The sequence below is a fragment of the Symphalangus syndactylus genome, chromosome 13 (assembly GCF_028878055.3).
Source record: "Symphalangus syndactylus isolate Jambi chromosome 13, NHGRI_mSymSyn1-v2.1_pri, whole genome shotgun sequence".
Lineage (NCBI taxonomy): Eukaryota > Metazoa > Chordata > Mammalia > Primates > Hylobatidae > Symphalangus > Symphalangus syndactylus.
In genome coordinates, this window is record NC_072435.2 from 35,584,929 (window position 1) to 35,691,797 (window position 106,869).

General features: G+C 43.0%; 2 protein-coding genes, 1 long non-coding RNA gene and 1 pseudogene across 15 annotated transcripts; 2 read left to right on the forward strand and 2 right to left on the reverse strand.

Moving 5' to 3' along the window:
- Positions 1–8,805: 8,805 nt before the first annotated feature.
- On the reverse strand, positions 8,806–38,314 carry LOC129460776 (zinc finger protein 266). Of its 7 annotated transcripts, XM_063616015.1 has the most exons (10): positions 37,848–38,314; positions 37,664–37,750; positions 37,369–37,435; positions 36,241–36,356; positions 16,175–16,328; positions 15,318–15,400; positions 14,587–14,713; positions 13,910–13,990; positions 11,855–11,943; positions 8,806–10,925 (listed from the first exon to the last, which is right to left on the reverse strand). In XM_063616015.1, the coding sequence occupies exons 5-10, from the start codon at positions 16,197–16,199 to the stop codon at positions 9,483–9,485; spliced, it is 1,848 nt and encodes a 615-aa protein (XP_063472085.1). In that variant the 5' UTR covers positions 16,200–16,328; positions 36,241–36,356; positions 37,369–37,435; positions 37,664–37,750; positions 37,848–38,314; the 3' UTR covers positions 8,806–9,482. The 7 variants fall into 7 exon arrangements, with proteins under 7 accessions (XP_063472085.1, XP_063472084.1, XP_055095076.1 ...); XM_063616014.1 differs by lacking the exon at positions 36,241–36,356; XM_055239101.2 differs by lacking the exons at positions 36,241–36,356; positions 37,369–37,435.
- Positions 38,153–64,771, forward strand: LOC134732292 (uncharacterized). Its single transcript, XR_010115288.1, has 3 exons — positions 38,153–38,337; positions 56,581–56,733; positions 64,279–64,771. It is a non-coding gene; the product is annotated as an uncharacterized lncRNA (long non-coding RNA).
- Positions 48,081–104,922, reverse strand: ZNF560 (zinc finger protein 560). 7 transcript variants are annotated; one of them, XM_055239096.2, is made up of 13 exons: positions 104,855–104,922; positions 104,444–104,531; positions 78,957–79,045; positions 77,889–78,015; positions 76,878–76,958; positions 75,034–75,116; positions 74,132–74,258; positions 73,373–73,453; positions 72,848–72,930; positions 68,674–70,535; positions 48,793–48,898; positions 48,484–48,589; positions 48,081–48,263 (listed from the first exon to the last, which is right to left on the reverse strand). In XM_055239096.2, exons 3-10 carry the CDS (start codon positions 78,984–78,986, stop codon positions 68,775–68,777), a joined length of 2,373 nt encoding a protein of 790 aa, XP_055095071.1. In that variant the 5' UTR covers positions 78,987–79,045; positions 104,444–104,531; positions 104,855–104,922; the 3' UTR covers positions 48,081–48,263; positions 48,484–48,589; positions 48,793–48,898; positions 68,674–68,774. The 7 variants fall into 7 exon arrangements, with proteins under 7 accessions (XP_055095071.1, XP_055095070.1, XP_055095069.1 ...); XM_055239095.2 differs by lacking the exon at positions 104,855–104,922 and adding an exon at positions 104,662–104,843 and having other exon boundaries at positions 75,034–75,134; XM_055239094.2 differs by lacking the exon at positions 104,855–104,922 and having other exon boundaries at positions 75,034–75,134; positions 104,444–104,843.
- On the forward strand, positions 100,869–101,257 carry LOC129460784 (NADH dehydrogenase [ubiquinone] 1 beta subcomplex subunit 4-like; annotated as a pseudogene).
- Positions 104,923–106,869: the final 1,947 nt, after the last annotated feature.

The following is a 106,869-nucleotide window of genomic DNA, read 5'->3' on the forward strand; positions in this document are numbered from 1 at the left end:
GTATAATAAAAAATAAAAATAACAAATATGAAATAGATAATAAAGCAATTTCATGAACAACTCTACATCCACAAATTTGAAAACCTAGATGAAATACATCAATGATGTGAAAGAAACAATATGCCTGTATTAGTCCATTTTCATGCTGCTTATAAAGACATACCCGAAAGTGGGCAATTTACAAAAAAAAAGGTTTAATTGGATTCACAGTTCCACGTGGCTCGGGCGGCCTCACAATCATGGTGGAAGGCAAGGAGGAGTAAGTCACATCTTATGTGGATGGTGGTAGGCAAAGGGAGAGCTTGTGCAGAAAAACTCCCATTTTTAAGACAGTCAAAACTCGTGAGACTTATTCACTGTCACAGTAACAGGATGGGAAAGACTTGCCCCCATGATTCAATTACCTCCCACCAGGTGCCTCCCACAACATGTGGGAATTCAAGATGAGATTTGGGTGGGGACACAGCCAAACCATATCACTGCCAAAACTCACAGAAGAAGAAACAATCTAAATAGGTCTGTATCTATAAAGAAAAAGAATAACATTCCAAAACAAAAAGCACCAAGTCCAGATGTGTTCTCTAGTGAATTTTACCAAACAAGTAAGAAAGAATGCCAGTTTTCTACAATCTCTTCCAAAAGAAGCAGAGGGAATACTTTCTAACACCAAAACAAAAGACATTAAAAGAACAGAGAACTACGGGCCAACACCATGGCTCACAAATACAGATGCAAAAAGTCTCAACAAGGTCAAGCATGGTGGTTCATGCCTGTACTCCCAGCACTTTGAGAAGCCAAGGTGGGCGGATCACTTGAGTCTAGGAGTTTGAGACCAGCCTGAGAAACATGGAAAAACCGCAACTCTAAAAAAAACAAAACAATAAAAAAAACCAACCCTGTATTAGTGAGAGTTTTCCAGAGAAATAGGATCAATAGGATATATATAGGTATATACCACACCTTTTTTTCTCCACTTTTTTTCCCACAACAAGCAGATGACAATATTTGTAAGTCATAACAAGTTAAATGAAACAACATGGTTAACAAACTTCTCTATAAACTCTTGATTCTCTAAAAACTGTCCAATTTTTTCCTTGCATAAAGCCAAATTAGACACAGAAAATGGCACGTTTCCTTACTTCCATTAGCTACCTCCCACAACGCACACAGGTTTCACTTTAGGGATGGGGCCCCACTCCTGGTGATACTGGTTGGGCTTACTCTCTTGGGGAGTGGGAGGGATAGGCTGGGGCTAGTTTGCATAAGGGGGAGGCGTGAGTGATGACCTTGGGGTGGGATCCTTCATTGAAGAACTGGTAGGAAACCCCTCAGAATTGGGGGACTGAAGAGACCCTGGGGAAAACGTAAGCCTTCTAAAGGGAGCAGCTAGGAGGGGATCCCTTAGGCATGGCATTCTGGTCCCTGGAATTAACATGAGCCTGTAAAGGGCCATAAAAGCCTGTACATAAGGGACCTCTTCCCATTTTCCTTTTTACAAAATAAGTCTAATTGTAAAATATCATTATAATGTATAGAACCATATGTAGGCCAAATCTGTTAGTTTTCTAATCTGTATTGAACCCAAAGAGTGCTGCAACAGAAAATGAGTCTCTTCTTAAGACGAATTTGAACTTGCTCCAATAGCCTAAAAGACACTCCAGTGCCAAGTCCTCTGGGATGCTTGCTGTTGTCCCCAGGTCGACTAAGGATCTCTACAGGGGGTTTCAGCCTAAGTTTAGCAAATGTCTAGTTAATTTTCCCTTTTAAATTCCCACCTTCCAGAAAGGTGTAAATATAAATAGGGTGTTATAAAAGTGGATTAGGAGCTAAAAATGGGCAGTTGGATGTTGAACCTAAATTCCAGAGGGCTGCGCAGAGAGGAGCTAAACAAATGGTAACTGTGGAAGGGAGGAAAGGAAGGGGGGTAAACAGCATTACCCAAGGGGAGACCTCAGAGGCCCTGACCACCTGAGAACCTACTCAATAGTGGAGACACCAAAAATAAATATTCGTGTGGCGCAGACCTGTTTTAGCTAGTCTTCAATTTGGTGGGGTGTCCAAGCCCTGACTCCAGAGTCTAGTCCCACCTCCTACCTCACCATCAACTTACTTTTAGCTTATAAACCTTCATACGTGCCAGGCGCGGTGGCTCATGCCTGTAATCCCAGCACTTTGGGAGGCCGAGGCGGGCAGATCACGAGGTCAGGAGTTCAGCCTGGCCAACATGCTGAAACCCCATCTCTACTAAAAATACAAAAATTAGCTGGGTGTGGTGGTGTGCACCTGTCATCCCAGCTACTCAGGAGGCTGTGGCAAGAGAATCACTTGAACCTGGGAGGTGGAGGTTGCAGTGAGCGGAGATTGCACCATTGCACTCCAGCCTGGGCAATAGAGTGAGACTGTCTCAAAAAAAAAAAAAAAAAAAAAAGGAAATGACAAGAGATTAATACTTAGTGAATCTAGGGTAATGGTGGTTTGTTGTACTAGACTTTGACATTTTCTTCAGTTTGAAAATTTCCAAATTAACAAGGTAAGGAAAATCCACTTGGAAAAGGCTCTTGCTGTTTATGGTCAACTCAATTCCAATTTGTGATACAAAAACAAGCCTGCATGTTCTCTTTTTTTTTTTTCTGGAGATGCTTGTATTTTGAAGCTCAGAGATTTACAGGGTTCTGAGCTGAATACCGAGCTGATTTTTGCTTTTCCGTGACAGTAAAATTTGCATTTACATGCATTCATTTACCCATGCATTTAATTGTGTCAGATGCCCGTACTCCCTAACGAGTTTCTAATTTCTCCACCTGTACATAATTTACCAAATATAAAGAACATCCCCCAAAAGAACAAATTCACCCAGTGTTCACCCAAACTGGCTGGAATCCCCTGGTCGGTGAAGCTGCTGGGGACGAATTAACCACGACTCCAGCAAGAGATTTTCTTCCTTCTGCAGAAAGTCTGCAAAGGCTGATGAAGAGGCTTGGGAAAGGGGAGCGCGCGGACGAAAAGGCCCCACCGAAGCTCCCTGCCCGCACTCCCTATCCGCCTTTTACCTGGACCCAAGGCCCCAGCGGCGCAGGTGGGAGTCTGGGAAGAAGTGCGGTGTAGGCAGGAGGTCCCAGGCGCGAAGTCCAGGAAAGCCAGAGGAGGAGGCGACCTGCAGGAGGCTACCCTTTGACCCCATCCCTACTCCAGTCCTCCTAGTCTGGTGGGAACAACCTTAGATTGGTCGATGTGGAAGGAGGCGGGGATGCACGCGGAGTACGGCATTCACTTCCGTTTCCGGGAACGCACTTCCGTTTCCAGGCAAGAGGGCAACGGGCGGGGCCCCGGGCCACGAGAGCCGCGTGGTAACGTTACGAGGGCGCTACAGCCACCACCTTCCAAAGCTAGTAGAGAGATCCCAGCGTCCCCCGGGAAAGGCAGAGGGGCCGGGGCGATACCAAGGCGGAGACAATGGGGCTGGGCGATGCCCTCGTAGGCGGGGTTGCCAGTGGGAGAGCCACCCTTCAGGCCGTGCAGACCCCAGGTGAAATCTGCACAGGGGTCTCCTGGAGCCATGGGAGGGGTTCCCCTTCTCGCTCAAGAGCGTTTTTATGTTACTCGCTTTGTGGATGGAAAACAGAAGCATGGACGGGCCGTGTAACTTGGCCACATTCACTAACCTATTGAAGAAGTCTCTGAAACTGATCTTGGATCGCTGGAGGCCTTACACCCTCCTCCAGGGACTATGATAAATATCAGTCTACAAGCAAAGAAAAACTTTGCAATTTAAAGCCCTGTGTACTGTAGTTCTTCCTATATTTTTGACAACCAAACCAGAAACTTTATAACACACACACCCTTTTTGGCATTTTCTAAATATCCGTGTGACTAAAACACCTGCCAAGGCGTGGTAGGATTTAAAAGTGATTTGGGGCGGGTGTTTTATTTACGTCTGCAATCCCAGCACTTTGGGAGACCTAGATGGGAGGATTGCTTGAGCCCAGGAGTTAGAAACCAGCCTGGGCAGACCCCTGTCTCTTAAAAAAATAAAAAAGTGATAGGGGATAAACGTAGAATTGCCATAGGTCATAATTTGTTTAATATAAAGCTGCTACATTGGTGTCGCTTTTAGGTCTGACAAACTTCCTCTCCCTGTGTGGTTGTTTCCTGATATAACCCACGTGTTCCTCATCTCACAGCTGCTGACCCCTATAAAACCTAATGACCAACACCACAGTCATGTAAATAAATTCCCCCCTTCATTTTTTTCCCTAGCCAATCGACAATCACGTGAAGAAAGAGTGAAGGACAAACCCATGGTCCTTAAAAAAAGGCACAGTCCCACAGGCCCTCTCTCTGTCTCATCTCTCCAGTAACCTACCCACAGGTTGAGCACCATACTGTCTCTGGACTTCCTGTGGGCCATTATTCAGCACCCCTAACTTCTCTGGAATCTATAATAAACTTTTTTCTTTCATTAATTTTGGTTTCACTTTCTCATTGTGTCTCACTTGACACACTTGAACTTAACATCCTCCACCAGCCCTCCTAGAGAGTGGCTATCTTGGGCTGGACATGTTGGCTCAGGCCTGTAATCCCAGCACTTTGGGAGGCCAAGGTGAGCAGATCACCTGAGGTCAGGAGTTCAAGACCAGTGTGGCCAACATGGTGAAACCCCGTCTCTACAAAAAATATAAAAATTAGCTGGGCATGGTGGGACATGCATGTAATCCCAGCTGCTCGGGAGGCTGAGGCATGAGAATCACTTGAACCTAGGAGGCAGAGGTTGCAGTGAGCTGAGATTGTGCCACTGCACTCCAGCCTGGATGACAGAGCAAGACTTTTGAAAAAAAAAAAAAAAGTGTGGCTACATTGGCTTTTGGCCTTTCTCAAGAGAGAAACCTCAAGACCAAGTTGGAAAATAAACATTAATACTAAAAAGTGATACCAACATATGATCCAGCAATTCCACTTCTGGGTGTATTAATCAAAAAGTTGAAAGCAGGTATTGGAAGAGCTATTTGTACACCCATGTTCAAGGCAGCTTTATTCACAATATTGAAAAGGTGAAAGCAAATCAAAATGTGGTCTAGCCATACAATAGAATATTATCCAGCCTTAACAAAGGAAATTCTGAGATGTGCTACAACATGAACCTTGAACATGTTATGCTAAATGAAATAAACTAGTCACAAAAAGTCAAATACTGTGACTTCACTTTTATGAGGTACCTACAGTAGCGGGGTTAACACAGACACATGTTGGAACAACTAAGTTCCTCTTCAAAGACTCAACTTTCTGATCATAAGTTGTAAAAGTTGTACATGAATCCTACTCCCCTTCTCTTCTGTTTCCACAAATCGCACATTTACCCTATCTGGAAAAGTTTAAGTCTTAGCCAATTGGGATCAGCTTAGATTGTGCAGTCCAATCCCAGCCAGTTGGGGAAGGACACAGAAACAGGAACTGCATTAGATTAAACACTCCTTCCCTCCTTTGTTCGTTGTGCTCTTGGGATTGTAATGGGCACAAGCAGCACCCTTCTGCAGAAGTAAAGGTGCCCTGCTGAGAAATTTTCTAGGGGGTTTCTTTTGGCTATGCTGAGCACATGTTTCCAACACAGAGAACTGAATGGTGTTTGCCAGAGATTGGGAAGGTAGCAATAAGGAGTTAGTGTTTATTGGGTTCAGTTTGGGAAGATAAACATTTTTTAGTGGGATGATGGTGACAGCTGCCCAACAGTGTGAGTATACTTAATGCCAGCGAAGTGGACACTTAAAATGGTTAAGATGTAAACTTTATGTAATATACTTTACCACAATTTTTAAAAAGTGAATAGAGGATTATTAGTTTTATTTAATGGAGCCTCCAAAAACCAGAGATCTGGGGCAAAAGAAATTCAAAAGCAGTTTGGCTAGCGTGCATTTTACACAGTCTCTGCTAAATAAAATACCCACTGATAAGTAAAGGGTTTGGAATTTTATTGCTAACATTAGATTTATACATTAGAAACGTGTGTTTAAAACAGACATTCTCTATCAACTGGCAAATAAAAGATTTTTAAAGAATTACGTTTTAAAATAAGTATTAAATTAGATGCTGCACCAAAGAATATATTGGTTTAAAAAATTGCTCAGTGCCAGGTGCAGTGGCTCGTGCTTGTAATCCCAGCACTTTGGGAGGCCAAGAGGGGCAGATCATCTGAGGTCAGGAGCTCGAGACCAGCCTGGCCAACATGGCAAAACCCTATCTCTACTAAAAATACAAAAATTAGCCAGGCGTGGTGGCATGTGCCTGTAACCCAGCTACTCAGGAGGCTGAGGCAGGAGAATCACTTGAACACGGGAGGCAGAGGTTGCAGTGAGCCAAGATCTCTCCACTGCACTCCAGCCTGGGCAACGAGAGCAAAATTCCATCTCAAGAAAAAAAAAAAAAAAAAAAGCTCAGCTGCTGTTTCAGAGAATTAAACGAGTTAAAAACCTAACACTAAACAGCATTTTTAAATGTCCTCATCCTGTCCTCATCCAGATTCCAAGCACCAAGGAGTCACTGGACTCAAAGCATCTGCTGCCACAGCCAATCGGAAACCAAAATGGCCAGTTACTAGGCAGACACTAGTGGGCAGGCCAAACAGGGAGACCTGTAGACAGATCTCACTGTGCACCAATGGCTCTTGAGGAAAGGTGCGCCTGGCCAGGAGCTCCAGGAGCCACCTGTGCAGAAATTTCACCAATGTCTCCAAGTCCTGCAGAGTGGTCACATGGCACTCCAGACCCACCCTGCAATCCACTGCCCCAAAAGTCACCATGGGGTGAACACAGCTCAACATTGGTGGAAGGTGTGGGTGCCTTAACGCATTCATTAACCAATAACTGTGGGCTTTGCTCTAGAGACAGAACTAAAGCCCTCACCCTCTTCTACTCTGCCAATGGAGCCTGCGGTTTTTATGGGCACAGGATGAGGGAGGGGCAGGCCATGAGTGGTTTTGAAAAAGGCAACATTTGAACTGGAAAAGAAGGTTGTGAAGTTATCACTTTGGACCAATCTGAAAAGTTACATACTGCACAATTCCAACTCTATGACATTCTGAAAAAGGCAAAACTATGGAGACAGTAAAAAGATTAGTGGTTCTCGGGCTGGGGAGAGGGAGGGAGGAATAGTGGGAGGGCCGATGATCTGTGGACTTCAGGTGATAATGAAGTGGTAATGTAGGTTCATGAGTTCTAAGAAATGTATTACTCTGGTGGAGTATGTTGATGATGGTGGAAGCTATGCATGTGTAGTGGCAGCAGGAATATAGGATGTCTTTGAACCTTCCACACTATTTTGCTGTGAACCTAAAACTTCTCTGGAACATAGATTTTTTGTTTGTTTTGAGACAGTGCCTGATTCTGTCACCCAGGCTAGAGTGCAGTGGCACAATCTCAGCTCACTGCAACCTCCTTCTCCTGGGCTAAAATGATTCTCCTGCCTCAGCCTCCTGGGTAGCTGGGACTATAGGCGTAAGCCATCATGCCCAGCTAAGTTTTGTCTTTTTTGTAGAGGCAGGGTTTCACCATGTTACCTAGGCTAGTCTTGAATTCCTGAGCTCAAGCAATCCATTCACCTCAGCCTCTCAAAGTGCTGAGATTACAGCCGTGAGCTACCGCACCAGGTGAACATGGATTTTTTAAAAGAGCTAACAAAACATTTTCAATTGGTCAGAGTTTTCCAATCTGAGAAGTGAACATTATTTAGCTGAACTACCACTCTCCAACACCTCTTACACGAATAGGATTTCCCTCTACTGCAAAACCTTACTTAAGCAATCCCTGAGATAACAGCAAAGGGCTTTCCATGTTTCATAGACTGTGTGGTCTCATTGCAAGTTATTTCATGCTGGGTTGTGAAGAGATTCTGACAGTTTTCCCATATTCCTTACATTCACATGGCTATGAACTGTGATATAGTAAGATATGAGAAGCAAGTGAAGTATTTCCTGCGTCCTTTTTATAATCACAGGGTTTTACCCCAGTGTGAATTCTCACAAAGATATTAAGGCTTGAGCAATGAAATAAGGTGACACCATATCCCTGGGATACATAGGTTCTTCCTCCAATGTGAGATTTCATGTTAACATTATGGCATGTGAGATATTTAAAGGTTGCCATACATTCCCCTACATTCCCAGGATATTTGCAGTCTAATTTTATTTTATTTTTTTGAGACGGAGTCTTGCTTTGTTGCCCAGGCTGGAGTGTAGGGGTCTTGGCTCACTTGCAGTCTAATTTTAGATGTGTAAAATAAGCCTCATGGAATTAGTAAAAGCTTTCTCAAGTGCCTTACAGCAGAAGTGTTCTCTACACTGTGAACTTTTATTCCTCATGTAAGGTATAAACATTTAATGAAATCTCTCCACATTCCTAATAACAGAGCCTCAGTCCACTCTGAGTCACTAAATGTTGGGTGAGGTCACATTTATGACTTTCACAGTAAAAGAAACTTTCTTGACGGCTTTTGATTTTCACAGGGCCTATCACCACAAGAGTTGGAAGTGAGTATTAAGATCTGATGAGCACTTACAGACTTCTTCACATGTCCTAGATTCATAGAACGTCTCTCCTGTGATTGCTTTTGTGTTTACACTAACACTAATGATAGCTAATGAATGGAAAAAATAATCACAAAAAAATTTCATTATGTTTGAAGAAAGCTTAAAAATTTGTATTGGTCTGCAATCAAAGCCATCCTGGCCTGTGGGTTGGACAAACTTGATCTAAAGCTTTTCTCAAGTACCTCACAGTATTAGTTTCCTAGGGTTGCTGTACAAAATAACAGACTGAATGATTTAACCAAGAGAAATTTATTGCCTCACAGTTCTGGAGCCTGGAAGTGCAATATCAAGGTGGAGACAGGGTTGGTTTCCTCTGGAGACCATAATGAAAGCATCTGTTCCAGGTCTCTGTCCTTGGCTTGTAGATGGCCATCTTCTGGTGGATCCACACAGTCTTCTCCATGTGTATCCTTCCTTCACTTTCCCTTATAGGGACACCAGTGATGTCAGATTAGGGATCGAACCTAACAGCCTCATTTGAAGTTACTCACCTGTTTGAAAACCTTATGTCCAAATAGTTATAGTGTAAGGAACTAGGACTTAGGGCTTACAAATATGGAGTGCAGCATCATCCAGACCATACCATTTAAATTGCAGGGTTTCTCTCCAATGTGAGTTCACATATGCACATTAAGTTTGTGGGATTCAGAAATGTATTCCCAGATTCTCTACATTCATACGGTTTCTCTCCAGTGAGATTTCTGATGTGTTTGGTAAGGCTTGAGAATTCAGTGAAGTCATTTCCACATTCCCTGACGCAGGGTCTTCTCCACTGTGAATTCATGTGCGTTCATTAACACCTGAGATACAAAGTTGCTTCCACATTTTTACATTCATAGGGTTTCTCCCCAGTGAGTTTTCATGTCTTCAGAGAGAACAGGGACACCTTTAGGTTTTCCCACATTCCTTACACTGACAGTCTCTCATCTGCATGCTTTCTTTCATGATTTCGAAAGGAACTGGAAGAACTGAAGGCTTTCCCACACTCCTTACATTCATAGGGTTTCTCTCCAGTGTGAGTTCGTTCATGTAACTGAAACGAATTGGAGTAACTGAAGGATTTCCCACACTGTTTACATTTGTAGGGTTTTTCTCCAGTGTGGATCCGCATGTGAAGGTTAACACACGTGGGAAACTTAAAGGCTTTGCCACATTCCATACATGTGAATGGTTTTTTGGCACTGTGGGTCCGCATGTGATTATTAAGACTGGAGGAATGTGTAAATGCTTTCCCACATTCCAGGCACTCAAAGGGCTTCTCTCCAGTGTGAATTCTCAAATGTCCACTAAGATTTGAAGAAATAGCAAAGGCTTTCCCACATTTGACACATTCAAAAGGCTTCTCTCCAGTGTGAGTTCTTGTATGTTCACTAAGGCGAGAGGATCTGGCAAAGGCCTTCCCACATTCCTTACATTCATAGGGCCTCTCTCCACTGTGAGTTCGTGCATGCTTAGTAAGGTCTGAGTTCTGAGTGAAGGCTTTCCCACAATCCTTACATTTATAGGGTTTTATTCCAGTGTGAATTCGAAAGTGATCACTGAGGCATGAGGAATTTCTAAAGGATTTTCCACATATCTTACATTCAAAGGGATCCTTTGCAGTGTGAGTTTTTAAATGTTCAGTAAGTTGAGAAGATCTAGTGAAGGCTATCCCACATTCCTTGCATTCATAAGGCCTCTCACCCACATGAATTTTCATATGTTGACTTAAGCAAGAGGAAACAGTGAAGGCTTTCCCACAATCCTTACATTTATAAGGTTTCTCTCCAGTGTGAGTTTTTCTGTGCTGAGTAAGTTGACAAGACCTAGTGAAGGCTTTCCCACACTCCTTACACTCATAGGGATTGTCTCCAGTGTGGGTTCCCATGTGAATATTAAGGTATGCAGAATATCTAAAGCCTTTTCCACATTCCTTACATTTGTAGGGTTTTTCTGAACTGTGAGTTTGTATATGCACAGCAAGGTCTGTGGAGTGAATAAAGCCTCTCCCACATTCCTTCCATTCATGGAGACTTTCTCCATTGTGAGTTCTGAAATGTCCCTGAAGGTGTGAATGATTAATGAAGGATTTTCCAGAGTCACCGCAATCAAAAGCTTTCTCTCCTGTGCACGTTCTCTGGTAAACATCTGGGGTCAGGCTGAAGGCTTTTCCACACTGACTAAACACAGAACGTTGCTCTCCAGTAGGGGTTTTCTTGTGCAGAGTAAAGAAGTCTACTCCATACAGATGACACTCAAATGTGTTCTCACTGTTTTCAGTTCTCACATGTGTCTTAAGGCATGAGTGTTCACTGGAGACATCTCCACATTGCTTAACATCATTGACCTCCCCTCCGTTGTGGCTTCCTATCTGTTGATAAAGGAATGAATTATGATTAAAGGACCGTTCAGATTCACTAACAGAGTCCACTCGTCTGAAGAGAGGAACACTGTGATTATTTTCATGTTTACCATTTTCATTACACACATATAAGTACTGCCCTTTTGATTGATTTCCAGTGGAATGATGAAAAGCTCCTGCCAGGCTGTGCCATCTACTCTAATCTCAAATGTCTATAGAGTTTTATGAAATTGTTTTAGAAACTCACTATCTACAAATGTGTACTTAAGGGGAACTCTAAAACACTTAAATGTTGGCTGGGCACGGTGGCTCACGCCTGTAATCCCAGTGCATTGGGAGGCCAAGGTGGGCGGATCACCTCAGGTCAAGAGTTCAAGACCAGCCTGGCCAACATGGTGAAACCCTGTCTCTACTAAAAATACAAAAACTAGCCAGGCATGGTGGGACATGCCTGTACTCCCAGCTACTCAGGAGGGTGAAGCACAAGAATCCCTTGAACCCAGGAAGTGGAGGTTGCAGTGAGCCAAGATCATGCCACTGCATTCCAGCCTGGGCAACAGAGCAAGACTCTGTCTAAGAAAAAAACAACAGTAAGCGTCAAGCTAGGTTTCAAGCATCCCCAAGTCATCGTATTCTGAGTCTCTCTCCAGAGTCATTATCACTCTTGGGAATGCTACTTATCTCAAAGAGCTCTCATTCTGCTAATTTTTTCTTCTTTTAATGTAGTTAAATTAATTTAGTTTTTAGAGCCAAGATCTCGCTATGTTGACCAGGCTGGTCTAGAACTCCTGGCCTCAGGTAATCCTCCCACTTCAGCCTCCCAAAGTGCTGGGATTACAGGTGTGAGCCACCATTCCCAGCTTTATTCTGATTTTCTATAATGGAATTCCCAATCATCTCTAAATGTGAAAACTAAGACGTATCCTTGTTAATCTTACCATTTGAATCCCACTGGAGGTTGGCTCCCCCAAAACATCCTGCTGAAGGGCTGACTCTTTGGTTTTAAGTTGCATTTTCCATTCTAAAGCTAAAGAGAAAAAGAAATGTAAGGGTTTGGAGACATAAAGGGTAGACGGAGCTGAAAATGAGAGGGATCGTTTGTATTTGTTTTCTTTTTTTCTTTTTTTTTTTTTGAGATAGTGTCTCACTCTGTTGCCCAGGTTGGAGTGCAATGACATGGTCTCAGCTCACTGCAACCTCTGCCTCCCAGGTGCAAGTGATTCTCATGCCTCAGCCTCCTGAGTAGCTGGGACTACAGGCACGTGCCACAACACCCAGCTAATTTTTGTATTTTTAGTAGAGGCGGGGTTTTCACCATGTTGGCCAAGCTGGTCTCAAACTCCTGACCTCGTGTTCCACCTGCCTCAGCCCCTCAAAGTGCTGGGATTACAGGTGTTGAGCCACCGCGCCCGGCCCCTGTATTTGTTTTCAAATTAAACATGGTAACAAACAAACACAAAGACAGATTTGAAGACTGTATATGGAAAATTTGGCAATAATAAGGATATAGCATCAAATTTTTACATAGTTTACTACAGACTGATTCAATGAAAATTATAAACTGATGGTGAACACAAAGAATATTACCATGGAAGGAAAGTTGAGGAATAGGACAATAAGCACACATCAAAACAAGGAGCTTGTTGTTTTTTTTTTTTTTGAGAGAGAGTTTCACTCTTGTCACTCAGGCTAGAGTGCAATAGAATGATCTTGGCTCACTGCAACCTCTGCCTCCCGAGTTCAAGCAATTCTCCTGCCTCAGCCTCCCGAGTAGCTGGGATTACAGGCACCTGCCACCACGCCCAGCTAATTTTTCCATTTTTAGTAGAGATAGGGTTTCAGCATGTTGGCCAGGCTGGTCTCGACCTCCTGACATCAGGTGATCCTCCCACCTTGGTCTCCCAAAGTTCTGGGATTATAGACATGAGCCACTGGTGAGCCACTGTGCCAGGCCTTTTTTTTTTTTTCTTTTTTGAGACAGAGTCTTGCTCTCTCACCCCGGCTGGAGTTCAGTGCCATGATCTTGGCTCACTGCAACCTTCGGCCCCTGGGTTCAAGCAATTCTTCTGCTTCAGCCTCCCTAGTAGCTGGGACTACAGGATTGTGCCACTACGCCCAGCTAATAGTTGTATTTTTGTAGTGATGGGGTTTCACCATGTTGGCCAGGCTGGTCTCAAACTCATGACCTCATGTGATCTGCCCGCCTCAGCCTCCCAAAGTGCTGAGATTACAGGTGTGAGCTACCACACTTGACCCAAAACAGGAACTTTTAAAGAAGAAACCAACGGGTCCTATCACAGAAAAGAATGAGTAGACAAAGCATAAGAGTATGAGAAGTTGAAGATTTCTTAACTTCTGAGAAAGAAATGGCCTACCTAGGCATGGTGGCTCATTCCTGTAATCCCAGCACTTTGGGAGGCCAAGGCAGGTGGAACACTTGAAGTCAGGAGTTTGGGACCAGCCTGGCCAACGTGGTGAAACGGTCTCTACTAATAGTACAAAAAATTAGCCGGGCGTGGCACACACCTGTAGTCCTGGCTACTCGGGAGGATGAGGCAGGAGAATCACTTGAACCCGGGGGGCTGAAGTTGCAGTAAGCCAAGATCGCATCACTGCACTACAGCCTGGGTGACAGTGAAACTGTGTCTCAGAAAAAGTAAAAATAAAAAAAATATGGCCTCAACATTGTGAGATGAAGCACATCTTAAAAAGTTTCCTCATTATGGCTGAGCACAAAATTAGCCAGGCATGGTGGCATGAGCCTGTAATCCCAGCTACTCAGGAGGCTGAGGCAGGAGATCAGGAGGCTGAGGCAGGAGAATCACTTGCACCTGGGAGGCGGAGGTTGCTGTGAGCCGAGATCGTGCCACTGCACTCCAGTCTGGGTGACAGAGTGAGACTCCATCTCAAAAAAAAAAAAAAAAAAAGTTTCCTCATTATACTTAAAAACATACTGAATTTATTGACCAGCGCAGTCCTTCGTGAACACTCACCTTGGAAATCACCTCTCTGCGCTGTCCTAGACTCTTCTTGTTCCAGCCAAGAGATCAGGCTGGGTTTGAAGAGCTGACATCCTGTGCACAGAGAAAGATACATTACCAGAAGAGGCTCATGCAAGAGATGATAAATCTTTCCAAAACTCAGGAGCTACAGTTCCAATGGAAGCAGTGAAATTATTTTAAAAGGGCTAAAAATGCAAATATCATCTGTGTGTGCCCCCAAAATATTGGTGATCTCTGATCCCTAACGCCGAAATCCAGGCTGATGTACATACTTACAAAGCACTAAGACTTTGATCCAAATAGGAAGTGAAACAAAGAGATCTTCATTCTCATGAGAAACAACTATACGTCTCATTCTTCAACATTATAGCACATCAGATTCATGAGAGCTTGTTAAAACACAGATGACCGGGCCCCTGTTGCAGAGTTTCTGACTGAGCATGTCAAAGCTGGAGACTGAGAACGTACGTCTCCAACAGTGCTGGTGATGCTCTTGATCTGACACCACATTTTAAGAACCACCAAGTAGATGAAACCCTACTAGGGCAGGGACTATGTCTGTTATTTCCCATTGTGTTCAGAGTTGCTATCACTGATGTGCAATACAGTAAGTACGTAACATAATCTGTTCTGTGCCACAGCAGGCTACAAGGGATGAGTAGTCTTACCTACTGTGGCCAAATTCTTGTAGTTCTCTAGCATCACATCTCTGTAGAGGTTTCTCTGAGTTGGGTCCAGTAAAGTCCATTCTTCTGGGGTGAAGTCCACAGCCAGATCATCAAAAGTCACTGAATCCTAAACCATCACACACATGCTGGCTTGAGCCACAAAACATGTCTACCAGTGTTCACTGCAAAATGCAATACCTACAGAGTCTGAGGGCTCACATTGCCCACCCCAGAGTCCACTGGTCCCAGGAGGTCCTCTCTATCCACACTCACTCACTGTCAGTCCCCTTCAGTGACATGGCTTGAATGGCACTTCTTACACATGATCGTATCTAACACAACCAGACAGGGAGGTCATCTGATTTCCCTCCACTGCAGCACACTCTTGAGCAGATGCTAGATAAACGCTGATGAATGGATAAATTATCTCAACAAAGGATACTTTAATGTCTCTTACCATGTATCAGAACACTCAACAAAATAAAAACTATGGAGTTGGGACCATGAGGAAACACTAACTAATCAACATTGAAATACTGGGATGACATTCAAGGCAAACCCTCACCAATATGACAGGCTCCACTCCTTCAGGGAATTAAACTAGGGACTCAGTCCTTGAAGGAGGCTTTATTTGCTTTAAGAAGCTCTGGAGATAATTCTGTGTAGAAGGAAATGTGTCTACCTGGTGACGCCAGTATGATATTTTGGAGAAGGATACACTTCCTGCATACCTGATAACAATTTGTCAGACAGTCAGCCACCACCCTTTCTACTTCTGTCTTTTCTTGAAGGCAGACTGGGTCCCTGTAAAGACCTCATGGAAAAGAACAAGGCATGAGAACCCAGGGCCGACCATAATTCCCCCATTCATATACCCCAAAGTCATTCCATCCTACTGTGAGATTCCCATATACTCCTGCACGCTCAAGAAAACACACACATACACACTACCGCTATCAATTCCAGGGCAGTCCTGCCTCACCTAAAGGCAAAAAAAAGGATGGTCAGCCATGCTGCCCACTGGGAAAAGGGTAACAGTCTTATTTTACAGATAAGGAAACTTAACCATGGAAATACACAGCACCTCTTCCCAAAGCACACACAGCAGGGGTCTGATGAAGCATTCTGGCTGGGCGTGATGGCTCACACCTGTAATCCTAGCACTTTGGGAGGTCAAGGCGGGCAGATCACTTGAGGTTAGGAGTTCGAGACCAGCCTGGCCAACATGGTGAAACCCCATGTCTACTAAAAATACAAAATATTAGCCGGGTGTGGTGGCACACGCCTGTAATCCCAGCTACTCAGGAGGCTGAGGCAGGAAAATCGCTTGAACCCGGGAGGCAGAGGTTGCAATGAGCTGAGATCATGCCACTGCACTCCAGCCTGAGCAACAGAGCAAGACTGTCTCAAAAAAAAAAAAAAAAAAAAAAAAAAAAAAAAAAAAAAGAACAAAGCATTCCCTAGCCCACATCAGCACCTCAGAAATGAAGCTGCAGCGTGAATGATCAGGCACAGGCCACTGGACTCCATACTGTGTGGGGGGACACCTAAAGCAGGGTATCTGAAAATGAACAGAAACAGGACTTACCATAGGACAAATCAGTGGCTGCCATCCCACAGGGCTGACGGCTAAATGTGCTTCAAAGCACCTTTCCTTAACTCCAAGGATCACTCCAGGACAGCTTAGGAATCTACGTGGACAGAGGTAACCTCCATTCTCTTTATCCAGGGTTAATGGTGTCCTGTTTGTATAAATCATTAATCAACAAGCATCACTTATCAGTCATCAGATATCATTAGCACTCTCTTTGCAGAGCATATAGGTGAAAGCCACTGAAAATGGTGTACACTACAAATATTAGGAATACCAACTTCCACTACTGAGGAACAGTGTGTGTCAGAAGTCACACTAGCAGCTTTATATACTCAATTATCATTACCACCCTTTACAGTAGATATCAATGACCCCTATTTGATGAAGAAAAAACCAGGCCGGGCGCAGTGGCTCACGCCTGTAATCCCGGCACTTTGGGAAGCCGAGGCGGGTGTGTCAGTTGAGGTCAGGAGTTCAAGACCAGCCTGGCCAACGTGGTGAAACCCCATCTCTACTGAAAATACAAAAAAATAGCTGGGCGTGGTAGTGCACGCCTATAATCCCAGCTACTGAGGAGGCTGAGGCAGGAGAATCGCTTGAACCTGAGAGACAGAGATTGCAGTGAGCCGAGATCGCACCACTGCACTCCAGCCTGGCAACAGAGTGAGACTCTGTCTCAAAAGGAAAAAAAAAAGAAAAAGAAAAAGAAGAAAACCTACATCCAGACAACACTTGGATTTGGTCCAGAATCATCCAGTTTGGAAGTTGTGAACCAGGACTTGAACACAGGCAATTTTGTCCCTGACACCCAATCTGTGGCTCTTACTTTACCACATGACCAGAGTTAGTCTAAACCTGCACAGTACAACACCACGGTCACTACCCACATGTGTTATTGAACACCCACTCCATATAAACCGAGCATGACCGAAGAATAAAATGTATTTTAATTTAATAAAATTTATAAATTAAAATTTAATAAAAATTAATCACAATCTTTAATAAATCAAACACAGAACAACGGTGCAAATGCTGATTGACAGAATGGAATCTGAATGATGAAAATCACTGAAAACTGAACAGTTCATTATCCATGAACCAGATACACCCCCACAAGGACGCTACAGCCTTTATTCTACGAATGAGAATGCTAAAACTCTGAAGTCACACTGGGTTACAGAAACCCCATGTCTAGACTCCTGGTGTAGATTGTACCCACTACCATGGGTTTCAAACTGGGGATCCGTAGGCTGAAGAGGGCCACAAATGTATTTAATTTGGTGAAATCTAAACCAATTATGTTATTTTAAACTTGAAATATAATTAATGTACAATTAAAAGTGCAGATCTTAGGTATTCAGTGGATGAATTTTGACAATCGCATACACTTGCATAATCAAAAGCCTAAACAAGATGTAAAACATGTTCGTCTCCCCCTGAAAACCTTCTTGCCCCTTCCAGTCTATCCTTTCACTCTCAACTCCAGATAAGCACTCTGTGATTTCCTTCATTTAGCAGACACGACACTGGACAGGTAAATTAGGCAGTGTGCTCATCTCTCGCAAATGTACATCCTATCTTCATTTTTCTCTACTATTTAAATAACATGAGATAAAAATTCTAAAATCTCCCACTGCAACTGTGGACTTGTCTATTTCTTCTTGTGTATCTGTAATGTATACTCCTTTATACATCCTGTAACAACATTACTGGGTAGATAGATACACACATTGAACTTTCATATTTTTGGAGCAACAAAACCTTTTTTTTTTTTTTTTTTTTTTTGAGATGGAGTCTCGCTCTGTCACCCAGGCTGGAGTGCAGTGGCGCAATCTCGGCTCACTGCAAGCTCCGCCTCCAGGTTCACGCCATTCTCCTGCCTCAGCCTCCTGAGTAGCTGGGACTACAGGTGCCCACCACCACGCCCAGCTAATTTTTTTTTGTATTTTTAGTAGAGACGGGGTTTCACCCTGTTAGCCAGGATGGTCTCGATCTCCTGACTTTGTGATCCACCCACCTTGGCCTCCCAAAGTGCTGGGATTACAGGCGTGAGCCACTGCGCCTGGCCACAACAAAACCTTTTATCATAAGGAACTCTGCGTGTCTCTAGGAATGTTCTCGAATGATGCTGGGTGACACTACAACCTGCTTTTCTTTGTGGAGTCTCTGTATCTCATGGGCAGCCTTAGGTATCTTTGGGTGCCAATGTTCCCCTTGACCTGGCATGGAGCCTAAAGGCACCCAGTGATGGCTGGACAGACAACTGAGATCCTTCTCAACACTGTTAAAGTACACCCAGACTACACAGCCCCATCACAATTCATAACGCAATACGCATCGGAGTTCTGAGGAAATGTATTGAACTACTCAAAGAATGCAAGGGTGACAGGAATACTGTCTCCTTCTATGCACTTAGCCACCACCCATGGCCTGTCTGCATACCAAAGACTGGTTTCCCCTGGCCACCTGATGTGGATATTTAATGCTCTCAGTCTTGTATCCTTACTGGCACCGCAACTTCCTCTGCTCATGAGCACAATAGCAAGGGTTGCCTGCATTCCAGAGGGCTGCTTCCTGCTTTCCTTGAGTCCGATGACTAGCTCTAGTACCCACTAAAAGTGCAAAGCAGAAGCACTACAGCCCTGCTAAAGGCTGACCCTGAAGGGGGCAGTACTAAACGAAAATCTTCCCAGTGGCAGAACTCCAGGCAGTGTATTGGCCTGCTTCTGGGTCTGGAGTAAGAGTTGACAAGATGCATGCATACACATACACAGATTCATCAAAAGTTGCCGATGGCTTGGCAGGATGGTCAAAAATGTGGGAGGAACCAGAGTGGTAACAAGGAAACCTGGGAAAAGGTATATGGATGGACCTCTCTGAAAGGAGAGATTGTGTCCCATGTGAATGCCTACCATGATCCACTAGAAATACGGCAGAAAAAATCACGTGCTCTAAAGATACCTGTTACTTTTCCTAGCTACCTCAGTGCTTGCTCAGTGGGCCCATTAAAAAATGTTCATTACAGCAGGGATAAAGGCTATGCGTGGGCTCAGCAATAAAGACTTCCCCTTATCAAGTCTGACCCAGCTAACATTACTGCTGGGCCTAATCTCCTGAAAGCAGAAATCAACACTGAGCATACAATACGGCACCATTCCTTAGAGGAGACCAGCCAGCCATGCTGTAATGGGCCCTCTTCTATCAGGAAATTGTCAAAGACTCATCCTCACCAGAACAGACTCGTTCTGGTGTGGATCTGCCTTTTGACTAGTTAGGCTTCTGCTGGCACCACCACCCACGGACTCACAACATGCTTTATCAGTAGTCATGGCCTCCACACAACAGAGTTTCTAAACAAGCAAAGCATTTCACTGCAGAGGAAGTGCAACAATGGAAGCATGTCCTTGCAATCAACTGGTCCCATCACACACCCCATCACTCAGAAGCAGTGGATCTACATGAAAAGTGGAATCGCGTACTGAAAACTCAGTTATAGGGCCAAATGGGGGACAACCCTTAGAGAGGCATTCTGACTCATAGGTCAAGGTGTACGCTTTGAGTCATAGAGCCTTCCATGGTACTGTCTCCCTAGAGCCTGAATACATGGGTCCAAGAATTGATGAGTAGGCTGGGCACGGTGGCTCATGCCTGGAATCCCAGCACTTTGGGAGGCCGAGGCAGGTGGATCGTTTGAGGTCAGGAGTTTGTGACCAGCCTGGCCAACATGGTGAAACCCCGTCTCTACTAAAAACACAAAAAATTATCTGGGCATGGTGACACATGCCTGTAATCCTAGCTACTTGGAAAGCTGAGGCAAGAGAATGGCTTGAACCTGGGAGGCGGAGGTTGCAGTGAGCAGAGATTGTGCCACTGCACTCCAGGCTGGGCGACAGAGCAAGACTCCATCTCAAAACAAAACAAAAAAATAGAATTGATGGGTGAAGGTGGAATTAACTCCACTGACAGAAGTTTGCTTTTATTCCCAGCAACTCAGAGCACTGCTAGTCCGGAGATCTTCTCAGACCCTAGTGGAAAATGCCTCCTCCAGGGGGCACGGTTATGGTTCTAATGCAATGGAACAGGAGATAGCCACTTGGCCCTTTTGGGCTTCATATACCACTAAACCAAGAGGCAAAAAAAAAAAAAAAAAAAAAAAGGAAAAAGAAAAGTTAATCTACTGGCTGGAGTGGTTAATCCCAATTATCAAAGGAAAACTGTGGCACTGCTAGACAATTGAGGCAAGGAGGATGAAGTGATGAAGTGTAGAACCTCCGAGTACTTCTATACTCCATAGAAAAGGTTAGCAGAAAACCACAACTGAACGAAAGCAGGACAACAGAGGACTTGGACTCTGGGTGAACGAAGATTTTGATCGCTCCTCCCTGGTACAAAACCCGGAGCAGCTGAGGTTCAAGTGGAGGGCAGGGAAAATATAGAATTAGTCACTGAAGAAGTAAACCGTGGACATCAACTACAACCTCAAGACCAGTGACAGAAACAAGAAATGTAGTTTTGCACGTTTTCTCTCTGCTTGTTATACGTATGTGTGTTTATATCCATGTGTTTATTTATTTAAATGAACCATTTACTTCTATCTTTTTCCCACTTTTATTTTATATACACATTATTAGAGGTTACATTTATAATTTTGTCTTTAAGAAACAGAATAGTTAGAATGGGACTAAATTTGAGGAGTAATTGACATGGCATGCTGTGGGAATACAAAGGACTGTTTGAACTGTGCATCTTCTCACTTTGGGGGTGGGTGAGAACTTCTTCCCTCATATCTTCTTAGGTAGGAATATAGACTTGTTTAATTATTCCAAAGAAATTCCTATGTGTGTAGGAGAGTGCATATCAATGGTAAAGAACCAAAGAGTGAAATATGCCAGTTAGCTGTTTATTTATCTCAGCTCCAATACCCCCATCGCCTTTGTCTTAGTTAAAACTTCCCCTGTCTGTGTAGCTGTTTGTTTATAAGGCCTGCTTGTTCCTCACCTCACTGGCCCCAAATCCAACACATCTCACAGCTGCTGAATACAGTGAAACTTAGTGGCCAACACCAGAGTCATATAAATAAGACCTTTCCTTTGCACAACCAGTCCACAACCCCCAAAGGAAGTCCTGAGGGATAACGTCCATGCACCTTAATAAAGCAAGGCCCAACAGGTCCTCTCTCTCATTCCTATCCCGCAGGTTGAGCACCCGGCTGTCTCTGGACTTCCATCAGCCCCTGAGAGCAGCCTCCCATCCCGGGGATCTGTGAGTAGGAGGATGCTTCTGACATTTCATGTGTTTTGTTGTGCTGCCTCCTCTACATCTTGCCCACCCAACACACTGGAATGTAACCCTCCTCCCCGTGTGGGTAGGGCTAGAATTTGCAGCCACTCTTCAGAGAGAGAGAGAGACCCCCTAGACCAAAACAGAGGAAAATATATTCAGTGTGGTGAACAGGGTGTGTGGTCACAACCCGAGGGACACAAGACCAGGCCTTCAGATTGCTCTTGGCCGGCTTACTACCTGGCCCACTCACATGGCTGATGCCATATGGGAGGGCTCCACAGCCTGCTGGGGTGCCTCTCTGCTGCTGTGCATTGCTGCCTGTTGTCTCTGTGGAGCACTGCCAATACTCCCATCCCTAAATTGGGTGGGTCCTCCAAAGTCTAAGTGCTCCCTAGGACTCACCAACTGCTACCCTTAAGAGGGCAAGAAGGGCACAACAGTCACTATCCAAGGCTGCTGTCACTTCCCCAAATAGGAACTGCTGGGCTGGAAAGAAGCCAACTGTATTCCCAAGGCCTCACTCTGGCATGACAGGCGTGGTACTGAGAGGCAGAAGGGGTAAAGCAGGTGCTGGGCCAATCAAAGGGTCAGCGGAGTGCAAGAGGAAGACCGGCATTCTGACTGCCCACTGAATGGAGAAGCAGTACGGACAAGGCCACCAGACTTTCCACCCTGACAACAGTAGCAACCCCTTCACTGGGGAGATAACGGAACCTTGCTGGCAAGGCTGCTGCCGGGGTCTGCTATCCCCAGGACACTGCCTTCCCTTGCATATGGTGCTCTACGCCCCCACCCTGATGAGGTCAACTGGGCATCCTAGAGAGAAAGGCAGCTGCCTACAAAGGGGTCAGATGGGAAGCACAAATGGACGCCAGAGGACCAGGGGCCACTCAGGACCACCGGGAGCTTGTCAGGTAAACAAAGGAAAAAATATTTTAGCCACCTGGAGATACAAGCCATTCTGAAGATTTTACTTAGAAGAAAAAAGAGAAGGAAAGAGACTGATTGTCTTGAGGTCTGGAGTTCCCAGTCCTCTATTGCCTAGAAGTACTGGGCTAGCATTACTCCTCCTTCTTTTCCTCTTATCAACCAGAGACAGAAATTCAGAACCCTTCAGGCAGTTAAAAGCCTAAGAACAAAAAAAAGAAAAAAAAAAAGGACAAAAAGCCTTGAGATTTAGGAGGTTACAAGTTCAAGAACAAAAAAAAAAAAAGAGGAACTTTTTGGACTTTAAGTACTAAGCAAATGCCAGGCCTAACAAACATAATCCCGCTGGCCCTAGATTACTTAATGATTTAAACACAGACCATGAGACATGGGGAAAAAATAAAAGGTAATTAGACTTTAACATTTGGTAAAATGTATCAATTAACAAAACTGCATAGGCCTACTCAATCTGAGACTCAAATTACACTTATACCTGGGGATCCCACTAAATTTAAACATTGTGCTCCCTAAAATCTTAAAAGGGTAACTAAATACAGGAGAAAAAAATAGGTATGCCTTGCTTTAACTGTAGCCTTGCTTAAATTTCCCATAGTCATAGTACCCATCGCCCTAAAATATTCCATATTAGGTATAAATATGCTAACATACAAGATGGCCGAATAGGAACAGCTGCAGTCTACAGCTCCCAGTGTGAGCAACGCAGAAGATGGATGATTTCTGCATTTCCAACTGAGGTACCGGGTTCATCTCACTGGGGTTTGTCAGACAGTGGGTGCAGGACAGTGGGTGCAGCACACTGAGCGTGAGCCAAAGCAGGGCGAGGCATCACCTCACCCGGGAAGCACAAGGGGTCAGGGAATTCCCTTTCCTAGCCAAGGAAAGGGGTGACAGACGGCACCTGGAAAATCGGATCACTCCCACCCTAATACTGCGCTTTTCTGACAGTCTTAGCAAATGGCACACCAGGAGATTATATCCTGTGCCTGGCTCGGAGGGTCCTACGCCCACGGAGCTTCACTTATTGCTAGCACAGCAGTCTGAGATCAAACTGCAAGGCGGCAGCAAGGCTGGGGGAGGGGCGCCTGCCATTGCTGAGGCTTGAGTAGGTAAACAAAGCAGCCAGGAAGCTCGAACTGGGTGGAGCCCACCACAGCTCAAGGAGGCCTGCCTGCCTCTGTAGACTCCACCTCTGGGGGCAGTGCATGAGCCAATCAAAAGGCAGCAGAAACCTCTGACAGCTTGGAAGACAGTAGTGGTTCTCCCAGTACACAGCTGGAGATCTGAGAACAGACAGACTGCCTCCTCAAGTGGGTCCCTGACCCCCGAGTAGCCTAACTGGGAGGCAACCCCCAGTAGGGGCAGACTGACACCTCACACGACTGGGTACCCTGAGACGAAACTTCCAGAGGAACGATCAGGCAGCGACATTTGCTGTTCACCAATATTCGCTGTTCTGCAGCCTCTGCTGCTGATACCCAGGCAAACAGGGTCTGGACTGGACCTCCAGCAAACTCCAACAGACTTGCAGCTGAGGGTCCTGACTGTTAGAAGGAAAACTAACAAACAGAAAGGACATCCACACCAAAACCCCATCTGTACATCACCATCATCAAAGACCAAAGGTAGATAAAACCACAAAGATGGGGAAAAAACAGAGCAGAAAAACTGAAAACTCTAAAAATCAGAGTGCCTCTCCTCCTCCAAAGGAACGCAGCTCCTCACCAGCAACGGAACAAAGCTGGATGGAGAATGACTCTGACGAATTGAGAGAAGAAGGCTTCAGACGATCAAACTTCTCCGAGCTAAAGCAGGAAGTTTGAACCCATGGCAAAGAAGTTAAAAACCTTGAAAAAAGATTAGACAAATGGCTACTAGAATAACCAATGCAGAGAAGTCCTTAAAGGACCTGATGGAGCTGAAAACCATAGCACGAGAACTACGTGACAAATGCACAAGCTTCAGTAACCGATTCGATCAACTGGAAGAAAGGGTATCAGTGATGGAAGATCAAATGAATGAAATGAAGCGAGAAGAGAAGTTTACAGAAAAAGCAATAAAAAGAAACAAAGCCTCCAAGAAATATGGGACTATGTGAAAAGACCAAATCTACGTCTGATTGGTGTACCTGAAAGTGACGGGGACAATGGAACCAAGTTGGAAAACACTCTACAGGATATTATCCAGGAGAACTTCCCCAATCTAGCAAAGCAGGCCAACATTCAAATTCAGGAAATATAGAGAACGCCACAAAGATATTCCTCGAGAAGAGCAACTCCAAGACACATAATTGTCAGATTCACCAATGTTGAAATGAAGGAAAAAATGTTAAGGGCAGCCAGAGAGAAAGGTCGGGTTACCCACAAAGGGAAGCCCATTAGACTAACAGCTAATCTCTCGGCAGAAACTCTAGAAGCCAGAAGAAAGTGGGGGCCAATATTCAACATTCTTAAAGAAAAGAATTTTCAATCCAGAATTTCATATCCAGCCAAACTAAGCTTCATAAGTGAAGGAGAAATAAAATACTTTACAGAGAAGCAAATGCTGAGAGATTTTGTCACCACCTGGCCTGCCCTGCAAGAGCTCCTGAAGGAAGCACTAAACATGGAAAGGAACAATCGGTACCAGCCACTGCAAACATATGCCAAATTGTAAAGACCATCCAGGCTAAGAAGAAACTGCATCAACTAACGAGCAAAATAACCAGCTAACATCATAATGACAGGATCAAATTCACACATAACAATATTAACCTTAAATGTAAAAGGGTTAATGCTCCAATTAAAAGACACAGACTGGCAAATTGGACAAAGAGTCAAGACCCATCAGTGTGTTATATTCAGGAAACCCACCTCACATGCAGAGATACACATAGGATCATAATAAAGGGGTGGAGGAAGATCTACCAAGCAAATGGAAAACAAAAAAGGCAGGGGTTGCAATCCTAGTCTCTGATAAAACAGACTTTAAACCAACAAAGATCAAAAGAGACAAAGAAGGCCATTACATAATGGTAAAGGGACCAATTCAACGAGAAGAGCTAACTATCCTAAATATATATGCACCCAATACAGGAGCACCCAGATTCATAAAGCAAGTCCTTAGAAAACTACAAAGAGAATTAGACTCCCACACAATAATAATGGGAGACTTTAACACCCCACTGTCAACATTAGACAGATCAATGAGACAGAAAGTTAACAAGGATATCCAGGAATTGAACTCAGCTCTGCACCAAGCGGACCTAATAGACATCTACAGAACTCTTCACCCCAAATCAACAGAATATACATTCTTCTCAGCACCACACAGCACTTATTCCAAAATTGACCACAAAGTTGGAAGTAAAGCACTCTTCAGCAAAGGTAAAAGAACAGAAATTGTAACAAACTGTCTCTCAGACCACAGTGCAATCAAACTAGAACTCAGGATTAAGAAAATCACTCAAAACCGCTCAACTACATGGAAACTGAACAACCTGCTCCTGAATGACCACTGGGTACATAAAGAAATGAAGGCAGAAATAAAGATGTTTTTTGAAACCAACGAGAACAAAGACACAACATACCAGAATCTCTGGGACACATTCAAAGCAGTGTATAGAGGGAAATTTATAGCACTAAATGGCCACAAGAGAAAGCAGGAAAGATCTAAAATTGACACCCTAACATCACAATTAAAAGAACTAGAGAAGCAAGAGCAAACACATTCAAAAGCTAACAGAAGGCAAGAAATAACTAAGATCGGAGCAGAACTGAAGGAGATAGAGACACAAAAAACCCTTCAAAAAATCAATGAATCCAGGAGTTGGTTTTTTGAAAAGATCAACAAAATTGATAGACCGCTAGCAGGACTAATAAAGAAGAAAAGAGAGAAGAATCAAATAGACGCAATAAAAAATGATAAAGGGGATATCACCACCAATCCCACAGAAATACAAACTACCATCAGAGAATACTATAAACACCACTATGCGAATAAACAAGAAAATCTAGAAGAAATGGATAAATTCCTCGACACATACACCCTCCCAAGACTAAACGAGGAAGAAGTTGAATCTCTGAATAGACCAATAACAGGCTCTGAAATTGAGGTAATAATTAATAGCTTACCAACCAAAAAATGTCCAGGACCAGATGGACTCACAGCCGAATTCCATCAGAGGTACAAGGAGGAGCTGGTACCATTCCTTCTGAAACTATTCCAACCAACAGAAAAAGAGGGAATCCTCCCTAACTCATTTTATGAGGCCAGCATCATCCTGATACCAAAGCCTGGCAGAGACACAATAAAAAAAGAGAATTTTAGACCAATATCCCTGATGAACATCGATGCAAAAATCCTCAATAAAATACTGGCAAACTGAATCCAGCAACACATCAAAAAGCTTATCCACCATGATCAAGTGGGCTTCATCCCTGGGATGCAAGGCTGGTTCAACATACGCAAATCAATAAACGTAATCCAGCATATAAACAGAACCAATGACAAAAACCACATGATTATCTCAATAGATGCAGAAAAGGCCTTTGACAAAATTCAACAGCCCTTCATGCTAAAAACTCTCAATAAATTAGGTACTGATGGGACATATCTCAAAATAATAAGAGCTATTTATGACAAACCCACAGCCAATATCATACTGAACGGGCAAAAACTGGAAGCATTCCCTTTGAAAACTGGCACAAGACAGGGATGCCCTCTCTCACCACTCCTATTCAACACAGTGTTGGAAGTTCTGGCCAGGGCAATCAGGCAGGAGAAAGAAATAAAGGGTATTCAATTAGGAAAAGAGAAAGTCAAATTGTCCCTGTTTGCAGATGACATGACTGTATATCTAGGAAACCCCATCATCTCAGCCCAAAATCTCCTTAAGCTGATAAGCAACTTTAGGAAAGTCTCAGGATACAAAATCAATGTGCAAAAATCACAAGCATTCTTATACACCAATAACAGACAAACAGAGAGCCAAATCATGAGTGAACTCCCATTCACAATTGCTTCAAAGACAGTAAAATACCTAGGAATCCAACTTACAAGGGATGTGAAGGACCTCTTCAAGGAGAACTACAAACCATTGCTCAATGAAATAAAAGAGGATACAAACAAATGGAAGAACATTCCATGCTCATGGATAGGAAGAATCAATATTGTGAAAATGGCCATACTGCCCAAGGTAATTTACAGACTCAATGCCATCCCCACCAAGCTACCAATGACTTTCTTCACAGAATTGGAAAAAACTATTTTAAAGTTCATATGGAACCAAAAAAGAGCCCGCATTGCCAAGTCAATCCTAAGCCAAAGGAACAAAGCTGGAGGCATCATGCTACCTGACTTCAAACTATACTATAAGGCTACAGTAACCAAAACAGCATGGTACTGGTACCAAAACTGAGATATAGACCAATGGAACAGAACAGAGCCCTCAGAAATAATGCCACACATCTACAACTATCTGATCTTTGACAAACCTGACAAAAACAAGAAATGGGGAAAGGATTCCCTATTTAACAAATGGTGCTGGGAAAACTGGCTAGCCATATGTAGAAAGCTGAAACTGGATCTCTTCCTTACACCTTATACAAAAATTAATTCAAGATGGATTAAAGACTTAAATGTTAGACCTGAAACCATAAAAACCCTAGAAGAAAACCTAGGCATTACCATTCAGGACACAGGCATGGGCAAGGACTTCATGTCTAAAACACCAAAAGCAATGGCAACAAAAGCCAAAATTGACAAATGGGATCTGACTAAACTAAAGAGCTTCTGCACAGCAAAAGAAACTACCATCAGAGTGAACAGGCAACCTACAGAATGGGAGAAAATTTTTGCAATCTACTCATCTGACAAAGGGCTAATATCCAGAATCTACAAAGAACTCAAACAAATTTACAAGAAAAAAACAACCCCATCAAAAAGTGGGTGACGGACATGAACAGACACCTCTCAAAAGAAGACATTTATGCAGCCAAAAAACACATGCAAAAATGCTCATCATCACTGGCCATCAGAGAAATGCAAATCAAAACCACAATGAGATACCACCTCACACCAGTTAGAATGGCAATCATTAAAAAGGAAACAACAGGTGCTGGAGAGGATGTGGAGAAATAGGAACACTTTTACACTGTTTGTGGGACTGTAAACTAGTTCAACCATTGTGGAAGTCAGTGTGGCGATTCCTCAGGGATCTAGAACTAGAAATACCATTTGACCCAGCCATCCCATTACTGGGTATATACCCAAAGGATTATAAATCATGCTGCTATAAAGACACATGCACACGTATGTTTACTGCGGCACTATTCACAATAGCCAAGACTTGGAACCAACCCAAATGTCCAACAATGATAGACTGGATTAAGAAAATATGGCACATATACACCATGGAATACTATGCAGCCATAAAAAATGATGAGTCCGTGTCCTTTGTAGGGACATGGATGAAGCTGGAAACCATCATTCTCAGCACACTATCGCAAGGACAAAAAACCAAACACCGCATGTTCTCACTCATAGGTGGGAATTGAACAATGAGAACACCTGGACACAGGAAGGGGAACATCACACACCGGGGCCTGTTGTGGGGTGGTAGGAGGGGGGAGGGATAGCATTAGGAGATATACCCAATGTATATGACGAGTTAATGGGTGCAGCACACCAACATGGCACATGTATACACATGTAACAAACCTGCACGTTGTGCACATGTACCCTAGAACTTAAAGTATAATAAAAAAGAAAAATAGATATGCTAATAAATAACAAATTAAAATTAAAATGAGACTTTGACACTTACAAATTGGCTTGATAAAATGGGACCCCATGGATAATCAGTTAAAATATTTCACATGGCCCAATGTAAGTTACAACAGGGCCTCAAGGATTAAAACTTCTATAAAACCTAATTAATGAAGGGGTGATTATCCCTACTGCTTCTCCATTTGACAGCCCAATTGTGCCTGCTCTTGAATCTGAAGATGAAAATAAAGGGCACCTCATGCTGGATTACTACAGCCTTCATATTGTGGTTCCATCCATCAAGGCGCCCACACCCAATATTATTAAAACTCCTGATTCTATTCAATAAACAACCAATAACTATTGTGCTTTTAATTATAAATTTTGCCAACATGTTTTGTTTTGTTTTTTTCTGAGATTGAGTCTTGCTCTGTTGCCCAGGCTAGAGTGCAGTGGCGCAATCTCGGCTCACTGCAACCTCTGCCTCCCAGGGTTCAAGTGATTCTATTGCCTCAGCCTCCCGAGTAGCTGGGATTACAGGTGCACGCCACCATGCCCGGATAATTTTTTTTTTTTTTTTAAGTACAGACAGGGTTTCAGCATGTTGGCCAGGCTGGTCTTGAACTCCTGATCTCAAGTGATCTGCCCGCCTCGGCCTCCTAAAGTGCTGGGATTACAGGCGTGAGCCACCACACCCGGCCTGGACAACACACCCTGTTCAGTGCCTATTTCAACAGCCTCTCAGCTGCAGCTTGCCTCTCCCTCCAATGGGACACAACACACCTTTTCCAGGCTACCCAACAGATCTGTCATCACGTAGGATCTTTGCAAACAAGATCTTTACAACATCCACCTTCTCCAGGAACATAGGTATGCACTGCACCAATAACAGCCTTCCCCAAGGAAACTCTTGACATGGTCACTAAGGGGAAGTAATTCCAGTACCTTTTAGTAATTTTTGGGTTCTGGTTGCAACATATTCCTGATTTACAAATTATAATTTAAATTAAAATCAACAAGCATTCCTATTAATGCCTCGAAGGAAAAAAAAAGAAAATGGGGGAAAAAAATCAACTTCCTAAAAGGACCTCCTTCATGCTAGAGAGACTGGCAACTTTTTAAATGCCTGCTGGAGTCTCTGGATCACTTATGATGGTCATTAGCTGCCCCAGGCCCTCTAGGAGAGACACTGCCCCTCCTGACTTCCTGTTATTCACTAGTAAAACAAGTGACTGGCCATCTACTGGACTCTCCTGGAAACAGATGATCTCACAGACCTGAGCCTGTGATCCTCCTATGCAGCTGCCCACTGTGCTCTGGGTCAGGGAAACAACCCTCCACAAGCTCTGCCTGGCCACTGAGGGTTCCTTAGGCCACGATGAAGCCAATCTCAGGCTCTCGGGTCTAATCTACCCGCAGGCGGCAGTGGCTTCCCCTGTCTTCAGTCCCTTGCCTGATGCCAGGGTGCTGAAGGAGGTCACTCCTCCCTCCCCCAGGTCCCCTGACTACCTGGAAAGCCCCTGGGATTAACTAAGTGAACAGTAATGGGAGTTCATAGACTGTGCAAAGGCCACTGCTGACCATCGTAAGTGATGGGGCTCAGCGGAATGCTGCTGTGTTCCATCCCTTAGCCAGGATGTCCCTAATAAAGGACAGGACCCAAGAAACAACATGCCTGGCCAAACTTCGGGCAGCTGTCTTAGCACTGGATGCCTGGGTCAACAAACCGTCCCACCTTCTTCATGGTTACAATAAACTATTGGGTCATTACCTAAAAATTGTCCCTTTCAAGGTGGGAGAAAAAAAAACAAACCCTGGGAATCTCTTGTCTGACAGATACCCAAAATATAAAGCAAAATCCCACATCTCTCCATACACTAAAGGCCACAATATGAGGCCTTGCCAGGACACTACTTATTCCCTTCGGAGTTACAGACATTATTAGTAACCTAGATATATGTTTCACTTCTTTTTTGTCAATTTAATTTTTTTTTAAGAGGCAGGGTCTTGCTACGTTGCCCAGGCTGGTCTCAAACTCCTGGGCTCAAGCAATCCTCCCACTTCGGCCTCTCAAACTGCTGGGATTACAGGGGTGAGCCACTGTGCCCAGCCCATGTTTCATTTCTTTTTTTTTTTTTTTTTTTTTTTTTTGAGACGGAGTCTTGCTCTGTCCCCCAGGCTGGAGTGCAGTGGCGCATCTCGGCTCACTGCAAGCTCCGCCTCCCGGGTTCACGCCATTCTCCTGCCTCAGCCTCCCGAGTAGCTGGGACTACAGGCGCCCACCAACACGCCTGGCTAATTTTTTTTTTATATATTTTTAATAGAGACGGGGTTTCACCGTGTTAGCCAGGATGGTCTCAATCTCCTGACCTCGTGATCCGCCCGCCTCGGCCTCCCAAAGTGCTGGGATTACAGGCTTGAGCCACCGCGCCCAGCCCCATGTTTCATTTCTTAAAATACATAATGCTAGCGCCTCGAAAAATACATTCAATAGAACTTTCATTTCCCTAATAGGTCTCAGATAACTGGTTTCACTGAAAGACAGAAAAATGCCCTCAGATAACTACTTTTCAAATTCCAGTCCAAAAAACAAACTCCTGAAATTCTCTATCATGCTCTAGGGCTTAACTTATTTTCAATCTTGTCCCCATCCCACAAGGGCTGAAGGCCGAATAGAGGGTGCATAGTCTCCTGGGACTTACTAACATTAGACTGTCCCAAAGGCCCAGCAGCTGCTCATCTGATAGGGGACCCACCTGAACCTAAACTTCCACCAAAAGACAGAAACAAAAACACGTTGTCAGGTACAGCTACATATCATTCTGTTAACGGTTCATCTTACTAGGTGCTTTGTTGGTTTACAACCTGGAGGGCCACATCTACTTCAGTGGGTATTCACTTTAAAAGGATACCCTAGTGACATCCTAGATGACTTTGTCCTAGCCCAAAATATCACTGCTGGAAACAACATTGCCTCCAGCAACACAGCCCTGACCCAAGACTGATGGTGGAGATGACTCCACCACCACACTAAAACCTCCACACAGTGATGCCCGTGGACTGCCTCTCCTAAAACACAAATGGACACAGAAGATGTTTTTCTTCCTGAACTGTCTGCTTAGCCCATGATCCTCGTAGAGTGCTTGCTTTCTGCTCATATGTGCACACCCACATACCCATGCCTGAAGGAAAATCTGGTAGCAGTTACTAAAATTAATGGAGATTACCGTTTTCCCCAAGAGGCACCTGCCTCATGGCAGTAAACTCCTTACCCCCAGGGAGGGGACCACCTACTCCCTGATGCCTTCTACTGAAGAAGGAATTCATGAATTTTACAAGTATAATCAAAGACAACCAAAAATTTTTACTTTTTCCTTCAAAAGCTAAGCTTAGCATAGCCCCTCCTCCTACCCCCCCCACCCCGTAGTCTAAGAGAGAAGAATACTAACTGCCTGTTTTTCCTTCTGTGCTCAGCCAGCCTTATCTGTACTTGCTAATTTCACATTCCTTGAGACTCAGTGAGTTCCTGCTTCACCTCCCTAGTGCAGCTGCAAAGTTACAAGGTTAATACAGAAACATGGTTTCCCAGGGATGCGGAACATGTAGTATAGATAAATGTAAAAGACTGCTCAACTGCCTTTGTTCTCGCTTCTGTAAGTATGCTTCCTGCACCAGTAGCTCCCGGCCACTGACTGCTTAAAAGGTGGCTGCTTTCTTTGTCCAGGGCTCAGAATTTCCTGGACGCTAGTCCTACTGAGCCAGGTGATCACCTTTTAATAAAGACCTTTCCTGAACTCACTCTGTTCGGTCTCTCCTATCTTTGATTGTCCCGCAACACTACTACCCTTCCCACTTTCTACCTCGACCCCCAGCCTTGCCTATCCAACCACAACCACTCCTGCCCCTTGGTTACACACAATACCACTAGCCTTTACATATGCTTTACTAAATCATCAGCTCGTACCCTCCAACGTAACTGCCCTACATCCATTTTTAGACCTGACGTAAGTTATTTGGAACCCAGTCGGACCCCATCACCTTTGGCTTACTTAAAACTTCCCTTCCCTGTGTGCTGTTTGTGACATAGCCTACTTGTTCCTCACCTCACTGACCCCAAACCCAACACACCCCACAGCTGCTGACCATAATGAAACCTATTGGCCAACACCAGTCATGTAAATCAGTTCTCTTCACTGTTCAGGCTACCCAATCCACAACCATGCTGGGAAAGCCTGAAGGATAAGGCCCATGGACCGTAACAAAGGCACAGTCCCACAGGTCCTCTCTGTCTCATTCCCCACCCACTGGTTGGCACCCGACTGTCTCCTGACTTGCCGTCAGGACCTCAAGGACAACCCTCTTCTCACAGATCTGTGAGGAATAAAATGCTTCTGCTACTTGATGTGTTTTGTTGTATTGCCTTTTCTGTATCTAACCTGCCCAACACGCCAGAACATCTCTCCTCTTGGTCAGGACAGGGCTAGAATTTACAGCCACTCTCCAGAGACAGAGGCCTCAGGACCTAATTAGAGGAACATACTAAAAGGGGACATGGGATGGACACCGCACAAGGGAGCGTCACCTGCTGGATACAGTTGCGGCGTGGTGGTCAGCAGTGTGGGTGTGAGGGTATTGGAGGGTGCTCTGTCCATACCATGTGCCCAGAACACAGTCCTCAGGATACCACAAAACCCTGGCCCAGTCACCACCACCCTGTGGCCCTCCTAACACGGACGCCACATGCTCAAAGGACTCCCACTAGCAGAGGCACCCTCTGCACATATGCCGACTGGCTTGATGGCTTGTGTCCCTCATGACACAGACAATGTGCATGCCAGGATGCATGCTGCTGCATGACCTGTGCCCCAGAGGTTTGTTCCCAGAGGCCTCCAAACGTGAACACTGAAGTCCCAGGCCTTGCAAACAAAGTGGCATCCAAATTTCCCCTGCATAGCTGCCCATCACCATCAGTGTGAGTGTGCCCCAGAGGTGTGTTTGTCACAGCACTTCCAGGGCAGACATGAAGCAGTCCAAGCCTCATAGCTACAGTGGTGTCCTGACTCCCCCTACAGGCTGACCCACCCATTGCAGCTGGCCTTTGCCTTCAAACACTGCTTCAATCTTGCCTAACGACTGTGACCAACTCCAGCCTGAGTAACCCAGCAAATTTCACCATCCAGTGGGCTACAGCCACACTGTGGCCAAATACTCTAATATGATCCCAGAGATCCCACCTGCTGGCATTCATACCCTGGATAACACCCTTCTGTTGAGTGTATGCACAACCTCTGACCGTTTCTAACAGAAAAATAAGCAAAAATGAAGAGACTGCAGATGTAATTGAGGTCTCAAGTCAGTTGGGTTTTGTTTTGTTTTGTTTTTAGACAGGGTCTCACTCTGGTTGCCCAGGCTGGAGTGCAGTAGCGCAATCTTGGCTCACTGCAGCCTTCACCTCCCTGGTTCAAGCGATTTTCCGGCCTCAGTCTCCCAAGTAGCTGGGATTACAAGCACCCACCACCATGCCCGGCTAATTTTCGTATTTTTTTAGTAGAGTCAGGGTTTCACCATGTTGGCCAGGCTGGTCTTGAACTCCTGACCCGAAGTGATCCACCCACCTCGGCCTCCCAAATTGTTGGGATTACAGGCGTTGAGCCACTGCACCTGGCCCACTTTTATCTTGATACACATATTGTACACATTACTGTTGCTGTAGGGCATGTATGTGTATAAAACTAGTATATACTGCCAACAGTTTTTGAAATTGGTTTGCCAATACGGTCTCCAAAAAGCAGTATATGCACCTCCTCAGCAACTTTGTATCAGAACCCTCATCAATGATTTCACTACATGCGGCTAGCTCACTGGAACCCCTAAGTGCCAAACAGAGAAAATATATAGAATTTAAGTCTTCACTTAAAGTCATCAATGGGTTCTTGGAAACTGAGACTTTAAGTGAAATGACATACAACAAAGCGAATTTTTCACATGCTAATTGATATAAGCGAGTTAAGCTCCTACAGCATATTTCTGGTCACAAAAACGTCACTAAACTTCTAAATAAAGACCCCAAACACTTCTAATATTAAATATTGAAATAAATGTGAGCTATATATACATTTAAGAAAGACTAGTAAAAATAGGCTATTTATCCAATTTTTGATGAATTGGTGTGTGATGGCAGTTAACAGTGGTGGGTTAAGTCAACAAATAAATGTTTCCAAAGCAAAAACTGTAAGGACCACCTCCTACCACCAAGAAGCTCAAAAACAATAACAAATGGGGCCAGCTTGCTAAGTGGTACCATTTGCTGTTGTACATTTGTATCATTATCAAATATTTTAGGAATTTTTACTTTACAATAGTTTGTATTCATTCATTCATTCTCCAATCCACCTATTTCAGTTCCAGGATGAAAATAGCCAGAGCCCATCCTAACAGCTCAGGGCACACACACACATTCATAGTGGAATAATTTAGACACACCAATTAAGCTAACATGTGCATCTTTGGGATGTGGGAAGAAACCAGAGTACCCAGAGAAAATCCATGCAGACATGGGAAGAACATGCAGAATCTACAGAGTGGCCCTACTGGAATTCCATTTTTTTTTCCCTCATTGATGTTATAATTAACAGACATTATTCTAAGATCTGTTGTATTTCCAGGCCATGTGGCCCCTTCACAGCTTTTTGGCAGCCCACATTGGCAGGTGAGTTTTCTGGTCATTCACTTACATGGAGTGTATCAAGCCAACCCCCTAGGTGTATGAGTGTCTATAAGGAGTCACACAGATGCTTACTCAGGACATTCCTTCAGGGAAACGAAGGACTAATTTAGGTAGGAGAAGGAACCCAAAAGTGAATTGAAAAAAACAACATTGAAAGAGGTTTTGTCGGTTTATGAATATACATATTTCCTGAGACTAATAATTAACATCAGTGAATTTTCATGGAGAGCTTATTTTTCAATGCTCAAGCACTGGTTCTCATTAATCCCTTGAATTAATTTCTTATTCATGTAATTAAAACACATTCATGCTTCTCCTATTTTCCCTTGACTTACATCATTTGTCAGATATCACTTACTTTGGCCAGGCACAGTGGCTTACACCTGTAATCCCAGCATTTTGGGAGGCCGAGGTGGGAGGATCACTTGAGGTCAGGAGTCTGAGACCAGACTGGCCAACATGGTGAAACCATCTCTACCAAAAAAAATATATATATATACAAAAATTAGACAGGCATGGTGGCGGCACACTTGTAATCCCAGCCACTAGGGTGGCTGAGGCAGAAGGATGGCTTGAAAACCCAAGAGGTGGAAGTTACAGTGTTACAGTGAGCCGAGATCCTGCCACTGCCCTGGAGCCTGGGCAACAGCGAAACTCTGTCTCCAAAAAAAGATATGACTTACTTTTTCCTGTCATACATTTAAGATTAAATTATCCCATCACATTGTTTCCCCAACCAAAGAAAGAATACTGACTCTGTCAAACCTGGGAGTAAACTTTGATGCACTCCTCTCTCTCACCATAGAAATGGAGTCAGCCAATTCACAGAATGCTTTGCCCAGCTCTTATTTCCTTCCCCTTCAACATGGCTAAATCATACCATATTTTTGGTCTCAGCTTGAATATCACTCTTTTCTTAGCATTGCCTATTCCAAAGAAAAATAGAGAAAATAATTCTGTCCTCTACTTTACTTACAGACCCTCATCAATTTGTAATACACTTACTTGCTTGGTTACGTGGCAGCCTTCTCCACTAGTTTACAACCTCCCTAAGAACAGCCCTATGATGAATTTTTTTACTATGCCTTAATTAACCACTCAGACGCTCATCCATTTACAGGATACACCAAGAAATAAAGGATACATTTAAACACGGCACAGAATACAATCAGAACTACCAAAATGTATAACTTTCTGAAAGAACGAGTGACTCCGCCAAAAGACAATATAACGGACAAACAGTGTCTGCTAGTTTTAAAGAGACTAAAAGACATGGACCTTGGATACATACTAGATCCCAAAACAGTCAAAAGCATATATTGGAACAAAATGGAGAATTGTACCTTTTTACACGGGGTACATATTAACAACATTTTAAATTTTCTTGGTTCATAGTATTATGGTTTTAAAAGGACATGTCTTTATCTATAGGACACGTACTACCGCATTTAAAACTTAAGTGTCACGCCTGCAATGTTCAACTTACTTCAAAGCCTCCATTCCTCCTTCCTAAAAGCCCCCGTTTTGAAGCTCTGTGGGGAGGTACAGTAGGCCTAGGAAGTTCAGATAAAAAGAAGAGCTGAGTATTCTTGCTTTTCTTCAGTAGAAAGACTCGTGGTCTACAAACGTTTATATTCACATAGAGAAATAAGTACAGCTTTATGTTTCTACCTGAATGTAGTGTGTCAAAAGTAAATACAGGACGCGCAAAGAGAAAAACAAATTCTCAGATAAAACAGGAGGAAGAAGCCCCCGAAACCAACTTTCACCCCAGTACTCACCGGGACGAGCTGGACTCGCCAGGTCCAGGAGATGAGGGGACGAAGGACCACAGTTAACCTGACTCGAACGACGAAAACTCGTTGTTTCTGGAAAAAAAAAAAAAAAAAGTCACAAAGAATCGCTGTGGAGGAGTTTGAAGCGGCAATCACCGTGTTTGCAGAAATCGTGAAGAAGCGCCCTTACCACAGATCCCGAAACGGCTCCTGGCCCAGGGCTGTTGCAGTGACAGCTCGAGTGGCTTTTTGGAACTGGCGGCGCCAGAAGGACCCGCGCTGCCCCAGCGGACGCGAGCGGAGCCGGCAAGGCCTCTCTAAGGAGGCCCCTCGGCGGCCTGGGGCAAACTGGTACTTTCACCACCCCTTCCACCGCTGGCTCTCGCCCGTTATCCGACCTCGCCAAAGCTGTATTAAGCCCCAACACCACCAGGAAAAAAACGGGTTTGGCTGCGCGGAGAAAGCGCCGGAAAACACAGCAGCGCTCCACTGACGTCACTTCCGCCTCCAGCCTCTAATCGAGAGGAGCTCTCGGGGATTGCAACCTCAGCCGAGCTGAACATCTTCAGGCAGAGAGATTCTGGTTTACTCCCCAGTGGCTACGGAGCCGCCTTGGAGGCCTTGGAGTCGGCTCAGCTTGAGGGATGCAAGCCAAAAGGGGCCCAGAGCACAAGGTTGAGGTTAGAACCAGGCCTGCGGACGGGGCTAACCCAGGGTGGGGTCGGTGGTGGTGTCAAAGTTAAAGGTGGGGGCTCCCCCACAGGATGCGCACAATGCTCACAAAAAGCTTTTATTCTCACTTCCTCCCACGTTCCTAGCACCCTCAAAATGATTCTTCCGTTGATAAACCCGCCAGTCCATGATATGGCCTATCTCCTTCATTCATTCAATCTAGTTTTAGTTTTTTTGTTTTTTGTTTTTTTGAGACAGGGTCTCACTGTGTAGTCCAGGCTGGCGTGCTGTGGGGCGAAACTCCTGGGCTCACGAGATCATCCCGCCTCAGCCTCTCGAGTAGCTGGGTCTACAGGCGCAGGGCACCACGCCCGGCTAATTTTTTTTTCCCCAGAAATGAGGTATGTTACCCAGGCTGATCTCAAACTCCTGGGCTCAAGCAATCATCCCGCCTCGGCCTCCCAAAAGGCGTGCACCGCGGCGCCGGGCCCAATTCAACTTCAGGCCAATATTTCCCCTTATTTCATTTATCTGGACGCCATGCTAAATTCTAATAGTTGATTCCTTTGTGTTTTCCATATGCTGATACTTTTTGTAAATGTTGATTTTTTTTCTTTGAATAATACATTATTTTCTGAGATCTTACCGTGAGTTCCAGGGCCTCCCGTACTGCGTTGTAAAATAGCACTGATAATCAGGCATTCACTTCTGCAGGAGTGATTCTAGTTTCTCCAGAAATCATTTTTGCTGTGGTTTGTAGTGGGTGGCCTTTGTGGAGTTAATGAAGTTATTTTGAACACTGTTTTACTAACATGAAGAACTGTTCATATACATTATCAAATATTTTATGAACCTATTGAATTGATAACTATTTTGCAGTTAATATTTCATCTAAAAAAGGATTTTCTTCTTTAAGTTTTCTCTCTTGCATTAAGAAGTCTCCATAAACTCTAGATTACATATAGATTTCCTAATTTTCTTCTGCAAATTATTACTTTAAAAACATTGAAATCTTTCATGCTCATGGGAATGTGTTTCAGCATGTGGTGTGGGATAGTGGATACAATATCTTTTTCCTCCAGAAACATGGCCAGTTATTGTAGTACCACATATTGATAAACTGTCCTTGATTTACTGATTTCAAATTCCATGTTTATTAAACTATAAATTCCTATGTATACCTGTATCTGATTCTAGACGCTATGCCAGTAATACATTTACTTATGCCAATATCAAGATCATAATCTTTTCATTCCAGTGGTTTTATATCAACTAATAATATTCCGTGGTAAAAATAATAATAATAATAATGGTAGCTTTTTTGTTTGTTTTTGAGACAGTCTTGCTCTGTACCCAGGCTGGAATACAGTGATAAGATCTCGGCTCACTGCAACCTCTGCCTCCTGGGTTCTAGGGATTCTCCTTTCTCAGCCTCCCGAGTAGCTGGGATTATAGGCACGCGCCACCACACTCAGCTAATTTTTATATATATATATTTTTTTTAGTAGAGATGGGGTTTCACCATGTTGGCCAGGCTGGTCTCAAACTCCTGACCTCAGGTGATCTGCCTACCTCGGCCTCCGAAAGTGCTGGCGGGAGCTACTGCACCTGGCGGTAGCTGTTTTCATATCTTACTACCCTAAATGCTTAATAGACATTAAATTTTTATGCTCCCAATGATGTAGCTATTATCATGATTTTTCCCTTTTGGTTTTTAGACCAGCTTTATTGAGATACAATTCACATATAACAAACACAGTTCACCCACTTAAAGCTATATAATTCAATATTAGTACATTCACAGTGTTGTTCAAACATAATTTTGGAACATTTTCATCACACTAAAAGAAATCTTTGAATGGGAAAACCCATTTACCTCCTCTTTAAGCTCCAGGGAACCACAAACCTACTTTATCACTACAGATTTTTCTTTTGTAGACATTTCATATGGATATAATCATACAATTTTTTAATTTTTATTTTTGTATAGACAGGGTCTCACTATGTTGCACAGGCTGACTTCGAACTCCTGGGCTCAAGCAGTCCTGCCTCGGCCTCCAAAAGTGCTGGGATTATAGGCGTGAGCCACCATGCCTGGTCTAAAATCATACAATCTTTTGTGAATAACTTTTTTCACTTAGCCTGTTTTTCAAGGTTCATCTGTATTATAGCCTAGATCATTCTATTTTATTGCTGAATGATATTCCATTCTATGTATATACCATATATGATTTGTCTTCAGTTGATAGACATTTGGTTTGTTTCCACTTTGGGGGTATTGTGATTAATGCTGCTATGAAAATTCACATATATCTTTTTGTGCATATTGGCTTTTATTTTTTGTTTTGAGAAATCACAGCTCACTGCAGCCTTTACCTCCTAGGCTCAAGCGATCCTCCCACCTCAGCCTCCTGAGTACCTGGGACCACAGGCATAAGCCACCACACCCAGCTAATTTTTGTATTTTTTGTAAAGACAAGGTTTTGCCCAGGCTGGTCTCAAACTCCTAAGCTCAAGCAACCTGCCGGCCTCGGCCTCCACCAAGGCATAAGCCACCACGCCCAGCTGGTTTTTATTTCTCTAGAGTATATATCTGGGAATGGAATTGCTGAGCCATACAGTAACTATCTATTTAAGAATTTGAAGAACTACCACACTGTTTTTGAAAGGGGCTGTACTGTTTTACATTCCCACCAGAAATGTATGAGGGCTCCAACTTCTCTATGTCCCTGCTAACATTTTAGTCTTTTTCATGTTAACTGTGTTAGTGGTGTGAGGTGATATCTCATGATTTTGACTTGTATTTCCCTAAGACTAGTGATGTTGAGCATCCTTTAATGTGCTTTGTTAGCCATTTGTATGCTGCTTTGGAGAAATTTCTGTTCAAATCCTTTGCCCCTTTTAAAATTTGGTTTCTGGCCGGGCGCAGTGGCTTGTAATCCCAGCAATTTGGGAGGCCGAGGCAGACAGATCACTTGAGGCCAGGAGTTCAAGACCAGCCTGGCCAACATCGTAAAAGATACAAAAATCAGCCAGGTGTGGTGGCACACACCTGTAATCCCAGCTACTTGGGAGGCTGAGGCAGGAGAATCACTTGAACCCAGGAGGAAGAGGTTGCAGTCAGCCAAGATTATGCCACTGCACTACAGCCTGGGTGATAGAGCCAGACTCTGTTTCGGGAAGAAAAAAAAAAAGAAGGTCTGGGTGCAGTGGCTCACGCCTGTAATCCCAGCACTTTGGGAGGCCGAGGCAGGAAGATCACCTGAGGTTGGGAGTTCAAGACCAGCCTGACCAACATGGAGAAACCCTGTCTCTACTAAAAATACAAAAAGTAGCCAGCCATGGTGGCACATGCCTGTAATTTCAGCTATTCAGGAGGCCTTGGCAGGAGAATCGCTTGAACCCAGGAGGCGGAGGTTGTGGTGAGCTGAGATGGCGCCATTGCAATCCAGCCTGGGCAACAAGAGCGAAACTCTCTATCTCAAAAAAAAAATTTTTCATTGAGTTGCAAGAGTTCTTTATATATTCTGAAGAGAGGTCCTTACCATATATATGATTTACAAATATTTTATCTCAATGGGTTTTCCTTCTCTTTCTTGATGGAATATTTTAGAATACTAAAGTATATAATATTGATAAGTGTCCTCTGAAGTATGAATTTAATGTTGATAATTTTTTGTTTGCAATGTTTTTGCACCTAAGAAAACAGTACTAAATCCAGTATCATGAAACTTTCTCCCTATACTTCTGGGAATTATTGTAGGTCTTACATGTTTAGGTCTTTGATCCATTGTCAGCTAACTTTTGTGGGGTTTTTTAATATTTTAATTTTTTAACTTAATCCTCAATGTGGTATCCGTTAACTTTTGTATGTGGTACAGTAGTAAAAGCCCAAATGCATTCTTTTGCAGTATGGTATCAATTTCTTCCAGAACTATTTGTTGAAAACATTCTTTTCATTCTTCATTGAATTACCCTGGCAGCCTTGTAGATCTGTTGACCATATATGTGAGGGCTTACTTCTGGACTCTCAATTCTATTCCATTAATCTACATGTTTATCCTTAAGCCAGTGCCACGTTGTTTTGATTACTACAATTTTGTAGCACTTTTTGAAATCCAAAAGCGTTACTCCTTCAACTGTGTTCCTTTTTTTCAGGGCTGTTTGGCTATTTGTTTTTTCCATTTCTATATAAAGTTTATGATAAGCCTGTCCATTTCTGCTGTGAAGCCAGTGCTAAATTAAAAAAAAAAAAATCAATGGAACTTGTTAAAGCATAGTAAGGCAGACTTTATTCAGTACCATCACGTTAGGTATAGGGACCACTGCAATAGGATTTTGCAGTGGAGGTGACAGAGTAGGCTAACTCTGAATATTATAGCATGAGCAAATGGGAATTTATAGCCAAGTTAAAGAGTAAAGGTCAGTGAATGGAAAATTGCTAAGAGGAATATCAGGGGTATGGAGGATGGTGGATAAACTGACCTAACATGATGTCTGATCACTTTAGCCTATAATTGGTAGATAGTAGAGATTCAGGAACCTGATCAGCTATCAAGGGTGATCTGATACTGAGGGTGGTAGGTTCTTGTTGTACTGGCTTAGCAGGGTTCTTGCTAAAACTCAGTTTACAAAAGTGTACACATGGGCCTAAGAAAAGTTTACGGAGCTTGACTATAGTTGAGTAAAGCAAAGACTCTGTCACCATCTGGAATTTCGATAGGGATTATGTTTAATCTATAGACCAACTTGGAGAGTACTGCCATCTTAAAAATAATATTAAGTATTCTTGGTCAGGTGTGGTGGCTCACGCCTATAATCCCAGCATTTTGAGAGGCCAAGATGGGCAGATCACTTGAGGTCAGGAGTTCAAGACCAGCCTGGCCAACATGGTGAAACCCCGTATCTACTAAAAATACAAAAATTAGTTGGGCATGGTGGCACATGCCAGTAATCCCAGCTACTCAGGAGACTGAGACAGGAGAATTGCTTGAACCCAGAGGCAGAGGTTGCAATGAGCCGAGATTGCACCAGTGCATTCCAGCTTGGGCAACAGAGCAAGACTCCATCTCAAAAATAATAATAAGTATTCTAATCCATGAACATGGGGTGACTTTCCATTACTTTTAGTCTTCTTTATCAACATTTTGTAGTATTCAGTATGCAAGTCTCGCACATCTTTTATCAAATTTATTCCCAAGTATTTTATTATTTTAATACTATAATAAATGGAATTGTTTTCTTTTCTTTTTTTTTTTCTTTTGGAGATGAAGTTTCGCTCTTATTGCCCAGGCTGGAGTGCAATGGTGCCATCTCAGCTCACTGCAACCTCCGCCTCCTGGGTTCAAGCAATTCTTCTGCCTTAGCCTCCTGAGTAGCTGGGACTACAGGCGCGCGCCACCATGCCCAGCTAATTTTTTTTTTGTATTTTTAGTAGAGATGGGGTTTCACTATGTTGGCCAGGCTGGTCTTGAGCTCCTGACCTCAGGCAATCCACCCACTTCGGCCTCCCAAAGTGCTGGGATTACAGGCATGAGCCACCACGCCCAGCCAGAATTGTTTTCTTAATTTCATTTTTGGCTTGTGCCATGATAGTATACATAAATACAACTGAGTTTTCTATGTTGATCTTGTTACCTGTAACCTTGTTGAACTTGTTTATCAGTTTTAATAGTTTAGTGGATTCCTTAGGATTTCCTACATAAAAAATCACATCAGTGGATAAACTTCTCCATTCCATTCTGGATTCATTTTCCTTTCCTTGTTCACTTACTTTTTAAATTCCAAATGGATGTGGAATTTTTCATCTTCCCTCACAATACTTTCCTCTCTCTCAAATGTAGTAATTAGTTGTGTTGAAAACATTCCTGATAATAAGCCATTCTTGCAATCCTAAAGTAAAACCGGTCATAGGGTGCTATTTTTTCTCATAACTGGATGAATTTTGCTAGAAATTGTATTTAGAAGATTTGCATACAAATGAGTTTTCTTTAAAATATCATTACCTAGGACTAATTTAATCTTACTAAGTACCACTAAATCTTATCATATTTGAGTGGATGCATTCACTTATTTGATTCTTACAATACCAAATCAGGCAGCTTATTACAAAATTCATCCACAGTTTACAGAAGATCAGACTGAGGTAAGAGAGGCCATTCAACTTCTACAAAATTACATAGCCAGCAAGAGGCAGAGGCAAGACATATACTCTAGCAGTCTGATTCTATTCTGTACTTCACTTTGCTCTATGACCAGTACAGCTTTAAAAGTTTCCTCACCTTTTCAAATATGTTGACCTCTGTGAAATGCTCTGAGATATTTCTTGTTTTCTTTTTTTTTTTTGAGACAGAGTCTACTCCATCACCAAAGCTGGAGTGGTGCAATTTCAGCTCAATGCAGCCTCCGCCTCCTGGGTTCAAGTGATTATTGTGCCTCAGCCTCCCAAGTAACTGGAATTACAGGCGTGCATCACCAAGCAGGGCTAATTTTTGTATTTTTAGTGGAGACAGTGTTTCACCATGTTGCTCAGGCTGGTCTCGATCTCCTGAACTCAGAGTGATCCGCTTGCCTCAGCCTCCCAATGTGCTGGGATTATAGACATGAGCCACCATACCTGGCCTGAGATATTTATTTTCATGTCCACCTGGCTGAAATTAGTATATATTTGGAGGACCAACTCCCCTTACCTAAAATTAATGTTTCAGTACCTCAACCCCTATCCTTTTCTCGTTTTCTCTTCATTAAGATAAAAGTCCCAGCCACGTATGTGGCTCATGCCTGTAATCCCATCACTTTGGGAGGCCAAGGTGGGTGGATCATGAGGTCAGGAGATCGAGACCATCCTCCTGGCTAACACGGTGAAACCCCGTCTCTACTAAAAATACAAAAAATTAGCCGGGCGTGATGGCGCATGACTGTAATCCCAGCTACTTGGGAAGCTGAGGCAGGAGAATTGCGTGAACCCAGGAGGTGGAGGCTGCAGTGAGCTGAGATTGTGCCACTGCACTCCAGCCTGGGCAACAGGGCGAGAGTCTCTCAAAAAAAAAAAAAAAAAAAAGAAAAGGAGATATAAGTCCCTTAAGGAGGCCAGGTGCAGTGGCCCACGCCTGTAATCCCAGCACTTTGGGAGGCTGAGGCGGGTGGATCACAGGTTCAGGAGATCGAGACCATCCTGGCTAAGATGGTGAAACCCCGTCTCTACTAAAAATACAAAAAAAATTAGCCAGGCGTGTTGGTGGGTGCCTATAGTCCCAGCTACTCGGGAGGCTGAGGCAGGAGAATGGTGTGAGCCCGGGAGGCAGAGCTTGCAGTGAGCCGAGATTGCGCCACTGAACTCCAGCCTAGGAGACAGAGCGAGATTCCGTCTCAAAAAAAAAAAAAAAAAAAGTCCCTTAAGGAGACCACAAGGATATGAAAAAGGCATGTGAATCCAGGCCTACACACAATTCCACTACATGAATACATGGAAGCCATTCCACATTTTGAATCACCATGCGCACACACAGAAATGCACACACACATACAGTTACTGTGCGTGCAGATGGTGTGACCTGGGAGCTTGAGCAGCTGGCTGCACGCAGGTAACAAACAAGCTAAGAGGGCAGAAGTCTAAGAAAGCATTTCACATAGCCATCCAAAGAAACTTTAAGGTTGTTCCTTTTCTCTCAGCCCTTAAAAAATGTCATTTAATTTGCTCTTTGCCTTTATGGTGGTGTGTTTTTTTGTTTTTGTTTTGTTTTTTGTTTGAGACAGAGGCTCACTCTGTCACCCAGGCTGGAGTGCAGTGGCGCGATCTCGGCTCACTGTAACCTCCAACTCCCAGGTTCAAGTGATTCTCGTGCCCAGCCTCCCCAGTAGCTAGGATTATAGATGTGTGCCACCACGCCAAGCTAATTTTTGTATTTTTAGTAGAGACAGGGTTTTGCCATATTGGCCAGGCTGGTCTTGAATTCCTGAACTCAAGTGATCTGCCCACCTCAGCCTCCAGAAGTGCTGGGATTACAGATGTGAGCCACTGCACCTGGCCTATGGTGGTTTGTTTTGCTTGTTGTTTTGAGACAGGGTCTTGCTGTCACCCACGCTGGATCACAGTGATGTAATCATAGCTCATTGCGGCCTTGAACTCCAGGGCTCAAGTGATCCACCTTGGCCTCCCAAAGTGCTGGCATTACAGAGCATGAGTAACCATGCCCAGCCCTTTATAGTTTCTGATAAGAAATCCACAGTTGGCTGGGTGCGGTCGCTCACGCCTGTAATCCCAGGCCAAGGAGGAGTCATCATGAGGCCAGGAGTTCGAGACCAGCCTGGCAAACATAGTGAAACCCTGTCTCTACTAAAAATACAAAAAATTATACAGGTGCGGTGGCGGGCGCCTTGTAATCCCAGCTACTCGGGGGGCTGAGGCAGGAGAATCACTTGAATCCAGGAGGTGGAGCTTGCAGTGAACCCAGATCATGCCATTGCACTCCAGCCTGGAGTGTGAGACTCCGTCTCAAAAAGAAAGAAAGAAAGAAGGGGGGGAGAAAGAAAGAGGAAAGAAAAAAGAAAGAAAGAGAAGGAGGAAGGGAAGAAAGGAAAGAGAAAAGAAAGGAAGGAGAAGAAGGGAGAAAGGAAGGAAGGAAGGAAAAAAGAGAAGAGAGAGGGAAAAGAGGAAAGGAAAGGAGGGGAAGGAAGGGAGGGAAAGGAAGGAAGGGAAGGAAAAAGAAATCCACAGTCAACTGAACTGTTCTTTTATTTATTTACTTCGAGGCAGGGTCTCACTCTATCACCCAGGCTGGAGTGCAGTGGCAGGCTCACAGTTCACTGCAGCCTCTACCTCCCATGCTCAAGCAGTTCTCTTATCTCGACCTCCCAAATAGCTGGGACTACAGGCACACGCAACCACACCCGGCTAATTTTTTTGTAGGGATGGGATTTTTCCATGTTGCCTAGACTGGTCTCGAACTCCTGGGCTCAAGTGATCTGCCTGCCTTAGCCTCCCAAAGTATTGTTGGGATTTTACAGGCATGAGCCACGAAACGTTCTCTTATAAGTAACATGTTATTACTTCCCAGGCTAATTTCAAGATGTTCTACTTATCTTTAGCTTTCACAACTTTAATTATTGTATGTTTTGGCTTATATTTCTTTGGGGTTATGTTTTGGGTTTATTAAATTTCTTGAATCTGAATATTCGTGTCTTTCATCAAATTTGAGAAGTTTTTCATCGTTACCTTTTCAAAAACTTATTGCATCACACATCTTCCTCTTCTTTTAGGACTCTAATATCATGAATGTTAGCCTTTTGTACGTTACACAGCCCCGTGAGGCACTGCTACTAGTATGCTGAATAGTTTGGGTTTATATTCAGGGCACTTTGAATATTATAACACTCTGGGCCTTTAAGTCCTATGGAGAACATAGATTTTTTTTTTTTTTTTTTTTTTTTTGGATGGAGTCTAGCTGTCACCAGGCTGGAGTGCAGTGATGCGATCTCAGCTCACTGCAACCTCTGCCTCCCAGTTCAACCGATTCTCCTTCCTCAGCCTCCTGAGTAGCTGGGATTACAGGCATGCACTGCCATGCCCAGCTGATTTTTGTATTTTTAGTAGAAACAGGGTTTCACCATGTTGGCCAGGATGGTCTCGATCTCATGATCTCGTAGTCCACTCCACCTGCCTTGGCCTCCCAAAGTGCAGGGATTAGAGGCATGAGCCACTGCGCTCGGCTGATTTTTTTTTTTTTTTAATCTGGACAGTTACCCAGTTGGGTTCAGCTTGCAAGTTTTAGTCAACACTCTGAGTTGTGGTTTCAATGGGAGCTTTATTTTCAAAGATTTTGTTGTACTCTTTGTGTCTACCTGGAGGCTAGACAACACGGAAGGTCATCTATCTCACAGTCCAACTCTCAAAGTCTATGGTATGTCTCATTGCCACCACAGGATTGCTTGGAGGCTGGAACCAAGTAAATAGAGAAAACAAACTGAGGTATTTATCTCCCTCTCTTTCTCACTGAGCATTAGAAACCACCCCTCCCACCCCCTTGTTGATATTACCAGAACCAGAGGGCTTCTTCTGGAGCTCTCCATGTTGGTCATGATACGTGCCTCTGGTTTTTCAGCCACACTGAGTACAGACCAGATGAAAGCAGAAGGGGGAAAACTGGTAAACTTACTGCCTACTTGGTGGTACCTTAAAAGCTGATTTTTTTTTCCATCTCCTTGCTGCTATTTACTTTTTAGATTCTTCAAATAGCTGATGCATTCTGTCCAGGTGTTATCCTGCATTCAGTGGGACAGACAGGATAACTGCATTTACTCCACCTTTCCCTAAACCAGAACCAATTTTGCCAAGTCATACACACACACACACACACACACACACACACAAACACACACATAAAATATAGGATGCATTCTCTTGTTACTTCTGGTTTCTTTCACAACATCATGTTTGTGAGATTCATCCACATTAGGGGGTGTACCTGTATAGTAGGCAGAATTCTGAGATGGTGCTTATGAGTCCTGCACTCTGGTATGCCTTGGTATAATCCCCTCCTGTTGAGTGTTGGTAGGATAAACAGTTTCCTCCTAATCAAGAAAATATAGCAAAGGTGATGCAATGTCAACCCTGTATTACATTATTTGGCAACAATGAAGGAATTTTGCAGATACAATTCAAGTCCCTATTCAGTCGATTACACATTACACAAAGCGAATAATCTCCTAGAATATCCCTAGGAGAACTTGATTTACTTACAGTATAGAGATATCTAGAGATATTCACCTGACCAAATTAGGTGAGTCCCTTCAAAGGGGATCTGGATATCAGAGACTAAAAAATAGCAGATGGCTGGGCGCCATGGCTCACACTTGCAGTTTGGGAGGCCGAGGTGGGCAGATCACAAGGTTAGGAGTTCGAGACCAGCCTGGCCAATATGGTGAAACCCCGTCTCTAGATAAAAATACAAAAATTAGCTGGGCATGGTGGCGCGTGTCTATAGTCCCAGCTACTCGAGAGGCTGAGACAGGAGAATCGCTTGAACCTGGGAGGCGGAGGTTGCAGTGGGCCAAGATCACGCCACTGCACTCCAGCCTGGGCAACAGAGCGACACTCCGTCTCAAAAAATAATAATAATAATAGCAGACATACTCTCTGTTGCTGGCATTGACAAAATAAGCTGTAAGGAATTCTACAGCCATAACAAAATTAATTCTGCCAACAATCTGACACAGATTAGAAGCACATTATTCTATATTTTAGCCCCAACCTCTCCAGATGAGAAGGAAACAGTGTAAGAATTCTGCCACCATGAAAAAGCTGAATGTTGTGATACCACCAAAGGATCACTGTCACTCTACAGCAATGGTCCCTTTCCAAAATGGAGGCACAGAGATGACAGGTGGAGAATTCAAAGCTTGGCCTGCAGGGAAACTCAACTAGATCCAAGACAAGATTGAAAATCAACACAAACATAAAGCAATCAACAAAATAAGAAATAAACATCTTAAGAAGTAATTAAAGCTACAGGAACTGAAAACCTCACTTAAGGAATTTTAAAATAAAATTGAAAGCTTCATCAACAGCCTATACCAAGCAGCAGAATTTCAGAGCTTGAAGACTGGTCTTTCAACTAACCCAGTCAGACAAACACAAAGAAAAAAATGTAATGAGCAAAGTCTCCAAGAAATATGGGATGATGTAAAGTGATCAAATTTACAAATTACTGGCATTCCAGGGAGAGAAGGAGAAAAAGTAAGCAACCTGGAAACCATACTTGAGAGAATAATTTAAGAAAATTTCCCTAATTGTGCTAGAGAGGTAGCCATCCATATATAAGAAATCCAGACAACATTGCCAGATACTACATAAAACGAACACCACCAAGACATATAGTCACCAGCCTAGGGTCAACGCTAGAGAAAAAAGCTTAAAGGCAGCTAGAGGAAACGGCACATCAGGTACAAAGGGAATCTCATCAACAGGCTAATAGCAGACTCCTCAGGAGAAACCCTACAAGCCAGAAAAGACTGGGGGCCTATTTTCATCATTCTTGAAACTCCAACCAAGAATTTCAAACCTGACCAAACTAAGCTTCATAAGAATAGAATAAATAATATTTCTAAAGACAAGCAATCACTAAGGGATTTCATTACCACTAGACCAGTCTTACAATAAATCCTTAATGGAGTTTTTGTGTGTGTGTGGGGGGGGTTTGTTTGTTTTTCAGACATTTCACTCTTGTTGCCCAGGCTGGAGTGCAATGATGCAATCTTGGCTCACGGCAACCTCTGCCTCCTGGGTTCAAGTGATTCTCCTGTCTCAGCCTCCCGAGTAGCTGGGATTACAGGCATGAGCCACCACACCCAGCTTTTTTTTCTTTTTTCTTTTTTTTTTTTTTTGAGTGGAGACAGGGTTTCTCCATGTTGGTCAGGCTGGTCTTGAACTCCTGACCTGAGGTGATTCACCCTCCTCAGCCTCTCAAACTGCTGGGATTACAGGCATGAGCCACTGCACCCGGCCCCTTAACGGAGTTCTAAACATGAAGACAAAAGAATGATACCTGCTACCACAAAGCAACCAAACCTAAGTACACAGCCCACAGACCTTTTGAAGCAAAAACAAAATAGAAACTATAAAACAACCACCTAACAGCTTCATAATAGGATCAGATCCTCACATATCAATAATAGCCTTGAATGTAAATGGTCTTACCACCCCATTTAAAAGGGACAGAGTGGCAATCTGGATAAAAGCAACAAGTACCATTCTTCTGTTATCTTCAAGAGACCTATCTCACACATATGAGACACCCATGGACTCAAAAAGTGGGAGAAAGAGCTATCATGCAAATGCAAAACGAGAGCATGGATCATTATTCTTTTCTTGGATAAAATAGACTTTAAACCAACAACAGGAAAAAAGGACAAAGAGCACTATATAATAATAAAGGGTTCAATCCAACAAGATGACAACCTCCAACATTAGAGCATTTGCACTCATAAAACAAGTGCTTCTAGACCTACAAAAAGACAGCCAAACAAGAATAGTGGCAGACTTCAACACCCCACTGGCAGTGTTAGATCACTGAGGCAGAAAACTAACAAAGAAATTCTGGACTTCAATTTGAAACTTCACCAATTGGACTTAATAGATATCCACAGAACATTCTACCCATCAACCACAAATACATATTCTTCTCATCTGCACACAGAACACTCAAAGACCACATTCTCAGCCATAAAGCAAGTCTCAATAAATTCATTCAAAATTTGAAAATCATACCAACCATACTCTCAGACCACAGTGAAATAGAAATAAAGATCAATACCAAGATCTGTCAAAATCACACAATTACATGGAAATTGAACAACTTGCTTCTGAATGATTTTTGGGTAAACAGCTAAATTAAGGTGGAAATTTAAGAATTCTTTGAAATTAATGAAAGCAAAGAAACAAGATACCAAAATCTCTGGGATGCAGCTAAAGCAGGGTTAAGAGAAATGTTTGGAGTGCTAAAACACCTACAGCAAAAACTTAGAAAGTCAGCACCATATGAAGTGAAAAAACAAAAAAGGAACATATCTCAAAATGATAGAGCCATCTATGACATAGCTACAGCCAACATCATACTAAATGGGCAAAAGCTGGAAGCACCCCACTTAAGAATTGAAAAGGCCGGGCACAGTGGCTCATGCCTGTAATCCCAGCACTTTGGGAAGCCAAGGTGGGTGGATCACCTGAGGTGAGGAGTTCGAGACCATCCTGGCTAACATGGTGAAACCTTGTTTCTGCTAAAAGTCCAAAAATGAGCCTTGAACCCAGGAGGTGGAGGTTGCAGTGAGCCAAGATCGCACCATTGCACTCCAGCTTAGGCAACAAGAGCAAAATTCTGTCTCAAAAAAAAAAGGAAAAAACTGAAAAAAGGCCAGGCATGGTGGCTCTTGCCTGTAATCCCAGCACTTTGGGACACTGAGGCAGGTGGATCATGAGGTCAGGAGTTCAAGACTAGCCTGGCCAAGATGGTGAAACCCTGTCTCTATTAAAAATACAAAAATTAGCTGGGTGCAGTGGCAGGCGCCTGTAATTCCAACTACTTGGGAGGCTGAGGCAGGAGAATCGTTTGAACCCAGGAGGCAGAGGTTGCAGTGAGCCAAAATCATGCTGTTGCACTCCAGCCTGGGTGATAGGGCAAGACCTTGTCTCAAAAAAAAAAAAAAAAAAAAAGAACTGAAAAAAGACAAGGATGTGCACTCTAACCACTGCTATTCAACATAGTACTAGGAGTCCCAGCCAGAGCAATCAGTCAAAGAAATAAAAGGCACCCAAATAAGACTATTTGTCTTTACTGTTGATATCAGTCTGTACATAGAAAACGCTATAAGACTCCGACAAAAGGCCCCTGGAGCTGATAAACAACTTCAGAATTTAGAAAACTCAATTCAGTTCTGGATACAAAAATCAATGTATAAAAATCAGCATTTATTTGTTTATTTGTTTTTAAAGATACAGTCTCGCTGTTGCCCAGGCTGGAGTGCAGTGGCACAATCTCGGCTCACAGCAACCTCTGCACATCAGCCTCCCGAGTATCTGGGATTATAGGCATGCAGCACCATATGCAGATAATTTTTGTATTTTTACTAGAGACAGGGTTTCACCATGTTGCCCAGGCTGGTCTTGAACCCCTGCCTCCAAGTGACCAGTCTGCCTCAGCCTCCCAAATTGCTGGGATTACAGGCATGAGCCACCACACCAAATCACTATTTCTATACACCAATAATGTTCAAGCTGAGAGCCAAATCAAGATGCAATCCCATTTACAATAATCACAAAATAAAATACCTAGGAATACATCTAACCAAGGAGGTTAAGGTTTCTGCAAGAAGAACTACAAAACACTGCTGAAAGAAAATGGAAAAACATCCCATGGTCATGGACAGGAAGAATCAGTATCATTAAAATGGCCATAGTGCCTAAAGCAGTGTGCAGATTCAACACTATTCCTATCAAACTCTCAATGTCATTTTTCAAAGAATTAGAAAAAAAAACTTCTAAAATTTATACAGAACTTAAAAAGAGCCCAAATAGCCAAAGCAATCCTATGCAAAAAGAACAAAACCAGAGACATCACCCTACCTGATTCCAAACTACACCACAAGCTTACAGTAACGAAAATAGCATGGTACTGTTACAAAAACAGACACATACACCAATGGATCAAGGTTAAAAAATTTAAAAAGCCACATACCTACAACCGTCTGATCTACAAAGTCAACAATAACAAGCAATAGAGAAATAATTCCCTATTCAATAAATGGTACTGGGAATAACTCACTAGCCATCTGCAGAAGAATAAAACTGGATCCCTACCTTTCACCATGTACAAAAATTCAGGATGGATTAAAGACTTAAATGTAAAACCTAGAACTGTAACAATCCTAGAAGAAAACTTAGGAAATACCATTCTGGATATCAGCCTTAGCAAAGGTCTGTGAATAAGTCCCCAAAAGCAATTGCAATAAAAACAAAAATTGATAAGTAGGACCTAATTTAACTAAATAGCTTCTGTACAGTAAAAGAAACTATCAAGAGAGTTAGACAACCTACAGAAGAAAATATTTTCAAATTATGCATCTGACAAAGGTCTAATATCCAGAATCTATAAGAAACTTAATTCAACAAGCAAAAAACAAATCCCATTAAAAAGTGGGCAAATGGTTTGGCGCGGTGTCTCACACCTGTAACCCCAGCACTTTGGGAGGCCAAGACAGGAAGATAACTTGAATTCAGGAGTTTGAGACCAGCCTGGCCAGCATGGTGAAACCCCCATCTCTACCAAAAATACAAAAATTAGCTGGGCATGGTGGCGAACATCTGTAATCCCAGCTACTCACGAGGCTGAGGCAGGAGAAGCGCTTGTATCCGAGAGGTGGAGGTTGCAGTGAGCGGAGATCGTGCCACTGCACTCCAACCTGGGTGACACAGTGAGACTCCATGTAAGCAAAAAAGGGGGGCAGGGCAAGAGAACATAAACAGGCAGTTCTCAAAAGAAGACATACATGCAGCCAATAAACATAGGAAAAAATGCTCACTACTAATCATTAGAGAAATGCAAATCAAAACCACAATTAGATACCATCTCACACCAGTCATAATGGCTACTATTTAAAAGTCAAAAAACATGTTGGCCAGGATGCAGAGAAAAGGGAACATTTTTATACACTGTTGGTTGGAATGTACTGTGGAAAGTAGTGTGGAGACTTCTCAAAAGAACTTATAACAAAGCTACCACTGTAACCAGCAATGCCATTGCTGGGTATATACCCAAAAGAAAATAGATTTTTCTATCAAATAGACACATACACTCATATATTCATCACAGCAATATTCACAATGGCAAAGACATGGAATCAACCTAGATGCCAATCAACAGTGGAATGGATAAAACGTAGTACATATACACCATCGAATACTACACAGCCATAAAAAAGAACAATATCATATCCGCTGCAGCAACATGGATGAAGTTGGAGGTGATCATCCTAAACAGATTAACGCAGGAACAGAAACCTAAATACTATATGTTGTCATTTGTAAGTGAGAGCTAAATGAGTACACATGGATAAAACGATGGGAACAATAGACACTAGAGACTACTGGCGGGTAGGTGGGAGGCTGGGGGAGGACAGGGTTGAAAAACTACCTATGGGATACTATGCTTACCACTTGGATGATGATGGATCATTCGTTTCACAAACTCCAGCAATACACAATTTACCCATGTTACAAACATGCACATGTATGCCCTGAACCTAAAGGTCAGAAAAAATAATGTACTACAATGTAAGCAAAAATTAAAAATAGAAACTAACAAAATAGAACACTATAGACTGAACTGTGTATACCCTCCTCCCCCCACAATGTTCATATCTCAAAATCCCAATACCTAAGGTGTTTATATTTGAATATGGGGGCTTCTAGAGGTAATTAGGGTTGGATGAGATCATGATGATGGGGCTCTCATGATAGTATTAGTACCTTATAAAGAAGAGACACAAGAGAGTTTGCTGTATCTGTCAGCCAAAGGAGAGCCAGCAGAATGAGAGATAAAGAGAAAGCAGCACTCTACAAGCCAAGAAGATGCCCTCACCAAAAACCAACCATGCTGGCACCCTGAAAACATTTACAGCCTCCATAACACTGAGAAAATTAATTTGTTGCTTAAGCCATCCTGTGATAATTTGTTGTGTCAACACAACTTTACTACAGAAATCAAACGAAAAATATAATAATCAAACCCATTTATTTTGAAAGGAATTAACAAAACTAAGTAAATTATAGCAATATTAATGTTTTTCATAAAGGAGAAAAGGCACAAGGAAATGATATCAGGAATGAAAAGGGGTATGCAAAAGGTATGTAACAGCAAAAGCCACAAATACTTAAAATATCAGAAAATATTATAAACATTGAGCATAAATTTTAAAATACAAAACTACCTATAAAAACAACTCTTGCCATAACAGACTTAAGATGAAATTGGAAAAGAATAAATAAAAACTCTAAAAAGATGAAATTGGAAACCTTACTAGTGCCTACAAAATATAAAAATAATTGAGTCCATGCTTTGAATTCATTCCAAAACATGAAAATAAAATCCCATAACAATGGCAACAAGTAATCCAGATTCAGCTGATTCTGCCAGTGAATTGTGACTGATAATACTTGTAATAAGAAAGTACTGTATGAGTTAAGGAAAGGAGAAAATATGCCAACCCTAACCTTCATACAAAAAAGCAGGCAATGATAGACTAAGAAAAGAATATTGCTTGGAACAGGCCCCAAGCCTGAACATAAGCAGGCCATGAGAAACTGGCCATAAACAAGATCTCTGCAGTACTGTGACATACTCATGATGGCTATGATGCACACACTGGAGGTTGCTGGTTCACCAGAATAAGGGCAAGGAACACCTGGCCCACCCAGGGTGGAAAACTGCTCAAGGCATTCCTAAACCACAAACAATGGCATGAGCAATCTGTGCCTTAATGACATGTTCCTGCTGCAGATAACAAGCAAGAGCCTGTCCCTTGGTTCTCCATAAAGAATACATTCAGTTAATCTATAAACTGTAGAAATGATGTTTATCATGAGTTTACTGTCAATAAATAGGTGGGTCAAACTCTGTTTGAGGCTGTCAGCTCTGAAGGCTGTTAGCCCCCTGATCCCACTTTGCACTCTTATTTTTGTGTCTGTGTCTTTATTCCTCTAGCACTGCTGGGTTGGGGTCTCCATGACCAAGCTGTTCTCAGCAAGTGGCGCCCAAACATGGGCCCGAACCCGGGTTGAAGGGTCACCAGAGCGATAGTTGGAGAACGTGGAACTATGCTGGAGGACACCTGAGTACTCTTAAGCAATGCCCGTGGTGAGTAAGAAGGGGAGCTCAGAAGCATCAGGGTAACAATGGGACAAGGGTCAAGCAGGCACAATTGAGTCTGCCTCGGCAGCTCCTCAGAAAAGGAGGAGTGAAAGTTAGCACTAGCCGACTTATGCAGCTTTTTAGTGTGGTAGAGAAATATTGCCCCTGGTTTCCGAACTGAGGAACTATGGAGGTAGAGGTCTGGAAGGAGGTAGGCAGCACACTGAAAAAGGCATATAAAGATGGTACTGAGGATATTCCTGTAACTATCTAGTCAGTGTGGGCTCTGATTCATTCCACCTTGGAACCTTTTCACACTGATGAGGAGGAGGAAGGAGACAAGAGGGGGAGAGTGATAATGTTGTGAAAGAGATAAAAGAACAGATCTGTCCACCACTTAAAAGAGACCCAAGAAGGAGAAGCTTGTCCCTGCCCCTCAGCACCCCCTGAATACCTTGAAGATAGAGAATGGCCTGACCCTCTGGATCTTCCTTTTCCGGAGGACACTGAGCAAAAAGTAGTCTCCCCAACAACTGTTCAAGCAGCGCCCTGAGCAACTGCCCTCAGTTCTATTCAGGCAGGAATTCAGCAAGCTAGAAGAGGGTAATTTAGAGGCTTGGCAGTTCCCTGTTAGGATACACCCCCCAGATCAACAGGGGAATGTTATGGCTACATTTGAGGCTTTTCCCTTTAAATTACTGAAAGAGTTTAAACAGGCTATCAATCAGTATGGACCAGGTTCTCCTTTTGTGATGGGTCTGTTAAAGAATGTTGCTACCTCCAGTCAGATGATTCCCATTGGTGGGACGCTCTTACTTAAGCCTGTCTGGCTCCTGCTCAGTTTTTACGGTTTAAGACCTGGTGGCCAGATGAAGCTTCTACTCAAGCTGCCTGCAGTGCACAAGTTCAACCTCCAATTAATATAACTACTGACCAACTTTTGAGAGTTGGTGGCTGGGCTGCATCAGACGCACAAGTGGTCATGCAGGATGATGCTATACATCAGCTTAGAGGAGTGTGCATTAGAGCTTGGGAAAAAAATCTCTTCAGGTGGAGAACAATACCCTTCTTTTAGTGCTGTTAAGCAGGGGCTGAAAGAACCCTATGCAGATTTTATAGCTCTGTTACAGGAGTCTCTTAAAAAGGTGATTGCAGATTCAACTGCTCAGGATATAGTGTTGCGGTTATTAGCTTTTGACAATGCTAATCCCAAGTGCCACGCTGCTCTGTGACCTATTAAAGGGAAAGCACATTTAGTTATGTCAAGGCCTGTGACAGTATTGGAGGTAATCTGCATAAAGCTACTCAGTGCAAGCCATGGGAGGACAGAGTGGGTAAAGGAAATGCTCCATTTCCTGGAGCTTGTTTCAACTGCAGGAGACATGGGCATACGAAGAGAGAATGTAGAAAAAATCAGAGGGTCCAACGGCCCATTGATGGAAAAAAGAAAACTGCTGAACCAGATCTATACCTGAAGTATAAAAAAAGGAAAGCATTGGGCCAATCAGTGTCATTCTAAATTTGATAAAGATGGAAACCCAATTTCGAGAAACGCCATGAGGGGCCAATCCCGGGCCACATTCCAAACCAGGGCATTCCCGGCTCAGGCCACTCCCTCACCCCTGTATAATGCTTGTCCCCCACCACAGCTGGTAGTGCCACAGTAGATCTGTGTTGCACCAGGACTGTGAGTCTCCTGCCTGGAAAGCCACTGCAGAAAGTACCAACAGGAGTCTGCAGACCTCTGCCAGCAGGAATGGTAGGACTACTTCTGGGAAGATCTAGTTTAAATTTAAAAGGAGTGCAGGTTCATACAGGAGTAATTGATTCGGATTGTAATGGGGAAATTCAAATCGTTATATCTACCTCCGTTCCTCAAAAGGCAGAACTGGGAAAGCATATAGTGCAGCTTCTGTTTTTACCATATGTGGGACTAGGAAAAAGTGAAACTAAAAGAACAAGGGGATTTGGCAGTACAAATAAACAAGGGAGAGCCACCTACTGGGTAAATCAAATTACTGATAACCGTCTACCTGTGAAATAACTATTCAGGGAAAGAAATTTAAAGGTTTGGTAGATACAGGAGCGGACAGTTAAATCATATCTCTGCATCACTGGCCATCTGCATGGCCAATTCAGCCCACTCAATCTAACACAGTTGGAGTTGATAAAGCCCCTGAAGTATATCAAAGTAGTTATACTTTGCATTGTAAAGGGCCCGATGAACAACCTGGGACTATTCAACCAATTATAACTTCTATACCTATAAATTTATGGGGGCTCTCCCCCCATAAATTTATTACAACAATGGGGAGCACAAGTTCTAATTCCTGAGCAATTATACAGCCCTCAAAGTCAACATATGATGCATGAAATGGGGTATGTCCCTGGTATGGAACTAGGAAAAAATTTGCAAGGTTTGAAGCAACCTCTTCAAACGGAAAGACAAAGTTCCCGCCAAGACTTAGGATACCATTTTTGATGGTGGCCACCATTAAGCCTCCAGAGCCTATCCCGTTAAAATGGCTGACAGACAAGCCAATATGGATAGAACAGTGGCCGCTGAGTAAAGAGAAACTGGAGGCTTTAAATGAACTAGTCAAAGAACAGCTTCAAAAGGAACATATAGCTCAAACGCTCTCCCCTTGGAATTCCCCAGTTTTCGTAATTAAGACAAAACCTGGTAAATGGAGAATGTTAACTGACTTAAGGGCCATTAATTCAGCTATATAACCTATGGGGGCATTACAGCCAGGACTGCCTTCTCCTGCTATGATTCCAAAAAACTGGCCTTTAATAGTCATAGATTTAAAAGACTTGTTTCTTTACTATCCCCTTAGCTCAGCAGGACTGTGAACAGTTTGCATTTACGATTCCTGCGGTAAACAACCTGCAGCCTGCTAACCATTTCAATTGGAAAGTGTTGCAGAAGGCATGTTAAACAGTCCAGCAATTTGCCAGACTTACGTAGGGCAAGCAATTGAACCTACTCATAAAAGATTTTCACAGTGTTACATTATTCATTATATGGATGATACTCTTTGTGCTTCCCCCACTCTGAAAATATTACTCCAATGTTATGATCACTTGGAAAATTCAATTTCTCGTGCCAGTTTAATTACAGCTCCTAACGAAATTCAGACTACTACTCCTTACTTCTACTTGGGGACCTTAGTAAATGTCACCACAATAGTGCCACAGAAAGTAGCCATATGTAGGATCAATTGAAAACATTGAATCAGACTTTCAAAATTTACTAGGGTATATTAATTGGATATGGCCTGCTCTAGGCATTCCGACTTATGCCATGAGTAATCTGTTTTCTATCCTTAGAGGAGATCCTAGTGTCACAAGCCCTTGGCAATTAACAAAAGAGGCTGAGACAGAGCTGCAACTAATCGAAAAGCAAGTCCATAAGGCCCAAATAAATAGAATAGATCCAGAGAATAATCTAGATTTGCTAACTTTTCCAACTCATCATTCACCTATTGGTGTTATTGTTCAAGAGCAAGATCTTGTAGAGTGGCTTTTCCTTCCACATACTAATTCACGGACTTTGACTCCTTAGTTGGATCAAATTGCTACTATGATAGGAAATGGAACTCAGATTGTTAAATTACATGGATATGATCCTGGAAAAATTATTGTCCCTCTCACAAAGACACAAATACAGCAAGCTTTTGTAAATAGTCTTACTTGTCAAGCCCATTTAGCTGACTTTGTGGATATTCTCAATAACCATTTCCTAACATGAAACTTTCAATTTTTGAAATTAACTAATTGGATTCTCCCTAAAATAACTAAATTCAAACCAATTGAAGGTACTGAGAATGTCTTCACAGGAGGGTCTAGTAATGGTAAAGCCTCTTATTCTGGATCGAAAGGTAAAGTTTTTCAGACGCCTATACTTCAGCTCAAAAAGCAGAGCTTGAGGCTGTAATTGAGGCATTGACTGCTTTTAATATGCCTATTAATGTGATTTCTGATTCTTCATATGTGGTTCATTCTACACAGTTAGTTGAAAATGCTCAGCTATGATTCCACACAGAGGAGCAACTGATGACTATATTTACCCAATTGCAAACAGCAGTTAGGAGTAGAATGCACCCTTTTTACATCACTCACATTAGGGCTCATACACCTCTTCCAGGATCTTCGACTGCAGGGAATCAAATGGCTGATCGCCTAGTTGCTACTGCAATATCTAATGCTAGACACTTTCACAATTTAACACATTAATGTCTCCAGTTTCAAACACAGATACAGCATTACCTGGAAAGAAGCTAAAGCTATTATTCAGCGATGCCCAACTTGCCAAATGGTGCATTCCTCATCTTTTACAAGAGGAGTTAATCCTCAAGGGTTGGAACCTAATTCTCTTTGGCAAATGGATGTCACACATGTTCCCTCGTTTGGGAGACTAGCTTATGTACATGTATGTGTAGACACCTTTTCTCACTTTGTCTGGGCTACATGCCAATCAGGAGAGTCTTCTGCCTGTGTTAAACATCACCTTTTGTGGTGTTTTGCAGTGATGGGCATTCCAGCTTCTATTAAAACAGATAATGTCCCAAGCTATACTAGCAAAGCTCTAGCTACATTCTTCTCTATATGGAATATTGAACACATTACTGGTATCCCATATAATTCTCAAGGACACGCCATAGTGGAAAGAATGAATCTCTCCCTAAAACAGCAGTTGCAAAAACAGAAAGGGGGAGACAGTGACTATAGGACTCTGCACATGCAACTAAATCTAGCATTATTAAATTTTTTGAGCCTGCCTAAAGGCCGATTGTTATCAGCAGCTGAAAAACATTTACAGAAGACAGCTAAAAAGGCAGAAGTGGAACAACGGGTTTGGTGGAAAGACCCGATAACAAAAGATTGGGAAACAGGTAAAATAATAACATGGGGCAGAGGTCATGCTTGTGTTTCTAAAGGACCGAATCAACAGCCAATTTGTGTGCCATCAACACATCTAAAGCCCTACTATGTTGGGGTGATCAGACCGAACACCAGGCCATGGGGGCTATGAAGTATGGCAGAGTCAAAGGAATGAGACAAGTTAAGAGTTCATAGGGTGGGTCCAGGGGGCCAATGCTAGTATGGAGGCTGTGAAGGCCCTGAGCTCTGGGAGCCCACACTATTGTTGATCAAAGAAGCAGGTGGTGAGGACGTGCAGATTTGGGGGTAGACAGGTGAGGACGTGGGGGTAGAAAGGTAGTGGTGCATCAAGTGTAGCTGTGATGGTTTAGCATATGCTCTGCTACTTGAGATAATGGAGAATAGGTTCTTCTAACTCAAGATACAATCGATTTATGAGCCACAAGGGGTTTTATGCCCTGGGCTTAGACTGTAGTGCAGTGGGGCAGGCTTCCACCCTTAGGCACAGAGCTTGGTGTTCCATAGGCCACGAGGGGTTTTGGACCCTGGACCCAGGGCAAGTTCCAAGACTCTTTTACATTATGTCAGACAAGCAAGCCCTGCCTCAGCCCTTCTACCAACACAGAAGTGGAACAATGGGTTTGGTGGAAAGACCCAATAACAAAAGGTTGGGAAACAAGTAAAATAATAACATGGGGCAGAGGTTATGCTTGTGTTTCTCCAGGACCGAATCAACAGCCAATCTGGGTGCCATCGAGATATCTAAAGCCATACTATGAGCCAGATAACCAGGAAGAGGTTTGGGGAGGATCCCAAAGACCCACTCGTGGCAGCATTATCCAAGTTGACACTGAGGATGACCCCCAGCTGTCACGAGCAACACTCATTGAACACAGCCACCTACCTGGGGGCAGATCAAGAAGCTGTCACAGATGGCGAAGAAAACCTGAGGAAAGCAGGACAACCAGTCACAATGAGTAATTTAATGATAGCTATGATAGTGGTGATCACCATTGCCATGAGTATTCCTTCAGCAAGGGCTGACACAGAGGGCAGTTATACTCATTGGGCATATTTACCTTTTCCACCACTTCTATGGCCTGTAACTTGGCTGGACCCTCCTAGTGGAGGTATACACTAATGATAGCTCTCGGATGCCTGGTCCTACAGATGATAGAGGCCCATCTCACCCACATGAGGAAGGAACTGTTATGAATATTTCTTTAGGATTTAAACATCTGCCCATCTGTTTGGGAAAGGCTGCTAGTTGCCTACCCCCTCAGTATCAATCTTGGCTGGCAATAATGCCTGGACGTAATCACTCTATGGCACAGTTACACATGCTTTCTGATCTCAGTATTTACCATAATGAATCTGCTCCTCTAATTGAGGCACACCGCACTCAAAAACCTATTTGTAAACAGGATTGGACCTGGTCAGAAAAAATGAACATGCTTGTTTGGGAAGATTGCATTGCAGAACAGGTAGAGGTGCTACATGTTTCCTATGGAATCATTATTGATTGGTCCCCTAAGGGGATGTTTAGCATGAATTGCACCTCTGTCTGCATGCGATGGCCACATTATGTTCAGCTGGTCTGAACAAAATGATCAGATGGTAAAAATGATAAGTACGGCAAGAGTTCCTATTAACTGGAAACATGGCGGTATAGTGGCCCCTCAACCTCAAATGATATGGCCCACTGTAGGAGCTAAACAGAAGGATTTGTGGAAACTATTAATAGCTCTTAATAAGATCAAGATTTGGGTAGGAAAATATACTATGCCATCATAATATAATCCTAATTACATTTTAGAACTTGTTGAAAACAGTACAATTTGGATACAACGTTGTGTTCGCCCTCCTTTTGTTGGTAATGGGTGATCTAAAATTTGACACCCCTAATTATCATGTAACTTGCCAGGAAGGTAGATTGTTCTCTTATGTGAACTCTTCCTTATTTAATACTAATCATTCTATCCTAGTAGTGAGAGCTCGAGAAGGAGTATTGTTACTGGTGAAGCTTTCCCATCCTTGGGAAGCCTCTCCCTCTGTACATATTATTGAAATTCTTCAGAAAATTCTAAGAAGCTCTTGGTGTTTCATTGCTACTTTAATCTTGATTATTATGGGACTGATGGCTGTCACAGCTACTGCTGCAGTAGCTGGAGTTGCACTACATTCATCAGTGCAGACAGCAGATTTTGTAAGTAAATGGCAAAAGAACTCTACTCTGCTGTGGAACTCTCAAACTAAAATAGACCAAAAGATAGTTAATCAAAACAATGATCTCCAACCAACTGTAATGTGGCTGGGAGATCGAGTAGCTAGTTTGGAATACAGAATGCAGCTGAAATGCGACTGGAATACTTGTGACTGTTGTATCACTCCTCACTATTATAATGAATCACAGCATGAATGGGAAAGAATTAAAAAAAGCATCCGGAAGGACACTCTGCAAACTTGTCTTTGGATGTTGCAAAATTAAGAGAACAAATATTTCGAGCATCCCAGGCACACTTGACCTTAATGCCAGGAACTGGCGTGCTTGAAGGAGCTACAGATGGATTGGCAGCCATAAATCCTATGAAATGGATAAAAACACTTGGAGGTTCTGTGATTTCTATGATGGTTGTGCTATTAATCTGTGTTGTCTTTGTGTAGTCTACAGATGCAGATCCCGACTCCTGCAAGAAGTAGCTCACTGTGATAAAGCCACCTTTGCTTTTATTGCCCTGGAAAAACAAAAAGGAAGACATGCTGGGAATAGGCCCCAAGCCTGCCCATAAACAGGCCATGAGAAACGTCATAAACAAGATCTCTGCAGCATTGTGACATGCTCGTGATGGTTATGATGCACACACTAGAGGTTGCTGGTTCATCAGAATGAGGGCAAGGAACACCTGGTCCACCCAGGGCAGAAAACCGCTTAAAGTGTTCCTAAACCACAAACAATGGCATGAGCAATCTGTGCCTTAATGACATGTTCCTGCTGCAGATAACAAGCCAGAGCCTGTCCCTTTATTCTCCTTAAAGAATACTTTCAGTTAATCTATATACTGCAGAAATGATGTTTATCACAGGCTGTCAATAAATAGGTGGGTCAAACTCTGTTTGAGGCTGTCAGCTCTGAAGGCTGTTAGCCCCCTGATCCCACTTTGCACTCTATCTCTATGTCTGTGTCTTTATTTCTCTAGTGCCACTGGATTGTGGTCTCCATGACTGACCTGGTCTCAGCAAATATTATATGCCAATGTTAATAATATTTTTAAAAAATCTTTACACTATAGGTATATAAAATATTCTAGCAAAAGAAAAGTTAACCCATTATACTCAAATTGCATTTTTCTGGAATTACAAGATGATATAACATTGGAATGTCAATCAGTTATCTTTCCACATTTTAAAAAATCTTTTATTTACTTACACATTTAAATATTAGGTATCTATCAAGGGCAGATTCAGTCAGTCCTAGGTACTTGAATTTTCTGAGTAAGGCAAGATCATCAAAGAGGAATCAGGGGAAAGCATTCAATAAATTCTTAAGCCATTCATGGGAAAGATTCCCTAAACAATGAAAAGTAGAAAAAAGCCTTGACCTTTTAAAAATCTACAGCAACCAATACAGTGATTAGTAATGATGGAAACATCTGCCATTAGGATTAGAAATAAAAGTATGCTTGTTTTACTACTTCTAGTTATTATTCTAGTCTTTTCTGCCTAGACAAGACATAAATGACCGAAGGTTACAAGTTAAGTCAGTTACAGATGATATGAAATATGGAAAACTCAAAACAATACATAAAACTAGGATGTTAAAGAATGTTGAACAAGGCTTCTAGTAAAATTCAGTATACAAAGATCAAGTGACTTTATATAGACAATCAGAAATCAGCTTCTAAAAAAAATAAAAAAGGAAATCAGCCCCTGAAGCTAGGCAATTTCTAGGCTATGAGACTAGAGTATCATTTCTTAGTGATACATCACTATTAGTCCAAGCACCAGGATGAAGCCAACCTACAGTATTGTCCTCACCCATGACCCACAAGTCCTCATACTCCAGCAACTGTGAAAAAGTTTCAGGAAGAACCTATAGGTTTTGAGACAATCAGGATGGCATCTAAGGACAGTCTATGAGGTGACAGAAGTCACACAAGGCAATTAAGACTAATCTGCGTCTTTTGTGTCACTGGCAACAGTTAAACACAACAAAGATGGGTTAAAATAATCACACTCATACCACAAGAGAACCAGTCTAAAACCCGTTCCTCTCCATAAGAAAACATGTAACATGAAAATGCATGGACCTCGATTGTTTTTTTTGTTTTGTTTGAGACAAGGCCTCTGTCACACAGGTTGGAGTCCAATGGCACGATCTGAGCTCACTGCAGCCATGACCTCCCTGGGGTCAGTGAGACTCCTATCTCAGCCTCCTGAGTAGGTTGGACTACAGGCACGTGCCATCATACCACGCTAATCTTTGTATTTTTTGTAGAGATAGGGTTTTGCCATGTTGCCCAGGCTGGTCTTGAAATCCTGAGCCCAAGTGATCCACCTGACTTGGCCTCCCGAACTGCTGCGATTACAGGCATGAGCTATTACACCCAGCTGATTCAGGATTGGTAAACTTACCTGAAGCTTTGGATTACCATTACACTGGCTGGATTAAGAACCACAGAAAGAATCACCAAGAAACAACAGCCTTAATGGCTGTACATGATGTAACAGAAATATTTAAATTTGTACCACTCAGACTGGAACCTGGTTATGCAGTTTTTGTGTGTGTGTATTCCAGGGCCACATTCAGGAAGTGCCAGTGATGGTGTCAAGCACAGCAGAATATCATGATCATCCATGTTCACAGGAGTTTTTCTGTTTTCATAGCACATGGACAAAATGAAAACCCAGAAATGGGTCATACTGCCAATCATAGCAGTTAACTGACTCAGGCATATATGATTGCTTTGCCAAACAGGGGCATCAAAGACAACATTCGTGGTTCCCACCACCTCTCTGCACTGCCTGATAGTACAAGAGTTCCCACCTCTCCAGGTGAAGGGTTATGGGTGTCCCTCCATGGCCATGAAATCACGGTATCTTATGTTACTATCTGTTAGTTCACCCTTTCTCCACTCAGACCCTTCTTCAACCCTGACCATTTACCTGAAAAGATCAGGTTTGAAAAGAACAAGAGTATTTTTACATTTTAAAGCCGTATTATAACTTTTACCTTGGCCAGTGTGAGCCACTACAGGTGGACCATGTCTAAGAATATGACAAACCAAAAAGAGAATCTACACTGTTAAAACAGGATTGTCTGAATCCTGAAGGCCCACTTTAGGTCAGTTGTAACCCAGAGGATGTATAGCAACTAGAGTGGTGTTGCTATAGGAGAAAGACATACCATGCCAGGAATGAGCAGCGGGGTATGAGAAACTTCCAAAATAGTTCTACAGAACCACCCAGAAAGCCATGTCTTTGACAGGTTTCAGGGAAGCAATTCTGATATTCCATACATGCCCAGTTTCTCATAAGTGTGAATGCCCCTCATATTCACTAAAGAATATAAAAAACTACTTTCCAACATTTATTACCTTCATGAAGTTTTTCTCCACTGTGAAATTACAGGTAAACACCAAAGTATTTGGCAAGAATAAAACTTCTGAACATATCTTACATCAAACATATCTTACATAAAAAGGGTTTATCTCTATTCCAAGAACCCAAGGAAACAGTGAAAGCTATTTCTTTTTTTTTTTTTTTTTTGAGATGGAGTCTCGCTCAGTCGCCAGGCTGGAGTGCAGTGGCGTGATCTTGGCTAACTGTAACCTCTGCCTCCCTGTTTCAAGCGACTCTCCTGCCTCAGCCTCTTGAGCAGCTGGGATTTCAGGGGCGTGCCACCAGGCCCAGCTGATTTTTGTATTTTTAGTAGAGAAAGGGTTTCACCATGTTGGCATGGATGGTCTCGATCTCTTGACCTTGTGATCCACCTGCCTCAGCCTTCCAAAGTGCTGAGATTATAGGCATGAGCCACTGCACCTGGCCAGCTCTCTACATTTCTAACATTGTACAGCCTCAGGGTGAACTCTTACACAGTGCAATGTCAGCAGATTCCAATGGTTCTCCCACATGCCTTTAACATTATGGAGCATCTTCAGAGTGTAAGTTCTTTCCTATCTTTGAAGTGAACAGGGACAAATGAGCACTTTGACACAGTGCTTACATTGATGTTTTCTCACCAGTGTGAATTACAATGTGACAATTAAGGCATATGGACTTCCAAAAGGATTTTCTTCATTCCTTACATAAAATGGGTTTCTTTGGCCAGGCGCAGTGGCTCACACCTGTAATTGTACCACTTTGGGAGGCCAAGGCGGGCAGATTACCTGAGGTCAGGAGTTCAAGACCAGCTTGGCCAACATGTTGAAACCCCATCTCTACTAAAAATACAAAAAATCAGCCAGGTGCCGTGGTGTGTGCCTCTAATCCCAGCTACTGAGGAGGCTGAGGCAGGAGAATCGCTTGAACTCAGGAGGCGGAGGTTGCAGTGAGCTGAGATCACGCCACTGCACTCCAGCCTGGGCCACAGAGCGAGACTTCATCTCAAAAAAAAAAAAAAGTTTCTCTCCATGGTGTTTACATGTTCAGTAAGATGAGAACACCAGGTGCAGTGGCTCACGCCTGTAATCCCAGCATTTTGGGAGGCGGAAGCACATGATCACTTGAGGTCAGGAGTTCAAGACCAGCTTGGCCAACATGGTGAAATTCTGTCTCTACCAAAAATATAAAAAATTAGCCAGGTGTGGTGGTGCATGCCTGTAATCCCAGCTACTCAGGAGGCTAAAGCAGGAGAATTGCTTGAACTTGGGAGGCAGAGGTTGCAGTGAGCCAAGATCATGCCACTGCACTCCAGCCTAGGCGACAGAGGGAGACTCATCCAAAAAAAAAAAAGGGAACTAGTGTTTTCCCACATCCCTTACATTTACAGGGTTTCTCTACAGTGTGAGTTTGTACATGTCTAGAAAGATTCAAGTGTTCAGGCTTTCTCACATTCCTTACATTGATAGTGTTACTGTCTCCTGTGAATTTTTACATGCTCAGTTAGGCTTGAGGAAACAGCAAAGGTTTTTCCACATTCTTCACATCCACAGGGCTTCTCTCTAGTGTGTTTTCAAATGTGCAATACGAGCTGAGAAAGAAGCAAAGGCCTTCCCACACTGGTCACATTCAAAGGGTTTCTCTCCCATATGAGTTCTTAAATGTTGAATACGTCCTGAGGATGTACGGAAGGCCTTCCCACATTCCTTACATTTATAGGGCTTCTCTCCAGTGTGAATTCGCACATGATTGGTAAGATCTGAATGACAAGTGAAGGCTTTCCCACAGTCCTTACATTTATAGGGTTTTATTTCAGTGAGAGTTTTTAAGCGATCATGAAAGCACAAGGAATTTCGAAAGGAATTTCCACATGCATTACATTCAGAGGTCTTCTCTGCAGCATGAGTTTTTAAGTGTTGAGTTAGTACACAAGACCTACTGTAAGCTTTTTCACATGCATTACATTTATAGGGTTTATATCCAGTGTGAGTTCTTAAATGATCAACTAGACTGGAGGAGACAACAAAGGCTTTCCCACACTCCTTATATTCATAGGGCTTGTCTCCAGTGTGTCTTCGTAAATGTTTAGTAAGATCTGAGCGTTCCGTGAAGGCTTTTCCACATTTCTTACATTCAAATGGCTTCTCTCCAGTGTGTCTTCGTAAATGTTTAGTAAGGTATGAGCGCTCAGTGAAGGCTTTCCCACATTTCATACATTCATAGGGTTTCTCTCCAGCATGTGTTCGTAAATGTCTGGTAAGATATGAGCACTTAGTGAAAGTTTTACCACATTTCTTACATTGATAGAGTCTCTCTTCCGTGTGAGTTCGCAAGTGAATACGAAGACAGGCAGAAGAGGTAAATGGTTTCCCACATTTGTAACACTTAAAGGGCTTCTCTCCAGTGTGAGTTCTCAAATGAGCAAAAAGAGATGAGAAAGAAACAAAGACTTCCCCACACTGGTCACAGTCAAAGCATTTCTGTCCTGTGTTACTTCTTCTATCTTCGATAACACCTGAGGATGTACCAAAGGCCTTCCCATATTCCTTATGCTCATATGGCTTTTCTCCGTTATGAATTCTCAAATGTCCAAAAAGAGATGGGTAAGAAATAAAGGCTTTCCCACAGTGGTCACATTTAAAGGTTTTCTCTCTGGCGTGACATCTTATATGTTCAATAAGGCCTGCAGATGTACCAAATGCTTTACCACATTCCTTACACCCATAAGGCTTCTCTCCAGTGTGAGTTCGTACATGTTCAAGAAAACCTGATGGCACAGTGAAGGTTTTGCCACAGTGCTTACATTTATAAGGTTTTATCCCAATGTGGGTTTGCATGTGATTATTAAGGTGGGTAGGGTATCTATAATCTTTTCCACATTCCTTACGTTCATAGGGGTTTTTAATAATGTGTGTTTCAACATTTACAGCATGGCTTGTGGAGTGAGTAAATGCTTCCCCACATTGCTTCCATTCATAGAGTTTTTCTCTGCTCTGAGTTTTCCTGTGTGCTTCAAGGTGTGACTGATGAATGAAGGCTTTCCCATAGTCAATGCATTCAAAGGATTTATCCTGTGTACACTTTCTCTGGACCTGAACATTTAAAATCAGGCTGAAAGATCTTCCATGCTTACTGAACACAGAAACTTTCCTTATGGTAGAGGTTTTATTGTATAGAGAAAGGAGGTCTTTTGCATACTGAATACATTCAGATGTGTTGTCTCTATTTTGAGTACTCCTATTGGTCTTAGGGCATGAATGTTTACAGAAGACATCTTCACATTGCTTACAGTCATAGAGTTCCTCTCCATTTTGGTTTCTTGCCTGTTAACACAGGAATGAACAATAAAGGAAGCATTTTAGCAGACTTATTAATAGATACCACTCATCTAAGAAACATGATTATTATTATTTTTGCCACTTTTTTTTTTTTAATTTTTTTTTGCATACAAAAACAATAAACATTTTCTAAAAATACATACAAACAAAAAGATGCGTATCAAACATATTAGGAAGGTTGCACATGGGAAGTCGGGGAATAGAAATGGGGGTGGGAGTTAAAATAAATGAGAGAGGGACTTTATATGGATCAGTGATAATAACTCAATCCTCTATTTGACAAAGAAGAGGGAGAAGGAAGAGGAAGAAAAAGAAAGTGGGATAAAGGATCAGAAAGGGAGGAAAATAGAAAAAATTAGAGTATGACTCCAGGGTAGACCTGTTTTGTTGTCATTGAGTTGGTTGGTTGGTTTGTCTGTTGTATTCTTCATGTTTCGCCAAGTTGGCCAGACTGGTCTCGAACTCCTAGCCCGAAGTGATCAACCCACCTCGCCCCCCAGAGTGCCGGGACCACAGCATGAGCCACCACGTCCAGCCCCCACATTGCTTCTGACCTCCGTGGTAGACCTCCCAGACGGAGCGGCCAGGCAGAGGAGCTCCTCACTTCTACCCAGACACGGGGCGGCCGGGCAGAGGGGCTCCTCACTTCCCAGACGGGGCGGCCAGGCAGACGCTCACTTCTTCCCAGACGATAGGTGGCCGGGCAGAGGCGCTCCTCACTTCTTCCCGGATGGGGCGCCCAGGCAGAGGCGCTCCTCATTTCTTCCCGGACGGGGCGGCCGGGCAGAGGCGCTCCTCACTTCCCAGACGATGGGTGGCCGGGCAGAGGCGCTCCTCACTTCTTCCCGGACAGGGGCGGCCGGGCAGAGGCGCTCCTCACTTCTTCCCGGACGAGGCGGCCGGGCAGAGGCGCTCCTCACTTCTTCCCGGACGGGGCGGCCGGGCAGAGGCGCTCCTCACTTCCTCCCGGACGGGGCGGCCGGGCAGAGGCGCTCCTCACCTCCCAGACGATGGGAGGCCAGGCAGAGGCGCTCCTCACTTCCCAGACGGGGCGGCCAGGCAGAGGCGCTCCTCACTTCCCAGACGGGGCGGCCAGGCAGAGGTGCTCCTCACCTCCCAGACGGGGCGGCCGGGCAGAGGCGCTCCTCACCTTCCAGATGGGGCGGCGGCCGGGCAGGGGCTGCAATCCCAGCACCCTGGCAGGCCAAGGCAGGCGGCCGGGGGGTAGAGGCTGCCGCGAGGCCAGACCACGCCACCGCACTGCAGCCCGGGCAACACCGAGCACTGGGTGAGCGAGACTCCGTCTGTAGTCCCAGTACCTCGGGAGGCTGAGGCGGGCAGAGCACTGGGCGTCAGGAGCTGGCGACCAGCGTGGCCAAGATGGCGAACGCGTGCCTGCATCCAAAGGAGAAAAGGCAGGCAGCGGTGGCGCGCGCCGGCAGTCCCAGGCAGTCCGTGGCGCGGGCAGCAGCAAGCCGAGTAGATTGTAGCCTGGGCCAGAGAGGGAAAGAAAGAAAGAAAGAAAGAAAGAAAGAAAGAAAGAAAGGAAGGAAGGAAGGAAGGAAGGAAGGAAGGAAGGAAGGAAGGAAGGAAGGAAGGAAGGAAGGAAGGCAGGCAGGCATTTTTGCCACTTTTATAACATGCATATATTTTCTACCTTTTGGATTTCCTTCAACTTGAATAATGGAACCCTACTGTAAGAATCCTATGCCATCTGCTCTAATCTTGGAAAGATTCCTATAGCTTTTCATGAAGTTATTTTAAAAACTCAAATGTCTAGTTATACATGTCAGAATGAACATTCATGGGAAGTCTTAAGTACCAAGCTTCACACTAGGTATGGGATCTCTCTCCAGATATTTCTCCCCTTGGGTGAATTGGGTGAATGCCACTTCTCTCAAATATCTATCATTTCTGCTGCTTTCTTTCTTTTTTTTGAGATGGGGTTATGCTCTGTTGACCAGGCTGGAGTGTGCAGTAGCACGATCTCAGCTCACTGCAACCTCCACCTCCTGGGTTCAAACGATTCTTCTGCCTCAGCCTCGCGAGTAGCTGGGACTACAGGCGCACGCCACTATGCCTAGCTAATTTTTGTATTTTTAATAGAGACGGGGTTTCACCATATTGGCCAAGCTGGTCTCGAACTCCTGACCTTGTGGATCCACCTGCCTCGGCCTCCCAAAGTGCTGGGATTAGAGGCATGAGCCACTGTGCCTGGCCATTTCTGTTGATTTCTACAATGCAATATCAATCTTCTCTGAATGTGAAAAATAAGAAAGTTCTTTTGTTAATCTTACCAACTGTATCCCATTTGATGTTTTTAAACAAAAATTATCTTGCCAAAGGGCTGGCCCATTGGTTTTCAGGCACATTTTCCATTCTGAAATAAAAGAAAAATATATATGAGAGTTTACACATGAAATGGTAGGTTAAATAAAAAGCAGACAGATTTGAGCAATTAATATATGTCTAAAATTTGGCAATCATATGGGGTCAAGTTTTAATAATTTTTAGAACAACTTATTCTATGAAAATTAAACACAATAGTGAACAGAAACAGTACTATCAGGGAAGGAAAAGTAGGAAAAATTGGAACAAAAGCATACAATAAAACTATAAACATAAAGAAGGTCATTTGTTAGGTAACAGGGAAGTCTGGATAGATGCAAAGCAATGGAGGATGAAAAGTTAAGATATCCCAAAACATCCAAGTCCAGTGGACTCAGCCTTCTGATTCAAAGGGCATCTTATAAAACTTCATTATGCTTCCAAACATACTGAGAACTTCTCATGGACCAGGGTTGTTCTTCACAAACACTCACCTTGGAGAACTCTTGGCAATGTGCTCAACTCTTCCTCTTCCTCCAGCCAAGAGATCAGACTGGGTTTGAAGAGCTGGTAACCTGTACACAGGGAGATACACCAATGGAAGAGGCTCATGCAAGAAATGGCAAACTTTTCCATGAAACAGGGACTATGTTTCTAACTAAAGCAGTGAAAAGCACTTAAATTGCATATATCCCATCTTTCTGTTCTCTGAAGACACTGGTTATCTCTGACCTCTGAAATTCACATTCAAGTTTAATCCATTTCCTGTTTGCCCCAAGAAATAAGCACTAGCAGTGAGTTGCACTTTTTCTTTCTAAATGGCAAATGTTAAATACAAATTCTAAAAACCACTAAAACCTTTATTAAAATAGAAACTAATAGAAGCTCAAAGACAGATCTTGATTCTCCTGGGAAAACTCCCATTCCAGTAGTTCTGAACTTTAGAGTGAATTACTCATCTGAATACAGGGCCCCAACAGCAGACTTTTTGATTTAGTACATCGAGTCTGAGAATGTACACATATCTAAGAGAGTGATGGTGATGCTACTGATGCAAACTACCATACAAGATTAAAACCCATTAGTACAGGAACTGTCTCTGTTATTTCCTATTTTACTCATTTAAAAAATTTTTTTTCAATGTGTATATATCCCACTGTATTCAGATTTGACATCACTAATCCTAGAATACAGTAAGTATATAATTTGTATCTTGTTCCAGAATAGGCTACAAGGGATGATGCCAGACTTACCTACTGAGGACAGGTTCTTGTAGTTCTCCAGCATCACATCACTGTACAGGTTTCTCTGAGTTGGGTCCAGTAAAGTCCACTCTTCCTGGGTGAACTCCACAGCCACACTGTCAAAGGTTACCAGGTCCTAAACCATCAGACACATGCTGATTTGAGCCAAGTAACATCTCCACCAATGCTGGCTGAAGAATGAGGAAGGGGGACCCAATCCCTGTAAAGGGTACTGAGTGCTCCCACTATCTACACCCCAAGGTTCAATGGCCCTAGGAACTCTTCTATCCACATTCACTGTCAATTCCCTCCAATAACATGGCTGTAACAGAACCTCTTACACGTAAACTTATCAACCACAACTAGACCGGGAGCTCATCTCATTTGATTCTTCTCTATTGCAATACACTCCTGAGCACATGACAAATACTTGATAAATGAGGATATGGATAAATTCCTTAAGAAAAGAACACTTTCATACCCCTTACCCTCTGTCCTGGCACCCAGAAAAATAAATGTGCAGCTGGCACCAGGAAAATGAACACTAATTCGTAACTACAAAAATACTGAGATAATTTCCAGGGTAATTCCTCACCAATATGAGAGGTATGACTTTCTGGGGAAAATTCAACTAGGGTCTGTGTATTTGCTTTAAGGAAGAATACAGACAGGAGTACCTACAAGAAAATGAGCCTTTGTTGATATCATTACTCCAATTTTAGAAGGATACAACTTTCACACTAAGTTTGGATCTCCCCAAATTCATCATTATCAAAGCATCTCTCCAGAGACATTGCTCCCTCTTGAGTGAATGCTATTTCTCTCAATTATCTTTTGTGCTTATTTTCTACATTGGAAGTCCCAACATTCTCTGAGTGTGAAAAATAAGAAATACCCTTTCTTAACATTACCATTTGTATCCCATTAGAAGTTTGTATTTTCCAAAAATCCTGCTGCAGTGCTGAAACACTGGTTTGATGTTTTATTGCCCAGTCTGAAACAAAAACATAAACTGAGGTTTTTTTTTTAAAAAAAAAAAAAAGGTAAAATGAAAGAGTTAAAAATTATAGGCCTCATTCATATTTGTTTTTAAAATAAACATAAGAAAAAAGAAAGCTAAATTTGAACATTTAGACTATGTCAAAAAATTGGCAATGATGAGAATAAAGGGTCAAAATTTTAGCTAATTTGCTAAAATTGACTCATTTAAATTTAAAACTAATGTTAAACAGAAAGAATGTTATTAGAAAAGTAGGAAAGATCTGGGCCAAAGCCATATTTCAAAGCAAAGAACTTGAAAAACAAAATATATAGTTTCATAAGATCATAGAAAGTTGGAGTAGATGGAAATTTAAAGAGTATCAGAAATTGAATATTTTCTAACTTCTAAGATAAATGGCCTTAACCTTGTGAGAGAAGGTGCATCTTAAAAAGTTCCCTCAGAGGGCCGGGCGCGGTGGCTCACGCCTGTAATCCCAGCACTTTGGGAGGCCGAGGCGGGCAGATCATGAGGTGAGGAGATCAAGACCATCCTGGCTAACACGGTGAAACCCCATCTCTACTAAAAATACAAAAAATTAGCCGGGCATGTTGGCAGGCACCTGTAGTCCCAGCTACTCGGGAGGCTGAGGCAGGAGAATGGCATGAACCTGGGAGGCAGAGGCTGCAGTGAGCCAAGATCACGCCACTGCACTCCAGCCTGGGGGACAGAGCGAGACTCCGTCTCAAAAAAAAAAAAAAAAGTTCCCTCATTATGTTTCTGATGGTTTGGATGTTAGCTCCCACCAAATCTCATATGGAAATGTAACACCAAATACTGGAGGTGGGGCCTGGTGGAAGATGTTTGGCTCATGGGGGTGGGTCCTTCATGAATGGCTTAGTGACATACTCGGAGTAATAAGTGAGTTCTTGTTCTGAGTTCATGTGAGACCTGGTAGTTTAAAACAGGAGTCTCCAACTCCAGAGCCATGGACCAGAACCAGGCCACAGCACAGGAGGTGAGTGGCAGGAGAGCAAGTGAAGCTTCATTTGTATTTATAGCTGCTCTCCATCCTAAATGCCTCCTGAACTCCGCCTCTTGTCAGATCAGCAGCAGCACTTGAGTCTCATAGAAGAGCAAAATCTATCATGAACTGTGCAAGTGAGGGATTTAGCTTGCGCGCTCCTTTTGAGAATCTAATGCCTGATGATCTGTCACTGTCTCCCATCACCGCCAGTTCCCCAAATGGGACCATCTGGTTACAGGAAAACAACCTCAGGGTTCGCATTGATTCTACATTATGGTGAGTTGTATAATTATTTCATTATATATTACAATGTAATAATAGTAGAAATAAAGTGCACAATAAATGTAATGCACCTGAATCATCCTGAAACCATCTCCCTGCCACTTGGTCTGTGGAAAAATTGTCTTCCATGAAACCGGTCCCTGATGCCAAAAAGGCTGGGGACCGCTGGTTTAAAAAACTGTGACACCACCCCCAACTTCTCTTTTACTCCCTTTCTCATCATGTAATTTGTCTGCTCCTCCTTTGCCTTCTGCCATGATTGTAAGGTTTCTGAGGCTCTCACCTAAAGCAGATGTCAGAACCATGCTTTCTGTAGAGCCTGCAAAATCGTGAGCCAAATAAACCTATTTTCTTTATAAATTACCCAGTCTCAGGTATTTCTTTCTTACAACACAAGAACAGACTAACACAGCTTCCAAACATACTGAACTTCTCACTGACCAAGGTTGTTCTTCATAAATACTCACCTTGGAGAACTCCTTGCTGAAAGGTCCTCAACTCTTCTTCTTCCAACCAAGAGATGACACTGGGTTTAAGGAGCTGAAATCCTTTACATGAAGAAATGATACATTAATGGAAGAGGCTCAGGCCAGGCACAGTGGCTCATGCCTGTAATCCCAGCACTTTGGGAAGCTGAAGTGAGTGGATTACCTGAGGTCAGGAGTTCGAGATCAGCCTAAGATGGTGAAACCCCCATTTCTACTAAAAATACAAAAACTAGCTGGGTGTGATGGCATGTGCCTATAATCCCAGCTACTTGGGAGGCTGAGGCAGGAGAATTGCTTGAACCCAGGAGGCAGAGGTTACAGTGAGCCGAGATCATGCCACTGCACTCCATCCTGGGCAACAAGAGCAAAATTCCACCTCAAAAAAAAAAAAAAAATTAATGGAAGAGGCTCATGCAAGAGATGATAAACCTTACATTATAGAACTATAGTTCTTAGAGAAAGCAGTGAAATTATTTCAAATGGACTAAAACTGAAAATATCTCTTCTTTCTGTGCACCCAAAAATTGGCTATCTCTAACCTTTGCAATGCAAATTAATGCTTATGTACACATTTACAAAGCAATAACCCTTTAGTCACAGAAATAAGGTATGTTGTCAAACTCCTGAATAAAGAAATAAAGTGAAACAAAGAGACCCTTGTATACTTGGAGAATAAAACTACACCAGTGATTCTTATAGTGCATCAAATTGATGTGGAAGGATAGTTAACACACAGATAACAATCCAAGTAGAGAGTTTCTGATTCAGTAGGTCAAAGGCAGAGACTAAGACTGTACATTTCTAAGGGAGTAACAGTGATGCTGTCGAAACTGGACCACACTTTGAAAACAACCACAGTAATTAAGACCTATTATGGCAGGGACAATGTCTCTGGTGAATTCAGTGTTGAACAAACCAATTCTGAAACATAGCAAGTACACAATGTATATCTCTTCCCTAAGAGGCTGCATAAAATCATGGCAGTCTTACCTACTTTGGCCACGTTCTCATAATTCTCCAGCATCACATCTCTGTATAAGTTTCTCTGAATTGGGTCCAGTAAAGTCCACTCCTCCTGGGTGAAGTCCACAGCCGTATCCTCAAAGGTCACTGAGTCCTAAACCATCACATACATGCTGACTTGAGCCAAGTAACAGATCAACCGATGTTCACTGAAGAATCAGTTAACAGACCCCAATGCCTATAAAGAGTTGTCTCTCACTATCTACCCAAAGCTTAATAATCCCAGGTAAATCTCAGGTATTCCTCTCTCTATCCTTGCTCATTCACTACTTACCAATTCCAGTTGTATGGCTTTAATGGCACATCTCAAACATGAACTTCTCATCACAAGCAGCCTGTTGAGTGCTTTCTCAACTTATTTCCCTCTACTAAAAGATGTCCCAGAGTACACTGCATCATATACTTGATAAACAGTGATGAATGATTAGCCTTTTTTTTTTTTTTTGGGAAGCAGGGTCTTGCTCTGTCATGCAGGCTGGAGTGCAGCGGTGTAATCATAGCTTACTGCAGCCTTGACTTACTGGGCTCAAGTGTTTGTCCTGCCTCAGACTCCCGAGTAGCTAGGACTACAGCCATGCACCACCATGCCTGGCTTTTTTTTTTTTTTGTAGAGACAATGTCTCACTATGTTGCCCAGGCTGGTCTCAAATTCCTAAGATCAAGCGATAATGCCACTTCTCAGCCTCCCAAAGTGCTGAGATTACAAGTGTGAGCCACTGCACCTGGCCAGGATTAGCCTTTGAGTAAAGGATGCTTTCATCTTCCTTTCCATCTGCCAGACCACTCAGCAAATAAGAAACATATACCTGGCACCAATAAGGGACAAAATTAATTAACAATTACTGAAATGCTGAAATGCTTTTCAAGGATTACCAGTATGAGAACCTCCACTCCCTGGGGAAATTCAACAAGTGACTCAGTGTTTGAGTCTTTATTTACTTAAAGAAGCTCTGGAGACACATCTGCCTAGAAGGAAATGTGTTTACCTGGTGATGCAAGTATGTCATTTTGTGGAAGTATACATTTTCTGCATACCTGATAACAATTTGTCAGGGAGTAAGCCATCTTCCCTTCTGCCTCTGTCTTTTCTTCATGAAGGCAGATTGGGTTCCTAGAAAGAAGATCTGGAAAAGAAAGAAGGCATAAGAACCCAGACATAATCACAGTTCCAACATTCACATGCATGGAAGTTATTCCATCCTGGTTCGAAATTCTCTTATAATTCATATAAACTCACAGAAATATACATTACATCCATAAAATGCCACTGCAATTCTGTCTAACCTAGGGCAAGAAAAAGGAATTGTGAGCCAAGCTGTCGTAAGTAAAAGTATAATATCCTCATTGCACAGATAAAGAAACTTTTTTTTTTTTTTTTTGGAGATGGAGTTTTGCTCTGTTGCCCAGGCTGGAGTGCAGTAGCATGATCTCAGCTCACTGCAAGCTCTGCCTCCTGGGTTCATGCCATTCTCCTGCCTCAGCCTCCCAAGTGGCTGGGACTACAGGCGCCCACCACCACGCCCGGCTAATTTTTTGTAGTTTTAGTAGAGATGGGGTTTCACCGTGTTACCCAGCATGCTCTCAATCTCCTGACCTCATGATCCGCCCAACTTGGCCTCCCAAAGTGCTGGGATTACAGGTATGAACCACTGCACCCAGCCAGGTAAAGAAACTTAAGACCTGAGGAATGTAAGTCTTTTTGTGCCCACAGTAATATAACTCACAAATGAGACTACGCAGCACCTCTTCTCAAAGTACACACGTAAGGGGGCTAACTTACACAACAGCCCTCTCTGGCCCACTTCAACACCTCAGAAAGGAACTACTAACGTGAATACTAAGGCCTAGAGCCCTGGACTATATATTCTGCATGGGGTACTGATATGGTGTGGCTCTGTGTCCCCACCCAAATCTCATCTTGAATTGTGATAATCCCCACATGTCAAGGGCAGAACCAGGTGGAGGTAATTGGATCACGGGGGCAGCTTCTCCCATGCTGTTTTCGTGATAATGAGTGAGTCTCACAAGATCTGATGGTGGGTTTTTTGTTTTTGTTTTTGTTTTTGAAACAGAGTCTTGCTCTGTCACCCAGGCTGGAGTGCAATGGCGCAATCTTGGCTCACTGCAACCTCTGCCTCCTGGGTTCAAGCAATTCTCTTGCCTCAGCCTCTTGAGTAGCTGGGATTACAGGCACGTGCCACCAGACCTGGCTAACTTTTGTATTTTTAGTAGAGACGGGGTTTCACCATGTTGGTCAGGCTGGTCTCAAACTCCTGACCTTGTGATCCACCCGCCTCGGCCTCCCAAAGTGCTGGGATTACAGATGTGAGCCACCGCGCCTGGCCGATCTGATGGTTTTATAAGTATGTGGCATTTCCCCAGCTTGCACCCATTCTCTCTCCTGCCACCCTTCTGAAGAGGTGAAGAGGTGCCTTCTGCCATTGATGCCACCCTGTGAAGAGGTGCCTTCTGCCATTGATGTAAGCTTCCTGAGGCCTCCCCAGTCATGCGGAACTGTGAATTAGTTAAACCTCTTTTCTTCATAATTATCCAGTCTTGTGTATTTTTTCATAGCAGTGAGAACAGACTAATATGGGTACCTAAAGCAGATTTTTGGAAAAACTTACCATAGGGCAAATCCATGGCTTCAATCCTGTGAGACTGACAGTGAAATATGTCTGGACACAGTTTTTTGTGATTCCAAGGACATGTCAGGGTAGCTTATAAATCTAAGTGGATAACTGGCAATCTATTCCTCTTTATATAGAGTATCTGGACTCATGTAGACATCAATCATTAATCAACAAGCATTACTTATCAGTCATCAAATACCATATATTAAATCTTTACTGCTGGTGATATGTGTGAAACCCACTAGAAATAGTATATGTTCTGTATAAAATGAGTATTAATAACACCGAATGCCATTTACTAGGGACTGTTATATGTTAGACATTACATATATATACACATATATATATGCATATACATATATACACATATATATATGCTCACTTATCTGAACAATATCCCTATTTAGTGCTGAAAAAACTCTAAATTCAGAAAACACAAATGACTCTTCTAATATCATCTACTTAGGAAGTGGTGAACCAGGACTTGAATGCAGTCAAGTTTGTCCCTAAGTCTAATCCTCTGTGGTTGTTGTTACTCCCCCATAATGACTGCCATATAAAGGACTCGGAATTGATACCTGGCTTACTTAAAATGTGCTATTCTACTTTTGACTATAAAGAATTAGAACCAGAATGTCATGGCTTTACAAACAAGTCAGAACTCATTTCCAACTCTGGTTGCTTCAACAGGGTTCCAAGTAGAAACACTGAAGTTAGTGTTCTGAGCTCTGCCCATTGCTCCTGCAAGAGGACAAAAAACATGCAGAGCAGCAATGGAAAATCAGACTCTGCCCCCCTACATTGACTATTTGATGGGTCTTCTCAGAAAATCACCTCTTATTATTATTCATGAGTTCTCTTTTTCCTAAAACTTCTGCTTGTATTTTTATTCCTTCCTTCCTTTACGGTTCTTACAAATCAAATGAAAAACACAATTGAGATCATCAACAGTAGAGAAAGAAAAGAAAAAAATCTTTGAACTTGAAAACAGACTATTTAGAAATACACAAAGGAGAAAAAACAAAAATGCAGAAAAATTAGACGATTCAACGGACATCATCAAAAGAGCAAATTTTTGAGTTACAGGAGTACAAGAAGACAAGAAAGAAACAAAGAGAAGAGGCCAGGTGCAGTGGCTCACGCTTGTAATCCCAGCACTTTGGGAGGCCGAGGCGGGCGGATCACGAGGTCAGGAGATCGAGACCACGGTGAAACCCCGTCTCTACTAAAAATACAAAAAAAAAAATTAGCTGGGCGTGGTGGTGGGTGCCTGTAGTCCCAGCTACTCGGACAGCCTGAGGCAGGAGAATGGCATGAACCCAGGAGGCGGAGCTTGCAGTGAGCTGAGATCGCGCCACTGCACTCCAACCTGGGTGACAGAGCGAGACTCCGTCTCAAAATAAAATAAAATAAAATAGATAGGAACAGAGAATAAAATAAAAGGAACAGAGAACACATACTTAAAGAAACAATAACAACGTTTCCACACTGAGGAAAATATATAAATATCCATACTCGCGAAGGGCAAACATCGCCAATCACATTGAATCCAAACAAGGCTACCCTAAGATATAATATAATCAAACAGTCAAAAATGAAAAGCAAAGTGAGGATCTTGAAAGCAGCATGAAAAAGGATGCAAATCACATATGAACAAGTTCCAATAAGGTTATAAGCAGGCCTGTCACCAAAGACGTTACAGGCCAGGAGAGAATGGGATGACATATATAAACTGCTGTCAGGAAAAACAAACAAACAAAAAAACTGCTCATGAAGAATGCCATACCCAGCAAATCTGTCCTTCAGGAATGAAAAAGAGATGAAAATTTTCAAAGAAAAACAAAAGCAGAGGTAGCTCATCAACACCAGACCTAACAAGAAATGCTAAAGGGAGTTCTCAAGCTTAAAAAAAGGACACTAATTAGTAACAAGAAAAAAAAGTGCAAAACTCAGGTAAAAATAAGCACATAGCTAAATTCAGAATACTCAAACACTGTAATGGTGGTTTATAAATGAATTATATCCTTACTATGAAGGTTAAGAGATAAAAGTATTAGAAACAGAGCTAAAATAATTCGTTAAGGGATATACAATATAAAAATATGTAAATTACGATATCAGAAAAATAAAATGAGGAGAGGTTGAGTTAAAGTATAGTTATTTTATGTGATCACAGTTATTGGCTTAAAATATCCTGCTATAAGATGTTTCATGTAAGTCTTATGGTAACCACAAAGCAAAAATGTATAGCTGACACACAAAAGATAAAAATTAAAGAATCGAAAGTACACCACTAGAGAAAATTATTAGTCACAAAAAAAGACAAAGGAAGAAACAAACAAAGAATATTAAAAAAAAAACAGAAAACTTAACGAGCCAGGTACAGTGGCTCATGCCACTAATCCCTGCACTTTGGGAGGTGGAGGCAGGTGGATCACTTGAGGCCAGAAGTTCAAGACTAGCCATGGCCAACATGGTGAAACCTTGCCTCTACTAAAAATACAAAAATTAGCCAGGCATGGTGGTGGGCACCTATAATCCCAGCTATTCAGGAGGCTGAGGCAGGAGAATCACTTGAACAAGGAAGGAGAATCGCTTGAATCTGGCAGGTGAAGGTTGCAGTGAGCCAAGATCACGCCACTATACTCCAGCCTGCACTTTTTTTTCCAAAATGGAAAAAAAAAAAGAACACTATTAACAAAATGGCAGTAGTAGGTTCTTACCTACAATGATTACTCTGAATGCACACACGCTAAATTCTCCAATTCAAAGACAAAATGGCCAAGTGGATTAAAAAAACAAAGACACAAATGATATGTTGTTTACAAGAGACTCACTTCATCCTCAAGGACATACATAAATTAAAAACAAAAAGGCGGGGAAAAAAACACTCCACGCAGATAGAAACCAAAAGACAGCTAGGTTAAGTATTACTTATATCAGACAAAGTAAACTTTAAGTCAAAAACCATAACAGGACACAAAGGTCGTTATATGATAATAAAGGGATCTACCAATCAATAAGATAGAATAACTATAAATATACAATTGGCCATCTGAATTCATGGGTACCACATCTCCACTTATTAGGGTAGATTCAACCTGCCATGGATTGAAAATATCCAGAAAAAAAAAAATGCATGGGTCCAACTTTATTATGCATGTGCAGATATTTTCCCTGCTCATTATTCCCCAAATAACACAGCGAAACAACTATTTACATAGCACTTAAGTATTACAGTAATCTAAAGATGTTTTAAAGTATATGAGAGGATGTGCATGATTTTCAAACAAATACAGCATCATTTTATAAGAGACTTGAACATGCCTAAATTTTGGTATCCACAGGTAGGGGAGGGGTTACAGGAACGGGGGTTAACCTGAAACAAATCCCACACAGATTCCAAAGGATGACTACATATGCCAACAACAACAGAGCACAAAAATATATAAAGCAAATTAATAATAGATCTGAAGACAGAGATAGACTGCAATAAAATAATGGGGGACTTTAATACCCTACTTTCAACAATGGACAGATCATTCAGACAGAAAATCAATAAAGAAACATGAGACTAGAACTACACTTTAGACCAAAACAATCTAACAACATACACAGAACATTCCATCCAACAGCGGCAAAATACACTTTCTTCTCAAGTGCACACAGAACGTTATCCAAGATAGAGCATATGTTAGGCCACAAAACAACAACAACAAAGCAACTCTTAACAAATTTAAGAAGGTTAAAATCATATCACACATCTTTTCTGAATACAGCTGTATGAAAATAGAAATCAACAACAGGAAGAAAATTAGAAAATTCACAAATAAGTGGAAATGAAGTAACACACACCTGAACAAGCAAAGGATTTAAGAGGGCAGTTAATAGCAATAAATGCCTGTATGAAAAAAGAAAATCACAAGTAAACACCCTAACACTGCACCTTGAGGACTTAGAAGAACAAGAACTAAGCTGAAAGTTAGTAGAAGGAAGGAAATAATAAAGACTAGAACTGAAATAAATGAAACTAAAAAAACAACACAAAAGATAAAGGAAACTAAAAGTTTTCTGAAAAGATAAACAAACCTTTAGATAGACCAAGGGGTGAAGAAAAAAAAAAAAAAGCTGGGCACAGTGGTTCACAACTGTAATTGCAGCACTTTGAGAGGCTGAGGTAAAAGGATCACTTGAGCCCAGGAGTTCAAGGCCAGCCTGCGCAACATAGCAAGGTCCTTATCTGTACAAAAAATGCTTTAAAAAATAGCTGGGACTGGGCATGGTGGCTCACACCTGTAATCTCAGCATTTTGAGAGGCCAAGGTAGGCAGATTGCTTGAGCTCAGGAGTTGGAGACCAGCCTAGGCAACACAGTAAAACCTTCTCTACAAAAAATACAAAAATTAGCTGGGTGTGGTAGTGCATGCCTGTAGTCCCAGCTATTCAGGAGGCTGAGGTAGGAGGATAGCTTTAGCCCAGGAGAGAGAGGCTGCAGTAAGCCGAGATCATGCCACTGCATTCCACCTGGGCAATACAGCCAGAGCTTATCTCAAAAAAAAAAAAAAAAAAAGGCCTCAGAAATAACGCCACACATCTAGACCTTTGTACAAACCTGACAAAACAAGGTTTGTACAAAATCTTTGACAAACCTGACAAAAACAAGAAATGGGGAAAGGATTCCCTATTTAATAAATGGTGCTGGGGAAACTGGCTAGCCATATGTAGAAAGCTGAAACTGGATCCCTTCCCTATACCTTATACAAAAATTAATTCAAGATGGATTAAAGACTTAAATGTTAGACCTGAAACCATAAAAACCCTAGAAGAAAACCTAGGCAATGCCATTCAGGACATAGGCATGGGCAAGGACTTCATGTCTAAAACACCAAAAGCAATGGCAACAAAAGCCAAAATTGACAAATGGGATCTAATTAAACTAAAGAGCTTCTGCACAGCAAAAGAACCTACCATCAGAGTGAACAGGCAACCTACAGAATGGGAGAAAATTTTTGTAATCTACAAATCTGACAAAGGGCTAATATCCAGAATCTACAAAGAACTTAAACAAATTTACAAGAAAAAATCAAACCATCCAATAAAAAAGTGGGCAAAGGACATGAACAGACACTTTTCAAAAGAAGACATGTATGCAGCCAGCAGACACATGAAAAAATGCTCATCATCATTGGTCATCAGAGAAATGCAAATCAAAACCACAATGAGATACCATCTCACACCAGTTAGAATGGCGATCATTAAAAAGTCAGGAAACAACAGGTGCTGGAGAGGATGTGGAGAAACAGGAATGCTTCTACGTGGTTGGTCGGAGTGTAAACTAGTTCAACCATTGTGGAAGACAGTGTGGTGATTCCTCAAGGATCTAGAACTAGAAATATCATTTGACCCAGCAATCCCATTACTGGGTATATACCCAAAGGATTATAAATCATGCTACTATAAAGACACATGCACAGGCCGGGCGCAGTGGCTCATGCCTGTAATCCCAGCACTTTGGGAAGCCAAGGCAGGCAGATCACGAGGTCAGGAGATCGAGACCATCCTGGCTAACACAGTGAAACCCCGTCTCTACTAAAAATACAAAAAATTAGCCGGGCGAGGTGGCGGGCACCTGTAGTCCCAGCTACTCGGGAGGCTGAGGCAGGAGAATGGCATGAACCCCAGGGGGCAGAGCCTGCAGTGAGCCAAGATCGCGCCACTGCACTCCAGCCTGGGCGACAGCGAGACTCTGTCTCAGAAAAAAATAAAAATAAAATAAAAAAAAAAGACACATGCACATGTATGTTTATTACGGCACTATTCACAATAGCAAACACTTGGAACCAACCCAAATGTCCATCAATGATAGACTGGATTAAGAAAATGTGGCACACATACACCATGGAATACTATGCAGTCATAAAAAATGATGAGTTCATGTCCTTTGAAGGGACATGGATGAAGCTGGAAACCATCATTCTGAGTAAACTATCACAAGGACAAGAAACCAAACACAGCATGTTCTCACTCATAGGTGAGAACTGAACAATGAGAACACTTGGACACAGGGTGGGGAATATCACACATCGGGGCCTGTTGTGGGGTGGGGGGATGGGGGAGGGATAGCATTAGGAGAAATACCTAATGTAAATGACAAGTTAATGGGTGCAGCAAACCAACATGGCACATGTATATATATGTAACAAACCTGCACATTGTACACATGTACCCTAGAACTTAAAGTATAATAAAAACAAGGAAGTAAGGGAGGGAGGGAGGGAGGGAGGAAGGAAGGAAGGAATGACAGAAGGACAGAAGGAAGGAAGCCAGGCATGGTAGCACAAACCTGTAGTCCTAGCTACTCAGGAGGCTCAGGTGGGAGGATCACTTGAGACCAGGAAGTCAAGGCTGCATTCAGCCATGACTGCAGCACTGCACTCTAGCACAGGCAAGAGCAAGACACTTTCTCAAAAAGAAAAGAAAAAATAAAAAAACAACACTCAAAATCAGATATGAGAAAGGAAACATTACAACTGTTAACTACAGAAATACAAAGGATCATAAAAGACTACTTGGAACAATTACATGCCAATAAACTGGATAACCTAGCAGAGATGTACAAATTTCTAGACACACACAACCTACCAAACACTAAATACTAAAAAGGAGAAAATCTGAACAGACCAATAATGAAGAAGGAGACCGAATCACTAACTAAAAATCTCCCATCAAACACACACTTAAGACTTGACTGCTTCATGGCTGAATTATATAAGACATCTAAGAATATCTAAACCAATCCTTCTGACATTATTCCAAAAAACTGAAGAAGGATGCTACAAAGAGAAACTTATGGGCCAATATCCCTAATGTATACAGATGCAAAAATCCTCGACAAAATACTAGCAAGCTGAATTCAACAGTACATTAAAATTATCATTCATAATGATCAAGTAGGATTTATCCCTGGAATGCATGGATGGTTCAACATATGCAAATCAATGTGATTAGAACCACATTAACAGAATTAAGTATAAGAATCATATGATCTTGTCAACAGATTCAGAAAAAGGACAAGATCACACCACTTCACTCCAGCCTGGATGATAGAGCAAGACTACATCTCAAAAAAAAAAAAAAAAAAAAGTGCTGAAGAACATTAACCAAAAGATTTTTTTTTTTTTGAGACAGAGTCTCGCTCTGTCACCCAGGCTGGAGTGCAATGGTGTGATCTCAGCTCACTGCAACCTCCACCTCCTGGGTTCAAGTGATTCTCATGCCTCAGCCTCCCTAGTAGCTGGGATGACAGGCGTGCACTACCACATCCAGCTAATTTTGTATTTTTAGTAGAGACAGGATTTGGCCACACTGGTCTTGAACTCCTAGCCTCAAGTGATCCTCCTGCCTCTATCTCCCAAAGTACTGGGATTACAGGCATGAGCCACCATGCCCAGCCCCAAAGATCTGTAACCTCAAATAAGTTGAGAAACATGCTCAAGTATCTTAGGGGGAGAGGGATCAAGTACTCCTTCCATTCATTTTTTTAAAAAACATTGAGCTACCATTCTCCATGAAAGCCATCTGCCATAACCCATGGGGCTGGCAGGGGCAGGGAGCACCAGCACCAAACCAGAATAGCATTGCAACATAGGAGGCACCTAACAAGGTGTAGTTGGTGCAAATATACAAAAGAGGAGCCCAGTTCTATTGCCAGGGTCCCTTCTTCAAATCACAGTCACTTGTATGTGCACTAAGAAATGCCCAATGCACATGAACAAATGACTCCAGATCCTGGAGAAGAACAGGATAATTACCCCTCTTCCTGGGATCATGGCTGGTAAGCAGTATCTTGGGGTGCATTACTGGGACTAGCACAGGGTCCAAACTTTATGACAAAGACTCTTGGCTAATACTCGGAAGGGACAACACAAAGCATGACACAGCAATACACATAAACTCCAACAAGACAGGCAGCCTTCCCAAATGGTACAGGGTGGAAAGTTAAAAAGTTCCTCTTCAAAGTTTTCCTTCTTGTTAAAGAATAAATCATAAGTGTTAGAAATAATATTTTCTTTTAGGCTGGGCGCGGTGGCTCACACCTGTAATCCCAGCACTTTCGGAGGCTGAGTCAGGTGGATTACCTGAGGTTAGGAGTTTGAAACCAGCCTGGCCAACATGGCAAAACCCTATCTCTAGTAAATAAACAAAAATGAGCCAAGCATGGTGGCAGGTGCCTGTAATCCCAGATACTTGGGAGACCGAGGCAGGAGAATCACTTGAACCCAGGAGGTGGAGGCTACAGTGAGCTGAGATCATGCCACTGAACTCTAGCCTGGGTAACAAGAGTGAGACTCTGTCTCAAAAAAAAAAAAAGAAAAGAAAAAAAGAAATAATAGTTTCTTTTAAAGGCTAACTTCCTTCAAGCCTCCTTGCTTTGTGCTAATAACTCTTTGTTAAGCCCTATCCTATGTAGCTGTTAGATATAAGGGAATGAGTACATTCTACGTCCTTGTACTTTAACCAAGATATTTATTCTATACATGCTCAGCCACGTCCCAGCTCACAGCTTATGCCCCTTCCTTATTTGGAAATGTTATTACTTCTCTAAGTCTTTTCGTAAGCAACTTCCTCTTTTCCTTTGTTTTTCCTTGTCTTTACCTATTTAGGAAAGTTTTAAGTTACTTGCCAGTCGGGTTTAGCTTCGATTGTGTGGTCCACCTCCAGCCAATGAAGACAGGACACAGTAGCGGGGACAAGCTCCATAAGGGATAAAAATTGCTTCCCTCCTTTGTTCATGTGTCCTCTCGCCATTGTTCCATCTGCAAGGAGCACCCTTTCTGCAGAAAGTAAAATTGCCTTGCTGAGAAAATTCTTTGAGTGCTAGTTCTTCTCAGCACCGAGGAACAAGCATTTCCAAAGGAATAAGCATTTTACTTATACGGCCAATCAGCAAGCCATGAAAGGTCAAACGGCACTTACAAGAGACTTTCCACCCCAGTTCAAAGTGATCTTCACCCTTTTCACCAACTGTGTTGTAAATGGGGCACTAAGTCACTTTTGTGGGATGTTTCAGGATCCCTCCAACACACTCTGGCAATTACACTTGGAGAGGCTCATGAAATTAGATTTATTACACTCATAGACCCTAGAGAGAGAGGCATGCCATGCCATGCCATGCAAGGGGCCATGCTGGAGGAGGACCAAAGCAGGAGGCTCTGACAAGCAGGTAGGGAGTTGAGAGAGAAGCCTCCCTTGAGGGCAACTGCCTTTACTGGGGCTTGGGGTATAGTACTAAAGCAAAAGGCATTAGATTTCATTGGTGCATTTGAATGTTACTAGGTCATGGTCAGGGGAGGGCCAACAGAAGAACTTGTAGTATAAGTACCTTATCATCCTTGTACATCTGGTCACTTGAGCAAGGAGCTCACAGCTTGTTTGTTAGAATGCTGAGGCATCAAGAAAATATGAATTTTTAAAAATGTACAATGTATTCAGGGAAGAATGATAATATGGAACCTGGAATGAAGACATCTGATTGGATCCAGATGAAAGACATGATCTTAAACCCCTGCTATGATTTGGATGTGATCTGTCCCCATCACAACTCCTGTTGAGGCTTGGTCAATATCACAGCACTGGAAGGAGGCGCCTAATGAGATGTTTGGGTCATGGGGGTAGATATCACATAAATAGATTAATGCTGTCAGGCAGAAGTGAATTTTAGCTCACACAGGACTGAATTAGTTCCCACAGGAGCTAATTGTTATAAAGCAAGGCTGTTGTTTGTGTTTGGTCCCTTTTGCACAAGCCTGCTTCCTCTTCTGCTTCTCTACCATGTTTTGCTGCAGCATGTGAGCCTCATCAGAAGTAGAGCAGATGCTGGGGCCATACTCTTGGACTTTCCAGCCACCAGAATCCTGAGCCAAAGAAACCTCTTTTCTTTATAAATTACTCAGGTATTGTGTCATAGCAACAATAAAGAGACTAACACAACCTAAGACACTATGAGCCTCCCTTACCAGGGATATAGCTTACCCTTTGGTTTCTGAGGAGAAAGCCTTCTGCTGGAAATTTTTTTTTTAATTTATTATACTTTAGGTTTTAGGGTACATGTGCACAATGTGCAGATTTGTTACATATGTATCCATGTGCCATGTTGTTTTGCTGCACCCATTAACTCGTCATTTAGCATTAGGTATCTGCTGGAAATTTTTGTGACAATCTCATTTGGTCCAGATACCTTGGAAGATAATACATATTCTCCTCAAGACCCACACCATAATCACTTATTTTTATCATCAGAGTCCTAACTATGATAATGTATCACAAGAAACCCAGGGAACATGTATGGGATGTATTCTAAGGTACTAGATCAAGGAGGTTAAAATGTAACATTAGATAGGCCCAAATTCATTGATATGGAGCACTGATATGGTTTGGATCTGTGTCCCCACCAAATCTCATGTCGAACTGTAGTCCCCAGTGTTGGAGGTGAGGTCTGGTGGGAGATGATTGGATCATGGGGGCAGATTTCTCATGAATGGTTTAGCACCATCTCTTTTGATACTGTCCTCATGAACTGGTCATTTAGAAGTGTACAGCACCTCCCCCTCATTCTCCCTTGCTCCTGGCTCCTGCCATATGAGATGTACCTACTCCTGCTTTACCTTCTGCCATGACTGGAAGCTTCCAGAGGCCTCCCCAGATGCAGAAGTCACTATGCTTCCTGTACAGCCTACAGAACTGTGAACCAATTAAACTTCTTTTAATTCTCCAATTTAAAACTTTTAATTAAAAAATAAACTTTAATGTTGAAAATGCAAACTTGGGGAGGGCAGAAAGATCACACACAAGGCTGTCACTTCACACTTGGAGGGTTGCACAGTGGCTCGACAGAGGCGCTCCTCGCTTCCCAGACAGTGGGGCAGCCAGGCAGAGGCGCTCCTTGCTTCTCAGAGGGCGGGGCGGCCAGGCAGAGGTGCTCCTTGATTCCCAGACAGTGCGGTGGCCGATTAGAGGCACTCCTCACTTCCTAGACAGTGCAGTGGCCAGACAGAGTTGCTCCTCACTTCCCAGACAGGGTGGTGGCCAGGCAGAGGTGCTACTCACTTCCCAGACAGGGTGGCAGCCAGGCAGAGGTGCTCCTCACTTCCAGGGTGGTGGCTGAGCAGAGGTGTTCCTCACTTCCCAGGCGGTGGGCAGCCAAGCAGAGATGCTCCTCACTTTCCAGACAGTGGGGCTGCCAGGCAGAGGTGCTCATCACTTGTCAGACACGGCGGCAGCCAGGCAGAGGTGCTCTTCACTTCCCAGACAGTTGGCGGCTGGGAACTTCTTTATAAATTACCCAGTCTCTTTTTTTTTTTTTGAGACATGTTGCCCAGGCTGGAGTGCAGTGGCATGATCTCGGCTCACCGCAAGCTCCGCCTCCTGGGTTCACACCATTCTCCTGCCTCAGCCTTCTGAATAACTGGGACTACAGGCACCTGTCACCACACCCAGCTAATTTTTTTGTATTTTCAGTAGAGACAGGGTTTCACTGTGTTAGCCAGGATGGTCTTGATCTCCTGACCTCGTGATCTGCCCACGCTGGCCTCCCAAAGTGCTGGGATTACAGGCGTGAGTGACTGCACCTGGCCAGTCTCACGTATTTCTTTATAGCAATGTGAGAATAGCCTAATACATGTACTTACTAGACATTTTGAATTTTACATATTAGCTAATGGACCATGGCATGATTCTAATAGCTAAACTGGTTGGATGATTGAAACGTGTATTCATGACCTAGTTAACAGAGTTAATATGTAAGAGCTTCCGTGGCTAATGTAAAGGAGGGAATCCTAGACACATAGGAATGTTGCACTGGATTTATCACATGTGATCTGCACAGCTTTCCTTCTTCAACCTACATTAAGGGCCCAGAAGACACCCTCTTCACAAAGGCATTCAGAAATAGATAACTGAAGGGAGTACCTCCATTCTTGAAAAGTTCTGTTTATTCTCCTTTAAACATTTGTTAAGACTATAGGAGATACAATCATTGAGATGAGTTCCCTGTTTCAATGGGGATGATGAGAACCCTGAGTGCCAAAAATCAAGTGGGTAGCACTTAACTATCAAAGACAATGAGGCTACATCAAATGTCAAGGGCACACTGAATGTACCAATAATTGGAATGCTTTGGCCGACAGAGATTATTGGTGTTAGCAAACTGATCACATTTCGTCCCTAGGATGAAACAGATAAGCACCCTACTACAACAGGGATCAATAAATCTTGTTGTAATGGGATATATAGTAAATGTTATACTTTGTGGATCACACAGTCTGTTACAAATACTCAACTCTGCCCTTGTAGTATGAAAGAAGCCTCAGAAAATATGTAAACAAATGAACATGGTTGTTCTGTTCCAATTATAATTTACAAAAACAGGTTGAAGATTAGGTGTGTCCCATAAGCCATAGTTTGCCAATGTAAGTCTTGGAATACTGCTTGATCTATGTAACAAGAAGTCTCAGGTCTAATGGCCAAAAACCTGATAAGAGTCACCACAGGGGAGATTCACAGTCTCTCACCCAATCACCAGACCTAGGTAACACACCACTCAGGATTGTGCAGAAGTCACATGGACTTTGGAGAATTACGGGGGACTATCATAACTTATATCAATTCTCCTGTTTTCCACCAAAATAGAGTCTTCAGAGGTTTTGCTATTACACAAAACATTGCAACACTCCATCACACTGAAAATATTTTGTACATGATATCCCATGAACAGGAAACAGTAAATAGTTTGGATACCTTTATAGGCTACAAAGTAGAGGATGGGAGATTCAAGAGCCAGCTAAATCAACAAAGTTGGTTTTGTTTTGTTTTTTTGAGACAGGGTCTTGCTCTGCTGCCCAGGCTGGAGTGCAGTGGTGTGATCATGGCTCACCACAACCTCCACCTTCTAGGCTGCAGGGATCCTCCCACCTCAGCCTCCCAAGCATCTGGGACGACAGGTGCACATTATTACGCCAGGTAATTTTTTTTCTTTTAATCTTTTTTGGTAGAGATGGGATCTCACTATGTTGGCCAGGCTGGTCTCAAACTCCTGGCCTCAAGCAATCTGCCTGCCTCGGCCTCCCAAAGTGTTAGAGTTACAGGCCTGAGCCACCATGCCCTATCCAATCAACAAAGATTTGGGGGTTCAGTTGTCTAGACCATATCAAGATATCCCCTCCAAGGTGTCATTCCTACTTAGTGCTCCCCAAAATTAGGTGCAACACTTGGCAGAACTATAAGATTCTTGGCCAGGCACGGTGGCTCACACCTGTAATCCCAGCACTTTGGGAGGCTGAGGCTGGCAGATCACGAGGTCAGGAGATTGAGACTATCCTGGCTAACATGGTGAAACCCCATCTCTACTAAAAATACAAAAAATTAGCTGGGTGTGGTGGCATGCATCTGTAGTCCCAGCTACTCAGGACACTGAGACAGGAGAATTGCTTGGACCTGGGAGGCAGAGGTTGCAGTGAACCGAGACTGCACCAGTGCATTCCAACCTGGGTGACAGAGCGAGACTCCGTCTCAAAAAAAAAAAAAATTCTTTAGACAGCATATACCACATTTCAATGTGCTTTAACCCATCTACAGAGTTGGTTATAATGCTTACAAGTGAGTGAACACCAAGTGATTGCAATGCACCAAGCTAAGGCTGCAGTACAAGATTTTTAAGCACTTGGTCGATATAATCCACCAGATACAATGATACTCGAAGTATCCATAGTAAATAATATGTTGCTGGAAGCCTCTAGCAACCACCAGTAGGAAAATCATAGCAGTAGTTCAGAATAAATATATTCCCTCTTCTGCAGGAAACTAGCCTCCTTTTGAGTAAACAGTTATCACTGGGTTCAACACAGAAGTCGTACATGGGACATCAAGTGACCAAGTGGCCTGAGCTTCCTACCATGAACTTGAGGTTGTCTGACCCACAAAACTCCAAGTTCAGGGAAAATGCAGCAGCAATCTGTTATCAAATGGAAATGGCACAGAAGACATTGAGCTCTAAAAGTTCCAGCTAGTACAAGTAAACTGCATGAGCAAATGGCAAAGACTCAACACAAGCTCCATTTGCACTGTCTCATTTCCCTCAATCCATACCTGTGGCTTCCTGAGCTATTTCTTACGCCTATCTGAGACAAGTCCTGTTTACAGATGTGTCTGCACAATATGCTAGCACAACCCAAAAGTGGGAGCACAAACACAATGGCTCAGCTGAACAATGACACCAAAAGACTGTAATATCTTTCAGATAAGAACAGCATCCCAGTGGCAGAACTTCTCGCAGTATATTTGACTATCCTCTGGGTCTGGAGGACATGGCCAGAAGGACACGTAAACAATGATCCATGAGCAGTTGCTAATGGTTTCACTGAATGGTCAAGGATGTATATGGAAAAAGACTGGTAAGTCTAGAAAAACATATATGGATAGATCTCTCTTAAAGGACATCAGCTGTGAAGATATTTGTGTCCCATGTAAATGGCCAACAAAGGCAATCCACTAGAAATGAGACTTTTAATAATCAGATGGACAAAATGATACTCTATATAGAAGTTAATTGCTTTCCCCTGCCACCCCAATGTTTGCTCCATAGGCCCTTGAATAAGATGGCCAGAAAAGCAGAGATAAAGTCTACTATGGCTCAACAGTATGGACTTCCATTTACCAAAGCTAATGCAGCTAATGCTACTGCTAGGTGCCCAATCTGCTAAAAGCAAAAACCAAAACTGAATACATAAGGGCATTTATTTCTTTTTTCTTTTCTTTTGGGGGGAGGGGGACAGGGTCTCACTCTGTCACCTAGGCTGGAGTGCAGTGGCATGACCACGGCTCACTGAAGCCTCAATCTCCTGGGCTCAAGCAATCTTTCTGCCTCATGCTGTTGAGTAGCTAGGACTACAGGCATATATCACCAAGCCTGGCTAATTTGGGGTTTTTTTTGGGGGGGGCTTGATTTTTTGTTTTTGTAGAAATGGGGTTTCACCATGTTGCCCAGGTTAGTCTTGAACCAAGGGCATTAATTTCTAGAGTAATCAGGGGAGCCAGCTGGTGGCAAGATGATTACATTGGACCACTTCTATCATGAAGATGACTAAGATTCATCTTCACTGGAATAGACTCATGTTCTGGATGTGGATTTGCCAGAAGCCTAACTAGTAGAGAGGCAAATCCATACAGGATTTATATAGAGGCAGATTTGTACAGGGGAGAGGCAAATCCACTAGGCTTCTGCCTATACAATGCATCATCCATGCACTCACAAAATGCTTTCACTGCAATCACACAATACCGTCTTTCATCAAGGAACCCATTTCACTGCAAAGGAAGTGCAACAGTGGGAACATGTCCCTCTCATCAGCTGGTCTCATCACACACCCCATCACTCAGAAGCAGCTAGTCTAAATGAAAGATGAAATAGCTTACTGAAAATTCAGATACAGGGCCAACTGGGAGACAACCTCTGAAAGAATGGGATTGTGTTTCACAAGACATAGTGTATGCTCTGAATCAGAGATCACTAGATACTACTATCTCACCACAGTCAGAACAAACAGGCCCAGGAACTGATGGGTGAAGGCAGAATTAGCTCCACGACAAAAATTTTGCTTCCAATCCCAGCAATGTAGAGCACTGTAATTTGGAGATCTGAGTCCATAATGGGGAATGCTTCCCCAGGGGCAACTATTTGGTCCCAATACACTGGAAAGAGAGATTAACATCTGGCCCTTATAAGTTTCATATCCATTAAACCAAGAAGAAAAAGAAAAATAAGGAGGTGAGAGGGAATAATCTATTAACTGAAGGGATTAATCTCAATTACCAAAGGGAAATTGGGGTACTGCTATACAACTGAGGCAAAAAGGATGAAGTCTAGAATCTCCTAGCACTTCCATACCACTTAGAAAAGTTAACAAAAAATTACAATAGAAAAAAGGCAGGAAAATGGAGGACCAAGATCCCTTCAGAAGGAAGGTTTGAGTCACTCCATCAGGTACAGAACCCAGAGCTGCTGAGTTTCTGGCTGAGGGCAAGGAAAATACAAAAAATGTTCATTGAAAAAGTAAAACCACGGATATCAACTATAACTTCAAGATCAACGACAGAAACAAGAACTGCAGTAGTTTGGCGGGTTTTCTGTTTTTGCTTTTTTGAGACGGAATCTCACTCTGTTGCCCAGGCAGGAGTGCAGTGGTGCGATCTCAGCTCACTGCAACCTCCACCTCCCAGATTCAAGCAATTCTCCTGCCTCAGCCTCCCAAGTAGCTGGGATTACAGGGGCCCACCATGCCCAACTAATTTTTGTATTTTCAGTAGAGACAGGGGTTCACCATGTTGGCCAGGCTGGTCTCGAACTCCTGACCTCAAGTGATCCACCTGCCTCGGCCTCCCAAAGTGCTGGGATTACAGGTGCTAGCCACCACACCCAGCCCCAGGTTTTCTCTGATTGTTATGTATACATGTTAGTTTCTAAGCATGTATTTACATAACCCAATCATTCACTTCTATCTCTTTTCTATTTCTATTTTGTATATGTTACTAGAGGTTAAATTTTTAATTTAGTCTTCAGGTAACAGAATATTCAAGGAGAGTATGACTAAATTTCAGTAGAAATTAACATGGCTTTGGGTGTGGTGGCTCACACCTGTAATCCCAGCACTTTGGAAGGCCGAGGCGGGCACATCGCCTGAGGTCAGGAGTTCGAGACCAGCCTGGCCAACATGATGAAACACTGTCTCTACTAAAAATACAAAAATTAGCTGGGCGTGGTGGCGCGCACCTGTAATCCCAGCTACTTGGAAGCTGAGGCGGAAGAATCACTTGAACCTGGGAGGCGGAGGTTGCAGAGAGCTGGGACCCCACCACTGCACTCCAGTCTGGGCGAAAGAGTGAGACTCCATCTCAAAAAAAAAAAAAAAAAAAAAAAAGAAATTAATATGGCCTGTGATGAGGGGCTGTGCACATTCTCACTTAGGGGTGAGAAATTCTCCCTTCAATCTTGTTAAGTGGAAAGGCAGACTTAATCATTATAAGAGAATCAAAGTGTGTATAGATGGGCACATATGGATGCTGACTAGGCAAAACGGTGAACATGCCAGTTACCAATTTATCCATCTCAGCTCCGAATTCACGATCATTATCTGCTATGGAACAAAGGGCTGCATTCCTTAAGCATTTATCTTTTAATGGAACATGTTAAGCTTTATCGTGTTGCATTAAAAGATGGCAGGGAGGCCAGGTGCAGTAGCTCACCCCTGTAATCCCAGCACTTTGGGAGGCCAACACGGGTGGATCATCTGAAGTGAGCAGTTCGAGACCAGCCTACCCAACATGGCGAAACCCTGTCTCTAGTAAAAATACAAAAAATTAGCTGGGCATGGTGGCAGGTGCCTGTAATCCCAGCTACTCAGGAAGCTGAGGCAGGAGAATTGCATGAACCCGGGAGGGAGAGGTTGCAGTGAGCCAAGATCACACCACTGCACTCCAGCCTGGGCGACAAGAGCAAAACTCCATCTCAAAACAAAACAAAACAAAAAATTAGCCGGGCATGGTGGCGAATGCCTGTAATCCCAGCTACTCAGTAGGCTGAGGCAAAAGAATCACTTGAACCCAGGAGGCGGAGGTTGTGGTGAGCCAAGGTCACGCCATTGCACTCCAGACTGAGCAATAAGAGTGAAACTCCATCTCAAAAACAAAACAAAACAAAACAAAACCAACGAACAAACAAAAAACCTGCAGGTAGATTCTAGGAGCTGAGCACAGCCTCCAGCAACAGCCAGCAACAAGTCCTATAGGTACAAGGAAATGAATTTTGCCTATTGACTGAACGTGGAAATACATTCTTCTCCAGGCAGAGGTTGCAGTGAGCCGAGATCGCACCATCGCACTCTAGCCAGAGCAACAGAGCAAGACTCTATCGCCAAAAAAAAAAAAAGACTGTACTGTAGGTTTCAGCTAAGGCAATTAGATAAGACACAGCATGCTTATCAAATTTGTAAATGGACTATAGAATTTGATGACTGATAGAACTGGATTCAAAATTACTGCCACAGGCTAGAGTGATACACTGAATAAACAGGATATTTATTTTTAAAAAAAGAAATATAATATACAACACAAGAATTAAACAATACTCATATGTCTCACACATAAAATATAAACCAAAACACTACACTTCTGGCCAGCCACAGTAGTAGCTCACGGCTGCAATCCCAGCACTTTGGGAGGCCAAGGTGAGCAGATCACTTGAGGCCAGGAGTTCAAGATCAGCCTGGCCAACATGATGAAACCGCATCTCTACAAAAAAATACAAAAATTAGCCAGGCGTGGTGGTGCATGCCTGTAATCCCATCTACTTGGGAGGCTGAGGCATGAGAATCGCTTGAACCCAGGAGGCAGAGGGTGCAGTGTATTGAGATGGCACCACTGCACTCCAGCCTGTGCAACAGAGCAAGAATCTGTCTCAAAAAGGGCAGGGTGGGCGGGGGGGAAGAAGGAAAAGAAAGAAAGAACACTATACTTCTGAAAATATATTTGAGTATTTTTATTCAGGATGAAACTGAACCAGACACTGACTTTCTTTTTGAAAACAAGTGGCTTTCAGTTAAAACTAAAATCTATCTTCAAAGGTGGCAACAGTAAAACAAACAAACAGAAAAAAAAAAACAAAAAACAAACTAAAGTCTGCTCCTTCTTTCCAGAATAATTTTTACACAACTTTACAATACCTCCATTCAGAAACTGCCAAATGGCAGTCGGATCACGAGGTCAAGAGATCGAGACCATCCTGGCTAACACGGTGAAACCCCGTCTCTACTAAAAATACAAAAAATTAGCCAGGCGTGGTGGCGGGCGCCTGTAGTCCCGGCTACTCGGGAGGTTGAGGCAGGAGAATGGCGTCAACCCAGGAGGCGGAGCTTGCAGTGAGCCGAGACCGTGCCACTGCACTCCAGCCTGGGCGACAGAGCAAGACTCCGTCTCAAAAAAAAAAAAAAAAAAGAAACTGCCAAATGGTACAAGACCTATGGATGGGAATTTATAATATCCAGTAAAATTAAATGTACATTTGTCCTCTGACCTAAAGTCCAATATTAAAGGTTTAACCTGGTAATACACTTATAAAAATGTTAACTACATATAAAGAAGTTCATTTACTGCAGGTTACTCATGGATGCTAAAATAATTAGTAGAAACGTTGCTGGGGAAAAAGATATTCCGGGTGTCCTGCAAGGGATGGTGGCTCATGCCTGTAATCACAACATTTTCTGAGGTTGAGGTGGGAGGATCACTTGAGCCCAGTAGTTCAAGGCTGCAGTGAGCTAGGATCGTGACACTGCACTCCACCCTGGGCGACAGAATGAATCTCAAAAAAAAAAAAACAAAACAAACAAAAAAAAAACCCACATATATATATATATATATATATATATGCGAATACAGAGTTATAGAGATATCTCTCTCTCTCTACATATCTATGTGATAGATACATTCTCATATAGATACATAATATACATATGATATATATATTCCAGGTGTCAAAATATCAACCCACATATTACTTTCTTTTGTGCTGATGACATGGTAAAAAGGTATGAGGGAGGCACATCTCACACAAGAGTGTGAAAACTCAACCCACAAAAGGATCTCACATATTACTCTCTTATTCAAAAGGAAAAGGCTATCTTTAAAATAAAGTGGTCTGGCCAGGCGTGGTGGCTTGTGCCTGTAATCCCAGCACTTTGGGAGGCCAAGGTGGGCAGACCACAAGGTCAGGAGTTCAAGAGCAGCCTGGCCAGCATGGTGAAACCCCTGTCTCTACTAAAAATACAAAAATTAGCTAGGCATGGTGGCGAACGTCTGTAATCCTAGCTACTTGGGAGGCTGAGGCAGGAGAATCACTTGAACCCAGGAGGTGGAGGTTGCAGTGAGCCAAGATCGCGCCACTGCACTCCAGCCTGGGAGACGGAGTGAGACTCTGTCTCAAAAAATGAATAAATTAATAGATCATTCTACCATAAAGACACACACACACAAATGTTCAAAGAAGCGCTATTCACAAGAGAAAAGACACGGAATCAACATAAATGCCCTTCAATGACAGTCCGGATAAAGAAAATATGGTACACATACACCGTTGAATACTATGTAGCCATGAAAAAGAACAAGATCATGTCTTTGGCGAAAACGTAGATGGAGCTGGAGGCTATTATACTTAGCAAACTAAGGCAGGTACAGAAAACCAAATACTGGCAGTTGTGTGCTAGGTCACCAAGATGTCGTTCCCAAAGTATACTCCATCATGCCTGGCCACTCTGCCCTCGACACTTGACCAGGCCAACTATGTATGACATGTCTCTGGAAACCGGGAGGGCACAAGCTAAGCAGTTGGCCATAAGAGCCCAGCTTCAGCAGGAGTACCTGCTCCAGTACAATGACCCTAACCACCGCTTGTCGAAGATCCTGCCTTGATTCGTTGGACCTATGCAAGATCAGCAAATGTCTATCCTAATTTCAGACCCACTCCTAAAAACTCACTCTTGAGAGGGCTATGTAGAATTAGGCCCCTCTTCTTCTGGTATTATGTTTTCAAAACTGACACGGATAGGAAAGAAAAACTTATCTGGAAGGAAAATTGGATAGAACATTTAACATCTCATATTAAGTCTGGCAATGATGATTATATATATATTCTTGCTTAAATAAATCGTCTATTAATCAATAAAAAAAAAGAATAGAAAAGAAAACCAGATACCACAGGCTCTCACTTATAAGTGAGAGCTAAAAGATAAGAACTTATGAATACAAAGAAGGAAACAATAGACACTGGAGTCTACTTGAGGGTGGAGGCTGGGAGGAGGGAAAGGAGCAGAAAAGATAACCACTGGGTACTGGGCTTAACACCTGGGTTTCTTTACCTATGTAACAAACCTTCACATGTACTCTCAAACCTAAAATAAACGTTAAGAAAAAAAAAAGGAAATCAGTATATTGAAGAGATATCTGCACGAAAAAAAAAAGGAAATCAGTATATTGAAGAGATATCTGCACTCTCGTTTGCTACAGCAGTATTCACAGTAGCCAGGATTTGGAAGCAACCTAAGTGTAGATCAACAGATGAGATGAATGGATAAAGAAAATGTGGTACACATATACAATGGAGTACTGTTCATTCACAAAAAAGAATGAGATCTGGGCCAGGTTCGGTGACTTACACCTGTAATTCCAGCACTTTGGGAGGCTGAGACAGGTGGATTACTTGAGCCCAGGAGTTTGAGGCCAGCCTGGGCAACACTGCGAAACCCCATTTCTATAAAAAATACAAAAATTAGCCAGGTGTGGTGGCGAGCACCTGTAGTCCCAGCTACTCAGGAGGCTGAGGTGGGAGGATCACTTGAGCCCAGGAGGCGGAGGTTGCAGTGAGCTGAGATTGCATCACTGCACTCCAGCCTGGGTGACAGAGCTCAAACTTTCCTCAGCTGCCGCCAAGGTGCTCAGTCCTTCCAAGGAAGCTAAGGCTGCATTGCAGTGAGGCCCTCACTTCATCTGGCAACTAGCACCGCATCCAGCAGCACCAGCCCCATACTGGCCCATGACATGGCCTCTGTCTCTAAGCTCGCCTGCATCTACTCAGCCCTTATTCTGCACGACGATGAGGTGACCATCACGGAGAACAAGATCAATGGCCTCATCAAAGCAGCCAGTGTAAATGTTGAAGCTTTTTGGCCTGGCTTGTTTGCAAAGGCCCTGGCCAATGTCAACATTGGGAGCCTCATCTGCTACGTCAGGGCTGGTGGACCTGCTTCAGCAGCTGGTGCTGCACCAGCAGGACCTCCTGCCCCCTTCACAGCTGCTGCTCCAGCTGAGGAGAAGAAAATGGAAGCAAAGAAAGAAGAATCCAGGGAGTCTGGTGATGGCATGGGCTTTTGGTTTTTTTTTTTGTTTTTTTTGAGACGGAGTCTCACTCTGTCGCCCAGGCTGGAGTGCACTGGCGTGATCTCAGCTCACTGCAACCTCTGCCTCTTGGGTTCAAGCAATTCTCTGCCTCAGCCTCCTGAGTAGCTGGGATTATAGGCACCTGCCACCACTCCCGGCTAATTTTTTTGTATTTTTAGTAGAGACAGGGATTCACCATCTTGGCCAGGTTGGTAGAAAACTCCTGACCTCGTGATCCACCTGCCTCGGCCTCCCAAAGTGCTGGGATTATAGGCGTGAGATACCAGACCAGGCCTGGCTTTGGTCTTTTTGACTAAACCTCTTTTGAAGTGTGTTCAATAAAAAGCTGAACTTGAAAAAATGAAAGCGGGGGGGGGGGGTGGGGGGGACAGGGAGGAAGGCAAGAAAAACAAAAGACAAAAAAGGAGATCCTGGCCAGGCACGGTGGCTCATGCTTGTAACCCCAGCATTTTGGGGGACTGAGGCAGGAGGATCACGAGGTCAGGAGATCAAGACCATCCTGGCCAACATGGTGAAACCCCATCTCTACTAAAAATACAAAAATTAGCTGGGCATGGTGGTACGTGCCTGAAATCCCAGCTACTCAAAAGGCTGAGGCAGGAGAATCGCTTGAACCAGGGAGGCAGAGGTTGCAATGAGTCGAGACTGCACCACTGCACTCCAGCCTGGCGACAGAGTGAGACTGTGTCTCAAAAAAAAAAAAAAAAATAGAATGAAATCCTGTCATTTTCAACAACATAGATAGAACTGGAGAACAGTACGTTAAGTGAAATAAACCAGGCACAGAAACACAAAGCTGGGCGTGGTAAGCAGTGTTTGCAGTGAACCAATATCATGCCACCGCACTCCAGCCTGGGCAACAAGGCAACACCCTGCCTCAAAAAAACTCTCAAAAAAAAAAAAAAAATCTTGAATAGAGCTCAGATCCAAAAACATTCCGTTATATTTTAGAACAATTTGGAAAACTTTCATTTATTATACACAGTAAGTATTAGATAACATTTTTTTTTTAATTTTTTTGATGCAAATAGTATTACGGTTTTAGTAAAACAACACTCTTATCATTGAGTCAGGCATTACCCACTACTTAAATGTCGAGCTTACCATCCTGGCTAACACGGTGAAACCCCATCTCTACTAAAAACACAAAAAATTATCCGGGCATGGTGGCACGCGCCTGTAATTACAGCTATTTGGGAAGCTGAGGCAGGAGAATCGCTTGAACCCGGGAGGCGGAGGTTGCAGTGAGGCGAGATCGCGCCACTGCACTCCAGCCTGGGCGACACAGCGAGACCCCCTCTCAAAAAAAAAAAAAAAAAAAAAAAAAAAACTCGAGCTTCATCTCTGCAATGAATTTCCCATTGACTGCCAAACAGTTCACCATAAAATTTATTTACGAGACAGCAAATACACAAAACGCTAAAAAACAGGTGCAGCTACAATGGATATTTATTCGTCGTACTGGATGGTCAACATATCCATAGATTTAAGTTTTTTCGAAAGAAAAATGCGGGAAAAATACACTTAGTACAGTCATCCTGTTAACAGTAAATTCGATTATTCTAGTATTAGTGTGTAAACCCTCCATCCTTTCTTCCAGAAAGCCTGGTTATGAAGCTCTTTAGAGACGTACAGAGCTAGGAACTTCAGATGAAAAGAATGGCTGAGTATTCTTAGCTTTTAGTAGAAAGACTCGCGGTCTACAAACGTTTATATGCACATGCAGAAATACGCACACCCTAGACAACTAAGAAAGCACCTTTCTACCTGAACGTAATGTGTCAATAATATACAGGTTTCACAACGGCAAAATGCCAAAATCTCACATGAAACACTCGTTTGCATAAAAAAGTTAGCAGCTGCCCCCTTGAACCAACTTTCTCCCAATGCTCACCCGAACACAGTGGAGTCGCCAGGTCCGTGGGGCTGCAGGATCTTGGGGACGGAGTCAATCGAACGCGAACGGCAAAATTCTTTTCCCTCTGAAACACAATTCACAAACGTTGCCTTGGAGACTTATTTTTTAAGGCCTCAGAACGCTTGGACGCTTTTGAAGACGGGAACACACGGCTGAAAACATCCCTCGGACGCTGCCCATTTTGCACTTCCCACCCGGCTCCTCTAGGGGACCGAAGGTCCCAATGGCCTCTTCGACGTGGCCTCGCCCGATGGCTCCGCGGCTCCTGCGGACTCCTGTGGAGTGGTCCAGGCCTCTGTAAGGAGGTTCCTCGATTACCCTGGGTCGATTGTGACCTCTGCCACCCCCCGAAACACCGCCCAACCCACTAGTCCACACAAGCCTCACCAAAGTAGTGAACGACCAGAAGACACAAAGGAAAAAGTGGCTGAAGCAATAGGCGCCAGCGACCAAAAGAGAGAACTGGTGCGCCGCAACGTCACTTCCGTTTGGGGCATCGGAAGGGGCGTGGCTCGTTGTGTGGGCAGTTGGACAGTATGGAATTCTTCAGGATTCTAGTTTCCCTCCGCGTGGGTGCGGAGGTATCAAGGGGTCGGCTCAGTGCCTGGTGGGCAAGAGAGAAATGGGCCCACAGGGCAAGGTGGGGGTTAAATCAGTGCTGTGGGCGGGGATGTGGGCGGGGCCCATGCCCGGGGGCGGGGCTAGAGGTGGGACCAGACCCAGCCGGTGGCTTCGGTGGCAGAATGGACCAGGAGGGCGAAACGTCGGGCGATGGACTCACCCCTCAGGATGCTCATTAGAAATTCCCCCACGTTCCTGGACCCCTTTCAGGATTCTCTCCAGTTGATAATCTGCCAATCCACAAAATGGCCTGCTTCCTCCATTCCATCACGTCTTTAGAACTTTATTTTCTCTTATTTCTTTTTATTTATCTGACCTTGCTAAACTCTAATCATTGATTCCTCTGCGTTTTCAATGTATCAATACTTTCTGCAAATATTGCAATTTTTTTCTTTTCTTTCTTTTTTCTTTTCTTTTTTTTCTTTTTTCTTTGAGGCAGGGTCTGGGTCTGTTGCCCAGGCTGGAATGCAGTGGTAGGAACACGGCTCACTGCAGTCTCGACCTCTCCAGGCTCAAGCCATCCTCCCTCCTCAGCCTCCCGAGTAGCTGGGACCACGGGTGCAGCACGCCGGCTAATTTTTGTATTATTATTATTATCATTATTATTATTATTTTGTAGAGACAGAGTCTAACCATGTTGTCCAGGCTGGTCTGGAACTCCTGGGCTCAAGCAATCTGCCTGCCCTGCACTCCCGAAGTGGGATTACAGGCGTGAGCCATCACGCACCATGCCTGGCCTTATTGTATTTTTTTTTTCTTCTTCAACTTTGTATTTGTTACTATTTCTCAGATCTTACCAAATGATTCAAAGCCTCTCGTACTACTTTATGAAATACCACTGATACCAGGCATTCTTCACTTATTCTGTGCAGAAAAAAAAAGAAGACTGTTGGACTTGTGGTAGAGATTTAGTTGAATCTTTGAGTTATATTGGTATCTTTATAATACTGAGTCTTCCTATGTGTGAATATACAATATCTCTCTATTTAGGTCTTCTTTAAACTCTTTCAGTAATGTTTTGAAATTTTCAGTTTACAAATATTTTACCTCTTGGGGTAAAGTTATTCCCATGTAACTTATTTGTAAAAGGGATCACATTCTCAGTTTCCTTTTCTGATTGTTCTTTGCTGGTGTATAGATACAAAACTAATTTTCATCTCGATATTCTACCGTGCAACTTTACAGAATTTATTACAAGCTCTACTAGTTTTCTTGTAGATTCTTCAAAATTTTCTATATATCAAATATCACCTATAAATATATTTTTATGTGTTCTATTCTAATTGGGAAACCTTTTATTTTATTTTCTTGTGTAATTGCTCTGGCTAGAATTTCCTGTAGAGGCTGGGCGCGGTGGCTCACGCCTGTAATCCCAACATTTTGGGAGGCGGAGGTGGGTGGATCACCTGAGGTCAGGAGCTCAAGACCAGCCTGACGAACATGGTGAAACCCCGTCTCTACTAAAGATACAAAAAATTAGCCAGGCATGGTGGTGGGCACCTGTAATCCCAGCTACTCGGGAGGCTGAGGCAGGAGAATCACTTGAACCTGGGAGGCAGAGGTTGCAGTGAGTGGAGATGGCACCATTGCACTCCAGCCTGGGTGACAAGAGCAAAACTTCATCTCAAAAAAAAAAAAAAAAAAAAAAAAAAGAATTTCCTGTAGAATGTTGAATAACAATAGAAAAATCAGACATCCTTCTCTCCTTCCTCATCTTAGGGAGAATTTTCAGGCATTCACTACTGAATATCATGTTAGCTATGTTTTTGTAAGTGCATTTT

Bases quoted from the DNA above. Each gene is read 5' to 3' on its own strand.
- LOC129460776 (XM_055239101.2), bottom strand. From the start codon at position 16,199: ATGGCAGCCACTGATTTGTCCTATG. The intron at 14,714-15,317 runs GTATGCAGGAAG...GTGATGGTTTAG, and splicing joins GTCTGACAAATTGTTATCAG to GATTCAGTGACTTTTGATGA. The intron at 10,926-11,854 runs GTAAGATTAACA...CTTTATCAACAG, and splicing joins CCTCCAGTGGGATTCAAATG to ATAGGAAGCCACAACGGAGG.
- ZNF560 (XM_055239095.2), bottom strand. From the start codon at position 78,986: ATGGCTTACTCCCTGACAAATTGTTATCAG. The intron at 75,135-76,877 runs GTGAGTATTTAT...AAAAAACCTCAG, and splicing joins TCAGCAAGGAGTTCTCCAAG to TTTATGTTTTTGTTTCAGAC. The intron at 72,931-73,372 runs GTGAGTGTTTGT...CTTTTATTTCAG, and splicing joins ATTGCCAAGAGTTCTCCAAG to AATGGAAAATGTGCCTGAAA.